General features: G+C 48.7%; 6 protein-coding genes across 18 annotated transcripts in view; 3 read left to right on the top strand and 3 right to left on the bottom strand.

Moving 5' to 3' along the window:
- Positions 1-17759, top strand: part of grik4 (glutamate receptor, ionotropic, kainate 4) — a 262496-nt gene extending 244737 nt beyond the window's left edge. For 3 of the 6 annotated variants that reach the window (XM_086215336.1, XM_086215335.1, XM_086215337.1), the window contains 9 exons: positions 821-934; positions 10677-10786; positions 11554-11727; positions 11950-12060; positions 12185-12350; positions 13010-13235; positions 13968-14096; positions 14171-14289; positions 15516-17759. In XM_086215336.1, coding sequence (XP_086071462.1) covers positions 821-934; positions 10677-10786; positions 11554-11727; positions 11950-12060; positions 12185-12350; positions 13010-13235; positions 13968-14096; positions 14171-14289; positions 15516-15905 — 1539 coding nt within the window. In that variant the 3' untranslated portion in view covers positions 15906-17759. The remainder of the gene's footprint in view (positions 1-820; positions 935-10676; positions 10787-11553; positions 11728-11949; positions 12061-12184; positions 12351-13009; positions 13236-13967; positions 14097-14170; positions 14290-15515) is intronic. The other 3 variants (XM_086215338.1, XM_086215339.1, XM_086215340.1) reach the window with 3 other exon arrangements.
- A 10016-nt stretch (positions 17760-27775) lies between these two features.
- On the top strand, positions 27776-58471 carry cbl (Cbl proto-oncogene). Of its 2 annotated transcripts, XM_086215341.1 has the most exons (16): positions 27777-28715; positions 32331-32578; positions 45006-45152; positions 45888-46044; positions 48721-48842; positions 50109-50246; positions 50630-50717; positions 52750-52881; positions 52974-53192; positions 53934-54065; positions 54514-54981; positions 55212-55300; positions 55438-55644; positions 55712-55803; positions 55885-56127; positions 57331-58471. In XM_086215341.1, the coding sequence occupies exons 1-16, from the start codon at positions 28569-28571 to the stop codon at positions 57624-57626; spliced, it is 2925 nt and encodes a 974-aa protein (XP_086071467.1). In that variant the 5' UTR covers positions 27777-28568; the 3' UTR covers positions 57627-58471. The 2 variants fall into 2 exon arrangements, with proteins under 2 accessions (XP_086071468.1, XP_086071467.1); XM_086215342.1 differs by lacking the exon at positions 53934-54065 and having other exon boundaries at positions 27776-28715.
- A 2196-nt stretch (positions 58472-60667) lies between these two features.
- On the bottom strand, positions 60668-84911 carry mcamb (melanoma cell adhesion molecule b). Of its 4 annotated transcripts, XM_086215343.1 has the most exons (18): positions 84623-84909; positions 83423-84126; positions 69888-70012; positions 69515-69752; positions 67233-67303; positions 67063-67150; positions 66806-66985; positions 66312-66442; positions 65440-65578; positions 65245-65360; positions 64825-64966; positions 64560-64687; positions 63880-64021; positions 63577-63672; positions 63013-63054; positions 62521-62644; positions 61893-62004; positions 60669-61811 (listed from the first exon to the last, which is right to left on the bottom strand). In XM_086215343.1, the coding sequence occupies exons 2-18, from the start codon at positions 83526-83528 to the stop codon at positions 61809-61811; spliced, it is 1983 nt and encodes a 660-aa protein (XP_086071469.1). In that variant the 5' UTR covers positions 83529-84126; positions 84623-84909; the 3' UTR covers positions 60669-61808. The 4 variants fall into 4 exon arrangements, with proteins under 4 accessions (XP_086071471.1, XP_086071472.1, XP_086071469.1 ...); XM_086215345.1 differs by lacking the exon at positions 63577-63672 and having other exon boundaries at positions 60668-61811; positions 84623-84910; XM_086215344.1 differs by lacking the exon at positions 83423-84126 and having other exon boundaries at positions 60670-61811; positions 84623-84907.
- A 9968-nt stretch (positions 84912-94879) lies between these two features.
- On the top strand, positions 94880-98562 carry rnf26 (ring finger protein 26). The gene is made up of 2 exons (XM_086215057.1): positions 94880-95089; positions 95224-98562. Exon 2 carries the CDS (start codon positions 95306-95308, stop codon positions 96638-96640), a length of 1335 nt encoding a protein of 444 aa, XP_086071183.1. The 5' UTR covers positions 94880-95089; positions 95224-95305; the 3' UTR covers positions 96641-98562.
- A 3888-nt stretch (positions 98563-102450) lies between these two features.
- c1qtnf5 (C1q and TNF related 5) lies at positions 102451-110775 on the bottom strand. Of its 2 annotated transcripts, none has more exons than XM_086215059.1 (3): positions 110664-110775; positions 103286-103521; positions 102451-103208 (listed from the first exon to the last, which is right to left on the bottom strand). In XM_086215059.1, exons 2-3 carry the CDS (start codon positions 103509-103511, stop codon positions 102688-102690), a joined length of 747 nt encoding a protein of 248 aa, XP_086071185.1. In that variant the 5' UTR covers positions 103512-103521; positions 110664-110775; the 3' UTR covers positions 102451-102687. The 2 variants fall into 2 exon arrangements, with proteins under 2 accessions (XP_086071185.1, XP_086071184.1); XM_086215058.1 differs by having other exon boundaries at positions 103286-103524; positions 110664-110753.
- Positions 110776-113589: 2814 nt separating this feature from the next.
- The window catches only part of kmt2a (lysine (K)-specific methyltransferase 2A), a 40833-nt gene continuing 13392 nt past the window's right edge, over positions 113590-141030 (bottom strand). The window contains exons 3-34 of one of the 3 annotated variants that reach the window (XM_086215349.1): positions 140031-141030; positions 139345-139522; positions 138962-139190; positions 138142-138830; positions 137977-138050; positions 137464-137700; positions 137079-137225; positions 132519-132614; positions 132100-132220; positions 131828-131944; positions 131431-131615; positions 130942-131118; positions 130648-130758; positions 130377-130450; positions 127488-127702; positions 127292-127392; positions 127078-127215; positions 126842-127000; positions 126506-126617; positions 126316-126394; positions 125567-125727; positions 125308-125454; positions 122569-125191; positions 119831-122458; positions 119577-119648; positions 119268-119494; positions 118961-119035; positions 118701-118875; positions 118196-118303; positions 117973-118053; positions 117746-117875; positions 113590-117658 (exon numbers count right to left, since the gene is read on the bottom strand). The exon at positions 140031-141030 is cut by the window's right edge and continues 2350 nt beyond it. In XM_086215349.1, the coding sequence (XP_086071475.1) occupies positions 117383-117658; positions 117746-117875; positions 117973-118053; positions 118196-118303; positions 118701-118875; positions 118961-119035; positions 119268-119494; positions 119577-119648; positions 119831-122458; positions 122569-125191; positions 125308-125454; positions 125567-125727; positions 126316-126394; positions 126506-126617; positions 126842-127000; positions 127078-127215; positions 127292-127392; positions 127488-127702; positions 130377-130450; positions 130648-130758; positions 130942-131118; positions 131431-131615; positions 131828-131944; positions 132100-132220; positions 132519-132614; positions 137079-137225; positions 137464-137700; positions 137977-138050; positions 138142-138830; positions 138962-139190; positions 139345-139522; positions 140031-141030 (10942 nt within the window). In that variant the 3' untranslated portion in view covers positions 113590-117382. Of the gene's footprint in view, positions 117659-117745; positions 117876-117972; positions 118054-118195; positions 118304-118700; positions 118876-118960; positions 119036-119267; positions 119495-119576; positions 119649-119830; positions 122459-122568; positions 125192-125307; positions 125455-125566; positions 125728-126315; positions 126395-126505; positions 126618-126841; positions 127001-127077; positions 127216-127291; positions 127393-127487; positions 127703-130376; positions 130451-130647; positions 130759-130941; positions 131119-131430; positions 131616-131827; positions 131945-132099; positions 132221-132518; positions 132618-137078; positions 137226-137463; positions 137701-137976; positions 138051-138141; positions 138831-138961; positions 139191-139344; positions 139523-140030 lie in introns of all 3 variants that reach the window. The other 2 variants (XM_086215347.1, XM_086215348.1) reach the window with 2 other exon arrangements.

The following is a 141030-nucleotide window of genomic DNA, read 5'->3' on the forward strand; positions in this document are numbered from 1 at the left end:
AAGGGTAATTGAGGAACAAACCATCTATTTTGGATGGTGACCGATGGACTTGTAGTGGCGTCTGCAGCGATGCGTCAAAAGTTGCCCCCCCCCACTCAGTCTCCCCAATCCTCTTCGTTCTCCTGCAGTGGACAAAGAGCAGTGTTGCTGCTTCCCTCTCGGCTCCTCGGGGAGATGAAGAAACCCTTGCAGTTGCACTTTGCTGGCCTGCATTATTAGCAAGGAGACGTCAGCAGCTGGGGTGTCCACGTGCACATCAACGTGCACATCAGTGTGTCGCACCAACCGCTGCCATGTCAAGTGATTTGTCTTCGCACACACACACACACACACACACACACACACTGGTAGGGTTGGATTATCCCTTGTTACTGATAACCCTATTGGTGGCGAGAAGGCCGTGAGAAACAAAAGGGCATTATTAGGGAATTAGCCAGACGTATCCCGGTTATGTCATCATCAGCTGTTCCATGCCGGCTGCATTCAGCCTATCAGTCCGACTCCCCTCCCAGAACCACAGCACATGGATCACCAAACAACGGGTGAAAAGGAAGGGGCCATCTAGTGGCTGCAGTAACTATGACCACCAGGAGAGAGGGAATCAGGTGACATCCAGCAGCGAGTGAAGAACCCTGTTGAGACGGAGCTGCAGCTCATGACTGTGTGATGTTTCCAGTTTTCAGCTTTAACCTGAACCTCGACCAAAGGGATCAGGTCTTTGAGTCTAACCGGGTCGGAGGGTCACACCAAAGGACTTGGGGCCTTGAGTTGTTGCCACTGTGTCCCCACGTGATGTCACACTGCTCTCCCTCTGTTTCAGAAAGCTGACCTGGCGGTTGCTGGCCTGACCATCACAGCAGAGCGGGAAAAGGTCATCGACTTCTCCAAACCCTTCATGACCCTCGGGATCAGCATAATGTACCGCGTCCACCTGGTGAGTTTGTCCCGCCCACTCAAACCCCCCTGCACTGGGGCTTCCCCCCTCTCTCTCTGCAGCTAGCAGACCTACCAGACCAGGATGTGAGCCAGGTGAGGTCAGCCAGGTGAGGTCAGCTAGCTGGAGAACAACCACTCTCCTTCTCAGCCTGTGGAGCCTGAGAATCTCTCAAACCCTCCTGCTGTGCTCCTCAGCCCCTACCTGACCTCTCAGCGACTCCCCCGCATCTTTGCGTTTCCAAGGCTGTAACCTCCAGGTCCTCCTCTCCTCCAAGCCCTAGTCTCACTCTCTTCCTTCTGCTTCACCTCGCCAGCATCCCTCCCCCATTATTCCAGCAGTCTCTGCTGTCTAAATCTCAGCTCATCTCTTGTGTCAGCCTCCTTCTGTTGCTATGGTCACCCACACCGCTGGCGTTTTCCATCCTGACCTCCTGGGGAATGCTTGCCCTCTGATTGGCCACCTTATTCACACAAGTAATGGCCTCCGTGCCCAATAGAGGGCGAGTCCAAGCAGGAAACTGAAACAACAGCATGTGGAAATGAGCCAGTGTTTGTGGAGTCAGTGGCCCATTAATCATCAGCGCTCCCCTCAACCCAAGGTGACACAGGGAGCCCTGCCTGGCACTGCAGCGGGCCGCGCTGAGGTGTTTTGGTGTCCCAGAGGGGCCTTTACTCACATTCTCAATTGCTCCTGTCTCCCTTTCTTGTCAGCCTCCCTTCCCCACCTCCCCATCATCAGAGCACAGTGCTAAAAGGTGCAGCAGTCAGGGACTCAGCTGAGTGCCAACAATCAGGGGATCAATATGGTCCCTGCAGAAGCAGCGATGGATGGGCTGCTGGGTTCAGACCCACACCGCAGACGGGGGCATAACAGGGTGCAATGGAGGCGGGGGGGGTGTACAGAGGATCTGAAAATAAGGAACGTTAAGCACTCGAAGTCAGCCGCACCCCCCCCCCCCCCCCCCCCTCTCTCTCCTTGCGGCATTCTCTTGACTCTGACTCGGGACCGTCCCCCCGCAACCCTCTGAAATTCAATACTGGAATTTCTGTGACTGCACTTGTTTAGTTCTAATCCTCTGACTATTGATCTGAGACTAAGTGATTTCTACAAGGGGCTCTGCTGCTTAATTCAAACTTTAAATGAAAATTTCAGTCAGATCAATAGTCAGATCAAGAATAGTGAATGTAATAAAAAATGCCTGTTGGGTGTTAATTACCCTCAGACTGTCGGCTATTTCATCTCCTTCTCTGTCAGGGTGCACTCATAGAACCTCTGTCCATGTGTGTGTGTGTGTGTGTGTGTGTGTTTGTGTGTCTCACACACAAACACACACACACACACACACACACGAAGCAGCTTATTCTTCCTTGTCTTGATTCCTGTTTAAGGCAAAGATGCATATTACACTTCCGATCAATATGGTCACAGCGCAGTAAAAACCATAATTGTATTTTGGCAGAATTGCTTGTTCTAAAAAGCTGTTTCCCAAACATCACTGCATTCACGGCCAATTCAGATAAACAACTGCAAAAATTAATTTCCCCCGTGGAACAGCAGAAGGAAGCAACAAATGCTTGAAGCATAAACCTGCACTGAACTGCTGCTGGGTGCTTTTCACTGAAAACTGTCAGCTGGAAGCTCGCTAGCTGGTCTCGCCACGTGTTTCCTCCCTAGAGGGTCTGGAGCTTCATGAAACGTAGCTCAGAGACCTAGCGAAGGGTAGCAGTTAGCACCAGCCTGACCTCCGTGGCTGAATGAAAGAACTACTGAGGTGCCATTTGTTCCAAAGGAGACAATAAACAGAGCCTTCAGATGGAGGACTGAAGCCATCAGGATGCCTCGAGAAAGGGAGGAAGGGGGAAGGAAGAGGGAGGAAGGGTGAGTCTGGACAGGTCTGACACAAAATGCATGATCTGATATCACCATTATCACAATAAAGTTATATTCCAAATATGGAAGCAACAACAGAGGTTTTTGGAAATGGTCAGATTAGCCGCTGTTAGCTATCAGTCTCCGTTAGCTTCAAGCTAAGTGTACATTCTGGAGTCACTAAGAAGTAATGCAGGAGGGGAAAGCATCTCCATGAGCTCAGTACTACGACTAGTGAGTACTTGGAAGGCAAAAAACAGTTCGGTGAAGTATCACTTCACACACCAGCATCATGTCCATTGCTGTCTGGGTCAGAATGTTGGGCAATGAAACTTTTAACTAAAGTTACTGTGGCACAGTTCCTAATGATGCTACAATTTGCATTTGTTTGTGAAGAGAAAGGGTGTGATGAGCTGAGGCTGGATCAGCGGTTCTGGCTCTGTCCAGAGATCCGGCCTCCCTGACCACAGGGCATCGTTTCACAGCAGGTAAAGGGTATAGAGGTGAGAGCGGAGCAGCGTGTCCGGCTGCAGGTTGTTGATGTGCTGCATTCACCACTGCACTGCCTGCTGTTATGTGAGCTCTTCTGGACGTGGCCACATGGAGGTCCAGGACACAGGAAATGTGGACTTCATTTGTCCACCCAGACACCTGCGGTGTGTGTCAGGAGCAGGTCCCTGCAGCCAGAGACGTGTGTGTCACCGCTGGTCTGAATTAGGCTTCAGGGAAAGGAACAAGCCTGAGCCGCACACGCGCTCCCATTCCTTGCATTCATCATCGGCACTCGGCGAAGCCATGTGAGGTAAGATCCTCCCTCGGAGGAACTTCGTAGCTGTGCCAGTTCCGACATTCCCTGCATTTTCGTGACTCTCAGAAGTAAAAAGACGTGTTTTGCATAAGAGAAAGCAGCGCTTAATTAGGCATCAGAGTTAATTAGGGGTGTGTAGAAGCTGTGTCAGATTCAGCGACAGCCCCGAGGGTGAGTGTGGCATACAGAGCTTTACTGACTCTATGGCCACACGCACCATATCACATTCAACGGCATGGACACTCACACACAAACAAACTCTCACAAGCAGACATGCCAAGACACTCACTGATACACAGTCACACAGGTTTGCCTTGGATGGATGGATGGATGGAGGGCTGATGGAGGGGTGTGGTCTCTGTCATGGATCGTCCCTGATGGACACGAATAATCTTCCTCTGACATCGAGCTTCACTCCGAAGCTCCGTTATTATTGGCAGCTGCCTGCTAGCATCAGCCACGATTATGCTAGGAAGACGTAGCCATGGTGGCTACTCCTGGATGGCGCAGAGTAACCTGTTTTTCTTTCATTTTTGAAAAATGTCAACAGAATTGTAAATGAGGAATGAAAGAAAAGGCAACTATCAATGATCAGAAAAAGACAGGAGAGAACAGAGGAAGCTGAGGAGAAGAAGATGGGGGGATGAGAGTGGAAGTGTCCTCTGAGTCTGACTTCAGGCTGACAGCCTCCAGGGCAACAATGTGGGGTGAATATGAAGAGGCAGGATGACGATGTGGAATCCTTGACTGGATCACCTCACCAGCTCCTTCAGCCCCTCCCAGTCCACCGGGGGGGTGCAAGGTAAACGACTGAGCGCTTCATCTGGTTGTGGAGAGGTAGAGGGGACATGCTTGTTCCGTTATTGCCAGCAGGTTCTCACTGTTCCGGTCCTCTTTGTGAAGAGCCAAATGAGCAGGTTTGCATCCTCCATCCTTCGGCCTCTGGCAGCCTCTCGTCATGTAAGGGCAGGATGAACCTGCTGCTGCTGACGTGAAGCGTCCAGCAGACATTCATACACTCTGATTTGGTTTTTCTTTTTCTTGTCTCACGTGAATCAAGATTTGAATGTCAGAAGTGCCGTTTGTCTTGTCGTGTCCGCCTGGCCCGGGGAGGCGAGAGCAGCACGCCATGAGTGCACTGACGTTTTTGCTTTGGATAATTTGAGATAATCATTCATGGCTGTAGTAACATCGTCATCCTCAGTGGTGAATCCCAGGCTGCCTGTGCAGGACGACCATCACGTGAAGCCCTGGGTGATGCGTTACCAGCGCTGTGACGGATGTCTGAGCAGCCACAAACCTGTTTATTGGCGCTTCCTAGCTTCTACAGCTGGAAGCGCATTTGATGGGAAATGTGAGACTGAAGCGGAGCAGCGTGTAGTAGAAGGATGGAGAGAAGAAGCTGAAATGCACTGAAAGGGCTGTTGACTGGCATATTCATTTCACCCATTTTGCTATAAAAATATTGATTGGACAGCTTTGAAAACAAGACAAAATGGCCCCATTCTCCTGTTTTTGTTGCCAGGGAGGCAGACCTTTGGTGCATTTGGAGAGTTGCAATATCCCCTGAATGTCTATTTTCCTTCCCAGTGCCAAAAAAAACATAACTGGAGTCTGAGGAGACTCTGAGCCTGTTTGAGAAGAATGGGACCTCCTTCACTCCTCCTCCGCGCCTGTTCCTCCTTGACTGAGCTGCTTCCAGGTTCCAGTGTTGTCCCTGAACTGTTCACCGAGTGATAGCTCATGAACTTGGGTGAACTGAACGCAGGCTCCTGTATTACTGCCTGATGAACGTGAACTTGTTCATTCTGGTGTCTGTGAACGCCACGCTCTCTCAGTTCGTCCTCGTTCAATCGGGTGCCAGATTTTTGGCAAAAACCCAGCTAAACACACAGTAAACAGGCCTTAATATGTAGCGGAAAAAACAACCTGTCTGCGTCCGAAATTCCCCACCTCCACCCTGTTGAGGAGGCAAACGCAGAATGTGAGATATTTTAGTTTGTCCAAAACATGAGTCAGTACTCAGTAGTACATATTTTCCATGCTTATTCCAGAGAAATATCTTAGTAGTAGTGGATTGAAGGCCACTGGCCAAGCAGAAAGATCCCACAATGCAATGTGGCGGTGTTTGGCGTGTAGCACAGGCGTCACTCCGAGAGGATGTGACATCATGTTGTTATCACATGACAAAGTTATAAAAGCTACAGGTACAGAGTTTCTGATGGATGGTAGTGCTGAGTTGGCTACTCTGAATTACTACTACTGCTGCTACTACTACTACTTCTGCTACCACTGCTACGACTACTACTAATACTGCTACTACTACTACTGCTACCACTGCTACGACTACTACTAATACTGCCACTGCTACTACTGCTACTACTGCTACCACTGCTACGACTACTACTAATACTGCCACTGCTACTACTACTACCACTGCTACGATTACTACTAATACTGCCACTGCTACTACTACTTCTACCACTGCTATGACTACTACTAATACTGCTACTGCTACTACTACTGCTACCACTGCTATGACTACTTCTACCACTACTGCTGCTACTGCTGCTGCTACTACTACTACTACTACTACTACTTCTATTACTGCAGAAAGGTCCAGACACCTCATACCAGGACGTAGTTTCTTTCAGCTCATGTTTAAAATAATCTGACCATGAAAATACACAAGTATATTTCATCCATCCATCCATCCATCCACCCATCCATCCATCCATCCGTCATCTATCCCTCCATCCATCCGTCTGTCATCCACCCATCCATCCATCCACCCATTCATCCATCCGTCATCAACCCATCCATCCATCCACCCATTCATCCATCCATCCGTCATCCATCCCTCCATCCATCCATCCACCCATTCATCCATCCATCCATCCGTCTGTCATCCACCCGTCATCCACCCATCCATCCATCCGTCATCCATCCCTCCATCCATCCGTCTGTCATCCACCCGTCATCAACCCATCCATCCATCCATCCACCCATCCATCCATCCGTCATCCATCCATCCATCCGTCATCCACCCATCATCCATCCGTCATCCATCCATCCATCCGTCATCCACCCATCATCCATCCGTCATCCATCCATCCATCCGTCATCCACCCATCATCGACCCATCCATCCCTCCCTCCATCCCTCCATGTTCCCCCTCTCCTCCTGTTGAGGGTGGTGGGGGTGGAGCCTATCCCAGCAGCCTTCCCCCTGGACAGGTCACCAGTCCATGGCAGGGCCAACACATAGAGACAGACAACCATTGGCTCTCCCAGCCACGCCTACGGTCAATTCAGAGTCTGGATTAACCTGGTCCCTCTTGATGTCTTTGGACTGTGGAGGAAGCTGGAGTACCAGAGAGAACCCAGCAGGAACAGGGAGAACATGGAGACTCACACAGAAAGACCCCGTGCTGCAGCCGGGGCTCCACCCACAACCTTCTTGATGGGGGGCCACAGTGAGGACCACTGCTCCACCCACAACCTTCTTGCTGGGGGCCACAGTGAGGACCACTGCTCCACCCACAACCTTCTTGCTGGGGGGCCACAGTGAGGACCACTGCTCCACCCACAACCTTCTTGCTGGGGGGCCACAGTGAGGACCACTGCTCCACCGGGCTGTCTAAGTATATTTCAATGTACTGCAAATGTGTGTACTTTAGTGCGTAGCCAGGTCAGATATGAATGACATCACCTGAGGAGGTCTGCTGCTGTCATCAAGCAGATGTGTTCACTCGATGTTCCTCAGCTCTAGAATAAACCATCATCTTGTATTTATTTATTACTTACGAGCCTCCTGCACATGGTCTGATTTTATTGTAGTATATTGGTGAATGACGTCACGACAGTGTCAGCTACGCTCGCCTTGTCCTCTAAGCAGAGGAGGATCTTGCGATGGCGTTCCTGTCGTCTATCAACCCTTCTTCTGTTTCTTGTTGTTGTGAGGAGTTGAACGGACAGCAGGAAACGACTCGGCGCAGGAGAAATGCCACTTTTTTCGGTCAGGTACAGAGAGGGGGCGGTGCACTGCTGATGCTGCTGCGGTGACAGGAGGAAGTGCCGTGTGCAGTCGGAGTAGTACGTCCGAAATGATGCATACTATTGAGATGAACCAAAACTGTGCCAAACTTAAATAGTCTTTTTGAGTGTGTCAGGTTTGGTGTGGCTTTTCGGACGCACCGCCAGCCAACAGTGTCGTACTGCTGCATGTGTCATCAAAACACAAAGCAGCATGGAGGTAACTTGTTTTTTCAACCTGCCTGGGATTTATTTTCCAGGATTCTAGTATTCCTTTGTAGTGTGAACCATCGATGGCTAGCAACAAAGCCTTGGAGCAGCAATGGGAAATGCTGATGTGAACCCTGGCTGGGTTACGATAGGAAGATGGAGTCTGACGCATGGTTTCAGTGTTCAGACTGACGCAGTGACTGCTGTCTGTGGTTCTCGAGGGGCTGTGGCTTCAATTTTGAAAAATAATAGCTCGCAGCAACATGGGAAAAAAGAACTTCACAAGTTCATTTTTGGAACTGTGAACTCCGTTCAAAGTTTTGAATTATGAACTATGAACTGAACTTTGAACCAGTTCATGTAGAAAAATGAACTTTCCCAACACTGTCAGGTTCCACAAACTAGCTCCAAATACTTCATCCAAACAGTGTTTTTTACCTTCCAAGTACTCACTAACAGGAGTACTCAGCTCGCTAAGGTGTTTTCCACTCCTCCATCACTTCTTAGTGACTCCAAAATGCAGGAAGAACCAGCCACGTATAGTTAGCTTGAAGCTAACAGAGACTGATGCTAACAGCAGCTAAACTGCAGAAACACTTAAATAGCTCTCCAGGCCGTCTGCTCCCGTCCAGGTTTGGATCAATAATCTCAAACACTTTGATTGGAGATCAGAGCTAACTGGAACACTTTGGGATCCCAGCAGCAACCAGCAGCAACCAGCAGCAACCAGCAGCAACCAGCTCACTCGCTCTTGTGCACAGTAAGGTCAAACTGGAAGTATTCCAGTTAACAAGAAAACCATGATAGACTGGTGTGCTCTTTTCCTGGCCTCAACAGATGTACCTCACCACTTGTGCCAGCAGAGGCCACTACTGCTGAGAAAAACTACCCAGTACTGCTTTCATGCCCAGGCACAAGCGCACACTGGCCAACAGCGTGTGACCCGCGTCTCCACTTCCCCTCCAGCTGTTGTCTCTGCAGCAGCCCACGTCGTCACAATGGCACCTCGGCGGGAACTTAGGGTGTGAAACGCAGTGCAAGCAGGGAGCAGAGTGCGGGTTCAGCATGATCTAAAGCTGACAGCTGTTACCATGGTGACACCAGTAGCAGCAGGCTGCCTGGCTGTGGTAGAACCACTGTTCCACCTCTGGACCCCCAGCTGTCATCATCGTCGTCGTCGTTGCGCTCCGCGATCAGACCGACGGACATTAAACCAAGCAGATGTGAATCCCGCCATGATTCTGCTGACTCTCTCTCTCCTCCCGGCTTCTTCCGCCTGGCTAACAAGCACGAGGCTGAACGTGTTCGTTTATCATAAAATGCCCACCGAAATGTTTAATTTTGGAGAGCTGCACAGATGTATGTGTGCAGTGAGTTGGCCCCTGATAGAGCAGGTTTACGCCTCAGTGATTGGCGCTCAGATGGGCTGGAATGGAAGGCAGGAACGAGTTTGTCCTCATCCGCGTTGGGCCAGTTGGGATCGGCTGCTGTTGGGAGGTCCTGCTGAGAGTCTGGGTCTGATATTCCTCAGCTAACAATCAGTCAGCCGGGCTGTAACCTGCATGCATGTGCATAAAGAGTGTGAGCAAACACACACACGCACACTCACGCTGGCTGCACGACACTTGGTGCATCTTGGTACAGCTAAAGGACAAAGGCTGTCGCTGCTGGATAGTGGACCAGTAGGAACCAGCCCCTGTGTCCAGACGCCTGGTTACCTGCTTCATCTCGTCTACCGCCGTTACCAAAACGAGGCAGCAGCTTCTGGGCCCACGCGGTGGCTCCCGGTCCTGCCTCTCCCAGCCGGGGTCCTGGCTTTTTCCAGTCATACAGGAAGTGAGCCATGGGCGACCCCCCTGACCTTGTGTTATGGCAGCGTCCTGGTTGAGCTGAGTCTCTGATAAGCAGCCTTGGCTCTGGCCTCTGCTGACACACTGGACTTTGTTTCTAGGCTCGAACATGAGAGTTCCAGTTTGTTTGTGTATGTTTGTTACTATGTGCTAAATCTACGCAGGCGGCCGGCTGAGAAGGCTGGAGTCACTCTTCCTGCTTCCCAGCAGCACCAGCATGTTCCATCAACCATGCTAACACTGGCTGTAGACGTGTTCCTGAATTAAGACAGATTCAGTGCAGATGCTATCACGCTAACAGATGCAACGCTTAGATTATAGCTGATGTTTTGGAAGCTATGAGCTCAGTAGAAGGAGAGTGAAGTCTGTGTTGCTTTCAGTTCAGACTTTTATTCATAGTTTGATTTTATTACTGGAAATGCAGTTTAAAGTGCGCGGTAAAACCAAACAGCTTTTAATCATTGCACTTTTTTCTCAACTTGACATCAGGGAACAGGAGTTCTTATCAGTGCTGCATGAACATGCAACAGCGTGCAGCTCTGTTGACATGTCACCAGCAACTCAGTTCATGTTTTCATACAATGTTTATCTGAATGTTTACATGCAAACAAGATTCATATAATTGTAGCACTATCAGTTTACCACAGGAAATCAATGTTTATCTCATCAGAATCACTTTATTTACTGTCCGCGTCACCTTCCTCATCTCTGCAGTTGACACAGGCAGCAGTAAACGTTGATGAACTCAGGCCAGACCGGCCCGCGGCGATGGAAGCTGTGTAGAATCTCAGCAGCTAATTAACTTTGGCACTTGCCGTATGGAGCTGATGTTGCAAAAGTGGATGTTTTCTCTCATGTTAATTTGTTCCCGTTTAATCTCTCAGCTCCTCTTCAGCAAAGCTTGTGTTGCGTTGGCTCGCGTGATTTCGACACGATTGTAACTCCTCTGCATGTGTTGTGTGTTTCAGGGACGAAGGCCAGGGTATTTCTCCTTCCTGGACCCCTTTTCTCCGGGAGTCTGGCTCTTCATGCTTCTGGCCTACTTGGCCGTCAGCTGTGTCCTCTTTCTGGTGGCCAGGTAGAAACTCACCACTGGGGGACACCAAAAATGGGACACAATGGGGTTTGAGTGAGGAAAGGAAAAGCTGAAAGGTTCCGTGGGGAGGGAACAGGTGTTTCTCCCGTCTCCTGAGGTGATGGAGGACGTGTTCCCCCCCCAGCAGTGGGTCTCCAGCATCACAGTGACCCCTGCTGGTCAGGCAGGGGACTGGTAGAACTGCCGTTCAAGTCAACAACAAGCATTCCCCTGTGCTTCATGAGGAAACTGTATAAAAAATGCAATAAATACATGTTATGTAACACCTGCTGGAATGAGCCCGAACATGTGACTCTCCAGACACGCCCAGGTTCTATGTGCTGAAAATGTAACTGGTGATATGTGCTCTCTTTGTCAGGGTTTCGCTTCTGTTGTTTTTTGGTAAATCAGAGGAACGCTAGCCTCGCCGTCACGGTAGTCTCTCTCTGACAGAGTTGTCACAGCCATCTTTCAACAAACCAATCACACTTCTTCTCTGCCAGCGTTTAAGAAGGCAGCTCATGGGGAATGAAAAGCGAGGTGGTTCTCTCTCCAGAGAGAGAGCCAAGGTGACTTTGTGTTCAGTTAACTGCTGGAGTTATTTTCTCCTCGTCTTTCACTCCGTTTCCTCTCTGTTCTGCTCGCTCCCTCGTCTCTGGAGTTTTGCTCTCATCAGAATATTTTATCCGACTTTCACTCCCACTCTCGCTGGCTGTATCTCTCCTGTGATTCTCTTTGTTGCCTAACCCTGAATGTCTTGTTCTCTCCAGACTGACACCGTACGAGTGGTACAACCCACACCCCTGTCTGAAAGGACGCTGTAACCTCCTGATCAACCAGTACTCGCTTGGCAACAGTTTGTGGTTTCCCGTGGGAGGCTTCATGCAGCAGGGATCCACCATTGCTCCCAGAGCTCTGTCCACACGCTGTGTGAGCGGAGTGTGGTTAGTACTGCAGACACACACAAATGCGTGTCCATGTCTCAGCTCTCACACACATTGAAGTGCTGGTTCTATTTTAATTTGTGGTAACTTTCTCCATCATGGAAGCCACTGCATCATTGACTGATCCTCATTCATCTTTTCATGTCTTCCTCGGAGTCAACGAGAGGTTGTGCATGTTTATGTAAGACAAAGTCTGCGTTGATCTGCTTTTATTCTCTGCAGCATAAAGTTGATTTCCTTTCATCCAAACCCAGCATGGTTGCCTTCCTCATGTACACCCACCTCTCCATCCTTTCACCCCACTGAGCATCCAGCAGTCTCTTCCTCTCTCAGGTGTGCAGTTATTTGAATCCTGCTGGACTCGCCCCCAGACAATCCATCTTCATGTTCCTGCTGTCCATTTCCATACTTTGATTGGAGAAAACATGTGCTCTTGTCCTCTGCCTTCCCTCCAAAGGTGGGCCTTCACATTAATCATCATCTCATCCTACACCGCCAACCTGGCTGCCTTCCTAACGGTTCAGAGGATGGAGGTGCCCATCGAGTCAGTGGACGACCTGGCAGATCAGACGGCTATAGAGTACGGCACCATGCATGGAGGATCCACCATGACCTTCTTCCAGGTCAGAGGCTGAACACATCATTGCATATGATAGATTGTTTATCCTCTTAACTCTTAGATCCCTGACACACACACACACACTCACGCACGCTTGCAGGCTGACCTCAGAGCCCCCCCATGATCGATGGGCTCTAACCACAGGTTTTATCTGTTTCCTGTCTCTTCTTTCGCCACAAGCATTCAATCGGCTCGTCCTCGGGGACACGGGGCACCGTCCAGGTCTCTGAGAGAGGCACACACCACCCTCCCTCCTCTGGATGTGACCTCAGAGAGAAAATAAAACAGTGAGAAACAGGCACAGAGAGACAGTGAAGGATGATGTAGCGGGATTGAGAGCGATACATTGGCCTTGCTGTCCTCTGCTCCTTCATGTCCACTGGACCTTTAATAATGTCAGGAAGGAGGACAGGCTGACAGGGAGCAGAGGACAGGTGGGGGTGTAAAGTAAAGATTCTGCTCTGCTTCTCAAAAGAAAAATTCACATTTACCTGCAACGGCCTCTCCAGAGATTCAGTGTTTGAATAAATCCATCAGACAAGAAAATGAAGCAACTGAATTAATCTCCAACTCTGCAAAAGAGGAAAATGTGTGTCTGCCACTCTGAGCGTCTCTCCTATTGCACAGTTTCTTCTGATCATGTCTCGTCCCGCCGCTCTGCAGAACTCTCGCTACCAGACCTACCAGCGAATGTGGAACTTCATGCACTCAAAGCAGCCCAGTGTGTTTGTGAAGAGCACGGAGGAGGGGATCGCCAGGGTCCTCAAATCCAACTATGCCTACCTGCTGGAGAGCACGATGAACGAGTACTACCGCCAGAGGAACTGCAACCTGACTCAGATCGGAGGGCTGCTGGACACCAAGGGCTACGGTATCGGCATGCCGCTGGGTGAGTGAAGACCGCCGGTGGAGGTCAGGGAGATGGAAGATAATTACATGCAGAAGGATCTAATAGAGGGACTTAACAGGTTGGAGACCTGATGATATCAGCGAGTCAGGGAGAAGATGGTCGTGTGAAGGAGGAGAGGATGTAATTTCTGTGCCGAATGAATTCAGCAGAGGACAAAAGCTGATAGTTGTGCTTAAATGTGGGAATTATACAGACACTGAGAGAAAGATAGGAGGAGCAGGGGTATTAGTCAGAGGATACACCATAAACCTGACATTGGAGAGTTGAAATTGAAAAGCAAAGCCTCAGCAAAGCCAAACCATTAGCAGCTATCATGGGGGAAGATGATGCAAAAAGACACAACTTCAAGAGATGCAGCGTGAGACGCTCGCAGTCCAGCACACCGGAGGGTGAGAGGAAGAGAATCTGAAATATGCTTCCTGTTGAACATGGAACTGTCGAGCCTCCTGCTGCTCCCAAAGCATGAAAACTTGGTTTGGTTGCATTTTGATCTCGCGAGTCAAAGACGCACCTCAGAATAAACAAGACCCCGGTCTTTAAACCTCAGATGAACCCTGCACGCTGCATCGTCATGTGACCTGTAGCATCTGATATCATTCCCTTCTACCTCAGCAAACTGTTTCAGTTAAAATGAAAACATTTGTTGAGTTATTCTTCTATGCGCTGGAAAGGGTTGGTCGAGTGTGCTTGTTGTTTCTCTCACCACTCCAGGGTCGGTGTACCGGGATGAGTTTGACCTGGCCATCCTCAAACTGCAGGAGGACAACCGCCTGGAGATCCTCAAGAGGAAGTGGTGGGATGGAGGCAAGTGTCCAAAGGAGGAGGACCACCGTGCCAAAGGTCAGTCAGGGTTCAGCGGACCGTATGTTGGGATGGGGTTTCTCTTCCTGTCACCTGTCCCGCTGTGTCTCCAGGTCTGGGTATGGAGAACATCGGGGGGATCTTCGTGGTGCTGGTGTGTGGCCTGCTGGTTGCTATCTTCATGGCGGTGCTGGAGTTTGTGTGGATGTTGAGGCAGACGCCAGGAACTGAGGTGAGAGAGGGCTACCTAACCTGCATCTGCTTTATCTCCCTCTCCCCTCCCTGGCACCCCCGCCCCCGTGGAGCTGCTAGGCTCTCCCAGAGTGAGGAGGATTGACAGGAAGTGATGTAGCTTTCCTCTGTTTCTTCTTCCCCTGGGTTTCCCTTGACACGTAGCCCTCCTCCGTCAAGTCTAGGAGGGCTGGGCAGCACAAAACCAAAGATATACCTCAGTCCCACTGTGTGCATATCTGGAGTACTTTCTATCTATAGTGGTAGGAGGATCTTGAGGATATATACTGCCTACAATATACTACCTAACCCGTGATATTGAATGTATTTAGGTGTATGTGGTCAGTAAATGCATCCATGGTGCTATGACAGCCTTCTCATAAACATGGTGGTGTTACTTTAGCCTTAATCCAAGACAACGTACTTGTAGGATGCCTTGTACTGTGTGAGCCTCATCAGTGTCTCCACGTGTGAATGACTGACAGCTGTGGCCATGTTGCCCATTTTTGATAACCTCAAGTTACTCAGCAGCCACCAAGCAGACTTACAACCGTGACGAGAATCTTACAAAGCTGAATTTTAGTGTAAAGCTAAATGGAGCCTTGTCTTGTTCTGAGGACTAGAAGCCAAGTTGAGGGCTTTTTGTCCCAGAACCCCTGCGGGCGAACACGTATGCTCGCCAGGACAGAGGCCAGTCGAAGCTTCTGTCAGTGGAGCAGCTCAGCTGTGCAGAGATGCCATCACCACAAGTCCTCTCTCACTCCGCCGTAGCGAGATGTGCGTCCTCTGTTCTCTCTGATGTGACTCCTTTGAAGGAGGCTGGACACCTGTGTTTTCACCTGGACACTCACTGTGACTCTGATTCAATAAACATTCAGTATGTGAAAGTCAAAAAACAACTTGTGATTTCTTCCTTTGAATCAACATAGATACACCCCAACTTGTGAGCCGTGTGTGTGTGTGTGTGTGTGCGCGAGAGAGAGAGAGAGAAACATGTTGATTGATCTTTGTCAAACTGGAGTCGTGTATCGTCTGTCACCTCAGTCAGGCGCTGATTGATGAGTCTAAGTGATGGTGTGTGTGTGTGTGTGTGTGTGTGTGTGTGTGTGTGTGTGTTTGTTGTTTCAGCATCATCATGATTGTCATCTGTTGTGTGTCCATCAGTCTGTCCTGATGAAGTCAGTCAGTCAATGAGTTGTCTGCCCCCCCCCATGTGTGTGCTTTCAGCAGTCTGTGTGTGAGGAGATGCTGCGGGAGCTCCATGGGATCGTCCTGTGTCACGACAGCCTGCAGGTGAGGCGCCGGCGGGCGGCCTCGATTCTCCGGCCGCGGCCCCTACCCCTGGAGGAGCGTCGGGCCCGAGCTGCTGCGGTCAGCCTCAGCAATGGCAAGCTGTGTGGGGGGGCTGGACTCCCAGAACCCCTCTCCCACAGACTGGCTCAGGAGGCCGCTCTGGTTGCAAGAGGGTGCAGCCACATTCGCATCTGTCCCGAGTGCCGACGGTTCCAGGGGCTGAGGATGCGCCCCGCTGGGGCCACCGGGGCCCTCCCGTCCCCCACACACAGTGAGGAGAGCATAGAGTGGGACAAGACTACGAACAGCAGTGAACCTGAATAACACCAGGTGACTCCCACGGGACTGACTCGCCCCTCCTCTCACCAGGGACGAGAGATCATGATATTCTGATTCAGCATTCGGGAGCTTGATCTTCAAGGGCGGGACGAAGCTGCGGACGCTGGCGCCCCAGAGCCAACAGCCAGAGTCAGTTTGGGATTTTGTCCTTGTTCAAAGGAAAAATTGATGAGTCTGTCCCATCGTGGTCCGTCCCTGTTGGCTCTCCGTACTGTTTGAAACAGGATGGACAAAAACAGCTACGGGACATTTGTACTATGCAGTATTTTCAGTCATTTATCATTGTGCTCTTTCTTTTTTTCTTTTTAAATTATTCCTGTCCTCTGTTGGGTTATCAGTACTGAATATTGTTATTCTATTGTCCTTGAAAATACATTAAACAAGTTCCTTTTTTATCTGACAGTTCACTCTATGAACGTACATTGCTTCTGAAGAGCTGCAAGATGAACACTCATTCAAGGTCATCCTTGGAATGCTTTTATTTTGAAAGTGCCAAAAACCAGAAGTAGAATCTTGTGGCTGAGGAAATTATCACAGCCTTGAGAAGATAAACTCTTGTGAGTCTGGACCGGAGACACATGGACCTCTTTTGTAGCGGTGATATTGTAGGAGACGAGGCTGTTGCAGCGCGTCCAGGTCCCGGACGGCTCTGAGATGAATCGCTGAAAGACTTTTTTCCCGTCGTAATCTGTTGCTTTATCACATGACGGCGGCTCACAGACAAACACATCTGTTTATTTTTGTCCTCTTCCTCCATACATCCACTTCTGCTCTTTATGATTTCTCGTGTCCAAACACAGAGGAACAAATACTTGGACTACATGTTCCAGGAGCGCTGCATTTATCCACCTCATGTATCTGAGAATGTCGCCTGCACATGAACGAAACGACGTATACCAGAGCACCGCAAACATGGTGGTTTGCATCCCTGGTCAAGTAAAGAAGGCTTTAAATATCAGCAGCTGACTGGGATTCTTTTAAATGTCACAGCAGTTAACCCTTCGTGGGAGATGGTGGGTGGCACACTGCCTCAGGACGGGTTCAGCTCTCATCTGGCCTCCGTGCGCTGACATTTTCTTACATTCGTTTATGAAAACCCAGACCTGGAAGACATGAATCTGGCATTTAGGAGGCTGGCGCTCAAGAGGGGAGGACAAACAACAGAAAACAACAAAATCAGATACTTGGGCCGGTAATGAGGTCATGAACGATTGATTACATTTGGCTTTATTTTGGAGGAATATTTGTCGTGTGCTACTGTTTGTAGCGCACATCAACCAGCCCTGAACACAAACCACCAGCAACTGATTTCCTGGGATCGTCTCCAGAAGGTACACCTCTGAGACCGCAGCGCCCGCCCCGCCCCGCCCCGCCCCGCTCAGCCCCGGCGATCCTTTGGATCTGGCCGACTGAAGTGCTGCTGCAGATCCTTCTTGTTAGCTTACGTTCCCTTCCAGAACTTCTCGCCGCCGCTCAGTCAGAGCAGAGACCAAAGGTGAAATCTGAAACTTTTCCCAGTTTTGATTCTGTTCCTCTGGTAACGGTTCATTTGCCTCCCAGCACCAACAAATATACACAAAGAAACAGTATCAGAGTATTTTTACACCAAATTCACAGTAATCTGAAACATCTGATGGGTCATCCTGCACAAACTCCCTTCAGTCACATGATGCAGTCTGGCCCAAAGTTTTATCGTCACCAGCTAGCACTTTACCTCTGGTAGATACTGGTCCAGACTGAGGGACCTCTGGTAGATACTGGTCCAGACTGAGGGACCTCTGGGAGATACTGGTCCAGACTGAGGGACCTCTGGTAGATACTGGTCCAGACTGAGGGACCTCTGGTAGATACTGGTCCAGACTGAGGGACCTCTGGTAGATACTGGTCCAGACTGAGGGACCTCTGGTAGATACTGGTCCAGACTGAGGGACCTCTGGGAGATACTGGTCCAGACTGAGGGACCTCTAGTAGATACTGGTCCAGACTGAGGGACCTCTGGTAGATACTGGTCCAGACTGAGGGACCTCTAGTAGATACTGGTCCAGACTGAGGGACCTCTGGTAGATACTGGTCCAGACTGAGGGACCTCTGGGAGATACTGGTCCAGACTGAGGGACCTCTGGTAGATACTGGTCCAGACTGAGGGACCTCTGGTAGATACTGGTCCAGACTGAGGGACCTCTGGTAGATACTGGTCCAGACTGAGGGACCTCTGGTAGATACTGGTCCAGACTGAGGGACCTCTGGTAGATACTGGTCCAGACTGAGGGACCTCTGGGAGATACTGGTCCAGACTGAGGGACCTCTAGTAGATACTGGTCCAGACTGAGGGACCTCTGGTAGATACTGGTCCAGACTGAGGGACCTCTAGTAGATACTGGTCCAGACTGAGGGACCTCTGGGAGATACTGGTCCAGACTGAGGGACCTCTGGGAGATACTGGTCCAGACTGAGGGACCTCTGGTAGATACTGGTCCAGACTGAGGGACCTCTAGTAGATACTGGTCCAGACTGAGGGACCTCTGGTAGATACTGGTCCAGACTGAGGGACCTCTGGGAGATACTGGTCCAGACTGAGGGACCTCTAGTAGATACTGGTCCAGACTGAGGGACCTCTGGTAGATACTGGTCCAGACTGAGGGACCTCTAGTAGATACTGGTCCAGACTGAGGGACCTCTAGTAGATACTGGTCCAGACTGAGGGACCTCTGGTAGATACTGGTCCAGACTGAGGGACCTCTAGTAGACACTGGTCCAGACTGAGGGACCTCTAGTAGATACTGGTCCAGACTGAGGGACCTCTAGTAGATACTGGTCCAGACTGAGGGACCTCTGGGAGATACTGGTCCAGACTGAGGGACCTCTGGTAGATACTGGTCCAGACTGAGGGACCTCTGGTAGATACTGGTCCAGACTGAGGGACCTCTGGTAGATACTGGTCCAGACTGAGGGACCTCTAGTAGATACTGGTCCAGACTGAGGGACCTCTAGTAGATACTGGTCCAGACTGAGGGACCTCTGGTAGATACTGGTCCAGACTGAGGGACCTCTGGTAGATACTGGTCCAGACTGAGGGACCTCTGGTAGATACTGGTCCAGACTAAGGGACCTCTAGTAGATACTGGTCCAGACTGAGGGACCTCTGGTAGATACTGGTCCAGACTGAGGGACCTCTGGTAGATACTGGTCCAGACTGAGGGACCTCTGGTAGATACTGGTCCAGACTGAGGGACCTCTAGTAGATACTGGTCCAGACTGAGGGACCTCTGGGAGATACTGGTCCAGACTGAGGGACCTCTGGTAGATACTGGTCCAGACTGAGGGACCTCTAGTAGATACTGGTCCAGACTGAGGGACCTCTAGTAGATACTGGTCCAGACTGAGGGACCTCTGGTAGATACTGGTCCAGACTGAGGGACCTCTGGTAGATACTGGTCCAGACTGAGGGACCTCTGGTAGATACTGGTCCAGACTGAGGGACCTCTAGTAGATACTGGTCCAGACTGAGGGACCTCTGGTAGATACTGGTCCAGACTGAGGGACCTCTGGTAGATACTGGTCCAGACTGAGGGACCTCTGGTAGATACTGGTCCAGACTGAGGGACCTCTAGTAGATACTGGTCCAGACTGAGGGACCTCTGGTAGATACTGGTCCAGACTGAGGGACCTCTGGTAGATACTGGTCCAGACTAAGGGACCTCTAGTAGATACTGGTCCAGACTGAGGGACCTCTGGTAGATACTGGTCCAGACTGAGGGACCTCTGGTAGATACTGGTCCATACTGAGGGACCTCTGGTAGATACTGGTCCAGACTGAGGGACCTCTGGTAGATACTGGTCCAGACTGAGGGACCTCTGGTAGATACTGGTCCAGACTAAGGGACCTCTAGTAGATACTGGTCCAGACTGAGGGACCTCTGGTAGATACTGGTCCAGACTGAGGGACCTCTGGTAGATACTGGTCCAGACTGAGGGACCTCTGGTAGATACTGGTCCAGACTAAGGGACCTCTGGTAGATACTGGTCCAGACTAAGGGACCTCTGGTAGATACTGGTCCAGACTGAGTACAGCGGTCGTGTTCTGGCTGCTGTGGCCATCCAGCGTCTGCAGCAGAACGACTGGTTTCTCCTTCTCAGCTGAAGGTGTAAAACTGCGCATGATTTACTGATTGATTACTATGAAAATCATGTACTTATCCATCAATAAATGATTCAATTACCAAATTGGTCATTTATTTAATGGATAAATGATCAATTTATCCATTAAATAAAAAAAACTATTTATTAATTCATTGAATAGATGATGTATTTATTGAACTAATAAGTAAATGATTTATTAATAAAAAATCCTTTTTATGTAATAAGCAAAAATTGATTGAGGCATTACATTGATAAATGGATCATTTATTAGTTAATAAATAAATGACCTCGGAACCCTCAGGGGTCTCACGGGCGAGTAGCTGCTCTGATATTTGTAGCCACGGTAACAGAATCACAGCATGTGGGTTTCTAATTGGACGAGGAAACTTGCACATCGCTGGCAGACATACCTGGATGTCAAATGCCACTTCAACTCAGGTGTGGCCCCCCCCCTCCGTCAGTGGCTTGATTGGTCTCTCTCCATCAGAATGGAGAGGCTAACGTGCCACAGTGGAGGGCCACCAGAGCAGCGTGGCCTCGCCTCACCGGCCAGGACGGAGGCCGAATCACAGGAATCCTCAGCAGCGTTCACCTGCTGCACGGTTGGAGCTGATGACGTTAACAGGAGTTACAAACACAACCTCTGACATTTAGCAGCACGCAGCATTTGGACACACGTTGATCATGGCGCAGTGCTTCATATTTGATGTGAGCCTTAGAATTTCAGTATAAAGAACTTGTTAAACAAGAAAAGGTTTCCATTTCCTTCCCCGTGTTCTTAGGTTCCTGTCAGATGCTCACATCTCCAGCACTTGTCATCTTGTATGCGAGGAGCAGAACAAAAGCCTCTGAACCGACCTTTGCTGGAGCGCCACTGAGCGATGGCAGGGTTTAGCTGCTATATTTTATATGCTTTATTTTCTTATGTTGATATTTTTATTCCATTATAAAGGCATTTCTTAAAACAACCTCCATATTGTGGGGTTCTGCTGCTGTCTCTTCTTTGCTCTTCGCACTGACATGTTCGACCTTTCGAGTTGTTTGGGTCCGTCATGTTGAACAGTGTCTGAGTGCACTTTGTTCTCCCCGGGTTCTCGTTCAGCTGCACAAACGTTCTGGCTGCTCAGTAACGACACGCATGCAGAATGAGGACGTTGGATTAGCAGCTGAGTAACCACGATAACCGTTGAGCGAGCACCAGGGCCTGGTTCTTCCGCAACTCAGTTCTCTACCGTCAACGTGTGTTCGGCAGCTGTGAGAGAGAGACAGGGCGTTTGTGGGTGTTGAAGGGAGGCTGATAAGTTTAACAGCTCCCTCACGACTGTGACAGGAGCATAAACACTGTAGATCTGATTTACTGTTTCACCCCCCCTCCCCGTGTCACAGCGCACACACCTGCGTCACTCCTAGAAGAGTGACACACAAACGTCACCAACACCTGCATGTCAGTGCTGTGTGGAGGTGATGTCATGGCGCCAGCCTGCACCTCCTGCCTCTGGTGCTCCAGGTCCATGAGCCAAGTGGAGCCCTGATGAGCGCCGAGCACCTTCAGAGGTGCGACCGCCCACTCGCCTCCTCAGCTCACTCACCTGTCGCTCCCATCAGACACACTTCCCTCTGCTGATGTTCCCCGGCGGGTGTTTAGCGTTGGCTGGACTGACTGGCTGACTTCTGCTGTGCTGCCAGCTCACATCTCACATGCTTAAAGAATCACTTTTTTATTTCACAATCAGTTTTCTAGACCCCAAATATGAAATCCTGAACATTTATAAATCTGTAAAATACTGAGTTTTAAAACTGACTGGTTAGGTCTTTATGACTCCAAGCATCACCTCCTTTCCTCTGACAGCAGACGTCCCGCTGGACGCGTCTACCGTCCCTCTAGCGCCACCACCAATGTGAGGGGTGAAAGTCGTATCCAGACAAGCGGCACTGATTCACACTGAAGCTGCTGCACTTCCTTAAGTAAGAGCTTTCCTATTGACTCGCCGGCAATGAATTGCAGAAAGAATTGTTGTGCACTCGAAGAAACCCTATTGAGAGGGGGGACTCCCACCAGGGTTCGTGCCTCCCAGCTGACTGAAGCCTTTTGTCCACTGGCGCTGGTGAACACGTCGACCCAAACTTCCCGATGCTGTTGGTTTTTCAGAGAAATAAAAAGGACCTTCATTTAGTTTGAGTCTCATTCACTCACATTCACCCTGTGGTGGTCGATGGCTCACAAATGGAGGAGCATCGATTACCTTGGGGTGTGTGTGTGTGTGTGGGGGGGGGGGTATTCAAATGTGACTTTTCTCCGTCATGCTTCTCCTCCATGGGAAATCTCAGTGTGGGCCTCTGGCTTCATGAGCTGGAAGCCGCTGAGTTGCATCATCACCCAGACAGCAGCCGACGCTCTGCTGCTCTCTGAGAAAGGAAAGCGACCGGCTTCTCGTGTTGACGTACGTCCATCAGCTCCCGATGAAACCTTGTCTCTATGAAACAGAGGCACTGCTTCCTGGATCATTCACACACGCCTCCATGTGACTCTAGACTTCCATTCAAGTCACAGCTGTATTAACCTTGAGTGTGTCAAAGGTACAAACACCTGAGGCAGGAGGGGCAGACGTGGAGCCATTCTTTACCCAGCAGAAGGAAAAGAAGACGTACAGAGGACGTATGAAGAAGTACATAGAAGTACAGGCTCTGGAATGTACTCGGAGTATAAAACGTAGACCTGTGCAGGACATTTGTAGTGAGTGTTGGCGTGAAGCCCCTGAGCCCGATGCTGTATAACAATCGAATCCAACAAACACATAAAAGAAGCAACTGAGCTGGAAATGATGACGATTTGCTCGAAGGGTTTCAGTGTCATCAACGGAACGTGAGACATGAAGTAAACAGGACTCATGGGGCGTCACACGCCAGGGTTGCAGGTGTTGGAGGCGCTCCTCTTCAGTGTGATGCTCCGCCTACTCAGGTGTAGGTGGAGCAGAGCCACTGCAGTCACTCAGCCCTGAGCAGACACTCTCCCTCTGAGGAAAAGCCTCTTTGTGTTTTGAGGAGAAAATATTGGTTTTCAGATAAAGGCCTCATGAGTTCCCCTGCTAATTGGTCGTTAGAGCACAGAATTAACTTAATCCCCGAGTAAATGATTCATTACTTTACAGATGAGAGGGTAAAAAAATTGCAGTGAGCCATGAAAAAGAGCCACAAATGACAGCCTTGGAAGTGAAATCTGTTTATCCGGCTCCCTGCGGGGGAGGTGGTGTTTTATCGACACTGGGCAGCTAAATCATATTTCCTGCATCATTAACTGTTATTTTGCTTTTCTCTTTTCTTCACTGTCGACTGTTGGTCCACCTCCTACTGAACACTACGTCAATATTACTCTCGGTTTTGTCAAAGCTTTGAATGAGCAGAGGTGGGGATGAGGCGCCTCCATCCTCATGCAGGTGTCAGGTGAGCTCTGGTCCACCGTCCCAGCAGCCAGAGGCAGAGGCACCTGCTGGGACGCGTGTCTCAGTTCACGTCCATTTGTGTGTGCAACGTTTATCTGTTCAAGCTAAAGCGTTAACACCTTTGAAGTACCGCTCACACACTCAGCCCCTTTGGGCATCTGGGTATTACAAGAGTCGTTAGCGACACCTAGTGGCTGTAACGCAACATCACAGTTGCATGGAGCCCGTCAGCGTCCATCACTGTGGAGCCGTGTTGGAGAGCAGGCAGCAACAGCTGAAGCAGCACCAATCAAACACGTCTCACTGGGCAGAGCAGAGGTGTGGGAGCTCAGATGTCCGCCACGTTCAGGCTGAACTCAGTGAGCAGGTCCTCGTGAGCCTGCGGGGGGTTGTGCTCTTGTCCTCCCATCCTTGGCGAGCCACAGGTAGCTTGGACATCAGGCTGTCCAGAGTTTCCTAGAGAGGAGGGCAGCAGGAGGGAGCCTCGCAGGACTGAACTCTACCCCTCAAACAGCTGACAGTCCAACTGAGGAGTTGCAGCAGAACGCTGATGGGACTCAGGGGAAACCTGGGTGGTGGCCCCGCCCACATTACCACCATGGAGGTGCCCTTGAGCAATGCCCTTCACCCTGACTCTTCCAGTGGAGCTGCTCAGTGGCCAGTAGATCAGACGGGTTGTACTGGGCAGTTCCCAGTGTGACTGGGAACTCTCCTAGCTTCAGTGGAAGATGTTTGCTGAGCTGACATTCAGGAACTTCTCATCACCGACATGCTGAGCTGGAGATCAGCCGCTGCTGCAGCTGCTCCCGCTGCATCTGACGAGAGGCTACGAGTGCAGGTAGACATGTTGGGGGGGGCGCAGGAGGAGCCAAGACGTGAAGTGAAGCTAACAAGTCGACATCAACCAGAGAGAAAAATCCCCCTGCAAGTTGTTTTCACTCAACCACTGAAGCTCACGGTGGCGCTACTGAGTCACACTGCACCAGCAGCGAGGACAGGCGAGGGGACTGGTGCTGGTACTACTGGTACTACTGTCGGGCCTCCGTCTAGGCTTTTCTCAGTATTTTGTTTATTCCTGTACGTGGGTTGGTTTTGACTGATGGAAGGGATTCTGCTGATCCTGAAACACTAACGTTGGGTCCTGGGTTCTGTGGTACCTTCATTAGACCCACTTCAGAATCAGAACCAGAGCAGCAGCTCTTCACACTGACCAATGGTAAACGTTCATACTAGTACACAGATGAAAAGTAACTGTGTATTTTTACTGAAGTATAATTCCTCAGTACAAGGTTGAGGTATTCGTTCTTTTACTATGGGCACCTGCATTGTTAGGCTTCTTTATACTTTACACTCTTTTCACTGCATGTGTACTTTTTACTCCATGCTGCTTGAACATGTATGACATAACAGGAACTAAACCCTCATGAAGCACAGGAATATACAAGCATCATGGAGAACGAGTACTTTTGTTTGAAAACTCAAGGTCAAATACTTCTTTACTTTTACCGTTTTTTTAATAGGGATGTTCACCTTCAGCGTTACTAACTGATGGGGACATTTGTACTCTTACTTGAGCAGAGAAACTGTGCTGACGCAGCGCCTCCCTTCTGTGGGAGTCAGACGTGAGGTGCAGGCCTCGGTCCTCCAGACTTTCTAGCCCTGCAGACAGAACAGGCCCAGGCCCGAGCCCTGTTCTGTCTGCAGGGGTTAACCTCAGGTTAGGTTCACACTGTTCATACAGCAGCTGACATCCATGTGATGTCGTCTCTCGTGCTGCAGCCTCTGCTCCGTGTCTCTCACGCGTCTCCTCAGGTCCATCCTGTCAGACTGGACCTTCATGAGTGACTCACTCTGCAGGGCTCATGACATCACACAAGACACACACATGATGAATGTGCACACCAGGGACACACCAAGTGTTTATCCCCTTCAACAGCACTCTGCTGTCAGTCCACCACAGTCAGGACATCTACTGCGCTGTCCTGGTGGAACAATACGCTCGCCATAACAGCTGTTCCGTTCGCGGGAACGCTGGTAGTTTTGCTGTTGTAGGTGTACTGTAAGCAGGTCAGACGATCCTGAGTAGAAGTACTTCACATTCTGCTGGGTACTTCAAATGAACTGCATCTAATGTGTTCAAGACAAATGGGCCTCATTCATGAAAAGTTCTTTTCTACAACTAAACCCTCAATTTAGTCTCACAGACAGGAGAAATAGCCTGATGGCATCTTCACGTTCAGGTCAGAGTGCCTCCCAGCTACAAGAGGAAAGTAGCTGTGTGGAGCTGCAGCCTCCAGGTGGGGGGAGGTGCTCAGGAGTGTCACAACAGAAGCTGCGTTTGGTGAATGGGGCTGATAATCCACCCATCCCTCCCTCCATCATCCGTCCATCCCTCCCTCCATCATCCGTCCCTCCCTCCATCATCCGTCCATCCCTCCCTCCATCATCCGTCCCTCCCTCCATCATCCGTCCATCCCTCCCTCCATCATCCGTCCATCCCTCCCTCCATCATCCGTCCCTCCCTCCATCATCCGTCCATCCCTCCCTCCATCATCCGTCCATCCCTCCCTCCATCATCGTCCCTCCCTCCATCATCCGTCCATCCCTCCCTCCATCATCCGTCCATCCCTCCATCATCCGTCCATCCATCCATCCATCCACCCATCCCTCCCTCCATCATCCGTCCATCCCTCCCTCCATCATCCGTCCATCCATCCATCCATCATCCGTCCATCCCTCCATCATCCGTCCATCCATCCATCCATCAGTCCATCCACCCATCCCTCCCTCCATCATCCACCCATCCCTCCCTCCATCATCCACCCATCCCTCCCTCCATCATCCGTCCATCCATCCATCCATCATCCGTCCATCCCTCCATCATCCGTCCATCCATCCATCCATCAGTCCATCCACCCATCCCTCCCTCCATCATCCACCCATCCCTCCCTCCATCATCCACCCATCCCTCCCTCCATCATCCGTCCATCCCTCCATCATCCGTCCATCCATCCATCCATCAGTCCATCCACCAATCCCTCCCTCCATCATCCGTCCATCCACCCATCCCTCCCTCTCTCCATCTTCCCCCTCTCCTCCTGTTGAGGGTGGTGGGGGTGGAGCCTATCCCAGCAGCCTTCCCCCTGGACAGGTCACCAGTCCATGGCAGGGCCAACACATAGAGACAGACAACCATTGGCTCTCCCAGCCACGCCTACGGTCAATTTAGAGTCTGGATTAACCTGGTCCCTCTTGATGTCTTTGGACTGTGGAGGAAGCTGGAGTACCAGAGAGAACCCAGCAGGAACAGGGAGAACATGGAGACTCACCCAGAAAGACCCCGTGCTGCAGCCGGGGCTCCACCCACAACCTTCTTGATGGGGGGCCGCAGTGAGGACCACTGCTCCACCCACAATCTTCTTGCTGGGGGGCCACAGGGAGGACCACTGCTCCACCCACAACCTTCTTGCTGGGGGGCCACAGTGAGGACCACTGCTCCACCCACAACCTTCTTGCTGGGGGGCCACAGTGAGGACCACTGCTCCACCCCGCTCGCCTGAGTCCAATAATCTCAAACTAAAAAGTTCACCAAGAAAATAGAGTGAATGTGCTCATGTGTTCAGTCCACGCCAGTGTTGGATGATGGAAACCGGACCCATCACAAGCCCAAACCAGTTCATGTGCTGGTTCTACCAGTTTGATGTGTTTGAGTTTTGCTGCTGTTCGAACTCAACAGTTTTTGAGAGGTCATCACTCAAAGCCGAGGTTGAGACGGAACTGAGCGTCTGACATGATAACCGTACGTATTTGTTCAGGAGCACAGGCCCGCCGACCAGCAGGTGTGACCAGCTCACGCGTGGGACCCCGGTTCTTCGGCCTCCTCATAAACTAACACACATGGAAGGAACAACTCAAGTGCAGCTCACCAGGTCCAGAACGCTGCGCCGGTGTTCGGCCGCCATTCCGCCTGCAAACAGAAAGCAGCGGTTGAGTTTGCGAAGCCCAACAGGAATGCGGGAGGCTGCGACTCTCAGGACTCTGCTGGGTTTCTTTCTTGGGGGTCATGGTCGCTCTGCAGGTCCGAGCAGAGGCATCCGCGCCCTCAGCACTGGTGAGTCGCTCCTGAGGGCGTTGCCATGGAGACCTTCTCGCCCGGTAGTTGGCTGACTTTAACAGCAGCCAATCGCCGCTCGACCAGGCCGTTCCAGCTCGCGCGCAGCGGCGGGTAATTGGATCTCAGCGTCCTTTGTCGTCCCGGGCGACCGGAACCCGCGCGGGGAGAATTCAGCATCCCTCCTACAGACGCCTGCGCGCGCCCGGCTACATTCAGGGTCGTGAACGCGCAGGGCGCAGGCGTGGAGTTTGGGTTTCTAGAGGGGGGTGAACGGAAGGGGCCGAACAGGAAGGGACAGGGCCGAGTACACACGCCACGGGGAACGGAGACGCCCCGGGCAGCGTCTTAGTCTCACATCTACTCACCCCCGGTACGACCGGGCATGTCCGCGGAGGTGTCGCGGCTGTAACGTCCTGTCTCCGGGCACCGGGAGTGCGCGTGTCACTCACGCGCCACCCTTCCGTCAGGACCCAGAACGAGCTGCTGCTGAGCCGGCGGGACGCCATCGGGTTGTCGGAGGAGAGGACACACTCCAGTCCACCAGGCGTCTGGGGAGGGGGAGGGGGAGGGGGGACTGTGCCATTGTGCCCCGCCGAGGACACCCAGAGCCGGGCTGTCCTTCCGACCAGCTGCGTGTCTCCGCGGAGCGGCGCTGCTAGCTGCGGCAGCACCGAGTGAGTCACCGGGGGTTATTTAAGCCACAATCGAGCATTTATCTGGTCAAGCGGTGCTCGGTTGACTTATGGGAGCCTTCACACGATAGTCCCCCTCCTTCCTCTAACCCCCCCCCGGGTTAGAGGAACTCGCCTGATCGCCACTCGGGCGCTGTCCTCGCCGGGGGTGGCGGAACTCTTCTCCCGGTCCAGCTAACTCCAGCGGCGGCTCGGCCACCGGCCCCGGCCCGGCCCGGCCTCGCCTGCCCGTCGGTGTGGCGGACCCTCGCTGAGCCCAACCATGGCAGGGAACCTGAAGAAAGGCGGGGGACTAATCGGAATGATGAAGGATGCCTTCCAGCCTCACCACCACCACCTCCACTCCCACCACCAGCCCGGGGCCGTGGACAAGAAGACGGTGGAGAAATGCTGGAAGCTGATGGACAAGGTTAGTCCCGGTCTCCGCCGGTTCATCGCTAACTCCAGCTCGCGCGCTCGATGCCTTGCGACGGCTAGCTAACTGCAGCTAACTAGCGATGAGCTAGCTAATCTGCGGTTGCTGCAGTGGCTAACGTTAGCTAGTCAGCTGGCTGAGGGAGACGCGGGTCCCCGACTGTGGCTGGCTGGTTAATTCAGTCCATAACGTTTCATGACTCATAAATGTTAAAGACAAAGACGTCTAAACTCAACCAACATCTCCGTTTAGGGGTGTAGCAAGGTTCGCTGTAGCATATTTGTTTGCTAATGCTGTACCACTATGCTAACTTGTTGGACTGCCATAGTAACGTTTACATACATCGATGCGTCTAAGACTAGAGACCAGATGAGGAACTTTGTTCCTGTAGAGGAATTTGTTGAGTTTACAGGCCCTGCTGGAAGTCAACGGTTCACCAGAGGACCGTCCCTGGAAGCTCATACACAGTTTTGATATAAAGAAAAATAAATGTGTCCATTTAACTGGGCCCATTGTGTAATTTCACAGGGGAGACTCATTTCACAGCTTCACTTCTCGGAAAAAGTCTGTAGCAGTTTGACCCCCAGTTTCCTGTGAGATTCACTCAGCAGCATCAGAGTGAGCAGCAAGACAAGACACTCTTTTGTGTCTCCTTCCTCTTTGAGTTCAGAGCTCGGATCTTGAGAACGTGTTCTCTAATAAAGCTATTACTAAGAAACTGGATTCCTGTATATTGTGCTCCATCTGTGGTAGGTTGCGTGGGTAGAAATATTTGAAGTGAATGTCAACACGTGTTAGACAACAGAACACAAACCGCATTTCTGTCCTTGGGTCTGTGGCTGGGTGCTTGACATGGCTGTGGTACGTTTGCACCGCATCTTTATAACTTTTTAAATTCCTATCAGGCTGTTTGTTGACCTGCCGGCTGACTTGCAGCTCCAACACCACCTGCGCATTCAGGAGTAACTGCCAGGAGATGTGACTTCACTCCAGCAGCCAGCGAGCATCGCATGTACTGATGCTGCTGCTCTGGGACCCCCCGCACAGGAACCAGGAATATTCTATCATAGCTTCCTGTACCCTCAGAAGCAGAAACACTACAGCAGTATGTTTTACTTCTTTCTCTGCAGTACTGTGCTGCAGCATGACATGTGCTCAGCTATTAATTCACAAAACTACATCGATAGCCGTAACCTACTTTTGTGGAACTTTCAAAGTAGTCTTATGTAGTTATGCAATTCTATGAATAATTTAATTTCATAGTGAAATTTGTCATCAGACATTCTTGCTAAAGAATTATGTTATGAAATGGTGGATCATATGAAAACTGTAAAGCAGGGAATTAATGGGTTTTTTGAGAGGGCAAAGTATGTTTTCCAGGAACAATCTGGAAGAATGAAATTTCCAGAGGTCAAAAATTAAACTAGGGTTAACCCATCTTCAGAATGGTTAACCTGGAACCGCAGCACCTCTACTGTGGCCGGGCGGACTCAGGACTCAGCTGGAGGGGGACGAGTCGACCGGGAGTGGAATGCAGTTTAGCTGCGAGCCAGCCAACATTCTGCCTCAACACACTTGGGTTGATTGACATGCAGTTGTTGTGGCTCTGAGCTGCGGCATGCATGCACCTGTGTTTGAGTCATGGGCGCAAGTGTTGTGTGGTGGTTGGTAGTCTTAGTGGTATAACCTTGGCAGGTCTTATCTGGTCTCAGACATTACCCCCCCCCCCCCGTTAGAAGACACGTGTATAATAACACCAAAAATGTTAAGTTGTTCATGCATCTTAAAAAAAAAAACAACTAAATACAGAAATTAAGTACTGTAGTACTCATAGCCCCACATGTGGTACTCGTGTAGTCCCATATTCTTTCGTACTGTTTGTAGTCCTACTCTGTTGAGCTCTGAGTCAGTTCTGGTCCAGTTTGAAGTTTTTGTGACGGAGGGAACTCGACCTGCCATTGCTAGTTGTGTCTACTGTTGGGGTCCGGGGAGACACACTCGCCTCCACCTCTCACTGCAGTAAAGACTAGTGTATCTACTAGGAGAGTAACACAGACTTGTACATCTTTACAACTACTTGGTTTGTCCAAGTATTTCTGGTGTGGAGGACTTCACCTGGGATGCAGGAAGTTTGTGTCAGTGGGAGCCGAGCTGCGATGCTCTGACACCAGTCTAGGACCACATGCTGTGAACATTTTAGAAGTTGTGAAGTCGGTACCTCCTAAAATATCCCACTGGTCAAATGTGACCTCTTTCTTTTTAAAGTCATTTGACACAGTGATGACGAGCCTGATGGCCCATGAACAAACTGGGATTAAACACCCCTAAATTCCACTGTCCATGAAGGAAGTTTGGATTTTGATGGCACTGGACTTTTGAGAAATTCCTTTGTTAGTTAACATGCTGAGGGAATCATAGCTGATGCTTGAATGAGTTTATATATCGCTGTAGTAATGTGTGTTCATTCAGTCAGTATTTAGTTTTGCAGTTTGTACTTGAAGGACTTGTTACTGTTTGTCCAAATGGCATTTTAGTTCAAGGATAAATTACACTCATTGCACCAAATCTGCATCCTTTTAACAGCGAAGTGGGAAATGGGACGAGTCCCTGTGAGGCGTTACAGACACGTTCAGTTTGTGTCTCAGTACGTTTACAGTAAAACATGTGTCACCACAGCAGTGTAGGAGCACACCGGCAAGGGAGTCTGGCTGCAGGCGCGCGCCAGATATTTATTAGACATGCACTGAAAAATAAGTAGCACTTTAATGTTGGTTCCAGTCTTGTGTCAATCAAAAGCTGAATAAGTGGTGATAAATAGGACATTGATCATGTCCACACAGAGCAAACAGCACGAGGGTTCCAGGCTGAGAGTCGTACCCAGCGCCCCAGTACAGTTGGCTGGGCTGAAGTAGGCTGAAGCCTCGAGGGTGACACAAGCACGCAGACGGTAGCTGATAATGGCAGAAGATCCTGGGCATCGGTGGGAAGGTCTAGACCTGTTCACAATTCGCTGTCCACGGTGTTGGTGGTCGACGTCTGTCAAGAACAGCTGGCTGAATCAGGCCGTGTTGACCTATGAAATGAAAAGGCAGTCAAATAATGCAAATCCATCCAAAAACAGACATCTGAGGGGGCAGTGAATAATGAATGGACATGGCTGGCACAGCTTGTGGACTAAAGCAGGTATTCTGATGTGGAGATATGAGGAAGTGGTGTCATTGAAATTTGTGATATTCAGTGTATTCCCCTCTGAAATGTGTAGACTTGCCACACTGACAGAGCTTTCAAGTGTTTTCTGGCAGACTTCAGCTTTGTCAGCATTCTCTGTTCTGTGTGCCCTCTGTCTGGGCTCAGGATTCTGCACCCCAGGTAAGTGGTGTCATTCTGAAAGAAGTCACAGTATACGATTTAAGCCTCCATCTACGTTCTATTAATAATGTACAGACTGAAAATGTATCATAATGTTTTACACAATTCTCAGGTTTTCTTTGTGTCTCTGTTCTTTATGCTGCCTTTTTGTTTCCAGCACATCTTGTTTCATCTCATCTACTTTCCCTCTCCTACTCGTTTATTCTGTTTAACCATATCTCACATCCTCCTCCTCTGCAGGTGGTGCGTCTGTGCCAAAACCCCAAATTGGCCCTGAAGAACAGCCCCCCTTACATCCTGGACCTGCTTCCAGACACCTACCAGCACCTGCGCACTATTTTGTCCCGCTATGAAGGGAAAATGGAGACTCTGGGGGAGAACGAGTACTTCCGGGTCTTCATGGAGAACCTAACTAAGAAAACCAAGCAGACCATCAGTTTGTTCAAGGAGGGCAAAGAACGCATGTATGAGGAGAACTCCCAACCCAGGTGAGAGAATGACACCTAGCTGAGTTGGTGTCTTACTGTCAGACGCGAACCCTCAGCTGCTGTCATGGCCTCTAATGAACTGAAATCCTCTGAATGAATGGCGCGGCGCCAGCAATTGTTCCTGAGCCTGAGTGAGGTTGGAGCTGAGCATCTCTCAGAACAAGAGGAGAGGCGTGTTGTGGTTTAAGCATGTGAACATCTGTGGTTAACATACAGCTGCATGTCTGCCTGACACTCTGCCTCCCTATCTGCACCATCTACATCAACACTTGTTCTTCATCTATGTTTCACTCCAGCATGAGGTGTCTAAGAAAAGGCAGTTCTCCTAATTTTACCTGTGCAATGCAAGTGGCAAGTGCAATTAAAAAAATATGTCTCTGTCTATGAAGTACAGAATCAGAATGGGTGTCATTTGGAAGCAAAGCTTTCCACTGGCATTCATCAGCAGCTCCTCTGAGGTGCAGCTGGATGGAGCTCTGCTTATCTCCCTGCCTTCATCACCTTAGAGGAGTGGTGGTTTTGTTGGGTGGGTTGATCACACACAGTTGAGGAGGATATCATTCATCTGTGCGACAGTATCAACCAGGATGCCTCGCAGGCCTCTCAGCTGCAGCCTGTGGCAGCAGGAGGCCTCCTGGTGCTCTGCTGCCTGCAGAAGCCTGACTGTATTCACGTCTAATCGGACATCGTTGCATTCAGTCAAATCAACTTGTCTTTGCAGTGTGGGTCTATAAACGTGCTGCTTTGACATGTAGTTGGGAGACTTTGTCCCTTTTTGTCATCACATTTATGACCGATTGATGTGAAACCTTGTTGATAGCACGTGTGGGGGGGTTGTTATCTTTGAGGGGGCTTCATGTCAGTGGCGATGGGCAACATCACGTCTGTAATGCCTTGCTCCAAGGCCCCTTCCTTGTGCAAGGGAATCAAAGGCAGAGGGATTCCGCTCCTGTTACCTGCCGCCCAGGTGCTGTTTGAGTGTTTGGGCCACTCTTCTATTTGAGATGCTGGAAGACATGGACCCCTACACACAGACCAGTTCCAGGCGGCATCAGACCCCACACCTCTGAGGGAACTCATTTGTCACTCTGTCATGTGGAAGTTCTCTGACTTTAATAGAGGACTCTAATCGAGCTGCAATGATGATCCAATTAGACCAATCAGGGAATCAACAAGCACCCGTTTTAAAGGGAATCCAAAAGAGAATTCAGTCGTCTCACTAAAAACATGGCGTCAAGGCTGAAACCTCTCATCAATGACGCTGAAGGCTTTAGGGCAGTGGGTTGACTTCAGACAAGCACGATGGAGGAATTTTTAGTGTGGTCTGGTGCAGTCTGACGTGGTCTGGCGCGGGCTGACTTGGTCTGATGTGGTCTGGCGCGGGCTGACTTGGTCTGACATGGTCTGGTGCGGTCTGACGTGGTCTGACATGGTCTAGCGTGGTCTGGTGCACTCTGATGTGGTCTGGTGCGCTCTGGTGTGGTCTGGTGCACTCTGACGTGGTCTGGTGCGCTCTGGTGTGGTCTAGTGTGGTCTGGTGCACTCTGGTGTGGTCTGGTGCACTCTGACGTGGTCTGGTGCGCTCTGGTGTGGTCTAGCGTGGTCTGGTGCACTCTGGTGTGGTCTGGTGCACTCTGGTGTGGTCTGGTGCACTCTGACGTGGTCTGGTGCGCTCTGGTGTGGTCTAGTATGGTCTGGAAATGGTGGCTTGCCTTCCTGGTGGCTCATGAGGTAACCATCTCCAAGGAAACCATCTAAATGCTAACAGACGTGAGCGTTATGCTGTCTGCAAGCTGGCCTGAATGAAGTGAGGAAGCTGATACAGAAGAAGGCAGATAAGAAATACTTGTACAGAGAACATGAGTACTGACTAGGAGGGTAATTCCTAGGAGCCCAGTTGTCATGCTTTTAATTTCATGTTTCCTAGAGAGTGCAGCTGCTGCAAATGTAAATAAAATATACCAATAGGTGTCTCTATAAAATAATAAAGGTGCTAAAGCACAAGCTAATACACCAGCCAGCCACCATCAAGCCAGTACTGAGCAGCTCTCTCTGGCCAATGGTAGGTCATACATCCCCATTTTTCTCCACACTTCCTTTGAGAAGCTGCTGTTTCTCAGCTCCACGACTGTGGACAAAAACCCACAAAGGAGACCAGAGAGGGGAAGTTGCTATCTCAGCTACCCATGGAGTTACTATAAGCAGATAAAGCTCTTGTTATCCATTTAACAACCCTCTGTGAAATTCAATTTGACCACTGAACTGGTCCGCACAAAAAAAGAAATGACCGTTAAAAGCAGAGGAAACGCACACAGACGGTAGCAAGACACGACACACAAAGCAGGCTATTGTCAGCGTGGGGAAGGCAGTGACACCAACAATGGCTGTCAGCCCACTTGAGAATGCTATCAGATCAGCCAGCGATGGTGAGCCGCTGCAGACCAGTATGTGGTCAGGCAAGTGAGCTCAGCACATGGCTGGACTGAGACGTCTCACTGTCTGAATGCAGAAATACGCCTCAGATCATGTGCTGCTTTGTATGAATTTAAGTTCACTGTGACTTTGATCAGCAGCCATACTGGATCCTTACTGACAGAGGGACAATGAACAGGCTTCCGCCACCTCTTATGGGCTCTCAAGTCGGAATGAAGGATCTTGTAAAGAGTTGCATGAAAGCATTGAATGCAGCGTGGGTGGATATGTGATGTTGAGATGCCACACAGGCTTCACCAGTGTGTCTCCCAGAGATTTGTCCCCGATTCATGTGGAGGAGCCCCTGCTGTAGATGAGCTGGGCTAGTAGGTCAATACAGATAAGCTTCACCTTTTTTTTGTGTCACAGTCTAAGTTTGACTTGGTGGCAGCGGCCTTGTGAAGGTCAGAGTGGACGTATATCTCATCTTTTTGACATACATGTACCTGCTTTCATGGGAGGGAAAAGGAGGAGGATGAAAGTGAGCTGCTTCCTTGAGCAAGACATAATTATTAACCCCAGCAGCCCTTATTCAGTCTGAATCAACACAGTGCAGCACATCCTCTTTGTCAACTTTGCTCACTTCCTCTTACTGCTCGACAGGGCTGACACACACTCTTCCCTGAGAGTTGCCCAAGGACAGAGAATGAGATAATGGGAGTGAAGTTAGAAGTTCTACTTTTGCTGTTCCTGTTCTGAAATGGAGTGACTTAGATGTCGGACGAAAATTAAAACAGTGCTTTATTGTCCTTAGGTCAAAACCCTTTCACGGTCCACCATCTGACACATGACACAAACAAGCCTTTTAATTGGTATTTTAGCTCATGCAGCGGCTTGATGAAAACAGTTCCAGTTGAACGGACGTGTTACTGATGTGAAAACTATTGGTGTGAAGTTTGGAGTGAAAATGAGCGCAGTGTTCCCTCTTCTTCTTTTGTCCTGCTTCAACACAGCTGCAGTGCAGCCTGTGTGTATTAACTCACGCATGACCTTTATAGGAGGTGTATATGTGAACCACAGTCTGTCCCACTGTCCCTGAGCAGAGTAACGCAGTGGGAGGCTGATCAATCGGACCACTGACAAGCCCCTAAAGCCGGATACTGCTTTGACCTGTCAGAGTGTCTGTTACATCGTCTTCCCAGGATAAGCTGCCGCTGCATCCTGACCACCGTCGATAGGTCCTGCTGGTCACAGGAAGTGGTGGGCTCAGAGGCCGCAGGGTTATGCAACTGCACTGTGGGATAGCCTACACTGCAGGAAGTGACAGACGAGACTGTACAAATGAGGAACTTTGTTTCATTAAGATGTCGGTACTGTGCAGACGTTGCTGGCACTCTGAACTCCAACAACACATGTGCTGAAAACTTTACCCAGGGCATTTAGACAGACATCAGGTACGCCTACCAAACTTCTAAAGTTTGGGAGCGTTTTAGCCTGGATAGGCGAATAAAAGGACTTCTTGCAAAGTTTGCAAAGCAGACCTTGCGTGTCATGGCGGTACCTCGGTGATGCACAAACGTTTAAAGAAGCCCGTCGGGCAGTTGAACGAAATGGAGTCTGACTTGCCTCAGTGAGATTCAAGTAACATTCAAGCCAATACGGTTTTGATGACATTCATTGTACATTTTATAAGCGTATTTTCGCTATAAAACAGAGCTTGAGCGTTATGCCAGACTGTGCCTGACAAACGTGTTTTGAACGAGCAAACATAATAGGGTCTTGGCCCCGGAGTGCCTCTGGGCTCAGGCCCTAATTAAATGCATGAACACTGGGCCTAATTGGTTTTAGACAGGACATTTTTATTTAATTTTTGTACGGATCCACAGTGTGTTCAATAAAAGACGTGTTTTTCATTGTACCCTCTTTCTTGTGTTTATTATTATTTGCCACATAATTAAATCAACTTCATGCTAAATTTAAGAAAAAAATAATAATTATCCGATTAGTCGACGTATCGTTTCAATAGTCAGTGACCAGTCGACTATTAAAATAGTCATTAGTTGCAGCCCTAATACACACACATACATACACACACATATACATGCATATACATACACACACATACATACACACACATATACATGCATATACATACACACACATATACATGCATATACATACACACACATACATACACACACATATACATGCATATACATACACACATATACATAAACATATACTTACACACATATACATACACACATATACATAAACATATACTTACACACATATACATACACACATATACATAAACATATACATACACACATATACATACACACACATACATATACATCCACACACATACATACACATCCACACATATACATACACATCCACACACATACATACACACACATACATCCACACATACACACATATACATACACACACATATACACACATACATACACACACAAAGCTCTGAATCGTGGTTTGTACTGATGCAAGAGCAGCATGAAGGACTCGTGGACAGGAACTGTTCGGTACCTCTGGTATTTGCAAATGTCATTCACACCCATTCCTATTTTGGTTCGCCGTCTAAAACACAACTTCCTATTTTCTGTCAGTGAACCTGACATCCGTGTGAAACAAAGGTCCGTCTCTGACTTCATGGCTCTTTACTTTGGTTATCTGAAAACCATCTTATCTCTGCGGCTGTAGCACTGCAGGAAAGGTCTGTGTGTGTCGTATTAGATGGAGCAAGTAAATGCAGGAGTGCATCACAGTGATGTCAGATCAACTGATTGCACGGGAGAGTTTGCATGAATATTATGGATTCATGCTTTATCGGCAGCTGCTTGGCTAAGGTTAGTCTGGCACTGACATACTCCCACTCATGTCAAAACAGAAACACAGTGGTGGCTGGTGACCGTGGGGGTTATGCTGAGTCGACAGCCTCATGTCGCAGTCCGAGCTGCTGCACTGGTAGCTGCATAGTTGTTCTTGGGTTTGGGTCCGTTCGTTCCAAGCAGCTTATTGTATCTGATGTGTTCCCGACATCAGGTTACGGCTGAGGATGATTTTCAAAATGGTGATTTGTTGGTGTTTTGTTTATAGCTCACCACTAACCCTTTGTTCATTTGTGAACTATCACAGAAAAGTTTTCACACTGTAGTGCTGAACTCCTATAAATTTACAAAATGTCACTCGCATTTATTTTTGCCTAAATAATCTCAAAATGGCTCCAACAAACACTGAGAGCACACATTTATGCATCTAAACAACAGTCAGTGGTTTGGTTATTTCAGTGGGAGGTTTGGTTCCATACAGAAGAGCACCTCAGTTTGTGATGTATTATATGAGTCAGTCTGTCCTGAGGGATGGCGGTGAACATTCAGACACACATTTATACGAGTGTTCTTCTGTCAGGATGGAGCAGTGAGCTGGCTGGTGGAGTTGGGAAGCCTGTAGTTAGCCTAGCAGCTAACAGTGCAGAAAGATGGAAATCTGGTTCAGAGGTTTTGGGTTTTAGAGCTTTGGACTCAAGGTGCAGAAGTCATGGTTGTTTGTGCCACTATGATGTCAGTGAGCAGACCCTCATTTAGCCCTGATACTTCTAGTTTTTGGTGATTAGCACACAACCTGCTAGCTTCTCCTCAGCTCTGTGGTCACAAAGCAGCAACAGAAAGTATCATTGGCCAGAAGCACTGACCCTTCCTGTGCACTTCCATGTGTCATGAATACTAGCAGACGCTCGGAGCAGGAGTCTGCTTCAGGAAAAAAGCAACTGGCTGAAACTACTAATCAAGATGTTCTTGTACTTGGTAGCTGTCGTCCCTCCATGCTGTTGTTGGTGACACCATACATGTACTTAAACAAATTTGGCAGCGAGGAGCCATGTTAGCAGTGTGGAAATATTTCCAGGTAAAAGAGAGCAACTAAGACCAGGCAAAACAATTCAGAGGCGCGCACACGGCCAAGCTATTCTATTTCATAAAAGTTCAGTCCATGTTGTGCTGCAAGATAACGCAAAGAACATGGTGAAAGCCACGAGTGATGCGGAGCTTCCAAGCCTCCCCTGTGTCGCTTACACCCTTCAGCCGGCTGTAAACGAAGGGCTGCCGGCTCAGAGGAGCGTAGCTGACGCAGTGGCATTGGGACAAGAAATTGTTGGACATTTTAAACACTCCGCATTAGCCTCCTCTCACCTGGAGGACATACAAGTGCAAGCCAACCAGCCTGTTAAAAGACTCCAACAAGATGTCCCGACGCGCTGGAACAGTACTTATTATAAGCTCCAGTCTCTCTTTGAGCAGAGGAGGGCCCTCGGAATATTTGGGTCGGAGTCCGAGTTTCCTGGAAATCTCCCCCTCACCGCTCATCAGTGGTCACTCTTTGAGGACACTTAGTCTGTGCTTGCTCCGTTTGAGGAACTCACCAGAAAAGTGAGCTTCGGTGATGCACTTGCATCTGATGTCATTCCTGCTGTAACTGTGCTTGTGAGACGATTGACCAAAGACACGGACGAGGACCGTGGCGTTGAAGGCAGGAAGCGACGCTGGCTTCAGCCGTCCAGAGGCGCCTGAGTGAAAGGGAAAAAAATTCACTGTACTGCATCGCGACTTTTCTTGATCAGAGAGAGAGAGAGAGAGTGTGTGTGTGCGCTCACCTGTCTGTCTATGTCCAGTGTGTGTGTCTGTCAGTGTCCAGTCTGTGTGTGTGTCTGTGTCCTCTGTGTGTCTGTCTGTCTGTGTGTGTGTGTGTGTGTGTGTGTGTCTGTCTTTGTGTGTCTCTTTTTAACCAGCTAAAATATTTTTACTGCTTTTTTAGGTACAAAGATCGCTTTTTCTCGAACGCTGCCACAGAGGCCAGGACGTACATAGGAGGTGTCAACAGGAGAGGCAGACTAGCAGGGGGATCACGGGGAACCACTTGTTAGAAAGATTCGTAAGGTGCAAGCCAGCAGTAGTCTGGACAGTTTGTTTGATGAAATAGCAGGCGAGCGGGAATCAACACCGGGCCTTGAACCAGGAGGAGCTGCCATTCAGCTTGAGACGTGTCTTGGTGAGACCACAACTGCCAGAGAGGAAACCCCTCTACAATACTGGGAGGCTCACAGAGTGCGATATCCGGTTCTGGCTCAAATGTCAAAGAGATACCTGTCAGCCCCATGCAGCAGCGTGGAGGGACTGTTCAGCTCAGTATCCCACATTGTTGATGAAAACACAACAGGCTCATAGCTGAAAATGTTGAGATGCTTCTTTTCATCAGAAGAACCTGCCTGTCACTCAGCAAAATCAGTTTAATGCTCACAGACAGAAGTTGTCATGAAACGTTGATCACTTGAGGTGCTCAGCCACAGTTTTATGTTGGTTCTTGAATGAATCAGTGTACGTTTTTAAGTTGAATATGTGGCAAAGCTGTTAAAATCACAGACACAGAAAGTGACAATTTTGCCCTCAGGTCCTCTGGTGATGTGTGTGGCAGTGCCATGTTTAAAGCACTTCTGTAAAATGTCAGACTCGGGAAAATGTTTTTAAAAAATTCAAAGTAACTTTATGTGTAATGGCGTAAGTACTCGCTATCGGTGGCTACTGAAATGCAAGTACTCATACACTTCTCATTTTGGAAAAAAAAGTGGTATCGGTGCAACCCTAAAATGTATCAAGATAAATTGCATGGGCTGGGATTGTGACATTTCATTTCAATTTTGTGAAGAAAGTATTTATCCAAAAAGAGCAACATGGTAATCGATGGCCTCGCGCATGTGGTGCAGATGTTCTGGGATTTGTTTATACAACAGAGAAAATAATTGTAGGTATCTGGCTCATAATTATGTGGCAGATTGCCTCTACAGCCTCCACAGTCCTTGACTCATCTCCATAGCAAACACGCCGCACTGATGCTGGCTCAATGTGCAGAAAGTGCCGCCACAGACGACCATCTCCAGGGCTCAGCCCCCATCCAGGGAGCAGGGATTGCCTCGGTGATGGTGGGAGTCGGAGAAGCCGCCTGGCACGTTTGAGCTGATAGAACGTCAACAGTTACTCACATGACCACTTGTTAGAGTTTGAATGCTCAACTCCAGGAACCTTGACTCAGATGTGCAGCTGCAGTTCCGTTGTAAGCCGAGCTTACGAGAGCAGGAAACTCGAGCTTGGCTGGAACAACTGGAGAGTTGAAGATGAGACAAATGTTGCCGGTTCTGCTGAGTCTCGACTTCTGCTGCTTCATTCAAGTGGGAGATTTTGAATTTGGTATAAACATTACAGCAGAAAGCAGGGAGCCACCCTGCCTTCTATCAACAATTTAGGCTGCTGATGTAATAAGGGGATATCTCCCTGAGCACCAGCTGAGCGTGACCTCTGCTCCCCCGAGTGTTATTGATGACCAGCCTTCGGGAAGATCCTGTCAGATGGGTTTCCTGAACACGACCTCCAGGGTCTGTTGGAATAGTGAATGACATCACACAGATGCTGCCCATATTTAGACAGCAGGTCTGTCATGAATGATCATAATGCAGAGATCACATTGTTGTTTTCTTGCATTTGATGAAATACAAGAATTTGAAAATAATAATGAGAAACAAAATTGCAGAACTGAAAAAACAAACAGAATAAAGTCATGGATAACTCCATAATTTGATGCACATGATGATCTGGTATATATGGTTGTCTTTTGTTCTGATTATGAAATGAATGAGCTGGCTCCTGGTGCTGCTCTCAGCCTGGAGCAGCTGCATGAGGGCCGGCCAGCTCTGCCAGTCCAGACTGACTCCCCTGGAAACGTGAGCCTGGCTGACAGGCTATGCTGCTTCATCACACCCAGCAGGAAACGGGAAGGGAGCAGCCAGCTGCAAGGTCAGAGGTCAACCTATAATGTGAGGGGTTGGCAGATAAACCTAGTGTTGAGACAAAGGTTTTGCTTCCATAGTGAAGGATGCGGCAGCGGCGGTGACAGCAACAGTGATGGTGCACGTATTTGAGGATGGAGAGGAACACAGAAGTGATGCTTTGGAAGAAGATGATGACTTGGTGGTTTTTGAACCTTTTTATATTGTAGGGGGGTGGGGGGGTGGCATGGCTCATAGGTAGAGTTGATCTAGCAACCGCTGGTTCCATCCCCACTTCCCCTGGTGACCATGTCCAAGTGTCCTTGAGCAAGATACTGAACCCCTAACTGCTCCTGATGGCCCTGCGATGGACTGGTGACCTGTCCAGGGTGAACCCCGCCTCTCACCCAATGTCAGCTGGGATAGGCTCCACCCCCCGACCCTTAACAGGTAAGCAGTATGGAAAACGGATTGATGGATTGATTATGGATGATGGATGGATGGATGCAGGATATTGAAGCACAGACAGAAAGTGACACTGGTTCCAGTGGCAGGGACAGTTTTGCCTGCCAGAGCTTGTGAGCCAACAGCAGCTGGAACGGCACAAACGTACCGTTGTCATGTTTCTGGGGCGTGTGCAGCTTCAGAGTCTGCTGTTGTCTTCATCTGTATTTTAGTGTTGTAGCTGCTGTGTCGGAGGTCTCCTGGTCTTCCAAACTTTAGGCTGAATCAAATGGTTGCTTGGTTGCGTCGTGTTATGTGAAGCAATCAGATCCATGGAGCCTCATGCCTTCTCATTGTCACTGTGATAAACAGACTGATTGTGTGGCTGTGTTTTGCTCAGGTTGCTTTTGATCATCAGGCTGACATGCTCATCGTGACTATGGGCCTCACATGATGCTTTGCATGGGTGCTTTCATAGTGAGCTGAACAACGTGGCTGCTGGGAATGTCTGGTGTAGCAGGTATCTGGTCATGAACAGATCTGGGCGCATTCAAAACTTCACCGTAATCTTTATGACTCAATTTATGTCGAAACATTCATGTGTGGACCAGTTGCCACCTGGGGTGGATGATGGAAGGATTAATTTATTGTGATGTATTGTTCAGATAGTTAAGTCATCACTGATTTAAATTTTTATCACAGTCAACCACTGGTGAGCTCGCCGCTCTTTCTCTGCAACGATTTTTCTGCCCGCTGTGTCTGTTGGGCTGTCAGCCTTAGAGGTGTTCCTTGTGTACACATGAGCATAAACAGTCACGCTCAGTAAGATCCCATCAGCTATACTTCAAACATCACAAACTCTTTCACTGCGTTCAGCTGTGACGCAATGATTTTGGAGGTGGTGTGAGTCTCTACGCTTGCAGCAGGGGCGTGAGGGGACATGATCAGATGGTTGAAATTTGCCATAAATTATTTTATAACATTCTTTTTTGCAATGTTTTGGTTCATATTATGTCCATAAAGCATCAATCTGCCTGTGCAATACAGACTTGTGAAACCAGTGAATGTCTGCTAGGCTAAGCCTTCACTGAGAGCCTCTGGTCTGCTCCCCAGGTCTCCCTCTCTGGTTGGTGCTGGAGCGAGAGCTCCTGTTACCAAGTCTCCACCTTCGCCCCGAGTGAGAATCTTCAAACACATCATTAGCATTTGCTGGTGAATTAGACATGAAGTGAAATGTTGGGCTTCAAGATAGGAAAGTATAAGCTTGAAGTGCCCTCCATGAATGTTTCAAGTTGAGAGATGGACGCACACAAGTGGATTCATAAGATGGCAAAGCAACTGAGACGTGGAGATGAAAAGACTCGTGTGAGGAGAGATTAATTCTAAGCATAAACTTCAGAGAGACAGAGGACAACTGGTCCCGTCCGATGACGTCGTAGATGAAAGCAAAGCTGGAGACGGTTGGATGGGGGCGTAGCAATTGGCTGACTGGAGAAGTGAAAGTGTCTCAGTAGAGCAATCAGAGGCAACCGAGGACCCCCGCCGAGATGGTGGTGATGTCACAAACGCCTCTGACAGCGAACAGAGGACATCTACAACCACATTACGATTGCAGATGCGGGAGTGGCTCAAGGTTTCTCTTTCTACATCAGTCATGGGACGCCCTGATCTTCAAAGATCCAAAACCCATCACTGCCTCTGGCTTCAAGTCTTTGCTGGAGATGTGAAGTGGCAGAGCAGTTGGAAGGAGAGGCCGTTCATCTCCACTGTTTGGGTTTATGTCCTGCTGAGAGAGTAGAAATGCAGCTCTTCATCTCAGCCTGCTAGCATGGCCTCTCCTCCTGAGCTCAGCTATCATCCTACATGCACGGGTGTATTTTGGCAGGGTCTCAACACTGATGGTATCCATTCATCTTCAGACCCCCCAGTCATAGGGTATGTAGTGTAGTGTGGGGCAGCTGCAGTGCAGTTCCTCTTTCATGGCTGTCTCTCCCATGCATGTCAATTCACCGTACCGACAGCTAGCACAGTCTCCCTCTGTGCTGCCTCCCAGATCGCAGCTTTTAGGCGTAACACTGACTGCTGTCGTGGGGCGCCGCGCTATGAGGAGATTGTGTGGTTTCCATCCCTTGTTTCTTCTGCCTCTACCCCCACTGTCGTTCTTCTTCTACCCCCTCCCCACTTTTTCTCACCTACACTCAGTGTTGTTCCTTCATCTTTCATCTTCACAACTTCCTTCGGTGTGCAGGTCTACATTTGAATCTCGTGGTTTTTTTGAGGTGAGGTTAAACATTCATGTTTGGTAATTGGAGAGTTGCTGAGTTTGCTTGGTGTGAAAGCAAGCAAGAGCAAATGTAACACTGCTGTCACATGGTGTCCCTGCTGCCATCATCAACACTTCAGAAGTGAAAGATGCTTTAAAATATCACACTGGTGCCTCTCGTGAGACTTTTCTGATACACTGGTGCCAAGGGTTCATGGTAGGAAAAGTGACGAATTCTTAACTGATTTCCACACGGATGAGTTACCTGTGTGTGTGTGTGTGTGTGTGTGTGTGTGTGTGTGTGTGTGTGTGTGTGTGTGTGTGTCACACACTTGTTAAGGTTACTGTGTAATGATCTGATAGAACATGAACTTCAGCCGGTTGTGTTTGACTGGTGAAGCTGCTCTACAACCACAGAGCAATGATGAGGCGTGAGATCTCATGGTCCCCTCTGGTCTGGACCTCCACAGGCGGAACCTCACCAAGCTGTCGTTGATCTTCAGCCACATGCTGGCGGAGCTGAAGGCCATCTTTCCCAACGGGCTGTTTCAGGGGGACAACTTCCGCATCACGAAGGCAGATGCTGCAGAGTTCTGGAGGCGGGCCTTCGGGGACAAGTGAGTCTGAATATTGATATTTGTCAGCAGTTACAAATGATTGCAGTGATGTAATTTAATGGGAACCATGCAGAACAATGGTTAAAGTCCTGCTGCTCATTCTTCAGCTTCTCTGCAACAAAACACAGGTGTATTGAGTAAGTCAGGTCTGTCCATGTCCGCAACATGAGAGTGTTGGACACTAAGTAACCCAGTGGTATAATAACTGGGTTCCAAGTACCCAGAGGTCAATCAAAGTGTAAGTAAGTGTAGTCACACAAAAAATACCAGTGATGTGGAAATATTAGAACATTGTCAAAGTTTTATGTTCCTGGTGCTTTGTAATAACACATTCATTTCCCCATTTAGCGCTAGCTTTGTCTTGTCATGTGTCATAACTGTAGCAGGAAGTGGCTCATTTAGGAAAGCACAGGGCTACGTTTCAGCGTTTCGACCCCAAGCACATCAAACTGTGATGTGGTAACATCAAGTTAGCTTTCATGATTAGCATTAACCCTTAGAGACCTGGAAGGAAGTGTTAGAATAATGCCCCCTTTTCTGACATTAAACTTTTGGCTGAAGAGGCTGTTCATATCTGGGTGTAACACACCAGCCGGCCGACTGTAGAAACTAGAGAAGGAGCTAGTGCACCGGTGACACCTGCAGTATAGAACATGTCAGCTATGACCCAGACACTTGTGTTGAGTGTGACGATGCTGTGACACGAGGATGTCGTCATCTGCCCGTGTGCTGAAGGACCATCGTGCCTTGGAAGGTGTTCCGGCAGTCTCTACACGAGTTTCATCCCATCAGCTCCGGACTGGAGGCCATGGCCCTCAAATCCACCATCGACCTCACCTGCAACGACTACATCTCTGTCTTTGAGTTTGACATCTTCACCAGGCTGTTCCAGGTACACTCAACCACACTTCGAGGGAACAGAAATGTGCAAAAGCAGAGAGTGGTGGAGAGGTCAGGTAGAGAGCAGTTCATGACTGTCTGTTAGCCTTGATGAAGGAAGCAAATTCAATTTGAGCACAACATAATGAACTTAAAATAATCTGGCACATCTTTTCTGCTGACTCTATTAACGGACTTCTTCATGCTGTCGGGTGGAACTGCATGTGAAAGTCCCCCCACTCCCCAGGTAGAAATGTCCAGCCGTGGTTTGTCTTTAACTGGGTCTGAGGTTGAAGCAGCCTGGAGGAGATTTTGTTGCGTCTCCATTGATACGGAACTTGGAGTTCACCTCACTGCTATGTTGTCAGTCGAGGAGTTTTAGATTAGAATACAATAGAATGCCTTTAGTTTCACTGTATGGTCAGATACAACGAAACAGGGGAGCAAGTCGATATAAACATAGATAAATGAGATAAAAATACTGAACAAGTAAAAAGAAATATACAAGGTAGAGAAGATACTGTACAACAAGACATGTAGACAAATTTCAATTTCAATTGTAGACTGCAAATGACAGAGTTTTATGTACAGTAGCAGCGGTGGCTTGTGGGAAGAAACTGTCTCTGAGTCTGGTGGTTCTGGTCCTGATGGGCTGATAGCACCTGCCAGAGGGCAGCAGGTCAAAGAGGTGATGGGCAGGTGGGTGCTGTTGTCTGTGATTGCCTCGGCTCTTCTGAGGCAGCGGGCTGTGTGCGTGTCCTCCAAGGAGGGGAGGGGGCAGGCGATGATCCTCTACGCTGTCTTGACCACTAGTTGGAGCTTCTTTGGTTCTGCCTCTGTGCAGTGGGAGAACCACACTTTGATGCAGTTTGTCAGAATACATAGCAGCAGTAGAAGCGGCCGCTGCGGCGCCTTCTTGATGATGGCAGAGGTGTTTCTGGACCAGGAGAGAGCAGCGGGGGCGGCCTGGTGGAGCAGTGGTCCTCACTGTGGCCCCCCAGCAAGAAGGTTGTGGGTGGAGCCCCAGCTGCAGCACGGGGTCTTTCTGGGTGAGTCTCCATGTTCTCCCTGTTCCTGCTGGGTTCTCTCTGGTACTCCAGCTTCCTCCACAGTCCAAAGACATCAAGAGGGACCAGGTTAATCCAGACTCTAAATTGACCGTAGGCGTGGCTGGGAGAGCCAATGGTTGTCTGTCTCTATGTGTTGGCCCTGCCATGGACTGGTGACCTGTCCAGGGGGAAGGCTGCTGGGATAGGCTCCACCCCCACCACCCTCAACAGGAGAAGAGGGGGAACATGGAGGGATGGAGAGAGAGAGCAGCAGAGATTACAGTGCCCAGGAGGGTGAAAGGGTGGACCATCTCCACACGGTCTCCAGTAATGTGGGTGGGGGCTGGATCTGTCCTGTGCTTCCTGAAGTCCAGGATGATCTCTTTTGTCTTGCATGATTTACTTGCTTCCATATTTAGTCATGAAAAGTAGTATTTTATTTCTGGGGTGCAGGTACACTCACACACACACACACACACACACACACTTCCTCTGTTTGCTAGAGAAAGAGGGTGGAGAGGATGGAGGGCCGTTTCATCTCAAATCATCTTCAGAGCTGACTGAGGAGTCATCGTAACCATATTCAACAGTTACTTCATCATGACTACTATAGTAGTACAAATATCTGCGCTTCTGTACTCTCACACTTGTATCTCTTGCATGCTCTGGTACATATTAGTGACATTATCCCTGCCTACTTGTGCGCCGAGTACCGATAGGCTTAATGAAGCCTAAACAGATTACAGACATTTCCTATGACACTCGCTCAGTCAGAAGAAGCTTCCTCTAATGTCCTCAGACTGTGAAGAGGAAGTGAGCTCGTGGCTATTTTGAGCTCTGTCCTTGATATGCAGTAGATGATTCGTGTGAACAATGTGGTGATGGGAAACTAGAAGTAAAAGGAATGCTTTGTTCAGTTTATCGTAATGATTTTGACTGGAATGAACTGAACTCCAGGTGCTACTGAGAGGCAGAACAGATCTTTTATGTGTAGGTGAACTGCAGTCTTCGACAGGTGGAGGACGGGTGAGAACTGAGGTGCCTGTCATGGTCGTAACGTCTTGGCGTGTGTAGAACAACCCCTCATGTAGCTCCTGGGATTCGTTTCAAAAGTGTCAAAGATAAACAACATGCACACGTCAGGAGCGCTGAAGCTGCCTGAGAGACGTGTGGTCAGAACAGCTGTTCAGGCAGGGGGGGCTGACAGCCTCAAATCTAATCAAGACTCATTTATTGGCTTCATCCAGTTTTATTCAGGATACATACTGTGAAACTATACGAAGGAGAGACTGGACATCCACTGAAGTTGAACATTCCAAACTGTCATTCCAGGCTTTTACTCTACTGCTTGATTCGATTCTGGAAAATTCATCTTTGATAAAAGGAACCAAACCCGTAAAGTTTGCTTCTGCTAGCTTTGTCCTTGGAGAGCTGCTGGCTAGAGTCCATGCAACCTTCCTCCTTGGGTAGCACCAGATGGGACCAAATGAGTTGTTCCTATGTGGCTCGACTCAGGATGAGCCGGCCGTTGTAATTCATCTCCAGTAAACAGTCCTGCACCGTCATCTCTGAAGCTCTGAATTTCTCCTCATTTTCTGCTCACACTGATTTTTACATGTCACACTGTTGCTCATGTGCAGCCCTGGTCATCCCTGCTGAGGAACTGGAACAGCCTGGCCGTTACCCACCCAGGGTACATGGCCTTCCTTACCTACGATGAAGTCAAAGCACGGCTGCAGAAGTTCATTCACAAACCTGGCAGGTGAGACACCGGCAGCACAACCGCTTCATACAGCAGTGGAATGCAGCACCAACATGGTCTCCTGGCTGGTATTGTCCTCTAACCTCATGGAAACAATAACCCCGCATTTTTCCCATCAGTGCGGAGGCTCCTGTATGTGTTGCATCTGTTCATCAAGGCTTCTGATAGGGCGTCTGTTTCTACAGGCAACAGCATCTTGGCTGTCTTAAGTGGCTCTCATGACCTATTTCTGTCCCTGCTGAGGTGCTGATGCGTGTGTGCGTGATATTCATAATCCCATTAACCATCAGCGTTACCGAGTGACTATTGTTTATCATTCTCAACATAAAATGCAAATGATGAAGGTTTTCTTTTGCTTTTTTGCATCAAGGCAATGAGGCAGGGCACTAGCTTACAATTGGTCCCAGTTATACATTCTTATGTGTGTGAATGTGAAGGGTTCTGTGCAGTGCTGCACACTGGTACTGAGCATCAATGGCCTGATTGTACGCTGAAGGCTGATGTCACTCCTGCAGCCGTCCCTCCGCGGGGCAGCGCTGACGTCCAGGCTGCTGTTGGTCAATGAGAACTCAGTATTGTGACCTAATAAATTACAGCTTTCTGTGTGATGCAGCAGTTTTTCTACTTAAGAGGGAACCAGAGTTCATCCTCATTCACCACATCAAAGCTGTTAACTTCAGACCCCAGTGGTCAGCAGCTCCTAACCCCAGCACCGACCCCCTACTGACTCTGGACTGACTCGGGTCCTGTAAGAGTTCATCACGTCACCAAGTTGAAACAGGCAGAAACTGGAAAGTGAGTCCACGTCTCATGTCCAGAAGCTGCTCTTTGTCTAAAATGCTGCAAGTACGTTTCATCCAAAGAGTAACAACAGCCCTGTGCTCCCCAACACACACACACACACACACACACACACACACACACACACACACACGCTCAGCTCTTTATACATGCAAACACAGTGTTGACAGGTGGGTTTGGAATGTCTTACTTACTTATTTGCCTCCAGAACCTTTCCAAAGACGATCACCTACACACACGTGTGTGAATCTTATCTTGGCTTTAATGAGACGTGGGTTCAATGCACAGTGACCGAATATTGACTTTCCTCTCAGTTGGTTTATATTTTGCAAATATCTCCGTGAATATGTAATGGTGCACCCTCATTGGCTGAGATCAGAAATGTGCTGTTGCATCTGTAACCACACCCAGAAGTGATGTCATGGTGTCGTCAGCTGATCAGATGTCTCATGGATCTCTCTGCAGTTACATCTTTCGGCTGAGTTGTACTCGGCTGGGCCAGTGGGCCATCGGTTATGTGACGGCAGATGGAAACATACTCCAGACCATCCCCCACAACAAGCCCCTGTTCCAGGCCCTCATCGATGGCTTCAGGGAAGGATTGTAAGTCCGGTATTCTTGTGCTTGGTACATGATTGTCAGTCAGTGTCGCTGTCGTGTCGCCATCCTTGATCTGAGTAAAGCTTCCGATCACACGCAAGGTCACTCTTTTCCCTTTCACCTCTGCTTTTCTTCATGTTTCACCCAAGAAAACATGCATGTCTGTTCCATGACTGAAACTATAGCTCAGCCACCTCATGGCGTTTTTTGTCATTTCATTGGCATCGCAACCAGAAGGAAACTGACGCCGACCTCAGGCTGTTGCTCACTTAAGTGCAGCTCAGTCAGTCAGTGGCTTAACTTGCAGCTGTAAATGATAACTCTTCCACAGAAGCTCCTCTGAGAATCGGCCTGCTGTCTAATTATATGCCTCTCCGCTTCCTCAGCTATTTATTTCCTGACGGCCGGACCCAAAATCCTGACCTGACGGGACTGTGTGAGCCGTCACCTCAGGATCACATCAAAGTCACACAGGTCGGAGAATCGTGCTTGCATCTGTAATACCTCTGTACACACACACACACACACACACAGAGTCAGGCCTGAACTCATGTTAAACGCCCACATCATTGAGTGAGGAAGCAGTACTGGTGGTTTCTTTTGGCCAAAGTGATCAGTTTGTCTCTTTAGATGTAACAAAAGTAATTAATAACAGCTGAGAAATGACATGAAATATAATATGAAAAAAACAGGCTGTCTGGTGGATTGTGTTTTTTGAGAGGTGGAAATGCTCTCTAGGTACGTGGGATGCCTGAGATCATGTGTTGTCATCAGTTTTTCAAATGTCGGAGACTCTTGGTTCTCAGGTGACTCAACTCAAACTGATGTGCTGCTTCAAAGTTGAGACCAAAGTCATTTGAGCAACCTGAGACGGGCCCGCAGCCCACCTGAGGAACTGCTGCTCCAGTTGTCTATCGCTTTAATGAGGTTCTGAGAAGCAGATCGGTGCGAATATCAACCCTCGGGCCGATCACGATATGTTCCATGGAGTGATCCATTGTAAAAATGAGCGATGTCTGCTGGTATCATCATGCCCAGCTCCTCCAGCAGTAAAACAGTCGCAGGACTGTAAATAGTGTGGCTTTTGAGAGCAGGTGGAAACCAGTGACGCAGCGTCGGACATGTCGGAGTGTAGATGACCTATGGCGAGCCATTTTAACATTTAATAGCTAGCCTGGACATGTATTAACAGATATCCGTAATTCAATTCTTCCTGTCCGAAAGTAACATTCCCGATATCCACTAAATAATTCCTCCTATTCACAATTGTCATTTCAGATATCACAACATCATCCTTACTGGGACAAATGACGTCCCTGTTCCCATTCATGTGTGCGGGGTTTGTCATTCCGGATCGTTAGAATTCATTTGCAGATACCTGCAACTGAATTACGACTATCCTTATTTACATGTAGAGATAACTACAGCATAACTGTGACTAATCAGAATTCCAGTTAAGGATGTCTCCAAAGCCGTTAATTCAAGACATCTGCATTTGTGTTTCGGGATATCTTCACTTGACTTTTACCAAGAGTGTCACTGTGGAAACCTTGACACGGATTTTGATTAGAGATCTTTGACCTCATTCTACCTGGTCTGGATGTGTTAGAGTTTTGCCTCGGTGAAATGACTGCAGAGATCTGTAAAAGTGGGGGGCGGGAACAAGTCGGAGCAGGAGCGGCTTGTAATTCAATCAATCAATTGACCGGCTTACTGTTTCTCGCCATGTCGAAGCAGCGGGGAGCTGAAGTTGGCGTGTTTGACAGAGATGAGTGGACTGAGAGCATCCAGACTTCGTCGCAGGTCCTCGAGAGTGTTCAGCTCTCACGTGAACGAAGCTGTCGTTCGCCCCAAATTCCTTGGCAATGAACTCGTTCTGTTTCATGCCATTTTCTGACTACCTCATCCACAACAGCAACCGGCATTCTTCTGCTTGTCTGCTTCATGTAGATTTCCTCTGCTAACGCTGTTCAGTTGTGTTGTGTACTGAGCCAACCTCCAGTGGAGAGTTTGCCAATGAGCCCGGGACGCCTCGCATGGCCAACGTGCAGCACCGCAGTTCTGACATCCTTTACTCTCCTGCTGCCTTGTCAAAACCCAATTAGATATCTGGAGGTGTGGTTTAGGAGTTACGTCATTTACGTCATAGCTGTGCCTTTGACTAGGCAGAATGAACTTATCTATCTTGAATGAAAACCCTTACCAGTCATGATGTGATAACGAGTCAAAATGAAATTATTGATATCGATTATGTTAATTTCAGATTGTCAAATTTGGCTACTAAATGTTAAAATGGCTTGCCACAGATTACCTGCTCTCAGCTCCTCCCCCTCTGTCCGCTGCGCTAGTCTGTAGCTGCAGTGAAGGAGACACGTTAAAGGGTTTGAAACAGTTTCTTCTGATTGAGGTGACGAATCTGTTCTTGCTTCTTTAACTCCTGATTTCATGTACGGACGCCCTGCATGTTGTGGCTGTGTACTGACGCTTGATGTGGTCATGTGATCAGGAGCAGTATGAGCTGTACTGTGAGATGGGCTCCACCTTCCAGCTGTGTAAGATCTGTGCCGAGAATGACAAGGATGTGAAGATCGAGCCCTGTGGTCATCTCATGTGCACGTCCTGCCTCACTGCCTGGCAGGTATGACGGGACGGGGGGGGCGCTGTTAAACGTCTACTCAGACAGACGGTAAGAAGCACATAACCTGATGGAGGCCTCTGGTTGTGCTGCAGGAGTCCGAGGGTCAGGGCACCGGATGTCCGTTCTGTCGCTGTGAGATTAAAGGTACAGAGCCCATCGTTGTGGATCCCTTTGACCCCAAGGACAACAGCGGGGGCTCCTGCAGGGGCGTGTTCGGGGCTGAGGGGGCTCCATCGCCCAGCTATGACGACGATGATGACGACAGACTTGAAGACCCCCATCTCATGATGAGCAAACTCGCCTGTACTAAGGTAAGACTGTGGAGTGGAACAGAGAATCCTTCAGGTTTCCAGTTGAGACACAAGTATTTTTGGAAGATGAAATGAAGTTTGCTCCGGTTGTGAGATGCCTGCAGAGCCCCGGGAGGGCGCTCACTGTCCCCCCGTGTTTCTCTGGCCTCCTGAGAGCTTCACTCACAGATGAAATACTCCTGAGCGCTCTTCTCTCTGTAAGTGAGCTTCAAGCTGGCGGCTCGTGTGTGAAGTCTTTCATCTGTGTCTTTCATGGTGTGGAGGCAGCTAGGCTAGCTAGGCTAGCTGCACCCCTCTGTTTGATATGAGGGTTCTTCTCCTGTCCTGCATCTTTCATGTGCCCTTGAGAAACTGGACTCGTACCTGAGCTCACTCAGGCTTTGATGAGGTCTCTGTATCCCTGTGGCTCTGGGTGCTGGTCTGGCCTTTTCCTCCTCTTTCTCTTTCTTTAAATGAACTTGTACCATGTTTAAACTGCAGTACTTCAGTCTAATGTTACCTCTTGTATACATAGGTGTTACATGGTGCAGCAGAGGGAAGTATTAATGCATGATGTAGGTTTAGTTTCTGCCGTCCAGCTGTGATTCGTTGAGCCTTACTGGTTAAAGTGTTCACACTAAAAACGAGGGGTGCCTGTCTCAGTGACCCTGACTGGAGGGGCGGTGTGGGTCCAGCATGTGAACGTCCATGTAGAATGTTAACGACCCAATAATAATGGCCATATCATTCTGTGTGATCCAGGTGGAACGCCCCCCATCACCTATGTCTATGGCCCCTCAGTCGTCCCTCCCCCCTGTGCCCCCCAGACTGGACCTGCTGCCACACAGACCTCCCAACCCCCCTGGCGCCTCCAGTCCTGGAGTCACCACAAAGGTGAATCAATCGATCAACTTCTTTATTCTTCACCAGACAAATCAAAGGTTCTTTAAGGAGTTTCCAGTTCCTCCTCAGTCTTTCTGCTTGAAGTGAGAAGTGTTCCTTGAAGCTCTTCATCAGCATGAGCTCCTGTTGGCCGCTGCAGGGGCTCTGGTTCTGGTGGTCAGGCGCAGGTCGTTCCTGTCAGCGCTGTGGCTCGTTAGCAGCTGAAGCACATCCAAGCTTTTAGGGTTGGGATGGTTTCACCAAGTTTTATTTTCTGGGTGATTTTCAGACGATCAACACCCTTCATGCTAACGTTGCTAATATGGTTCATGTCACTGGTGTCAATAGTATTAATTGTTGGTCAGTGCTTGCTGATTGCTTCCATCAGAGAAGATTAATGAGTTCTTCCTCTCTCCTGCTCTCCCCTCTCTCCCCCATGTCTCGCTCTCTCTCTCTCCAGGCGGCATCTCATCACAAAGACAAGCCTCTCCCCCTTCCCCCGGCCCTGAGGGACCTCCCCCCTCCTCCTCCGCCAGACCGCCCCCACACGGTTGGAACCGGCCCTGATGGACGGCTGCAGAGGCGTCCTCTCCCCTGCACTCCGGGGGAGTCGACTCGGGATAAGCTGCCTCCAGCACCCCCCAACCGCCCGCTAGCTGACTGGAACTCCCGGCCAGTGCCCAAGGCCCCCCCCTCCTCCTCCTCCTCCTCCTCCTCCTCCTCTTCCTCCTCTTCCTCCTCTTCCTCCTCCTCCTCTTCATCCTCGTCCTCCTCATCCACCCAAGCGTCCTGTGTGGGGGGAGACATTCGAGCTGGTGCGAGGGAGCTCTCCAACCGACACTCCCTTCCCTTGGCCCTGCCGTCTGCTCTGGACACACGCTCGGACCCCCAGAGGAACAACAGCTCCCTCAGTCTGGACCACCAGCTGGTCAGAGGAACCACACACAGAACCACACATAGAACCATATGCAGAACACTTCACAGAACACCTCACAGAACCTCTCTGCCATGTGATGCTCTCTGTCGAGGGTGCAGATGTGGTGTTAGCAGACTCGCCCTTAGAACCTGCCGATACAGAGATGCACTCAGGTTTATTCTTTTTCTGGTTTGGTGAAGAACAAATGTGTTTGAGATTCTCAGCCTCTTCTTCCTTCGCAGCACTTCGCCACGGTAGCGGGTCCAGATTACGACAACCCCAAAGTCAAACCCTCAGCCTCCGCCAACGCCATCTACTCCCTAGCCAGCAGGTACTTTACTTGTTAGTGGCACCAGAGGCACATCAAATGAGCCATGACCTCTCTGACCTCACCCCTGCCGCCCAGACGGAACCCATGACCTCTATTTTAGAACCGGAGCGTTCACAGGTCTACCTGGTTTGTTCCAGACCCTCTTCAGCTCTGAGGCCAGTGACGGGACAGGAGGCGCGTGACAGTGAGGAGGAGTCAGAGTACATGATCCCCTCCTCTCGCCCTGTCCTACCACCCATGACAGCGCCACCTGTAGGGGAGAACCCATCAGCCCTGAGACCCCCACAACTTCAGTCTCTGTCGGCCCTCCAGAACCCAACCCAGGCCCCCACACTCAGCTCACGGTACTTGTCCCACTCAGGTATGGGTCCCCCTCCTGCTGCCACCTCTGACTCCTCTGTCCTTGAGCAGGCTGCCGCTGGCTGAGCTGGAGCTGGACGCGCCTCCAATGTATGAAGCCATGTACAACATCCAGGCCCGGTCCAGCCAGGCCAGAGACTCAGGTGTGTAGTTTATTTTGATGTTTCATGTTGCATTAATAGCACTGCGGCAGGAATGAACCATCTGCCTTCACCCTTCCCCAGAGTACTCAGAGTTGCCCCCTCTGGCACTGACCAATGGCCCCCGGGACCACCCAGCCGAGGACAGGGAAGAGGAGGAGAATGGCTATGACTTTCCCAAACCCCGACTCCCGATGCCCCCGGCCCGCCGGACCCTTTCAGAACTGGGAGGGTCGTCATCCTCGTCTTCATCTTCCTCATCGAGCTCATCCTCCACAGCTGCTTTCAGTCGTCACTCTTTAGACTCGGACGCTGGAGCTGCAGCACGTAAGTTCTCCTGAGTCACTGCCGATTTGGCTTTCCGGCGGAATTCCGCCCGCAGTTATTGGTGATAGATTGGACTCTCGCTCGGATGTTTACTGAACTCCTGCTGCCAGGAAATTTTTTTTCTTTTTTTTTGCATTTCCACATAAAAACAGACATTACAGTGTAATTAACAACTTATTTAGTGATAATTTATAATTGCTCATAGTTTTGCTCGTCAAGAAGCAACACCAATCACAGGGTACTTCATGTCAATTTTGACCTTTTGTGACCTTCGTCATACACTCCCACTCAAGCCTGATTGTGGATCTGGTACTGAAGCCTCTGCGTCAGAAAGAACACAATAAAAATGAAATTATCTAAATGACTAAACTCCATTGAAGGAGACCGGATCAGACCATACAACACAAAAGCTTTTACTAAAAGATTTAAAAGTTTTTAATTTTCAATTTTACATCACGGTCAGTGAATCCATTTGCACCTTTCTACCTTAGCGGTGCTCTGTGTCATCACACACACACCTGCTCGTCAGGACCAATCAGGGGTTCTTTCTCTAAGACACTTTGACACAGTCACCGGGGGAGTTGAGTATTGAACCAGCGACCCCTCGGTTCCCAGACAGCTGCTCTGGCCCACGTCGGTGTGTCACATCGAGCTGCCAGTTCAAACCGTCTCCAAAAATCAAATGACATCAAAATTTATGACAGATCAGGAAGACGGTCATGTTAGAGTTTGCACTCATATTTAGACTTGGGGTCGTGATCCTGGGCTGACGGCTTCAGCGATTTCCTGCAGTAGACCCAAAGATCAAGGAGGTTCTTTGCTGAACCTCTGAAACGTGGAGTCTGCTCCAGCGTGGAGGGCCGACCCTGCGATGGCTTCAGACCTCCAGTTACTCCGATGGAGGCTGGAAGGATCAGGGAGCTGCTGCTCCATCATCAGACGTCTGATGGCGAAGGCCGTAGCTCCTCCTCACACAGACTTTGAAGTCATCTGTGAAGTGGGCTGACATGTACCACACATGATGGTACCAGGAGCGTTCGAACCCCCCATCTTTGTGTGTGGGTGGGCCAAACTTCCTGTGACGAGAAGCACCAGAGGTCAACCGGGTCATCCTTCAGTGGTGTTGAACCAGGAAGCTGGTGCTAGGGTCTAACGCTCATCCAAGTGCCCTGATACTTCCTTTACACTCTCATCTCTCTTCAGCCTTCTCAGAGCCGGTGGAAGCGCCAGAGAGGCCCCCAAAGCCCCTCCCCCGACGAATTAATTCTGAGCGTCGTCCCAGTCCTGTCCCGCCTGTCCCGGCCCCTCCCAGCGTTGGAGCAGCAGGAGCAGAAGCTAACCCTCAAATCAGTAGCGAGATCGAGCACCTCATGAGTCAGGGCTACTCCTACCAGGACATCCAGAAGGCACTGATGATTGCACAGAACAATATCGAAATGGCCAAGAACATCCTGCGCGAGTTCGTCTCCATTCCCTCCACCGCCCACATTCTTACATAGCACACTCCTGGAGCCTCTCCCTCTCCTGTTTGCTCTGTCACCCCAGCTTGGCCCAGCCCGGTCCTTTTATGGTCGGCACCGCCCAGCTGGAAGCCTGCTGCCTGCACCACTACCTCTGGTGCTGGCTGACGCCCCTGTGCATCTTTAACTGGCTCCCAGCATCTCCGGGACTCTGCGCCCCGCACTCATGCGCTTTCAACAGTGGCCGGCCTTCGTTCAACTGCTACAGCAGGTTCCTCTTCCTCTAGAACGTCTCCGCAGGACTGACCCGAGCGCACGTGGAGCAAAGACGGCCCGCCACATGACGAGACTCTGGTGGGAATCCTGGGAAGACTTCTCCTTCATTTTGAAGCCTCTTGCTGAAAATGTAACCAGCACCTCAAGAATAAAACGTAAAATGTATGTCTATATGAAATTTAATATATGAGTAAATGTATATTAAATGTGTGTAATATATACAGTACGTGCATATACAGTATGTGAAACTGATTTCATCTTTGAGGGTCGCTGTTGGTACAAGCGGTTTGGGCAGACGGGGACCAGATTAAAGTGGGTCGGGTGTGAGGAGGACTTGAGTGGGTCAGCAGACCCGCAGCAGAGCCTCGTGGACTCTCTGTCATGGCCTTTAACAGCACCGCTTTGGTACTTTTTTTTTTAGGAAAACAGGCTTTTTTTTGTCATGTTCTTTTCAAAAGTGTGTGTGTGAGTGTGTGTGTGTGTGTGTGTGTGTGTGTGTGTGAGAGTGTGTGTGTGTGTACTAACCCTCCCGACTGGCTCTTCAATGACCCTTGTTGGAGTACATGAATGTGGCTCCGGTGGCTGTCCTGGACGTTCTGCTCGCACCCTTACAGCAGGTGTAAGGGTGCGAGCAGAACGGACCTGGCAGCACCAGACGGGCTCATGTGGTTTGATCCGTGGCGGCTGAATCATTTGTCTTGACGTCATTGGCTGACTGGTTCAGGTTTCTGTCTCGGCGCAGTCCAGTGTTAAGAAACAAGAAAATGTTATTGATTTACTTGGGTAATATTATTGTTAATGATCATGAATATTGTTGTTATGATTAATTCAGAAGTGCTTCACTGCTGCTATTATTGTTGTTAGTGCTAAACAATTAAGCCTTAAATGTACATTTGTGAATATTGTGTTTAACAGTGGTTCTTTAAAGTGACAGTACCCGCTGAGCACCTCCACTCTGTCATGTAGCAAACTTGAAAGTAGGAGTGGCTTGTGAGTGTGTAGCCCTCAAACTGATGATAGTTCACTCAAAAATGTAGTGTTCCTTCCAAGTGCTCACTAATAGGAGTCTTGAGCTCCCTCTGCATCACCTCTGTGACTCCAGAATGTAGGAAGAGCCATCCACGTGTATCTAGCTTGAAGCTAACAGGGACTGGCGGCTAACAGCAGCTCAACTGTTCACTGACTCTCCAGGTGGTCTGGTATATTAGATTAGATTAGATTATACCAGACATGTGACTGGTGATCCACTGACACTTTGATTGGTGTTAAAACACACCAAGTCAAACACTTGTGGCTCAGCGCTAACCTGGAGGAGTTAGCCTGGAGGAGTTAGCCTGGAGGAGTTAGCCTGGAGGAGTTAGCGTGAGCTAGTTGGTGCAACTAAATGCACAAGCTGGCTCTGCTTGTTGCTGCTGACTTCATCAGCACGTTAGCTTGGATTACTGAGCTTATGGCAACAGTATAACTGCATTCTGGAGTCACAAAGAAGAAACGCAGGAGGGAAGAACGTCTTTGAGAGCTCAGTACCGCTGTTTGAGTACTTGAAAAGCCAAATCCTACATTAATTCTCTGATTCGTCTACGAAACCGGCTCCGTGCTGTGAGTTTGGAAACCAGCCACTCGGTGATCGATGGAAGCTTCTCTTGACATCCTTTTCCCTTGGGCCTGAAAGAAGGGAAGCTCCAGGGTTCGCTGGCCCTCCCCCGGTCCCCCTCAGATCAGTGTTGGGGCCACCGGTGAGAAGTCACTCAGGAAGAAAGGTTGAAGGTGGCTGTCAGCTCTTCTTTGGTTGAGACCTGCCGTCTCGTCATCCAGGTGACATGTAGCCTGCAGGAACCCTCCGCTGAAGTCGCGTGTAGCCTCTCACGACTTTAGTCGCATTCTGACCTGCACGTTTCATCTGGTGATCCTGCGTCTGGTGGCAGGAGTGGCGACAGCAGCGTCAGCTCCCACGCCTGAGTCAACGGACACTTAGACACACAGGAGCTTATCGGAACAGTGACCTGAACCGCCCCGCCACATATGAAGAATGTGAGTGTAACCAGCCCCAGTGGATTCTGGGTAATGCTGTCTGTTAACTGGAAGCTGTCACTGCGCTTTCAGTCGTCCTCTGTTTCCTTTTTCAGTTCCTAGTTGCCTTGAGAATGTCTTGAATGATGAACCTCATCACAGCGCCGTGTGTCGGCGGTCAGACAGCTGGTCGTTGTGTAGTGTTTGCGTGTTTCGTACAGTTACATATTTGTGCTGTGATACTGTCACTCTAAAGGAAATTTGTATAAAGTTAGTGATATGAGAAAAAAGTGTCTGTTTTATTTCATTTTGCATTCCTGTACAACTTCTGTTGTTCCAAAGCTTTCGTTTACTTCTGTGAATAATTGTGTACGCGGTGCCATACGTCTAGAACCGGGCCTGTTCTAGAGCCAGTGGTCTCAGGCCTCTGGCTCTGGAACCGGTCCTGTTCTAGTGCCAGAGGTCAGAGGACCTCAGAGGGTAAGATGGTCCAGCATTGCTTCGCTCCTCGTCAGCTCATCTACGAGTCCCAGGGCTGCTCAGCGGCAGCCTGACGTTTGTCTACCAGAAGGAGATAAACCAGGTCCCAGATCAGCTCTTGGCCTCAGATGTCCCTGGTTCCCTCACTTCCTGCATCGGGACATGTCAGTTTTCTACCAGAAGAGGGCGCTGTTGTTCCATGTAACTGCTGCTTCTCATCAGTAAAAGGCATTCATTAACTTTGATGGTTTTTAAAGCTCATATCACGTTGGAAGTATGCACAGTGCTGTTAATAAAACGATGAGCAGAAGTCACGTCTCTTCTCTCCAACTGTTGTGAAGGAGCTCCGAGGCTCCCGCTGCAGAGGGGAAGCTGTCGACCAGCCATTCAGTTCCAGAGACCATGTGGTTGGTGTCATGTAACAGGCAACATTTATTTGGTTCAACTTTTCAAAGAACGACTGTAAATTTTTTGGTAGAGTAAATTGGTTGTATGGCATCAACATCTGGGATGTTAAAGAGCAGTTTACAAAAAACCAACATTGTTCAACAGTTTCCAAAAGCAGGAAAAACAAAAGTGTCAGTCGAGTAAACGAGACAGTGGATTCATTTGCATATGTGGCTCCACCTCCTTGGCAGACTGTCATGTCACCTGACCGTGAGGAGGGGGTGTGGCTGGGACGCGTCAATACTCAGTAACACAAACGATCATCATTCACACAAACTTTCACATTACAGAAAATAATCAGTGCACAGAACATGAAAGAGAACCATAGCTCAGAAGGAACGGTAGAAAAAAGGCATCTGATGTTTACTGACAGCAAAGCTTGAAACCCAAAGAACTCACTCATGTCAAACCTCCTGCATTTAATCCCAGAGTACTACTCATCCTGCAAAAATACCTCCTTTAGTACACCCAAACTGTGGAGCGTAAATAGAATGAAGCTCAAAGTGAAGGCTTCTTAGTCTCCAAACTAAAGCAAAGACGCTGAACTGGTTGTGGCGTCGCTGCGTCCCTGAAGGTTTCAGTGTTCAGACTTCAAACAGAAGACAAAATACCAAAAAAATCAAATAAAAACTAGAGGACAAAAACTTCCTTGAGGCACCAGAGCAAAATAAAGCACTAATTTATTTTTGGCTGGTTTCCATAAAGTTATTTTAAATAAAGAAATATATACACAGATTATAATATGTACACTTGATGGAAGCTGTTTGCTTCGCTGAATGCAACAGTTCCTGGACAGATGGTGAATAGAAGGAGAACCGCACACGTTCTGCTGGAAGGAGGAAGATCCACAAGCAGAGGGGAGGCATGGCGGTCTTCATCAAGGTGTGTGTGTGTGTGGGGGGGGGGGGGGGGGGGCTGATATGAGTCCACCAAGAGGTCATCACTTGCTGAGCTTTGACGTAAAACTACAGTATGGAGGAAGATCAGGAGTAGCTGCCCGGTTTCCATTTACTGCAAACACATGGAGGGAGAGGAGAGGTGAGGAGGAGGAGGAGTTACATGTGATGATGATGGTGGGGGGGGGGGGTCTACCTGGTTGCTGGGAGGTTGTTTTTCCCCATTGACCCCGAGGAGCACAGCTTCCTCAGTGTTGTCGCTCTTCATCTCCACCACAATGTCGTCTCTGCTGGATTTGTCTTTGGTGCTGCAGGAACAAAAAAATCCTTCAAGTCAGAGGCAAAGCGGCCAACTGCTGGGTCCCGAACCAACAACCTCAGGGGTCTGGGCCACTCGGTTCTTTCATCCAGACTCAGTTAATGTCGTAGGATGTGAGGCTGACACCCTGTAAAATGTTGTCGAGCTGCTCAGCTCATGTCCTCATCAGTGCCTGGACCCCAGCAGCAGCAGCGTTTCTGCTCATCTACAACTAAGGAATCCAGGAGGTTGGAGCGTCTGATCCCTCCACCATGGGACTGGTCATGTGACTTCTTTGTCTGTTAGCAGGATGTTCAAACAGGTTTTGGATGAACAATAGGAGGTTGTAAAATTAAGTCACTCTTGATGATTTGGAGGCAGAGCCTGACGAATGTTCTGTGTTCTAGGTGTTAGCAGGATTTTGCGTTGCCATTGACTGTCAGTGGAACTTGTGAATGAAATGTCTTGCGTTCTGTGAAAAGAACATTTCCATGTCTGCAAATGCTCCTGCTCGTGGTGCACTTACAGGTCCTGCTTGCCAGATCGGCCACAGATCTTTCCCTTCTTGTAGAGGAAGTAGAGAACGCTCCCCAGGACGGCCAGCAGCAGGATGCAGATGATGACGACTGCAATGATCACACCGCTGCCCTCTGGGGGAAGAGGCACAAGTCTGGTTACCAGGGTGCAACAGGGAGAGGAATGAGAAGGCAGTGGTGGCGGCGGGGGGGGGGGGGGGTCAGGCTGGTGTTGGCATGCTGCGGTGTAAGGACGTAGCGTGCAGCGCTAACTTCACCTCCCCAATCTGGCAGTCATTCAGAAGTTTAGAAGCGTGCGTGCAACAGCAGGACAACATGCACAGGAGAAGGTGAAGATGACCGATCATCAGGAGAGGAGGAGCTGTGGAGGAGAGAGGAGGAGCTGTGGAGGAGAGAGGAGGAGCTGTGGAGGAGAGAAAGTGGAAGGAAGCTTTTGCCTTTGAGACAGCGAGGAAGAATCTTCAGGGGCAAAACACACAAACCTTTCTTGGTTATCTTGGGGGAAGCTGGTGTTTCTGCTTTGACTGGGAAAAACCACATGAGCACAATGATCAGCAGGCCTGACAAATCGAACACAGACATGTTTACAATCCCAGGACCCTCTATTAAACCTGGACACGGGCCAGCAGACAGCAGCCCTGGTTGGTCTCGCTAACCTGACAAGAAAAACCAGCCAGGATTTTTCTCTGCCCTCAGAAGCTTCCTGACATGATGACGAAGACGAGTGTGGAGGAAGAGCAACAGACAGAACACAGGGCAGCCATAACGGGTCAGCAGACTCCCTCACCGAGCATCAGCTGATTCCTACAGTTACACTGATGCGTGCGTGTGTGTGTGTGTGTGTGTGTGTGTGTGTGTGTGTGTGTGCGCGCACGAGAAAGAGTACTAGAAACACTGTAGCTCCCATGATACCAACAGCAGCATCTGAACCGATCACTTCATCACTTTCCTCCGGTTGAAAGTCTTTTCACCATCGCTGAACCTTCTTCTCACAACCCTAGACTGCAGATCCAGTCTCAGCCCTGCCCTCACGAGGGGGGTCTTACCTGTGGCAGAGGAGCTAATGCTTGCTGTGGTGGCGGGTGGTGTTGTGGTGGCGGGTGGTGTTGTGGTGGCGGGTGGTGTTGTAGTGGTGTGTAAAACTGTGGAAGAACATGTAGAAGCACAGAAGGGAGGCGACTCCCTGTTAACACATGGGGGGGGTGCACATCAAACAGCCACACAGCTACAAGAGGTTAAAACACGTTACAGCACACAGAAGCACCTGAGTGACAACAACGTCAGACGTGACAAAGAATGTGTGTGTGTGTGTGTGTGGGGGGGGGGGGTAGACACAACCAGGAACTCACGGGCTTTTATGTTGAAAGCTACAGCGTCCTTGCCGTACATGTTGGAGGCGTTGCAGAAGACGGTGATGTCAGAGGTGACTTTGACGCTCACCAAACTGTAGACAACCCCCTCCATCACTGTTGGGGGGTCTGAAGTGAGAACCTGATCCAGAGACACAGATAAAGAACTGAGAGACTCCCCTTTCAGTGGGGACCTACGGACCCCGCGTCGCAGGTCTGACCACAACTTGACGACTCCACGGATCCAGAAGATTTCAAGATCTTCTCCTGGATCAAAGTGCTCAGCTGGACGAAGTACTGCGAGTACAAAAAACCTCCAACATGCATCACATTTACCACCAACAGCTGCTGCTAATTTTCTAAATCCTCATGGCAAATTTCAGGGTTCCATCCTGCTGTTTAAGAATTTAAACCGTATTCTGCATGTATGATGTCATCATGGCTGTATGATGATGTCATCATGCTTGTATGATGATGTCATCATGGCTGTATGATGATGTCATCATGCTTGTATGATGATGTCATCATGGCTGTATGATGATGTCATCATGCTTGTATGATGATGTCATCATGGCTGTATGATGATGTCATCATGCTTGTATGATGATGTCATCATGGCTGTATTGGGGGGCTACTGTTTTATAGCAGTCAGTGCTATCACGATCAGAGTTCTGGGCTACCTTCCCATCGGCGGTGGTCCAGATGACACTGGGGGTGGGGAAGCCTCGGACGTTGCAGCTCAGGTCAACTGTGCTCTCAAAACTCTGTGCGATCTCCGTGTTTTCTGGTGTCACAATCTCCGGCGAGCCTGAAGTAAACAAATGAGATCATAACCCTGAAGTTCGATTACTTCTTGTACTTCTGAAAACACGCAGGTACTAGAAAACCCTTCAGCAGTGTACCTGTAAAATTGCTGAAACCCAAAATACCAGCAATGGGACTCACCCCTCACATGGACATGGACGGTCCCGCTAGTCTCCATGTTCTCGATCTCAGGGACAGTCACCACACACAGGTACGTCCCTGCCGAGTCGAAGGAGGTGTTCTTCAGAACCAGAGTGTGACCCGCCCAAACCTCCTGGCCATCCTACACACCAGGACACACACATGGTCAGCTGGGGTTGCCTGGGTCCCCCTCCACGCTGGGCAGGCGGCCATTTTAGTTGAGAATTAAAAGAAGTTCATGTCCAGTCCTGGAAGTAAAACATCAAACTACAGAAGACATTCAAGGGTCTGGTTGTGTGGACGTCATCGAGGAGATGCTCAACATCCTGAACCCCAGACTGGTGTCGTAGTGTCACAGTTTTGGTCACCCGACATCATGGCCAGCGTGTGTGTGTGTGTGTGTGTGTGTGTGTGTGAGACCTTAAACCATGCTGTGCTTGTGGGTAGAGAGGAAAGGGCGTTGCAGGTGGCCTTAAACTCCTCCCCTTGATCCACCTCATTAGTGTTTGCAGGTGTCACCACAGCCGGGTCGAGGACTGCACACATCAGAAAGACGCGATCACAGGAGGCAACACTCGGGTCGCAGTGCTGATAAAACGCTCAACACAAACCTACAGTTGACAAAGATGGTGGTATTCCCCGAGATCTCCTCAAAGGTGTCCGTGTCCAGAGAGACACACTGGTAGAGTCCACTACTCTGACGGGTCACGTCAAACAGCCTCATCCCGTTTGCCGTCTCCAGAGGACTTTCATTCTACAAAAAGTCAAAGAACAGCTGTCAGCGGGGGGAAGTCCGACGTTCAGGTCCTAGCATGCAAGTCTCTGTGTCAGCGACAAGTGTTGTTTCTGGCTGCACGCTTATAAACTGTTGTTTAAAATGTGGGGCGGCGTGGCTCGGCGGTAGAGTGGCTGTCCAGTAACTGAAGGGTCGCTGGTTCAATCCTCACTTCCCCCGGTGTCCATGAGCAAGACACTGAACCCCTGGTAGCCCTGTGACAGACAGGTGACCCGTCCAGGGTGAACCCCGCCTCTCACCCAATGCTAGGATAGGCTCCACCCCCCCATAGAAAATGGGTGGATGTCTAAAATGCTATTTTTCCAAAAATATTTTTTTTCTGTCAAGTGCAGTTTTTCCCTCCTTCATCCCTCCCCAAAGATGCAGGAAGAACCAGCCTCGTATATTTAGCTTGAAGCTAACGGAGCCTGACGGCTAACAGCTAAACTGTCAGTTTACAAACTCCCCAGGTCGTCTGGTATAATCCCGGTCTTCTTGATCCAGACTTGTGATCAGTGATCCACCAACTCTGACTGGGGACCAGACCTGACTGGAGCACTTGTGTTCAGCGCTGGTGCATGGTGGCGCTGGACCAGGAGCCTTCTGAACTCACAGACGTGTCGCTGCTGCGTCACGTCTGTGAGTTCTTGAGAGGTCAAATGTACTTTTTAGATGAAAAGTCATTTGAAATGAGGGAGGTTGATTTTCTTACATCTCCATGTTTGATTGTTAAGATGGAGGATGGACTATTCCCGTTGCCATGGCACTGAAGCTCAATTGTGTCCCCCTCCTTGATTTTACCCTTCGGGGACTCCACCCACACACGAACCGCGGTGGACGGATCTGAAACAGAAAGAGTACAAGCTAGATCAAAAACCTGAACTCGAGGATGTTCGATGTGATGGAGAGAACTGAGACCTGCGCCTGTGCCGACCTCTGACCCCCCTTTGTTCTGACACGTGTCTCTTAAGTAACAAGCCATCACATCAAGTCCTCAGTTAGAGAGGCGCGCGAGGCCTCAGCAGCCCGCAGGCACATTCTGATTGGAGGCTTGCTGCTGTCACTCTGCACTCACACGGGCCGATGACGACATCCTTCCTTCCTCCTCCAGACCTCTGACTAGTTCTTGTACACCGCATGACTTTTAGAGACTGAATCTGACCCAGTGTGAGACTACTGTACTGTACTGTACTGTGTGAGACTCACAGTACACGGTGATGTTAATTTTCGAGGTCTCGGTCATCCTGGTTCCTCCGGGAACAGTGTAGACAACATCGCAGTAGAAGGTGGCGTCTTTGTCCTCCTTCATCACCTTCATGCTCAGCTCACTCCTCACTGAGTACAAACCGCTGGACTCCATCGTGATGCTCAGTACCACCTTCACACCTGCAACACACAAGAGTGGCCATGAAGCTCCGGCGGAGGAAGCAGCGCAGCTCCCTGATGATGTCAGCTGGGCTCACCGTCCAGGCCACCTGGCAGTTGCGTGCTGTTTCGGTACCAGGTGATTTTAGGTTTGGGGAAGCCATTTTTGACCTCGCAGGTGCCAATCTGGGGGGGGGGGGGGTGAAAAAAAGAGCAAGTTTAACTGGACTGGGACCCCACCATTATCTAGTCCTGAAAGTGGACTCACCTTGGACAGGGTGCCCTCGTTGACTGAGATCCCTGTTTGAACTCCCTCGATGGTGGGAGAGCCGGGGGTCACTGCAAGTACAAATGATTAATCTGTGCTGGAAGGCCAGAAGTGCATGGGAACAGCTTGAGACCAGAACAAGACCTGCTAGACAACGACGTGTGAGATGTGGCCAAGGTCATGAATGCGCCGGACGTGCAGCGGTAACGTGTCATCGTACGCAGACTGGACAGAGACGGCCAGGACACAGACTGACCCACGCTATGAAGGTGAATTCACCAAAGTTACGACAGAACATGTTTGGAGGCTGACCAGCAGGCAGAGACACGCCTCCCTTCTGGAAAACCTCCTCTCCTCCCTCTGGAGACCCTCCTCCCCTCCACAGACCCTCCTCCCCTCTGGAGACCCTCCTCTCCTCCCCTCTGGAGACCCTCCTCTTCTCTCCTCTCCTCCCTTCTGCAGACCCTCCTCCCCTCCACAGACCCTCCTCCCCTCTGGAGACCCTCCTCTCCTCCCCTCTGGAGACCCTCCTCTTCTCTCCTCCCTTCTCCTCTGGAGACCCTCCTCTTCTCTCCTCCCCTCCCCTCTGGAGACCCTCCTCTCCTCTCCTCTCCTCTGGAGACCCTCCTCCCCTCCTCCCCTCTGGAGACCCTCCTCCCCTCTGTAGACCCTCCTCTCCTCCCCGCTGCAGACCCTCCTCCCCTCTGGAGACCCTCCTCTCCTCCCCGCTGCAGACCCTCCTCCCCTCTGGAGACCCTCCTCTCCTCCCCTCTCCTCTCCTCTGGAGACCCTCCTCTCCTCCCCTCTCCTCTCCTCTGGAGACCCTCCTCCCCTCTCCTCTCCTCTCCTCTGGAGACACTCCTCTCCTCCCCTCTCTTCCCCTCTGGAGACCCTCCTCCCATCTGGAGACCCTCCTCTCCTCCCCTCTCCTCCCCTCTGGAGACCCTCCTCTCCTCCCCTCTGGAGACCCTCCTCTCCTCCCCTCTGGAGACCCTCCTCCCCTCCTCCCCTCTGGAGACCCTCCTCTCCTCCCCTCTGGAGACCCTCCTCTCCTCTCCTCTGGAGACCCTCCTCTCCTCTCCTCTCCTCTCCTCTCCTCTCCTCTCCTCTCCTCTCCTCTGGACACCCTCCTCTCCTCCCCTCCCCTCTGGAGACCCTCCTCTCCTCCCCTCTGGACACCCTCCTCTCCTCTCCTCCCCTCTGGAGACCCTCCTCCCCTCTCCTCTCCTCTGGAGACCCTCCTCTCCTCCCCTCTCCTCTCCTCTGGAGACCCTCCTCTCCTCCCCTCTCCTCTCCTCTGGAGACCCTCCTCTCCTCCCCTCTCCTCTCCTCTTGAGACCCTCCTCTCCTCCCCTTTCCTCTGGAGACCCTCCTCTCCTCCCCTCTCCTCTCCTCTGGAGACCCTCCTCTCCTCCCCTCTCCTCTCCTCTTGAGACCCTCCTCTCCTCCCCTTTCCTCTGGAGACCCTCCTCTCCTCCCCTCTCCTCTCCTCTGGAGACCCTCCTCTCCTCCCCTCTCCTCTCCTCTGGAGACCCTCCCCTCTCCTCTCCTCTCCTCTCCTCTCCTCTGGAGACCCTCCTCTCCTCCCCTCTGGAGACCATCCTCTCCTCCCCTCCTCCCCTCAGGAGACCCTCCTCTCCTCCCCTCTGGAGACCATCCTCTCCTCCCCTCCTCCCCTCAGGAGACCCTCCTCTCCTTCCCTCTCCTCTCCTCTGGAGACCCTCCTCTCCTCCCCTCTCCTCTCCTCTGGAGACCCACCTCTCCTCCCCTCTCCTCTCCTCCCCTCTCCTCTCCTCTGGAGACCCTCCTCTCCTCCCCTCTGGAGACCATCCTCTCCTCCCCTCCTCTCCTCCCCTCTCCTCTCCTCTGGAGACCCTCCTCTCCTCCCCTCCTCTCCTCCCCTCTCCTCTCCTCTGGAGACCCTCCTCTCCTCCCCTCCTCTCCTCCCCTCTCCTCTCCTCTGTAGACCCTCCTCTCCTCTGTGGAGAATCAGAGCTCCAGACTGCTAGTTATTTTCATCACATCGAAGATGAGTGACAGAGACAGATTCCCCCTCACACACACACACACACACACACACACACACACACACACACACACACACACACACACACACACACACACACACCCTTCTGGTGGAGGTGTGGAGCTGCATGATGCACCAGAAAGGAGAGGCGGGCCTCTATCTGCTGGTCCTCCTCCAATCATGATGGAGGATGTGAGGATTTCACAGAAAGTTGGCGTTTTCCTGGCAGAAGCCGTTGTTCTGGACGCAGCCTCACCAAACACCATCAGCTTGGTGCGACCCCTCGCACTGCCGTCTGTCACACTTTGGATCAGGCAGATAAAATCCACTTCATCGTCCAGCTGCACATCAGTGATGGTCAGCACCACCTCTCTGCTCGCGCCGGAGCCGCTGACGCTGACGTTGATGCGATTACTGAACCGTGCGTCCTGGTCTACGATGGTCTGGCTGTTGTCCTGGTAGTAGAGCTTCTTCTCCTCGCCAGCCTTGGTCTCCTAAAGTTGAGAGTTCAAATGCTTATCATCACACATACACAACCCTGAGTTGGTGTGTGTGTGTGTGTGTGTGTGTGTGTGTGTGTGTGTGTGTGTGTGTGTGTGTGTGTGTGTGTGTGTGTGTGAGAGACTCACATATAACCAATGAATGATCATGTTGCTGCTACTGTTCAGCGCTGTGAACATGCAGGTGATCTGAGCCGTTTCCCCCCTGAAGACCTCCACTCGGTCCTCCATGTTCACCTGCACGTCGGCCCACGCTGGACGACACAAACACAACACACCAGTCAAGAGAGAAGAGGAACAGTCGTTAGTCCTCGAGTGTGTGTTCCAGATTCAGGTCGGTCGGCGTTCTGAATGTGTTTCAACTGATTCTTTCCCCAAACGTCTTTTGGGCTTTACGGGTTTGATTGACAGCTGGGAGACACCTTGTGCCCTCTATTTGGTTGGCTCCTCTCAGGACCCGAGCCTTCTTACCCACAGAAACAAGAACTCTTCCATGGGTTTACTTTTTGGGAGTTTCCCCATCATGGGACTAATAAAGGAAGATCTCATCTTTAACGCCTGAGGAATGTTTCCAATGTGACGATGATTAGATGTAAACCTGGTGGATCTTCAGTGTTCAAAACACACAACAGTCAAGACCAGAATCTGATCTGGTCACACGTACAAGCAGCAGTTTTCACTTGTGAAAGTGAACATGTGAAGTCTGCTCGCATTTTGGAATGTTTTCATGGTGTAAATCTCATGTGAACATGACGTCGACCAGCAGGTGGGATGGAAAAAGGCGGGAAAACGTGGGAATTCATGTGTGTGTTGTTGAGGGGACAGGAGGCACAGAGGAGCGAGTCATGGTGGGTCAAAGCATGGAGCCGCTATGACAGGAATGACGAGCCCACCCATGTCCACATTAATGTGCTGCATTCCACTACGGCACCCTCTCCCAGGAAGAAAGGCTCAATTTACAGGCTGCATAGAAGCCCCACTGTTCCTCCATCGTCTGCCTCTGACGAGCGACTGGTTTTCCCCCTCCAAGGTCTCCCAGCGTGATGCAGCCCACCAGTCTGAGGACGGACCCCTGATGGCACATGACATCACCACACAGGATCCACTAGATGTTTGCCATGATCCAAACTGTCGCTGCTGGTGGGGGACAGAGGTTAGCCCCTGACCCCCGACCCCTAGCCTGGAATTACAACTCAACGTCTGCTGTCACATGTGCAGCCGAAAGCAAAGTGACTGTCAGGAAACATGAGAGCTGATGGAAGTTTCACTTAAAACCACTCAATGAGTCTATTACCCACAATCCTCTCTGCCTCACCCATTTACCCTTCATCTTCTGACAGCTCATTTCTTTCCTGCATGAACAACAATCATTAGCTCCTCCTCCTTCGCCCCCCCCCCCCCTTGCTCTGCTGTGCTGCTGTTTACTGGCTAATGGACGGATGCGTCCCTGTTAAAGAAATTCAATTAGCCTCTCCAGCGTTTACATTTCCTGACCATTAGTGACGGCCGGGAACACTGACTCACTCACAGCATCCACCCCACCTGACGGCCGACGACCCAGCGTGGACGCAGGATTGAAAACTGGGCGTTCACTGGAGGCTCCTGAGCATCTCAGCTACATCTCATTGGTAGTTTGACTGGTTTTTCTCTCCACGCTGTCAGAGAGGCTGGCCTCAGATCAGTCCCTGCTGACGACAGCTGGATAATAGTCTCCATCAGTACGACAGGAAGAAGCCGAGCAGCAGAAGCCTGAACGTGACTGAGCACGCTGAGTCAGTGGCTTCGACCGGAGAGGAATGTTGTCGCTGCTGCTGCTGACCAGCATGACCACAATTATAGCGAGCAATGTCAACGCCATCCCTGATTTGTTTGAAGGAAGATTTTAGCCTCAACCAGCTCAGCCTGTCCATCTTGTGCTGTAATGCCACTTTGTTCCTCACGAGGTGGTAGTGAGCCCCTGCAGCAGTGACCAGGTGGAGTTCTGGCTCCTATCTGGTGAAGATCTCCACCGGGGCTGCGGCCAGAGCTGATGTTTGCATCCTCTTCACATGGGAGGCGTGGCTCGGAGGTAGAGTGGCCATCTAGCAACCGAAGGGTTGCTGGTTCGATCCCCACTTCCCCCGGTGACCATGTGCAAGTGTCCTTGAGCAAGATACTGAACCCCTAATTGCTCCTGATGAGCAGGATGTTACCCTGCATGGCAGCGCCTCCATCAGTGTGTGAGTGTGTGTGAGTGTAGCGCTTTGACTGCTGCTAAGGGAGGAAGGCGCCATATAAACACGCGTCCCCTGACCATTCACTGATGCTGCCCTTTAAACGAACCCTGACTGAGGTGCTAGTACAGACACCAAGCTCAGTGCTGGAGTTTCATCCTGAGCTAACGCTAAACAGATTAGCATTGCCTTGGTTCTGACCCTTTGATGACACGCGACGTGTCCAAGGGCTGTTCTCACTCTCTAACATAATTCAACCTGGTAGCAACACGGAGCCTCAGAAACGAAGATGGTCGGACGTCTCGTCTCTCGGGCCGTTCCACTCCTCTTAGTTTCCTCTCTCTTTACGTCAAACATTACAAGGACAGTAGACCACCCGTCCACAGCCACAACCTGCCCAACAAAAGCAAAACTGAGAGCGTAAACTGAGGACCGACCACCTCCAGGCTGCAGATCTGAGCACAAACACGTCTGTGGTCACAGGAAGTGACATCACCCAGTGGTTTGTTTGAATCCTCAAGTTTGGTGTTTATGCTGTCACCATCTTGGCTTGTTGACACGAGGAGGTCAATATTTGGATGAGAGGCTGGAACTGGAGAGAAACAGTAGTTTGTTACAGAATGAAAAAGATGTTGGGGAGGAATTGGCGCCTTTTCCTGACCTGGATAATATAATAAGCGTGGGAGTACTTCACTGTACTGACAGCAGTACTCCAACACAACCAGAGTAGTACACCATGGTAGTACTGGTTCTTACACAGCTGGCATCAACCACCAGCACACACTTGCTGCTCTACTATTTCACAATTTTATTTTATAAGCCTGCTGACAAACAAAGAAGACAAACCTCAGAGGATCGGTTTGAGATTTCTCATGTCTGAAACTTGAATATCTGTCCCTTGTCACCCTCATACCTGCGGGGAGAGAGAGAGTTTCCAAAAAATCTGAGAAGAAACCAGCAAGCAAAATTTTAACTTGTCTGTTTATCTTATTTAAGTTTCCTTGCACTACCCCCCCCCCCGCTATAATAACAGCATTTCCTCAGTACACACACACACACACACACACACACACACACACACACACACACACACACACACACACGCACACACACACACCCGGCCATCTCAGGGGAAAGTGACTGCAGCACTTCCGTCTCACTCTTCCTCATCTGCCTGTTTCTCTCACCACTCCTAAACTCTCCAGACCTTCAGTCTTCCTGCTGCATCATTTAGGGATGAAACTCAAGGAAAAGAGAGCAAGAGCAGTTGTTTGCACTTCGCTGTGTTCTTGTCCAATCTTTCCTTCCATCAGGACATCAGACTTTTTGGTTCTGAATAAATATTAACATTCCAAGACTTCCTCTCGCTTTTAGGCTGCAAATAATGTTTGATTCCCTGACATGCGAGGACATGAGAGAGGACTCTGACTATTACACCTACCAGGAAGGACACAATGACACATTTGTGTGTGTTGTGAACTCAGTTATGCACCCGCAGGTCAGCTGAAAGCCAGAGTGAGTATAAACAAAGTAAAGCAGAAGGTGAAAGGAAGTCTAACCATGTAAAATGACAAGAAGTTCTTATAATATCATCCATCTGATAGCACTGGAACACAAGCAGACCCACCATGTGACGTGTCTGCAGCCCCGTCACTTCTAAGAATAACAATGGCCTATCAGCTTGTTTGCTGACATGTTACAGCGGCTACAGTGCAGCGACCCGGCTGGTACCAGAATAGCAGCCCAGCTTCAGCTCACAGAGAAAGGAGCATGGGAAACCAGAACCACGGCCAAGACGTTCCAGAACAGACGCAAACCAACAGAGCAGAGGAGAAAATGTGAAAACAGTGAAAGACAGACCAGCAGTCCCAGTCCACACGCCTGCTGGTCCACACACCCAAGACATGCTAGTGCAGGGGAAATAGCAGCAGCAGTAGTGGTAGTAGTAGCAGTAGTGGTAGTAGTAATATTGTTAATGTATTTGGGGAAGGACGCTAACTGTAATTCTCTCAAGGCTTACAGAAGGGGAACTGGTTCATTTTCATTCATTTCCACAGAAAATTATAATGTCATGCGATGAAGTTGACCTGTGACCTTTTGGACATCCGATGTCCTCACTTACTCTATTTGACTGAAATGTTGCCATAATTTGGTCAAGTGATATTTGACTGTCCTGTTTCTTCAGAAGTGGGACCCAGGAGGGAAACCAACAAGTACTCTCTCGGGTCGTGTTCCAGGAGACAGAAATCAAGGGTTCAAAGGGAAGGTCATCTGATGAATGACTTCATCAGAAGAATCCACCGGATTCCACCAGGCAGGAGAGAAGAAGGTGAAGAAGAAGAAGAAGCAGCAGCTGAAGGCGCTCAGGTGATGTTTCCTTGCTTGACACGATGAGACTGACAGCAACAGCTGCAGCAAACAGAGAACTGTACATTCTCACCATGCCACAGAGACAGGGTCTCACTCTCTCTCCTCACACACACACACACACACACACACACACACACACACACACACACACACACACACACACACACACACACCACTCAGCGGGGGGCTGGAGCCAAATACCAGCAGTATCCATTCAACATACCATCAGTATGAAGGATTTCCAAAGGTCTGAGGATACGATGGTGCCAAGAATGTAAATACAGCAGAAGGGACCACGGGGGGGGGGGGGGGGGGGGGTCACTCTGTTCTGTGATTTCTTCAGAAGGTCGGACGCTAAGTTCCAATTCAGAAAACCAGCTGCTGTAGAGATCAGCTGAAGCTGAGATCTCAACACACCACTCTACCAACATGTCCCACAGTAATAGATGTGTGTGTGTGTGTGTGTGTGTGTGTGTGTGTGTGTGTGTGTGTGTGTGTGTGTGTGTGTGTGTGTGTGTGTGTGTGTGTGTGTGTGTGTGGGGAGGGAGGTTAAGGGTCTTCCTCCCAATAATGCAGCTCGGGCCTTTAAAAGATCGCCTTGGAAAGGAACTTTTAATCTAAATGACGTCCACCTTCCCCGTACGGAACCACTGAGAGTACAGGAGCAATCTTGAGATCGTTCCTTTTACTGGGCGAGTTCTCAGAGCGTTTGCTTATGTCTGGCAGTGGTGGTGCACTTCTCAGGTACAGGTCGCTCCTTCAGTGGGCTCCACGCCACACAAGTGTTCACACAACTAAGAGAAGGTGGCCAGGTGAGGCCAGAGACCCTCACGTTCAATCCCACCTGTGCTCATAGCCCCACCCTGGTTTTAGGACACATCAGGTGGGGCAAGGGCAAAACTTCTGTTCATCTTTATTCACATTTGCTTTCTGAATCTGCCTTCAGACTCATGTTCAGGCTCCACTGAGCCCTCCAGGAATCACCTCAGATTATAAAACATCTGGGCATGGAGAGGAGGGCTGGACCAGCATCCAACCCCTCTGATTGGTCAGCTGTGAGGTCCGACCCCTGCGAGGAGCAGCGTGGGTCCACAGACCTCCAGCTGCTCCCTTCTGATAGCAGCTCTTTGGTCTTCCCTGCAGAGTTCACTGTTCCCGAGCCTTGGATAACTTGGCAACAAGAGTCACTCGCCTTTACTCAGAGTTTCCACGCTCAGCCATTTGGATGCCCCCCCCCCCACACACACACACACGCGTGTATATAGAAAAAGTGTGTATACATGTGGAACATCTGACTTTACGCAGTCCTCTTCCCATGTCCAGCTCCACTTCACTAATGAATCTCTGCTACATGCATGGGAGTGTTTGAGGGGATCCACTTCCTCAGGCCTGCTCCCCTGGTGGTACAAACACCCCCTCCATCCTCTTTCCCACGTCCCAGACCACAAAATGGCTTCCATCAACCAGAAAGCAGAAATAAAATAACACAAGCTGCTGGGAAGTATGGGAAAGGCCATCAGGGACAGTATTTTTGTACAACGCTGATTGTGACGGAGCAGCAGGAGAAGTCCCATGACACAGCTTCAAGTATGAGATGTACGCTGCTCGCTGCTGGCATACTGTAGCTAAAGATAGACTCCACACACACACACACACACACACACACACACACACACACACACACACACACACACACACACACACACACACACACTGAGGTATGAGCAGCAGCCCTCTCTTTTTGTGGATGCAGCAAGTGGCAATAATGAATCACAAAACCATTCCTTCGCTCTTTTTTTCTCGACATGCATTTGGGTGATTTCGCACCCAACCTGGAGCCACACTGGTGACATCACACCCACTGTGTAAATACATCTAATTAACCGTTTCCTGTTGGTTTTAACATGGACGAATCTGAAGTTCAAGGTTGTTTCTCGTGCTTCTGAATCTGTGCTCCTTCACAAGTGCAAGGGAACCCGAGTACATCAAAAGCGCCAAATACGCACCTGCCACCTGCGCCAGCGTTGGCGGCAGCAGCTATCGGCCCGGTTTGATCATTTTGGTCCAAACGGCCCCCAAGCTTTAGTGCACTCAGTATTTAACCCTTCAAACTCAGAGCACATCTGGTGTCTGCTAACACTTAAGATCTGCTGTGGGACTCAGGAGAAATTTAATCAAGTAACTGTGGAGCTGCACAGCTTGAGTTCTGAGGGTTCAAACACAACCACGTTACTCTGGGGCCGTTCCCCTCATGCTGCTTCAGCATCGTCATGTCGACGCACATTCATGAACGTGGTACTGGATGTGCAGCCACAACATCCTGTCTCACTGGGTGATGCTGACCTGGAGAGGGTGGGGGTCAGATTTAACCCTTCAGATAGAGGAAGCACCGGTGCAGATGACTCACAAGCGACAATGAAACAAAGGGCAAACTGACAAGTTTGAATCAAAGCAGCGTTGAAGCAGCGTACAAAAAATTAAAAGTGAGCAATGAAGAGGTTTGAACTAATCTCATGCTCACATGTTGTCCTCGCCGAAAGCGTCGCCATTATCAATCAGAAGACAAATAACTGGGTTGATTTACAGTATCTCACATGCTGCCGTCTCAGAGGGAAACAGCCCTCCACTGTCTTCACTGGAGCGGCTGATTAAAATGACTTCAACACTGACTGGAGGCTCCGACCATCAGAAACCAATCTTTTGAGGAGGAGACTGACGAAGGGTCAAGTTTTAGAGGTTACGCCAACGTGACATATAAATATCCAAACAATAAAAACCTTGCTTTGGCTTTAATCTGCCATCAGAAGAGGAGGAGAGCACAGCATCAATGTTAACTGGAGCTGAGTGGAGTCAGCGTCACAGCTCAGGCCTGATAGGCTGCATTAGGTTGAAAGGGCTCTAATGTGCATTAGTTCGGCATTATTTCAGGAAAACAACATCCATTATTAAGCAGAGGGTTGAACCAGGCTGGACCTGGACAGACCTCACGTCAGCTCCCAACGGGCAGCTTCACATCCACAGATCAACCAGCTGCTGAAGTAACGAGACCCCACGTCTCCCTACCGACGCCAAACACAGCCCGCACTCAAACGTCCCACCTGGACACACCTGCTCCAGATCCCAGATACGGACGACAGCCTCCCTGGTGATGGATGAGGTTCCCTGGGGAGCCCACCAGCGTGCCTCCGCAGTCATTAGCGGGTCTCTGGTGAACCAGCTGCACTCACGACCGCAGACCAGCTCACAAGAACCCGAGTCAAATAAACTGCCTTGATCTAACATGCAAAGGCCCCTACAGCAGGAGCTGTACCTTCAGTCGCCACGTATTTACAGTAAAACATGAAGCGAAACAGGAACCTCGCCACACATACAGATAAGCCCCCCCAGCTGCTGCTCAGCTTTCTCCCCCTCTAACTGCCCCGATGCTCAAGAGCGAGGAACTAACGAGTGCCATCCAGCTCCAGATGTTCTCAGAGCATCAGGATGTGGGACCATTAGATGGTTGTTACCAGGCCGAGCGGCACCCAGGCAGGTGTCACTCAGGGCCAGGCGGTTATTCCTGTAGGGTTATCAGAGCCAGATTCCATCTAATTGCATCACATTTTATTCCCCAGGGGGCCGAAGGACACCTCTCCATAATGGGTTAATGTGTTAAAGTAGCTTGTGGACGGCCTCAGTAACAACAACGTCACAGGACCCTCACAGTGAGTTTTACGCCTTGTGAGACATCAGTTTTCCTCCAAAATAAACCATGTGAGTTTGGCAACGTTCCCCAAGTGAATGAATTCTGGTCCAGATGGGTTCTATGTTCCACATGAGGCCCACATGTCACGCGTGATCCCGGAGCCCCGCCGACTGTGAGAGCGGTGTCGATTTTGTGTTTTGTTTAAACTACACACCCTGAGAATGGTCGTTATTCTGAGCGCCCAGCGAGCCCCTAGAAGCCATCAGGACACAAAGTGTGACTGACAAGAAGGAACAACTGGCTTTCCAAGGGGCTCCTCCATGACCTTTGACCCTGATCATGAAAACACAAGGGAACCAATTGGAACAAAAACCTCTCTGATGTCCAGCACCTCTCCCGAGCAGCCAGATGAGTCCGTGGTAACTGGACGCACATCCATGAAATGCAGAAATTCACTGAGAGTTGTCGTAAACGTTGAGGCAGCCATGTTTGGGCTGCACCTATCACAACGTTTAATACTGGAAACGCTGGACTAGGGGCCTGTCCGGGGTGACCCACCTCTCACCGAGCTGCCAGTTTGTGCCAGATTTGAAATTCCCAAAAGGTATTGTGTTAGTGAGGAAGGCACGCAGAGGAAACACCTGAAAATAACCAGTACACGTATATAAGTATCCAGACATCTGATATTTAAGGCTCCGATTCTCTAAAACGCCGGGGAAGGAAGTACCGCTCAGCCTTACATTCACTCTTGGCCCTGTGTCGGTCACCCTGGAGAAGGGTTGAGACGGTTTCATATGGATCCCGACCTGCCGCATTTGACCTCTGTGACCTGTAAACAATTTCCAAATGAGACGATATCATGAAACTGTCAGGAGGCACCGGTGCGGTGGTTTGTGCATGAGGACAGGCCGACAGTGCGTCCTGCTTTTCTACAGTGATTAACAGGTTGAGAGGGTTACACAACTGAGGAAACCACTGCTGAGCCCCTGCCGACGACACAGACCCTCCTCACGGTGCCGCTGTGGCGTCCAGTCCAGAGACCCGGCTCCCTCTGAGGAGTCACAGCCCCACGGCAGCCAATGAAGCTGCAAGACAGGAGTTTGAGGGACTTTCCTGCCTCATCATCGTTAGGCCCTCAGGTCCTCGAACAGAACCGGTCACGGACCAGACCCGGTCACAGACCCATTCATGGACCCGGTTGCGCTGTGTCATCAGCAGCAGAACATTACTCCTAGAATACTGACCCAAACCACCAAATACTTCCACACCAGGCATGTGTGTGTGTGTGTGTGTGTGTGTGTGTGTGAGAGAGAGAGAGAGAGAGAGAGAGAGAGAGAGAGAGAGAGAGAGAGAGAGAGAGAGAGAATCTGATCCACGACATACAGGTTATACTTGATCAACATGCAGTACAGGGAGTAAATACTGGCTCAGGACGTTCATGCTCAGTTCCTGACAGGACCATCACCTCTGGGCAAACACGCTGAACTTCTCTCCTCTTTGTGTTGTTGGTTTCACAACCAGTTGGGCCAGTGACATCATAGACAGGAAGTCGTAATGGCGTCAGCAGTTGCACTCATCAGCTGTGATGACAGAAGAGCAGCAGCTGCGGCAGCGGTGATGATTACTGAACAGCTCTCACCTGAAACCTTCCGACCCTCGACAGAGTGAGAGACAGGATGCTGACGCAGCAGCATCAGCCGCGGCAACATCGACACGCATGACTGCTCATTTCATCCACTTCAGCATGTATATGGAAGACTGCAGAGGCTCTTCGTCAACATCGTCCTCAAAGACAGGAGGGAGTCTGGTCATGTCACCATCTCAAACCGGAGGTCACTGAAAAACCTACATTTATCCTCCCAAACATGTCAGACAGGATTCTGCTGCCTCGTCAAGCAACAGCGCTGCGCCAACACTCGCAGGTCTGTAGGGACAGACCACTCTCTCGTTTCTACCTCTGCTTTGGAAACCATCACAATCTCTATCTAAATACATCTAAAAAACTTGTACTCTTGAACTGTTTGATGGCGCTCAAGCATGGAAGCTCTAGCTCTTGCTGAGAAATGATGAAAGTCCTGGTCTGGATCATTGAAGACAGGCAGCGTAAAGCATCATCCGGTCCAGACATTTTTCCAAGATTAGTAGAACTACACCTGAACAAATGGTACTTTCTTAATCCCTCAGCAGTGGTTTCCTGCTGGTGGCGGCGGGATTCTCTCCACTCCATCCACTCTTTCCTCTGCAGGTCTCAGGAACATGTTTCATCGTATCCCTGAGCACACACAGATTAGGTCCCATGTGTCTGTGACCAACTTTCCCCGGAGCACGGTGAGGAACTGAGTCCTGTTCATGAATCGCAAGGGGTTTCTCTGAATATGTGTGAAGATAAGCTGCCTGCAATGAGAGCGCAATCCAAGCTGGAGTGCACAAGAGAGCTCTTCACGAGCACCTGGATCCTGAGTATCAGTGCCATTTTTGTCAGGACTGGTCCATCTGCTTCGAGGGATGAGCAGCCCCTTCATAACCTCATTCACAATAGAAGCAGCTTGGTAATCTGCTGGAAGGAACCTCAGTTTAGTGCTTCCCTTTCCGAGGCGCTGCGCTCTGCTGATCTCCATCAGATTTGCTGTGTCGTGACACAACAAAGGCATTGATTGTAGCTCACGTCATGTGAAGAGCCCGGCGCCCCGCAGCAGCACAGCCATGACCCTTCTGTGACAGGGGTCTAATATGGCTGCTCTTTGACCCAACTTGATTAACTGATGTCACAGGAAGTGAATAGTGTCCTTATCGGGAGTCACCGATACACTTCAACAGTACGCCTGTCTTTCTTCTGATGTCATCATGGCCTGCAGACAAAGATCTGGCAGCGAGACAATGGCGCTCCTTCCGGCTTCACGTGCACATATATGAGCACGAGGCTTTCAACATGCAGCGGGTGTGAGCGGTGCCCACCCACAGCTTCACATGCTTGACTCATGAACCAAAAGCATTCTGAGGGGGAGAAAAAAGCTGAAGCGGCCTTTTGAGTGTGTCACACACTTTTGCTGCATCTTCTCAAGGTTCTGAAGTCGATTGTTCGCCTCAGTGTAGGAGGGACAGAGGCAGGGATATAAACGAAGGAGACCGACGGTAGCAGAACGCACAGACACAATTTATTACATGCGATCATATAAACAATACACAAGTGATAGAAACTAAAGGGAAGCGTCACTTCAGGTTAATCCAGACCAAAACAAAAAACAAAATAAGTGACCTTTTACCACCATTTACTGGCACCAGAGAAAAAAGAAATAAGGGAACAAGCTCACAAATCGAAATCTGACTCCCTGGTCCAACAAAAACAGGAGAAAGCAGGTGATCAAAATAAATGGCGATTTACCCCGACTGCTTCACGAATGTGCGATATACAAAAGTGCTTGTTCACGAAGTGACAAACAAAAAAAGTGACAGAACTAAAAACAGCTAATGGCACGCTGCAAACAAAACGAGTTCCAAGATACAAAAATGAGCAGAGTTGAGGCTCGACACAGGCTAGGAACACAAAACACAACTCTCAACAGCTTCGGTACAGCGGTTCAGGTGAATTAGCCGCTCCCTGAAGGGACTCACACAGTTAAGCACATTGGAGGTGGGACTAACAGTCTCTGACAGGAACTGTTCACGAAGCAGATGGAGGGACCACGCACAGTGGCCACACACGAAGTCTGCAAGACTGAAACCAATGGACTCCTGCACAGTTTCCCTTGCTAGGAGGAGGAAAGGTAGACCCTCATCCCAGTCCTTCCCGGTTTCCAAGCAGTACTTTTTTAACATAGACTTCAATGGTAAATGGACTCCATTTTATAGAGCACTTTAATACCTTAGCAGCACTCCAAGCTCTTCACAGTGTCGTCTCATTCACACTCACACACTCACTCACTGATGGTGGAGCTGCCATGCAAGGCGCCAGCCTACTCATCAGGAGCAATTATGGGTTCAGTATCTTGCTCAAGGACACTTCGAGATGGTCACCGGGGTCGAGGATCGAACCAGCAACCCTTCGGTTTCTCAACGGCCACTCTACCCCTGAACCATGCCGCCCAATGTCTGAAACGCTCCAGCGCACCCTGAGATTAGGGGTGGCAGGCGCTGCTCTGTCTGTGACGGATTGACAGCAACGACACGACTTGAGTGAACAACTTGGAGGTAGAATTTGTGCCTTGGTCAGTTTGGATGTACCTGGGAAGACCAAACGTAGAAAAAGTTAACAAGCGCCCGGACAACGGCTTTGGTTTTTTACATGCGCAGCAGAAAAGCCCAAAGTCAGTAGGTACTGATGCCCAGTCTTGGACACGCGGCCCATGGAGCTGCACGCCATTCCCTGGGTGACCTACACAATCAAGGATTATGTGATTAATTGGTTCACCTAACGAGGAGCAGGAGGGTTGGTTTGGTTAGGTTTCCCTTGGCACACAGGACAGGAGCAGCAAAAGCAGGACCTGGGCCAGAATAAATAACACTAGACGCAATGATAAGTTTTCTTAACCCCTAAATGACCAACATGTGAATTCCGAGCAAGACTAAGAACTTGGGCTTGGAAACTTTGGGGAACCACCACCTGCTGTACTGCATTCCACCCCAGATTACCCTCTGCAGGCGGGTGCCCAATGTTTTATAGAGCAAAAATGCTTTATTTGACCAAATTAGACACCTCCACATCATCACATGTGAACTGCATGCTGGTCATCACTTTACCCTGAAACATACTTCTGATTAGGAAGCTTTAGAGGAGAGAAGATACTGGGCTTTGAGGACTTATCAGAGACCTCCAGACGTCTGGAGGCATCTCAACTGATAGGTGGCCAGAACGGCTGCCGAGAAACCAGCGCTCCTTAAATTTGACAACACGCCTGACCGCCGTTGGCCTATCAGGTCAAAGACTCACACACAGAGTTTTTAAGCTACCTCAGTTCTTACTACTAAACCAATACTGTGTTCTGCCACAAAATAGCAAACACACTTTCTCCTGTGACTCAGCTGGGCCCCCTAATCATGAAGGTGTAGCTGGTGGGACAGAGTTTACCGGTACACAACTGCTGTGCACCACCTAGGTGCCCCCCGAAAACACAGGTTTTAGTTTCCCACCAGCTAGCAACCAAAGCTCAGGTAAGGTCAATGAGTAAGGTCACCGTGAAAGATGAAAAACAGTGAAGGACAGGAAAGTGAGTTAGCTCGGAGAGACAGGCTCGCCTTCCTGGACCAGAGCGGGGGGCAGCGAGGTCGTGGACAATAGTCAGGCTGAACTCCAACAGGAGATAAGCATGGAGAGGGTGGTAAAAGCTCAAAGGGTCAAACAAGGAGCAGGAAAGTGGTGGAAGGTTGGGGGATGTAGGAGTATGAGAGTTAAGTCTCACCACTATGACCTGTGCCGATGCTACAGATGTCAGCTGCCCGAACAAAAACAGGAGACATCTGGGAAACGAGCAAAGTACACACAAACACACACACACACACACACATACACACACACACACACACACATACACACACACACACACACACACACACACACACACAGTACAGACCGCCAAGGTCCAAGATAAGTGTTATTGGGGAATTCCCATTCCTTTCTGGTACTTGAAGACAGCCTGAAAGTCTGATGAACGCCACACACACAGCCTGTCCCCAGTACAAAAAGGTATGTCTCGCTCTGTCATGTTGGAGGACATCTCTTGACTGCGTTGTAGTCGCGTCCTTGTGAATCAAGAGACTTCTCCACCCGACACCTGTGTCCCCATCCTCTGATCCTTCTTATCCACCTCTTTCTGCCACAACAGGGGCACTAAGAAGAAGGTTCTGGGGCGGGAGTCTGCCTCCTCCAAACAAACAAGTCTGAGCAGTAACAGCAGGAAGGGTGCTGGGAGGGCAGCCGGGGGCCTGGGCACCCCCTCCTCACCCATTTCACACCACATCCACAGCCACAGGTCTGAAAATAAACGTCCTGCATCAGACAAGTTCCCCTCCAAGTGTCCATGGCTGTCATAGCAGGAGCAGCGGGAGAAACAGCTACGAGTGACGGGACAAGCGGCACAGGTGAGGGCGTCCCCAAACACACCGCCTGCAGGTATCACAGGACAAGGAGCGAGAGAGAGAGAGAGAGAGAGAGAGAGAGAGTGTGTGTGTGTGAGAGAGTGAGTGAGTGAGAACCAGTCACCCTGTGAGGACCCTCAGCAGCAGCAGAAAGCAGGAAGCTAAAAATACCAGTAGCAACTTCACACCCAAACTTCGTTTTCACGCCCAGGCAACAACTTCTCTGTCTCCATGTTTCCCGCGTGTTCGGGTGCAGGTGAGTCCACCTTGATCAGCCCTCAGCTGCATGCGGGCGCAACCACCGAGTCTTCCAGGCTCGGACACCCGCTGACCTGCCGGGGGCACCAAACCCGCGGGGGGCAGGACCTCTGCTGCTGCGGGGCACCAGCTGACCCCACATCTGTATAAGGACCCCCCCCCCCCCCCCCCCATAATGGCAGACGACCCCAATTTTCAAACTTTATCAGGCTTCTCCCCCTTTGCGCTCCTTCCCTCGTGACTTCCAGCTACAGGGGGCGACTCACCTCCGCAGGTGTGAAGGAGGACCACAAGTCCGGCGAGCAGAGACGCGGCTTCCCCTGCGACCATGGCTGTCCGGTAAGTGCGGGCGTGTGAGCGCGGCGCGGTTCTCCTGAAGACTGCTGCTGCTGGTGCGGGTGGAGGAGGAGCAGCTGATGATGGTGGTGGTGCGGGAGGGGCAGAGACGGGAGGTCCTGGTCAACACTGTAAAAAATGTGCCCCAGAAACGTGGTACAGTGACGGTGGGCTTCCTCCACACCCGCTGAGTCCCGCCTGTGCGGGTGTTTATCAGCTCCGACTGCTGCTGCATCACGTGACCCACCGCTGGATGGCTTTTTACAGTGGATAAATGAGGAGGAAGGAGTGCGAGCAGGAGGGCGGCGGCGTGACACCGCCTCTCTGTTGGTGCCAAAACTCAGAAGTGAGACATTTGTGAATGTGTGGTTCCCAGCAGCTGAAGATGTCAGCAGGTTCAGTTCTCCATCAGATCCACCAGTAAACACCAGACTGGTGGATGGTGGAGGTTCAGTTCTCCATCAGATCCACCAGTAAACACCAGACTGGTGGATGGTGGAGGTTCAGTTCTCCATCAGATCCACCAGTAAACACCAGACCGGTGGATGGTGGAGGTTCAGTTCTACATCAGATCCACCAGTAAACACCAGACTGGTGGATGGTGGAGGTTCAGTTCTACATCAGATCCACCAGTAAACACCAGACCGGTGGATGGTGGAGGTTCAGTTCTACATCAGATCCACCAGTAAACACCAAACTGGTGGATGGTGGAGGTTCAGTTCTACATCAGATCCACCTGTAAACACCAGACCGGTAGATGTCGGAGGTTCAGTTCTACATCAGATCCACCGGTAAACACCAGACCGGTGGATGGTGGAGGTTCAGTTCTACATCAGATCCACCAGTAACACCAGACCGGTGGATGGTGGAGGTTCAGTTCTACATCAGATCCACCAGTAAACACCAGACCGGTGGATGGTGGAGGTTCAGTTCTACATCAGATCCACCAGTAAACACCAGACCGGTGGATGGTGGAGGTTCAGTTCTACATCAGATCCACCAGTAAACACCAGACCGGTGGATGGTGGAGGTTCAGTTCTACATCAGATCCACCAGTAAACACCAGACCGGTGGATGTTGGAGGTTCAGTTCTACATCAGATCCACCAGTAAACACCAGACCGGTGGATGTTGGAGGTTCAGTTCTACATCAGATCCACCAGTAAACACCAGACCGGTGGATGGTGGAGGTTCAGTTCTACATCAGATCCACCAGTAAACACCAGACCGGTGGATGGTGGAGGTTCAGTTCTACATCAGATCCACCAGTAAACACCAGACCGGTGGATGATGGAGGTTCAGTTCTACATCAGATCCACCAGTAAACACCAGACCGGTGGATGGTGGAGGTTCAGTTCTACATCAGATCCACCAGTAAACACCAGACCGGTGGATGTTGGAGGTTCAGTTCTACATCAGATCCACCAGTAAACACCAGACCGGTGGATGTTGGAGGTTCAGTTCTACATCAGATCCACCAGTAAACACCAGACCGGTGGATGGTGGAGGTTCAGTTCTACATCAGATCCACCAGTAAACACCAGACCGGTGGATGGTGGAGGTTCAGTTCTACATCAGATCCACCAGTAAACACCAGACCGGTGGATGGTGGAGGTTCAGTTCTACATCAGATCCACCAGTAAACACCAGACCGGTGGATGTTGGAGGTTCAGTTCTACATCAGATCCACCAGTAAACACCAGACCGGTGGATGGTGGAGGTTCAGTTCTACATCAGATCCACCAGTAAACACCAGACCGGTGGATGGTGGAGGTTCAGTTCTACATCAGATCCACCAGTAAACACCAGACCGGTGGATGATGGAGGTTCAGTTCTACATCAGATCCACCAGTAAACACCAGACCGGTGGATGGTGGAGGTTCAGTTCTACATCAGATCCACCAGTAAACACCAGACCGGTGGATGGTGGAGGTTCAGTTCTACATCAGATCCACCAGTAAACACCAGACCGGTGGATGATGGAGGTTCAGTTCTACATCAGATCCACCAGTAACACCAGACCGGTGGATGATGGAGGTTCAGTTCTACATCTCTTTCCATGGAGAAGCAGGTCAGAGTAACGATCTCCTCTGTTCAGCTTCTCTGCTGCTGATGAGAGCTCCGCCTCAGCGGCCCTGTGACCTGTGCTCACCTGAGTTCGTCCTTTCTTTGAAAACACGTTCAAACTGACACTTTTATCAAGGGTTTTTGGTCCAAATACCTAAAGAAAATTAACATTAAAAATGAATCATAATTATCACAATTATTGAAGAGGGATGCAGCAAATTTGTGAAGGTGGATGTAATATTGATAAAATATTTTTTTTGCCTTAAAAAAATTCTGGCCAACATTTGTTTACTAATTGGTTAACAAATAATCAAAGTTGTATTTGTGTTATTGTTTGTTAGTTTGTTAGTTTTTTTTAAGAGAAAATGGGATGTTTGGGATTCGTCATGTGTTGGTATGCAACAGTCCTGCTTGGAAAAGGAATCTGTCAATTCAAAGGTACTTCCCTGGGAATGATAGTTGTGTAGGAATAGAAAGCAAAGTACAAGTACCACAAATTTGTGAGTACCTGAGCTAATATTGGATATTATAACGAGCTACACACCAAAAAGACAAACTGGAGCAGTTTGAATTTAAAACACTGCAAATAAGCACATCTTTTCATAAAATCTTTACAGAAATCTTTATCTTCAATGAAAACTCCTCCAGTCATTGATGATTGGAAAGATCCAAAAACGCAGATCTATTTTTTCCGAGGTATTAGTTCTCATCACTCAGGTACATGTTGTTCTGGCAGTCCTGGCGTGTCCTCCCAGGGCGACTCCCTCTAGGCCGCCAGAGCTTAATATGGACAGTACATGGGCGCTGAACCCCGCTGACTCCCCACGGCAACTATGTGAAAACACCGCGCCTGCCAGCAGGTTTTATCCTTCACATGAAGCTGCTGACCTGCTGCCCTTTCATCTGCAGGCAGTGTTGGCTGGCAGTGATGGAATCTCTGCAGCTGATGGCCAAAGTGTAACGGAGCGCCTGTTTGGCTGGGATTGAAGAGCTGAGAACAGGTTATCAGGGAACGACAGAGAAGGAAGAACACAAACTACGATGCTGCTGGCGAGGAGACCGTCAGCGGCCCGTCACTGCCACCACTGGCCTCTGTCAGACCAAGTGATACCTGACCTTGTCAGCAGGTCAGAATTCTAAATTGGCCCAAAAACGTCACTTAACAAAAATGAAGCTCTGTAACTTGTATAAGCAAAGGAATTATGAGCCGCAAGAGAGATTTTATATTCATTTTCATTTTAAGCTAACTAGACCTTTGACCTTTGATCGTTTTCATTAAAGGAACTTTGCAGTGTTGCTTGTCGTTCTCTCCGATCACTGGTGGCTGCAAAGTTCCTGGACATTCTACAGAAATGTAAGGAATGTTTTGTGAGAATGCAGCTCGTACTGTAGAGACTATGTTCTGTGTTTGTATTGATGTTACTTACCATCACCCAAACTAACTGTTAGCATGTTAGCACAGAGCATGCTAGCATGCCGGCGTCAGCGCAGCCGGGCCTCTCAGTAGCCAGAGGGACCTCCGGCTGCCACGGACGACTACTACGACTACTGACAGTGAGGAGAAGCTGCCGTCACCGCACTCAAAAGTCAGAAGAGAACGTAATTTGATCCCATGTGAACTATCACAGTCAGTGCAGCTAGAAGCAAATCAGAGGACAGCGATGACCTCTGACCTTCTCCGCTGGAAACACAGCTCTGGCTGCCAAGTGGATTGGAAGTGGAAGGAGCAGACATGATACCCAAGTTGGGTCTGACGCCCCCGGAGGGGAGATCCCAGCACAGACCGCAGACTGGAGAGGGCTGCAGCAGGGGAGAAGGTTGGACCACCATTGCTACGATGCTTTAGCATTTATTATCATTTGGTGGCAACCAAATGATGATGTCATGACGGGGATCTTCCCTGAATGTCTGTGCTGAGGGTGACGTTGACTGTCCCGATCCTGCCCAAACCCTCGTGGTCGGGCTTTGATTCCTCAGCCAAACGCCGCTCCTCCGCTGGCTCACTGATGGAGCTGCAGCTGATCATACTGATCTTCCATTAATCTGCTGCTTATTTCACTGTCCATCAATGAACTGTTGAGGGTAAAATATCAAAGACGTTAGACTAAAGGCTCATCAGGCTTTCCCAAAGCAACGTGTTCGACTTGCTTCTCTTGTTGGTCGAAACTCTGAGTCTCTTCCTTCAGACTCCATGTTGTTGAGTAAAAAAAGAGTCATCACGCTTAAGAAGGCTGAATAAGTTCCTCTTGAATTAAAAAAAGCTTACAAGCGGCGTTTTCGTTGCTCAAGATGAATGAAAGAGGAGCTTCTTCATCCTCCTCCTGTGTGGTTATGCTTGTGATATCAGGTGATTTCGTCGTCGTGGGAGCCCAATACAGCATCGTCTCTGGGCTGCTCTGTCACCTCCACCATGACCCTCACAATGAACGTTATACTCAAGACGGTTCCTGTTCTCGCTCTAATTTCTTGTCAAACACACAGTCAGAGCACCTGAGTGGCAGTGGAACTGCTTAGAACGTCACAGAACAGCACGGAGGCCAGTCAGCACGCTTACATGTCAGGGTGAGGATGGCGTGTTCAGGAGTCTGGGCACTTCCATTTCCTCCAGCGTGAAGCTCAGTCCTCACGCAGTGCCTCAAGTTCTCAAAACAACGACATTGTTCCAAGAGTCAAGGTCAGTAAATTATCACGGAATCTTAAACGGGCGTGGCTCACGGGCTGGTCTGTATACACATATAGAACATGGGAACATTCTTTTATTTTACAAGAATCCTCTTAAAATTCCTTGAGGAAAAAATGTACAAATGTCCCCCTTTCACCCTTTTTTTATATGATACATCCTGGACTGGGCATTAGGGAATTCCAGGGTTTGGGAATGAGACTGAAGGAGAAAAATAGAAGCAGGAAGAGCGCCTCCTCCTCCTCCTCCCCCTCCTCCTCCAATTCGTCCACCAAGTTCCCAGGGATGCCACAGTCAATATCAGCACTAGACTTCTCAGTTCATACCACTATGACTGCTGCTGCTACTACTACTACTACTACTACTACTACTACTACAACTACTACTTCAATCAATTGTAGTAGCAGGGTAACTTATTATCAATTATTTGGTTCAGATGTGAATTTTACATGAGAACTCCTAACTCGTTTGATCTACCTGGAGTTGGAGGGTTAAATGTCAGATGGCTAACAGCCAAGTGCTTGCGCCCCCTGCCTGTGACGGTGCAGCAGGAGACGGGCGTTCGAGTCCTTTCTGGTGTTTCTCTTCAACTCAGCTTAACTGTTTTTGGTGCCTTACCATGAATGCCGTTCAACACTGGTGAGGTACCCTTGTATGAACTACAGCACAATGATGTAACAAGTGGGCGTGGCTTCACCAACGTCTGTGACCAGTGGGCTGGACGTTAGCGTATCCTAGCGTCAAGGCTAAAGGAACCAGCTAGCCTCACTCCAACCCTGTCCAAAAAGACTCTGGAACTCTCATCGTGTCCTTTGTCTTCATTTAATTCTGAGTAAACAACATCAAGGTGATGTTTCACGGGGTCCATTTGGTTTGTGTCATTGATGTGCAGGCCAGTCCCACACGCCACCCGTCCCAGTCCAGCAGCTGGACGCCACACAGGCCTGAATATGGTTCATCACCCCTGGTTGGTCCACCTCTGATTGACCCTCCATACGTGTGCGTGTCATACATGTGTGATTGATGAGTGCACGCTACCTCTGTTTGTCTCTGCACAGCTCACCAAGCCTGAGGGAAGGAAAGAAGTCATTCTTTCCAAGCCACTGAGGCCCGGCCCGAGGCAGGCTGTTTTGGGGGGTGGTCTGCCCAGCATGAGAGACGGCTATTGTCTCACTCCTGAAGAGGGGGGCTGAGTGTGTGCTGGTATTGTGCGGGGGCTGGGGGGGAAGAGTGGGAGCAGAAATTCTGCTCCCATCGACCACAACAACAGGAAAAGTGACAAAGAGACACTTAGACGAGCATTGCATCTCCATGGTGATGCCATGCAACAGCAGGAATGAATCACCAGGCTCCGCCCATCGGACAACAGCCTGATTACTGGGTTTTTCATTTTACATTGAAAACATATAATACATATGTATGACACGCATGTAGCACTGCAGTTACCAACTGTGACCCCCCAGAACAAAAGAGACAAAATAGAAAACATAAGCATGAAAAGCAAGTATGACTTTAAATATTATATCATTAAGATTCTGAGTACAACTAAGAAGCCTCCAGTGGCCTCAGATGAAAATTGTGTAATGCTTTAATATTTTAGCTCTGAGAAAATGTACATTTTTGGTGCTGGAGCCAGAAGATTCACTGATGACTAGAAAAAGCGGCACTGCAGCGCCTCATTGTAAAATTTTGTTGGTGTGACAATTCTGTCCCAGAGAAGGCAAAGAGTTTCCGCAAGGCTCCTGGGTGATAACAATGACCGTTAGCTGCTGCGTCGGTCTGCTCAAGCTCAGAAGTGGCCAAGGAAGGAAAGTCATGCTGGGGGTTATTCTTATCTCTCCGAGTTACACCACTCCTCAAACGGGATCCGTCCGGCTCTTTCCCGGTTCAGGTTTTCCTCTGCTGTGTCCCGCCCTCTGTCATGCCTGCTCAATGGCAGCAGTGAGCTCGAGGCGGAGGGTCACGGAGGAATGCGGGGTCTTGCTCCGAGGTCTCGACCAGTCTGGAGTTTGTGTTTTCCCAGGGAGTTAGCGGAGTTGCCCCCGGTCCTCGCTCCTAAACACAGTTCCACTCCGAAGGTCCGTGTGTGTGAGTCCAGTGTACTGGCCAGCAGCCAAAGTCATCATCTCAGCTCCAAGGCCCCAAATAAACCACAGCATGTGGGAACGCCACGCAAGTCCCGCCCGTATGGAGAAGATGTCAGATTTTCCTTATGGTTGTGCAGCAATGGGGCGATCACCACAACGTCCCTGGGATGCTAGTGGATAACTGAAGGTGCCGCTGTGAGGGAGCCGTTTCCCAGGCAACATGGAGAACTCATCTGTGTGTGTGTGTGTGTGTGTGTGTGTGTGTGTGTGTGTGTGTGTGCGTGTGTGTGTGAACAGTTCTCTGATTCACATGAAGCACATGTTGCCTCTAATGACCGAGTTTTTATATAGAAGCTCCTCATGTATGAATTTTTAAATACTGACCTCCACATGTCTTCATCTGACCATAAAAAGGGTCAAAACTTTATTAACAAAGTTTACAGACAGAAATCGTTTCAATAAAAGAGGAGATAAAAATGAAGCAAAGTGGAATAAAAGAAGTTCCTGTAGGAGAAACAAGCATGATGGTTCATCCATCCATTCATCCATCATCCCTCCATTCATACATCATCCCTCCATCCATCCATTCATCCTCCCATTCATCCTCCCATCCATCCATCCCTCCATCCTTCCATCCATCCCTCCATCCTTCCATCCATTCATCCATCATCCCTCCATCCATCCATTCATCCTCCCATCCATCCATCCCTCCATCCTTCCATCCATTCATCCTCCCATCCATCCATCCCTCCATCCTTCCATCCATCCCTCCATCCCTCCATCCCTCCATGTTCTCCCTCTTCTCCTGTTAAGGGTGGCGGGGGGTGGAGCCTATCCCAGCAGCCTTCCCCCTGGACAGGTCACCAGTGCGTTGCAGGGCGTGTGACGGCTCAGTTACATGTAACTAGTGATACTACTGTAGTATTCAAGAGGCATTTTGTGACTGATGTCTCACCATCTTTTGGCAGTGCTACTACATCTACTATGACTACTTCTACTACTACCACTACTTCTACTACTACTACCACCACCCATTTACCACTTACAGTGTTTACTGTAGTGACTGTTACAAGTAATAAAGTTGATTTAGTAAAAACGACAACTTTGTCATCTCAGTGCATCGAGTCTTGTCTGTCATCTGCCTGTCAGCTCTCTTATCTCCAAATCTCTCTTATCACCGACTCTCAGGCTTCAGAGCTCCAGCCTCAGTTGGTGGGTTAACGGAGTCAGTGGAGGGTTTACAGGAGGGAGGCTGACTCGTTATTTTCAGCCTGGTGGAGGACAGACAGCTGGAGCAGTGAGGAGCTTTTTCTGAGGGTGGAGGAGCAGACAAAGAGGGGTAAGGGGGGGGGGGGGGTCAGACGCTGTGAATGACCCAGCGGGTGAGAAGCTTTGATGATCTCGTCATCGTAGGAAGCACGTGGAGGGTGTAGTTCGTCTAGCTGTCTCAGGTTCATCCTGTACTGGCCCCTCTGGGTTTTTGAGAAGACGGGTAACTCCTGACAAAGATCCAGTGATCCAGTGGCTGCAGGGCGTGTTCCTGCTCGGGTGAGTGACGCAGTGGACGTTTGTCTTCAGCACCTTTAACCTGGTTCTGTCTTGACTCACTGTTCCCACACATTGATGAGAGGACTCATATGTGTTCATGTAAGAGCCTTAAGAGTCCCTGTAGACACCAGCATATGAAAGCACAGTGGTAAGCTCATGTCATGTTGGAAGGAAGGATTTGGTCACCCAGAAAACAAACAAAGGAAGCTGACTACTGGCCTGCTGATGGCTCGAAGGGACGTCAGCTACCATAAAAGGCCAGAGACAAAGCTAAAGCTCCAGGCCTTTTATAGGTTCTTGTTCAGCCTGGACTTATCCCTGTTGTATCATTAAACTAAAGTCTGGAAGTGCTGGAACAGGATTTCCCATGATGGTATCAGTTTCAGTTTCCCCTCAACTCTGCTCCGCCGATGGGGAGGATGAAGCACAAGGCAAGGAAGGAAATACTTGACGGATTGTTCAGGATTGCAAAGCGTTTGTGACTCCTCACCAGTGAATAGCTGAGGAGTGGGAGATTGTGTTAATGCAGGTGGATGGAAACTGCGGGTCCCTGGTAACAGAGGTCCCACCCTCCCATGGGCAGACATGTCTGAGCCCTGCTGCTGGTGTTCGTGTCACTGTTGGCGCGCTAATTTAACGACAGCCATTAGCACTCATGGTCTTAATGAATCTAATCACATGATCACACTGCAGTACTTCAGACGTGAGCATGTGGGGGATGCCTCCCGTCCCTGCTCAGGGTCCCGGGTCCACGCACTCATGCAGCTCCTGACTGGGTCCAGTCAGAGGCTGTTAGAATTGTGGGTGTAGTTTCAGGGACTCAGGAACCAGTTCACAGCTGTCACACCCCAGCCTGCTGTCTCAGGTCTGTTGTTAGCTTCCTCTCTTTCAGCCATTATTTCCTCTTCTATTTGAATACTCACCACTCATCTCCCGGGGGGGTGGGGGTGGGGTGGAGGCATGGAAGGGTGGAGGGGTGGAAAAGGAGCACTGTAGGGTTTTTTATGCTCCTTTTTCCAACATCAGTAACTTGAGCCTTCAGAGAAGAATAAGAGCCCCACTGACAGAGGAGGAGATAAAATATGAAACAATAAACTCAGATCTGATGTTGATGTCCTTGTTTGTTACCCACCCATCATCCATCCATCATCCACCCATCATCCATCCATCATCCATCCATCATCCATCCACCCATCATCCATCCATCATCCATCCATCCATCATCCACCCATCATCCACCCATCATCCACCCATCATCCATCCATCATCCACCCATCCATCCACCCATCATCCACCCATCCATCCATCCACCCATCCATCCATCCATCCACCCATCCATCCATCCATCATCCCTCCATCTTCTCCCTCTCCTCCTGTTGAGGGTGGTGGGGGTGGAGCCTATCCCAGCAGCCTTCCCCCTGGACAGGTCACCAGTCCATGGCAGGGCCAACACATAGAGACAGACAACCATTGGCTCTCCCAGCCACGCCTACGGTCAATTTAGAGTCTGGATTAACCTGGTCCCTCTTGATGTCTTTGGACTGTGGAGGAAGCTGGAGTACCAGAGAGAACCCAGCAGGAACAGGGAGAACATGGAGACTCACCCAGAAAGACCCCGTGCTGCAGCCGGGGCTCCACCCACAACCCTCTTGCTGGGGGGACACAGGGAGGACCACTGCTCCACCGGGCTGCCTGTGTTTGTTTGTTTTTTACCCTTTATTGTTTATTTCCTGTGTTGAAGCTGGAATCTGTTGTAACTCTACCGGTGGCCTGTGGGGGGCAGCCACAGGAGCCACTGGAATTTGCAACAGCAGAAGAAGACGCTGCTATCACTCACAGACAGGAAGTGGAGTGGCGAACAAAACAGACATGTTCGGTGTTTCTGGGACGTAATTCGTCGTATTTTTTGTCAACTTATAACAACTTATAAAGTTACTGTCTAGTTTATGGACCGCGTCTGAACTTCGACGTGCGCGGAGAGCAAAAGCGAAACCCGGAAAACAACCGGAAGTGTCGGTGTGTTATTTGAAAGCAAACATCCGCCAGTGGAACGCGTGTGCTAGCAGCTCGACCTCTCAGCCTCAGGGAGACGATGAAGTAAATCCTCACCCTCGTCTTGACGGTATGTTGTTCTGCTTCGCTTGGCACAGGTGAGGAGCCGACTGTGTGACAGGATGTAGCGGGACGTGCGTCGCTCCATGGCACGTCGGAGCTGAGGCACCGAAGGCAAGCATGGGTCTGCTGAGCTTCATCATCGCTTCGGTGGGAAAGTGTCTGGACGCGGTCTGCTTACTGCTGGACGTGAACTTCTTCATCGTCCACACGGTGGTCCGGACTCTGATGGCGGTGGTCAGCTTCATCCACAGCCTACCGAGCCTCCTCTTCAACGTCCTGCTGGAGGCGGGTAACTTCCTGCTGTTCTGCGTGGTGTCCATGGCCGAGGCGACGTCGGACGTCGCCCACAGTGCCGTCACCGTGCTGGGGAGCCTGGTGCTGGCTCTGGAGGGGCTGCTGGAGAGCCTGAAGATGGTGGGCTACCTGCTCATGCATGTGTTGCTCCGCGGGAAGGAGCATCTGTGTCGGGGTCTGCTGTCGCTGCAGGAGGCCTGCAGCATCGCGGTCAGCCTGGTGGTCTACTTCACCAACACCCTGGTCAACTTTGCTCTCATCGCCATCCTGAACTTGTACTCAGCCGCGGTGGAATTGTGGCAGACAGTGTCCAGCCCGCTGCAGATGGTGCTGGAGCTCACGCTGACCTCCTTCACCTTCCTCTACAGCAGTCTGGTCGGGACATCGGCTTTCCTGTGGTCGCCGTGTAAACTGGTGCTGGACTTCCTGGTCTCGCTGGTGCATATGTTCATCAGCATCTTCATACTCAACATCTATGGACTGCTGCTCACTGTGGTCATCGCTCTGACCACCACCGCCTACCTGAACCCAGAGCTGACCCAGCAGGTGGTGGTGAGGGTTGTGGATCAGCTTAACTCTTTCTCCGTTGTGCGCAGACTTCATGTGGTTTTCCACAGCCTCACCCTAACCCTGCAGAACACCCCGGGCTTCCTACATAGTACCATGCAACACCTGCATCAGATACTCCATCACCTCTACCTGCTGGAGCGAGGACTCTGGCAGCAGCTGTCCCGCCACAGCAGCCAGTTGGGCCTGGCGCTGAGGACACAGCTCCACAGGGAGAACCGGGCACACGGCGATGGCGACCAAGTGGAGGGGAGGCGGGACCCACCTGATGGGAGAGCAGGGGACGGAACCCACCAGGAGTTGTTGGATTTGGTTCTCCCCTCCTCCAGCATGGACCGACCTCTGAAGAATCAGCATTCTTCAGGTGTCAGATCTCCTGCTGAGAACCTGCTGAGTCTCCTGAACGAGCAGGAGGAGAGGAAGAAGTGTGTGATCTGTCAGGACTGCGCCAAGACGGTGGTCCTGCTGCCCTGCAGGCACCTGTGCTTGTGTCGAGGCTGTACAGACATCCTGCTGAGACAGCCCATCTACCAGCACAACTGCCCCCTCTGTCGCCACATGATCCTCAACACCATGGAGGTCTACCTGTGAGGGGCGTGGCCTTGTTTTGAGTTCACGCGTGCAGTGCTGGTGTGTGTCAGCTGCATCAGTGTCTCCGTCACTGATCAGCACCACTTTACTGGGATTTATCAGTGATAATTGCCAACTTGAAAAAGAGCCGTTAGAGGAAGTTCCAGTGTTGCTATGACATGTCTCAGGTTTCCATGGTAACTCCAAGGTTCCCTTCCTCCCCCCCATGATGAAACATTTACTGCCGCTAATGTCTTTATCCTGAAAGCTCAACTGATGTGACCAAAGCGGATATCAAGAAATCAGAGGAGGTTTTGCTCTTGAACAATCTACAATACAACAATTTAAAAATGATAGAAATAATGGATTCACTAAAGTGCTTGATGTGCATGAAGTGATTGGTGAGGTGGCTGGGTGAAAGCTCTCAGGGTGACAGCCTGGCCTTCGTCCGCCTGTGGAATGACGCGACACTGGGCTGCCCTCAGATGTGCCTGCTGGCCAATCGGCCTCGTGAGCTCCATCACCGGGAGCTTCGATTCACCCGTCAACCTCAACTTAAAAGACTTTGTGGGTCCAAACGTCTGAGCCTTCAAATGATTCCACTCATTTAGTCTGTTAAACAAACACAAATCGCCCTTTTGTTGCAGGGCCAGCTGTTGTTGCCCCCTTGGCCCAACTGTTCTCTGCATTTAAGGAAGGAGACTTAGAGTCTTCCAGTCAGCGAAGGTGAAACAGGGCCTCATTCCATTTAGCTGCTCGATTGATGTTCCAGCAGAGGTGCACTCACAGACACTAAATCCATAAAAGGTTTTCTCTTTCTTTTGTCATTGTTATAAAACAGATTTCTGTTGTATAAAAGGACCATAAACTAATCAGGCTTGTGATTCCATTTGCATCTGTTTTTTTCTGAAGCTGATATTTTGATATCGATCTGCTTGCATCACTGTGATATCACTTCCTGTCTTATTGATGCTGTAGAGAAGGAAAGTGCCATTGTCTATCAGGCCTCTAGAAAAGTCTCTCTTTAGTTTGACTGTTTTGTGGCTGGGGCTGTGACACGGCATGGTCCACATCATGCAGACTCCGCCTCCTCTCAGGTATCGCTAACATGCGTCAGAGGTCATTCCAGTGTGTGTGAGCAGAGTGTGAATGCAGGATGGACTCACAGACATGAATGTCCCTTTGTAAGTGTGATGATGGCTGCCGCTTGGTTGGCGATTCAAGCGTTCTCAATAAAACGCAAAACAAGCAACAAAATTCTCTCTTCTGATCTTTGCCAGTGTCGATGGACATGAAGTGTGTTTGTGGGTGTGTATCCACAAATACCTGCGTCCCGACATGAATGTATACATGCATGTGTATATGTATACACACATACATATACGTGTGTGTGTATATAGGTATATAAGTATGTGTACATAGGTATATATGTACATAATATGTATGTGTGCATGCATGTATTCATATATACACGTGTATTTTTATGTATGTATATGTACATGTGGTTATACATACATGCATTTGTACATACATTTGTGCGTGTATATATGTGAATGTGTGTGTATATGTATATGTATGTAGATCTGAGTATGGGTTCAAATTATTTATAGTATTTATCCAGTCGAACATCTGCTGTGAACCCGTCTGAGCCTCTGTCTTTAGTCGAGGGGACGCTGGACGGTTTGGTTCTGGTTCAAGCTGACGTGCTTGGTGAGGCGTCCCTCAGTGAAGACCACCACAGGTCCTTCACATCCAAGTGCAGCTTCATTTTTGAGTCGCTTCATGGAACTTTCAGAGCCGAGCTTTTAAAAAAGATGAACCGCTCACTTCAGACGGGGCCTTTAGAGAGGAGGTAGTGAGGCCCCGTCTGAAGAAGAGCAATTACAGACCATTGTGTGTATACATGTGTGTATATGCGTGTATTTGAATATATTTGTATATATACATATGTACTGTATATGAATGTACATATGTATGTGTATATATATGTATGTATGTTTATATGTATATATATGTGCATTTTGATGTATATAGTGATGTGTATATATGTACACATTTAGGTATGTACATATGTTTACATATGTATGTATATACATTTTATATATGTACATATATTATGTGTATATATGATAAATGGATATATTTATATTTAAGAATATAAATGTAAGTGTCTGCACGTATGTGTATATACATACATATTACATATAATACACATGTATACATATGCAGACATACATATACACATTTATGTGTATATGTATGTCTGCATATGAAAATGTAAAAAAAAATGTATACACAAATATAGGTGGAAAAGATATATGTAAATGTATATATACACATTTCTAAACATGTACGCTGATTTCAATACATATAAACTCAAATATATGCACATATATAATATATGTTTTCTCACCTATATACATATTTGTAAATGTGTATGTACATATTTATATGTGTATATATATATATATATATATATATATATATATATATATTTATATGTATATATATATATGTACATATTTGCATGTATTTACATATGTATGACTAGACTGGTGTATTTATGTGTATATATGTATTATTGCATGTTTAATATGCATATGCATGCATATATAAATACATATGTGTATATGTATTTGTGTGCATGTATCTTTAAAATATAAATATGTATGTATACGTACATGTGTATATATGTATTTTATATGTATATATACACACATTCATAAACATAAATTATGTGTGTAAAGTACAAATATGTGTATAAAAATGTCTATATATGTTTCTAAATATGTAAATACATTTATATACATATAAATTCAAATATTTATATATGTGCATATGTGTGTACATATATAGATTATAAATGTATATATGTATAAATATGTATGTTTGTATGTACATATTTGCATGTATGTATATTTATATATGGATGTGTATATATTTACATATGTATGAATGTACAAACATATTTGTATATGTATATACATGCATAGGTAGATATATTTTGTATATGTGTATGAATATATGTGTATATGTACATGTGTAGATATGAATTCCGTTATGACTATATATGTATATAAATTTATATATATGTGTGTATTTATATTTCTACTGGGCGGTCCAGTGGAGCAGTGGTCCTCACTGTGGCCCCCCAGCAAGAAGGTTGTGAGTGGAGCAGCGGTCCTCACGGTGGCCCCCCAGCAAGAAGGTTGTGAGTGGAGCAGCGGTCCTCACGGTGGCCCCCCAGCAAGAAGGTTGTGAGTGGAGCAGCGGTCCTCACGGTGGCCCCCCAGCAAGAAGGTTGTGAGTGGAGCAGCGGTCCTCACGGTGGCCCCCCAGCAAGAAGGTTGTGGGTGGAGCAGCGGTCCTCACGGTGGCCCCCCATCAAGAAGGTTGTGAGTGGAGCAGCGGTCCTCACGGTGGCCCCCCAGCAAGAAGGTTGTGAGTGGAGCAGCGGTCCTCACGGTGGCCCCCCAGCAAGAAGGTTGTGGGTGGAGCAGCGGTCCTCACGGTGGCCCCCCATCAAGAAGGTTGTGGGTGGAGCCCCGGCTGCAGCACGGGGTCTTTCTGGGTGAGTCTCCATGTTCTCCCTGTTCCTGCTGGGTTCTCTCTGGTACTCCAGCTTCCTCCACAGTCCAAAGACATCAAGAGGGACCAGGTTAATCCAGACTCTAAATTGACCGTAGGCGTGGCTGTATATGCTGGTACACATTCATATAAATTTGTATAAATATTTACACATATGTTTATGTTTATGTGTAACACCCGCAGCACGACGGTGTTGGCAGATTTCATCCTACAACCTCCAACTCAACGCTGGCGCGTGGATCAGAGGACGAGGTCAGAGGTCGTCTGGTGTGTTTACGTGTCGCTGCTTAGCCAGGATGCCGTGAACAGAGGAGAGGAAGTCTCATGTCAAGGGAAGAACAGGGAGGAGTAAACTGAGGAAAGCTTCATGCTCCAGGGATTTGACCTCCGTGTTCCCAGCCTGGGAGCAGTGTGGGAAATTGCCCCCCCCCCCCCCCCCCCACTTTTTAGAGCCGTCTGTCACTGAGTCCCTCAGACGTCCACGCACGGAACCCTTTATCCCAGAGGAAGATCTCCCAGCTTCACCACTGAGCCTGTTCTCAGCGCCCCCCCTCACGCATCTCAGCTTGGACCATGAACACAGCAGACGGGTGGTCATGTGACCTGAACGTCACTCCGTGCTGGATGATGATGTCATCAGGTCACACAAATTAAAGTGCGGATGAACAGAAAATATGTTGCAGATCTCTACGAAAGGACCTGCGTTTAACGTGTAGCCACACCCCCGCCCGTCGACATCCACACCCCCGCCCGTCGACATCCACACTCCGCCCCGTCCGCGTTCATGTCAACGACCCAGTTGTCCTCTTATTTTTGCTCACTGCTCATGTGGTCTCGTCCGTCACTGAGCTGAGTCTTGTTGTTGAGTGGAGTGTGTTCGGAACAGAAGTTCCCCTGGGGATGAATAAAGGATTCTGATTCTGATTCGGAGTTGTCACGTGTGTTGTTCAGGTTACCGCCTCACAAATAGAGACTCTTGATGACAGATGTATCTTTTACAGGCTGGTTTGAGGGACAAGAGTGTAACGGCCTCATCAGTGTGACAGCAGCTTGACTATCTGACATGTAAAAGTAAATTCAGTATTATAACATATTTTTGGGAGAAAAAAAACTAAACGGAGCTGATTCGTTAATGCAGGAGGGATTGAGGCGCTTCCTCCAGGCTGAGGATGAGGAGGCCGGGCGGCGGCGTCATGACGCTCAGCTGCAGAGGTTCAAACAGAAATGCTGAGAAAGGGTGAGCGCATGAAAGACGCTTGATCTTCAAAGCTGTACGTGGACGATGACGTCGCCTCCCACCGTCTCTGGCCGCCGTCTTGAACAGGGCAACAGTGACGCCACACTGCCCCCTGCTGGATGACGTCGTGTCTTCACCTGCACAGGATTTCAGCGGACCGATTGAACGCGTGATCGTTTCAAATCACTGAGGAAAATGAAGCGATCGCGCGTGTTGGGTCACTCGGTGCTTGGGTTCGGTCAGTCAGGGGGACTTCTGTCCACCCGCCGCCTTTCAGACCCACGTGACAGCCGGTCGGTGCTCCTGGTGATCACTGGTCTGCTTCAACCAAACCAGTGAAAAGTAGGAGTGACTTCCGGGTCTGGAAACGTGAGTCAAAGACAGAAACAGCATTTCACCCAGACAGAGACATTTTTCCATCTCGTGACGAAGCGTTTCAGCGATGTCACTGCAGCAGGTTGGCAGGCCGTGAACTCATGGAAAGAAGGGGAAGAGCGTGACTCTATCACCCTGGAGGGAGGCTGGGAGGCTGAGGGAGTGAAGGGAAAGAACATGTCCTCCTGTTGTGGTCCATCTCTGTCAGGGACCAGGACACGCGGCCAGGAGGCCGCAGACCAGCTCGCCGCTGTGCACTTCGATCCTCAGACGAGGATTCAGCGGAAACTTTCAGTGTTTGGTCTCTGGGTTTCTGTGTATGTACTTTGGAGTTGGATGTAATGAGGTATTTCTGCCTTGTTGTACTTTTACTGCAGTCGCTCATTCCTCCGGTGGAGCAATCTGGTGAAAGTCTGTCAAACAGATGCTTCCAGATGTGGGCGCGTCGTACCTGGAAGGAATGTCGCTCGTGCGCCAGGAGCCACGCAGAGCTCCGCCCCGGCGGCTTCACCTCGTCCCACCGAGGTCACGTGGTGACTCATCAGCTCCTCAAGCAGAGTGAAAGTTTAAGATTGTGTGTAATGAAGTGACGTCACCTCACAGGTGTCGTGGTCAAACACGCAGCTTCGGACACACAACCAGGTTTTATTTGTGCTGCTGTGGTGACACGCAAGCAGGAGTTGTTCACATATGGACGCACGCCGCCGCGCTGCGTCTGCTAGACACCGAACACACGTCAGAACCGGAAGCTCAGCTGGCGTTCATCGGTCGCCACAGACACAGGTGACCTCATCACAACATCTCATTACAACATCGCTGATAGGCTAAAAAATGTTCATTTCCCAAAGTGGGAGGTGTTTCTGGCGCATCAGGCGAACACAGCTGAGTTTTTCCAGTCCGAGTGGACCAGGAAGCCGTGGAAGGTGCTGTCTGTTTTGGTGCTGGAGTAAAATCCGTTGTACTCGCCCAGCGCCATCTGGACCCACACGTGGTCCCCGGGGACCAGGTGCAGCAGGGAGCCGCCCGACAGCGACGCCGGTTTGGGCCAGTTACCAAAGAACTGGAAATAAGACGCCACTGCGTGTCCATTCTTCATGAGGTCAAACTGCAGGCTGGTCCGGTAGACCGTGGCGTGGACCGAGAAGTAGTAGACGCCAGGAACTTTGCAGGTGAAGCGTCCCGTCTCGGAGTTGTAGTCGCCCTGCTCATTGAGAAGGACCTGATCGAAGCGGACGGTGTCCCCTGCGGCAAGCGGTAGGAGGTGGCCCTCGGAGAGCTTGGCGCTGAAGGCAGATTTAGGGGCCACGGCGCACTCCCCTGGCTGGCCCCTCTCCCCCTTCTGTCCAGGGTCCCCTCTGTCCCCGGTCAGGCCTCGCACTCCTGTCTCACCTGTGGAGGAGGAGGAGCACGTAGCCGATGACGGAATGATGAGCCTTACACATACGCAGACAAAGGAAACACCATACCTGGATCTCCTCTGTCCCCCTTTTGTCCTTTTTCCGCGGGAGCGGCGTCCCTCCCATCTCGTCCGTCCCGCCCTGGCTGACCGGGACTGCCGTGAACTCCGGGCGAGCCCGGGATCCCAGGCTGCCCGGTACACAGACTGGGAGGGATCTTGTTGTCCTCTAATGGGCTGGAAAGCTGCGCTCGTAGGACGAGGAGGGACAAAGACAGAAAACTGACGGGCGTCATAGCAGCGTCCCTGCTGGAGACGAGAGTCAAGGTCAGGCAGCACTACATGGGAATAGCACTGTAGTACTGAGTACTGCAATCTACTGTAGTACAACAGTACTGTACAGTGGTACAAAGTACTGTACTGTACTTTACTGTAGCACAACGTACTGCACTGTTCTGTAGTACAACATACTGCACTGTACTGTAGTACAACATACTGTACTGAAGTACATCGTACTGTACTATACTGTAGTACAACGTACTGTACTTTAGTACATTGTACTGCACTGTTCTGTAGTGCAACATACTGTACTTAAGTACAACGTACCGTACTGTAGTACAACGCACTGTACTGTAGCACAACATACTGTACTGTACTATAGTACAATGTACTGTACTGTAGTACAACATACTGTAGTGAAGTACAACCTACTGTACTGTACTTTAGTTCAACCTACTGTTCTGTAGTACAATGTACTGCTCTATACTGGAGCAAAACATACTGTACTGTACTATAGTATAACGTACTGTACTGTAGTACAACCTACTGTACTGAAGTACAACGAACCGAACTGTAGTACAACTTACTGTACTGTACTGTAGCACATCATACTGTACTGTACTATAGTACAACCTAATGTAGTGAAGTACAACGTACTGTACTGAAGTTCATCCTACTGTACTGTAGTACAATGTACTGCACTGTACTGGAGCAAAACGTACTGTACTGTACTATAGTACAACGTACTGTACTGTACTTTAGCATATTGTACTGCACTTTTCTGTAGTACAACATACTGCACTGTACTGTTGTACAACATACTGCACTTTAGTACAATGTACTGCACTGTACTGTAGTACAATGTACTGTACTGTTGTACAATGTACTGTACTGTAGTACAATGTATTGTACTGTGCAGTTGTACAATGTACTCTACTGTACAGTACTATAGTGTAGTAGTATAGTGTTTTACCCTATGGCATCGTATTGAACGCATTGCATCAATGCACTCCATCATATTTTAGTGTTGAGTTGAATTGTATTGCATCATAACTTTATTGTACTATATCATAATATAATATCACGTATCATATAATGTATTGTATATAATATCACGTATCATATAATGTATTGAATATAATATCACGTATCATATAATGTATCGTATATAATATCACGTGTCATATAATTATTGCATAGAATATCACGTGTCATATAATTATTGTATATAATATCACGTATCATATAATTGTATAGAATATCATGTGTCATATAATTGTATATAATATCACGTGTCATACAATGTATCGTATATAATATCACGTATCATATAATTATTGTATGTAATATTGTGTATCATATAATGTATTGTATATAATATCACGTGTCATATAATTATTGTATATAATATCATGTGTCATATAATGTATCGTATATAATATCACGTATCATATAATTAATGTATATATTATCACGTATCATATAATGTATCGTATATAATATCACGTATCAGATAATGATTGTATATAATATCACGTATCATATAATTAATGTATATAATATCACGTATCATATAATGTATCGTATATAATATCACGTATCATATAATTAATGTATATAATATCACGTATCATATAATGGATCGTATATAATATCACGTATCATATAATTAATGTATATAATATCACGTATCATATAATTATTGTATATAAAATCACGTATCATAGAATTAATGTATATAATATCACGTATCATAGAATTATTGTATATAATATCACGTATCATATAATTAATGTATATAATATCACGTATCATATAATGTATCGTATATAATATCACGTATCATAATTAATGTATATAATATCACATCAGATAATTTTTGTATATAATATCACGTATCATATAATTAATGTATATACTGTCACGTGTCATATAATGTATCGTATATAATATCACGTGTCTTATAATTATTGTATATAATATCACGTGTCATATAATGTATCGTATATAATATCATGTGTCTTATAATTATTTTATATAATTCACGTATCATAGAATTATTGTATATAATATCACGTATCATATAATTATTGTATATATCACGTATCATAACTATTGTATATAATATCGCGTATCATATAATGTATCGTATATAATATCACGTGTCTTATAATTATTGTATATAATATCACGTATCATAGAATTATTGTATATAATATCACGTATCATATAATGTATTGTATATAATATCACGTATCATAGAATTATCGTATGTAATATCACGTATCATAATTATTGTATATAATATTACGTATCATATAATGTATTGTATATAATATCACGTATCATAGAATTATTGTATATAATATCACGTATCATATAATGTATCGTATATAATATCACGTATCATAGAATTATCGTATGTAATATCACGTATCATAATTATTGTATATAATATTACGTATCATAGAATTAATGTATATAATATCACGTATCAGAATTATTGTATATAATATCACGTATCATAGAATGAATGTATATAATATCACGTATCATATAATGTATCGTATATAATATCACGTATCATATAATTAATGTATATAATATCACGTATCAGATAATTATTGTATATAATATCACATATCATATAATTAATGTATATAATATCACGTATCATATAATGTATCGTATATAATATCACGTATCATATAATTAATGTATATAATATCACATATCAGATAATTATTGTATATAATATCACGTATCATATAATTAATGTATATAATATCGCGTATCATATAATGGATCGTATATAATATCACGTATCATATAATGAATGTATATAATATCACGTATCAGATAATTATTGTGTATAATATCACGTATCATATAATTAATGTGTATAATATCGCGTATCATATAATGGATCGTATATAATATCACGTATCATATAATTAATGTGTATAATATCACGTATCATATAATTATTGTATATAAAATCACGTATCATAGAATTAATGTATATAATATCACGTATCATAGAATTATTGTATATAATATCACGTATCATATAATGTATCGTATATAATATCACGTATCATAATTAATGTATATAATATCACATATCAGACAATTTTTGTATATAATATCACGTATCATAATTAATGTATATACTGTCACGTGTCATATAATGTATCGTATATAATATCACGTGTCTTATAATTATTGTATATAATATCACGTGTCATATAATGTATCGTATATAATATCATGTGTCTTATAATTATTTTGTATAATTCACGTATCATAGAATTATTGTATATAATATCACGTATCATATAATTATTGTATATATCACGTATCATAACTATTGTATATAATATCGCGTATCATAATGTATCGTATATAATATCACGTGTCTTATAATTATTGTATATAATATCACGTATCATAGAATTATTGTATATAATATCACGTATCATAGAATTATTGTATATAATATCACGTATCATATAATGTATTGTATATTATATCACGTATCATAGAATTATCGTATATAATATCACGTATCATAATTATTGTATATAATATTACGTATCAGAATTAATGTATATAATATCACGTATCAGAATTATTGTATATAATATCACGTATCATAGAATTAATGTATATAATATCACATATCATATAATGTATCGTATATAATATCACGTATCATATAATTAATGTATATAATATCACGTATCAGATAATTATTGTATATAATATCACGTATCATATAATTATTGTATATAATATCACGTATCATATAATGTATCGTATATAATATCCCGTGTCATATAATTAATGTATATAATATCACGTATCATATAATTATTGTATATAATATGACGTATCATATAATTATTGTATATAATATCACGTGTCATATTTGTATATAATATCACGTATCATATAATTAATGTATATAATATCACGTATCATATAATGTCACATATATAATATCCCGTGTCATATAATTATTGTATATAATATCACGTATCATATAATTATTGTATTTAATATCACGTGTCATATAATGTATCGTATATAATATCACGTCTCATATATTTATCTTATATAATATCACGTCTCATATATTTATCTTATATAATATCACGTGTCATATAATGTATCGTGTATAATATCACGTATCATATAATTATTGTATATAATATCACGTATCAGATGATTATAGTATATAATATCACATGTCATATAATGTATCGTATATAATATCACGTATCATATAATTATTGTATGTAATATCACGTATCATATAATTATTGTATATAATATCACGTGTCATATAATTATTTTATATAATATCACGTATCATATAATTAATATAATATCACGTGTCATATATTTATTGTATATAATATCACGTATCATATAATTAATATAATGTCACGTGTCATATAATTAATGTATATAATATCACGTGTCATATAATTATTTTATATAATATCACGTATCATATAATTAATATAATATCACGTGTCATATATTTATTGTATATAATATCACGTATCATATAATTAATATAATGTCACGTGTCATATAATTAATGTATATAATATCACGTGTCATATAATTATTGTATGTAATATCATGTGTCATATAATTAATGTATATAATATCACGTGTCATATAATTATTGTATATAATATCACGTATCATATAATTAATATAATGTCACGTATCATATAATTATTGTATGTAATATCACGTGTCATATAATTATTGTATATAATATCACGTATCATATAATTAATATAATATCACATGTCATATAATTAATGTATGTAATATCACGCATCATATAATTAATATAATATCACATGTCATATAATTATTGTATGTAATATCACGCATCATATAATTAATATATCACGTGTCATATAATTATTGTATGTAATATCACGCATCATATAATTAATATAATATCACGTGTCATATAATTATTGTATGTAATATCACGCATCATATAATTAATATAATATCACGTGTCATATAATTATTGTATATAATATCACGTGTCATATAATTATTGTATGTAATATCATGTGTCATATAATTATTGTATATAATATCACGTGTCATATAATGTACATCATATCATGTCCTTTTGTGTCGTATGTTTCAGTATTGAACGGTAAGTTAACGTATCATCACATCAATTTGTGATGTAACGTATTGGAATAAATCCTATTGTACTAATATTGCATGATACATTATTACATCATATCTATCATACCAAATACTGCAGTACCCTCAGGTAACCTGACATATCGTGTTACCACAACCTAGCATAGCACGTTGCGTCTTACCGAGCCAAGTAACTCATCATCTGCAGCTCTGATTGGCTCGAGTTTAAATCCAGATGAAAGCAGGACACTGCTGACCCCTCCCCCTCCCCTCCCCCCTCCCCTCCCCCCCTCCCCCTCCTCTTCCGCCTCCCCCTCCCCCCCTCATCCCTAACCATCAGAACATCGGGACCCTGGAGGTCAGGCCTCAGCCACCTGTCTTTGCCACCTCTCCAGTTTTTCATGACTGACACTGAAACACTGAATCTGAGAGTGCTGGGTTTATTTGCTTCACTGCTTTTGGTCTGAGGGGAAAAAAGAAACATCAGTGAGTTCATCCAACAGGAAGTGGCTGGTAACTTAAAACAGATGTGTGAGGTAGCTTGTGTGTGTGTGTGTGTGTGTGTGTGTGTGTGTGTGTGTGTGTGTGTGTGTGTGTGTGTGTGTGTGTGAGTGAGAACCAGTGATTCAGTTTCCTCTTAAACAGGTGGACGACTGTGAGGAACAACGTGGTCGGTCTCAGCGACGTGATGGAAAGATGAGAGAATATTCCACAATGGCCGTGATCAAATGATGTCATAGAAACACTCGGCCGCTGGCGTCTCTCAGTCACGTGGCGGCGACCATGATTGTTTGTGTCTCCACTCTGCAGTATGATGATATTTAACCTGACTGATCCTGGACCAGATGCTACAAGTTTGACTCGATGCTGAACACCAGACGGCCGGCCGCCCTCTGCCTGGTTCCTGATTTGTTCCATTTCCCATCAGTTAAGCCTCAAACCTGGTCGCTGCTGCTCGAGCTGCCTGGAATAATCGACTCCAGAAAGCTTTGGTGTTAAAACCCTGACACTTTTCCTCCTCATCCAGGAAATAAGACTCAGCTGGTCTCAGCTCCTGGTGGCGTTTGTCTGTGGGTGTGTCTGAGACGCCGCTGGGCTAAAGAGAGCTGCCAGTGACCAAGATGAGGAAGGGTCAAGGTTTCAGTCTGAGGAGGAGGAGGGGGAGGAGGAGGGGGAGGAGGAGGGGGAGGAGGGATGTTAGAGAGGAAAAAGATAGAAAGCAGCATTCCTGAAGAAGAGGAGGGCAGACAAAAGAACAGCGGCGCGCCTGAGATGATGTTTTCATGAGGAGGAATCAGCTGCGTCTGGACCTCCAAGCAGTGAAATCTAGAGTTCGCTGCCAAACCCCAGCATCCAGGCAGTGGGGGGTCGTTCTTCTACCGTTTGTTGAAAAGCAGCAGAAGAAGTCACAAACCCTCAGTCTGGAATCAGATTTGTTAACTACAGTCAAGAAGACGCGTCCCCTGCGAGCGTGCAGGGACGGTGCTCATTTATTACACTGAACAATAAATAATGGCCTCACCCACAGCTGGGAAATCATGTGACTTAACTTCTGTACTTCAATTCTATGTTAAGCTTCTAGTACTACTATATTTTTACAGTTTTACAGATAATGTCACTAGTTTTTGGAGAGAAATGTACTTTTGACCCTGCGTCAGTCTGACTGGCTTACAGATTCAGCTTTTATATAAACTAGCGATGCTGCGGCGGTCGCAGGACGCAGTCCTGATGGACGCTGCCAGGGGCTTTGACGCTTGGACTCTGCTGATATGAGGCGTGAACGCTTTGAGAGCAGCAGGACTTTGATCCTCCTCATCTAAGATGCCTGCTGGGGCGGCTCCGTTCCTCCTGGCTGCTTGTCTGCGGCGCCGCTGCAAGGCTCCACCCTGACAGCACATTCACCTGTGTACCCCCACGACACTGAAGAGCAGCTTTAACTCACGTTGTTTCACTGAATAAAGAATCCAAAGTGAACTTACCAGATGTTGCTGCGAAGTCTCTGGGAGCTGCTGATGTCTGAGACGGTCGGAGGAAAGCTGCTCCTCCCTCCGTGTCTGGCAGGAGCAGCTGAGAGGAAGCGGTAATGAAATCCAATTAGAAAGTGGGATGGGTGGGAGAGGAGGAGCAAGGGAGGGCGCAGAGGAACATAGCTGATGTTCATCCAGCACAAATATGTCTGACACAATGTGACTAAATCAATTGCATAAGAGAGTTTGTGGAAACGCTCCAAAACACACAGTCAGAAATGTTCTGCAGCTGTGGGTCGTCTGAAACTCCTCGAGTCTCACGGCGCTCAACAGGAAGGCACGAGGAGGAGCGTCCAGCAGAGGGACACCTCCCTCTGTGGTTGTTGTGAAGCAGCTGATCCAGGAAGGATCATCCACTCAGTCCTCCCGCCGTCAAGATGTGTCTTTATTGGCCAGGATCTAACCTCCAGGGACCTGGAGGTCACAGCTTCCTTGGATTTGAGACGGCCCCGCCTACCATAAATGGGCATGGCCACAGTGCACTTCGTCTACCTGTGAGGGAAGAAGTTCACGGTCGAGGAGTTAAACTGTTAGAAACAGAGCTCACACCCTGGAGGTCAAGGGTCAAAACTAGACTCAGCGGAAGCAAACACGAGTTGTACAGTTGCCTCCTGCTGCTGCGTTGCTGCTGGAGGTGACGGACGCCTGCTGAGGGAGGGAGGAGGAGGCTGCTGAACAGGAGCAGCAGATGCGAGGCCTGCTTCTCGTTAGCAGCATCAGCAGATTCTGGTGTGAGACGCCAGTTTCCTGTCAGCCCTGTAAACTGCTGCTGCTGCGGGAGGGCCTGGAGGAGCGTGTGGAGGGAGGCGTGGAGGAGTGTGTGGAGGAACGCGTGGGGGGAGGTGTGGAGGGAGGCGTGGAGGAGTGTGTGGAGGGAGGCGTGGAGGAGTGTGTGGAGGGAGGCGTGGCGGAGCGTGTGGAGAGAGGTGTGGCGGGAGGGCGTGGAGGAGCGTGTGGAGAGAGGTGTGGCGGGAGGGCGTGGAGGAGTGTGTGGAGGGAGGTGTGGCAGGAGGGCGTGGAGGAGCGTGTGGCAGGAGGGCGTGGAGGAGTGTGTGGAGGGAGGTGTGGCAGGAGGGCGTGGAGGAGCGTGTGGAGGGAGGTGTGGCAGGAGGGCGTGGAGGAGTGTGTGGAGAGAGGTGTGGCGGGAGGGCGTGGAGGAGCGTGTGGAGGGAGGTGTGGCGGGAGGGCGTGGAGGAGCGTGTGGCAGGAGGGCGTGGAGGAGTGTGTGGAGGGAGGCGTGGAGGAGTGTGTGGAGAGAGGTGTGGCGGAGCGTGTGGAGAGAGGTGTGGTGGGAGGGTGTGGCGGGAGGGTGTGGAAGAGCGTGTGGCAGGAGGGCATGGAGGGAGGTGTGGCGGGAGGGCGTGGAGGAGCGCGTGGAGGGAGGTGTGGCGGGAGGGCGTGGAGGAGCGCGTGGAGGGAGGTGTGGCGGGAGGGCGTGGAGGGAGGTGTGGCGGGAGGGCGTGGAGGGAGGTGTGGCGGGAGGGCGTGGAGGAGCGCGTGGAGGGAGGTGTGGCGGGAGGGCGTGGAGGAGCGCGTGGAGGGAGGTGTGGCGGGAGGGCGTGGAGGAGCGCGTGGAGGGAGGTGTGGCGGGAGGGCGTGGAGGAGCGTGTGGAGAGAGGTGTGGCGGGAGGGCGTGGAGCGCGTGGAGGGAGGTGTGGCGGGAGGGCGTGGAGGAGCGCGTGGAGGGAGGTGTGGCGGGAGGGCGTGGAGGGAGGTGTGGCAGGAGGGCGTGGAGGGAGGTGTGGCGGGAGGGCATGGAGGGAGGTGTGGCGGGAGGGCGTGGAGGGAGGTGTGGCAGGAGGGCGTGGAGGAGCGCGTGGAGGGAGGTGTGGCGGGAGGGCGTGGAGGAGCGCGTGGAGGGAGGTGTGGCGGGAGGGCATGGAGGGAGGTGTGGCGGGAGGGCGTGGAGGGAGGTGTGGCAGGAGGGTGTGGAAGAGCGTGTGGCAGGAGGGCATGGAGGGAGGTGTGGCGGGAGGGCGTGGAGGAGCGCGTGGAGGGAGGTGTGGCGGGAGGGCGTGGAGGAGCGCGTGGAGGGAGGTGTGGCGGGAGGGCGTGGAGGGAGGTGTGGCGGGAGGGCGTGGAGGGAGGTGTGGCGGGAGGGCGTGGAGGAGCGCGTGGAGGGAGGTGTGGCGGGAGGGCGTGGAGGAGCGCGTGGAGGGAGGTGTGGCGGGAGGGCGTGGAGGAGCGTGTGGAGAGAGGTGTGGCGGGAGGGCGTGGAGCGCGTGGAGGGAGGTGTGGCGGGAGGGCGTGGAGGAGCGCGTGGAGGGAGGTGTGGCGGGAGGGCGTGGAGGGAGGTGTGGCAGGAGGGCGTGGAGGGAGGTGTGGCGGGAGGGCATGGAGGGAGGTGTGGCGGGAGGGCGTGGAGGGAGGTGTGGCAGGAGGGCGTGGAGGAGCGCGTGGAGGGAGGGAGCTGTGCAGGAACATGTGGAGGAGTGGCGGTCAGGCCAGCAGGCTCAGGGTGTTTCATTTTACAGTAAAAAGGACTTGAGAACACAGAGGTTCTCCTGGTAGAACAACGAGCTTCAGCGTGGAACCTTGTTACGAATAGAAAATCTCACGCGTGATCGTGAGAACTTTGCCACGGCCATCAGGAATGTTGGAGCTCTGAGGAAACTGGGATCTAAACCCAACAGGGGACCTGGAGCCGGACCACGGATCCAGAACCGTCCCTGTAAACGTGAGAACGCTCCCGCTGTCAGAGAACTATAAACGTGTAGGAGGCAAGGGGGAGAAGTTCCAATGCTTGACCTCGTAGTAACTCAACGACGCCTGCCAATACTGTAAGTCCTACTGTTAGCTGCTGTTGTTAGCGAGTGCTGCTAGCACGTACTCAACTCTTCTGTCCGCGTGCTGCAGGAACCCAGAGAACTCATCAAGACACAAGAACGAGTAAAGGAGACATGTTTATTATTTAAACTATCACTTAAATAAAAAAGTGCATAGAAAATAAACATGATTAGAAACTTTTCTTTTTACACGTATGTACAGCTTTGTTTCCTCATTATACATTCAACCAAGTAGTTTGTGGTTTATTTTCACTGTGGTTTTCCTTCATTTTGTGTGTTGAAGCCGGGAGAAGAAGTGACTGCTGAACTGATGAACGCGTCGCTCCAGAGAGCAGCAGGAGTGCTGATAAGACAAAGGTATATTCAAGGCATAAGACATGAGCCTGATCCGTCCTCGCCGTCCTCGCCGTCCCGCCGTCACACCACACCCACCGAGGCTGACGAGTTCTATACAAGAAACAATTAGAAAACTACAAATACATGTTCAGTACTTGTTCCACCTCTCCAAAACCATGACTTGTAAATAACAATTCAGGGTGGATGTTGCACAAAATAAATAAATTAAAATGTTTTCAACATCATCATCATCATCATTATTTCAGCATTACGACTTTCTCTGAAAACAGTACATGATAAGTACAAAGCGTGGGAGGAGAGCTGCTCGGGAGACGCCACAGGCTTCCAAAAGGACAGCGCCATTTTGGTGGGAACTCAACACTCCTGGTTCGTCTCCACAAACCAAAATCTTAATTTATACCACATCAAGTACGCCGTCTAAAAGTCCCTGTGATAACGTACGATGAAAAACAAACAAACAAACAAACAAACAAAAACAAGAGAAAGACATTCACTACAACAACCAGGGGAAATCAGATAAATGGCTGACCTCAAGAAGTTCACAACCACATTAATACAGTTACACTTCTCATCACATAAAACCGTTCCTTTCCAGAAAGAAAAGAAAAAGAGAAACTGCGACGTTCCTCCCTGATGCAGGAACGTTCACAGGCACAGCAAAGTTGGTACTGGGTATTAATATACAAAAGAATGATGCACGTTAGTTTCTTCTGATAGTACTGTAACACAAAACCATTATAGAGTACATTGAAACATTGCTATTAACCATTATAAATCTGCTGTTTTGCTACTGTAACTAAGTTTGTCTGTCCATTCCATATATTGTATAGATACTAAAGTACAAGAAATTACTATGCATGTTTCCGTATATTATGTATTTATAGTATAGTTACAGGTAATGACGGAGAAGCGCCACTGGTGTGGCCCAGTGAAATGAAGTCCAAAGAAACAACAGAGAGCATTTCCTTATTGTATAGACGCCGTTTAACTGTCCAGGAACCTGCTGACCCGGGGGGCGGGGCTGAGCCCTTGACACCGGGGAACGGTTCCACCTACGCTAGCGGGAACCAGGCTGACTTGCACTGCTGCCGCCATCTTTGAGGTCGAGTCTACGTGTAGTCCAGGTCTACCGTGTGTGTGTGTGTGTGTGGGGGGGGGGGGTATTGGCACATGACTGAACACAAACAGCTGACGAAGCAACAACAACAACAATCTCACATCGGGTGTGAAGAAGATTTTACATTCATTGTTGAGCTTAGCAGCAGAAGCCAGCGCCCAGCCAGCTCACCAGTCTTGGTGGGCGGGACTTTGACAACACCTGAACTGAAAAACAAAGCCAAAGCCAGGTTATGCACACTGTGGTGTGTGTGTGTGTGTGGGGGGGGGGGGGGGGCTGCTGGCATGGTCCCTGCCTGTTGCAGAATAGAGTCAAGTGCACTTTACTGGAGCTTCCAACGTCACCGTCACAGGTGGCGAAGACCCAACCGGCGCTGACTGACCTCTGACCTCTGCCACTATCTGAGCTCGTGATGTCAGCCTGGTCAGTGCCTGCGTCACCACTTTGATTTCACAACAGCAGGAGGGGGCCTCAGCACACAGAGAACATCTGGCAATGTAAAGGGACACAAAGTAATCGATTACAGTCACTGAGAGGAACCAGCCAGTCCTACTGGGTTAGGGTCTGGCGAGGGGGGCTGACTGACCACAGAGGGAGACGCAAGGAGACCAAGAGGTGGATCCACCAATCAGGGCTCACCGTGATGCAGTGGTTCTGAACAGAATCAGGTGTGGCGAATGCTGCTGGCAGCATGAAAGTAAAGGCATCTCTTTGAGGACCAACTGTGAGTGGTAGCAGCAGCCTGCCAGGGACCGGGCCGGGCCGGGCCGGGCCGGGCCAGTGATGGGTGTGGAGACCATAAGGCTGGAGAGAGGAGATCTATCTGCATGGATCAACAATTGAAACTCTCTCAAGTGCATAAGAAAAGTTCATCGGACCGACAGACTGCCGGCCAGAACTGAACTACCAAAAATACAAATAATCATAATAATAATCAACTTCGACCGGGTGAAGAGCGACTGGTGGACTGAAACCGACAGGACCACGCCACAGACCAGCGCCAGTCTTTGGAATCAAAGAAAACATTCAAGCTACAAACCAAAAAACAAAAACGACAACAAAAACAACTTAGAAAAGGCAGCGGAATACAAAACAGAGACCAAGCATTAGTGTCTGTAAACCTCTATTTCCTACAAAAATGACACTAAAATAAATACGACTTCTTTAAAAAATATAAATACCATCATTAAGTGCTATTCACTAGTGAGTGCTTTTAAGTCTTTTTGTAGAAAAATATATATTATTTACATTTATTTTCAAAAGCAAGCATGATATTTCCTTGTCCATGATAAAAAGACAGATAACAGACAAGACTTTAAAAGACCGAATACAAGAAGGAACATTTCAGAATAATGGTGATCACAACAGACCAAGAAAAACACAAGCTGTGAGAAAGGTTCAGTTCCAGGGCGTCATGTTTGGTTCTCTTTGCGGCTGTAATTTGGAACGTGATTCAAAAGTCCCAGCGGATTGAATCAGTCAAACCTGCAACATGGCGCACGTTGCGTGACTCCCTGTGGATCACGGCTCCACCAATCAGTGAATCACACGTCTACTAAAGCACAACAGCAGAGCAGTCCCGGCCCTCGGCCGTCAGTCCACCAGCATCTCTAGCTGCCTTGCTCCCATCAGTAACTCGCCTGCACAGCCACTGAAATGTCCCACTCCAGGGGTCAAATTCACAACGTTGGATGGCGTCGACTGTCACCAACAACCACCAACAACCTTCTTACATCTACGTTTCTCGCCTCCCTTTGCTCCGTCCTGTGGCCGCCGCTCCACCTGCTAACGCTGTCCGGTGTACCTGCCTCCCAGCTGTGACAGAGGGTTCCACTAAATCCCCATGTGGTTCTGAAGGCATCGGGCCACATTCAGACAGGGAGATGAGCATCAATAAAACTCCTGACAGCGGGATTCGTTTTTTACTAAAGAAAGAAATTCTATCAAGCTTCTTCTCTTTTTCTTTCTCGTAAAATTTCTGTTCTGAGTCCCTTCATCAAATTGCACTTTGGTGTAAAATGGAACCAAGTTCTTTGATTTTTTTCTCCTAAGTTTTTAATTTCAGCATTAATGGACCACAACAACTTCAAGAATGACGCATCTTTCTGGAACGCTCGGGAGGATGGGCCAGTGTAAAAAAATGATGGAGGAACAGTTTCTCGTCCGGGTGTAAATAAAGTAAATATTGCAATGAGAAGCGTCACCTGACAGCAGGTGGAACCTCCCGCGCCAAACGGAACTGAGACGAAAAGGAGGCACGTTATGTTTGAATTCTACAAATGGCCCCTCCTCCAACATGGCCCTTCCTGCATATGAGGTGCGACACAGAACCGCGGTCGCTGCCGTGGGCCGCAGCCCTGCAGGGGTTCCCCCCACTCTTCCTTAGTCCTGCAGTCCTCATCAACCTGTTGTCAGTTGAGGAACTTGCGGCACTTCTTCGCACTGCAGTTGCAGGGCAGCTTGTTGCTGGCGTCCTCGATGGGGAACTTGTAGTCGTACGTGAGCTCCTCTCCACAGAAGATGCGGCGAGCGGCAAAGATGACGATGTGCTTCTGGCCGTCCACTGAGATGACCCGCGAGTAGCAGTTGGGCTCACAAGAGTGGTTGATGAAGCGGGCAGCATTGCCGTGCACCGTGGCGTCCACCACCTCGTAGTCGTCGATGCGGAACATGTAACAGCCGATCCCCTTTGGAGAAATAAAGACAGGAGAGGCAGGATTGATGCTTCTGAAGCTCTCTGGTCGTTCTCGTCTGCAGAGGTCCTCCATGCTCACCTTCCCATCATAGTATTTCTCCCGTTTGTCAGTGAGCACAGAGCGAATAACATTTCCGGAGTATTCAATGACCATGTCGCCTGCATCGATGGTCTTCTTGCAGAACAGTCCTCGGCCGTGAATGGGAGACCTGCCAATCAAAAAAGCTGATGTTTTGTGACCATTCCATTTTGAATACCTGTGTGTCGTCACGCGTGTCACGATAACAAGTGTCGAGCAGATCTAACCTGTAGACCCCGATAGTTTCCTTGGAGGTGGTCCTGAGCCGCTTGAACCTCTCAGCCAGTGGAAGCTCCATCGACGCCCGTCTGCAGCCACAGCAGCAGAAACACATTTTACAGAAACATAATTTCTCTGTGTTCTAAAAATACAACATGAAAGCAGATTTGAAGACTGGTCGTTCTCCAAGCACAAGTGCTATCATAGCGTTTGGTCTTCAGGGTGACTGACCTGGCAGTCCTCAACTGTCCCTCCTCATTATCATCATCCTGCGGCTTGTACTCAGGAGGCTGGCGGTGTTTTGAGGCCAAGAAATTGAACATGTCAAAAACAGACCTCCTGGAAGGCACACAAGTGGAAAGGATTGAAATCAGAGATGAGGACTTTATAATTCAGAATATTCAATATTGCAGGAAAGAAAATTATTGCTGGGAAGACGACTGGCCGCTCTCCGGCAGGTCGGCCCAGTGAAGGAGCAGTCTACTGACAGTGCGTCCCTGGATAAGCAGCACGACATGGAAATATGAGGTCATCATCACACAGTTATTATGTGCTGAAAGTGCTGTAAAGAACTCCACCTCTTTTCTACACTTTTGACTTTTAAACAACAGATCCAAGTGCCTCCGGCTAAAGAAAAGTTACAGCCAACAAAGACAAAGGATTTTTCAAAGGTATGTGGAACCTGCCAGGAGAGCGGTTCTACAAACAGCTCCAACAATGAGGGTCCTGTCCTCACCTGTGGTGGATCTCTGCACGTGCTGAGCCATGGGGGTTGATGGGTGGTTCGTCGGTCTCCTCTGGTTTGTGGAAACGGAAGCGGTAGCTCCGACAGTGTCTAGAGCCGTAGAGCTGCTCCAGTAGGAAGATCACCGCCTCATGGACGACTCCCAGCATCCTCAGTCCGTTCACACCTGAGAGGAGAGGAGGAACCGGCCCACAGTGAGAAAACAGGACTGTGGAATGGTTTTATTTTGTGGTCGGTTTGTGGTCCGCTACCTTCAAAAGAGACCTGTTGGAGTTGAGCGTTGGAGCGAGCTTCCTTCACCTTATCAGTCAGCGACTTCCAAGCTTCTACAGAGAGAGAAGATGGTCACTCTGTTCCCTCCACTGTGATTGGTTACACCGAATCAGCAGTTCTATCACAGTCCATGCTAGCGTGACAGTTAGGAAATCAGATGCATTTTTGGTCAAATAATCTAGTGTGATGTTCCAAATGGTCAAATTGGAGCAGCCACAATATCCACAGGGAGACATAATTGGCATTAGATATTCTTTCCAGTGGAATATCAGCAGACATTCTCACCCTCGATACTCTCGCAGCGGATGTGGAAGCCATCCTCACTGCAGATTTCAAAAATGATGCCCTTCCTAGGTTTGCTTTCCAACTCTGTGTCCTTGCTGCCGCCGTCCTGGTCGGGTGCTGAAACCACTGGAACATAACCCGCTCCTTCAGCTGCTGATGACTCGTCCTTCTCCACAACTTTCCCCGGTAAAACTGAACCCTCAGAAGTCTTCTTTTTTCCAAGCACACTGGAGACGGTTAAAAGAAAGCATTAGAAGACTGTGGAACAGTGAGCATGGAGATGGGGGGAAAAGGCGGATGACCTCATACCTCCTGTTGGTGGCCTTGTCAGGGGGCTTGCCAGTGTCCATGGGCTCAGGTGAGCTCAGGTCTTTAGAACTGCTGGCAAAGAAGATGAGGATGAAAACGAGAATATCGTCTAGGAGTTTTATAGTTGGAATTAGTCAAGGTGGGATATTTCACCCGACAAAATCAGTGCAACATTTTCCTATTTCTTCATGTCAACAGAAATAAATCCAGCACACAAAATAAAGCTCAAGCAGCCAAATGAACAAGCATGTCACCTTGGGCTGGATGGGAGTCGTCCCGCGGGGTTGCTGTGATGCTCCTGAGACACCTTGAGCTTTTTCCCGCCGCTCACATCTGGACTCTGTCTGGTCCTCTTGGCTTTCTGCTTGCCCTTTTCTGCCCTTGAAGCAGCTGCTGACACCACGACAGTGGAATTATGTGGCCTTTGTTCTGAGGATCTGGAAATGGGAGTTGTTCTGCTGCTTTGGGAGTGTGAAGTCTGTGTTTGGGTGAACACGCCAACAACACGTCCTTTGGCTGGGCTTAAAGGTGTAGCAGGAGCTAAAGTAACAGCAGTGTTTGGACCCGAGTCCACAGTTTGAGCTCTGTTAAAAGGCTGAGACTGATGCTGTATGTGGATGTTACTGCCCTCTGTCTCTCCTTGCTGGTTCACAGCCATGCTGATGGACTGCTGGGAGGGTAGCACACAGATGCTGCTGGCAATAGACGTCTGGACAGGTGACCCCAGCTGTGACATCAGAGGAGCTGCCCCTGCGGACTGAAGGACCACTGGCTGATCGGACAGGCCCAGCCCGTGAGGGCCTGCCTTAAACAAGAGACTGCTGATTGGCCCTGTGATCTCAGAGCTGAGGACAGGGGTAGAGAGGGAGACGGATCCTGAAGCCAGAAGGCCAGTACCACTAGGGGGCACTGACACAACATTTAAAACAGACTGACTGGGGTTGAGGCCAGAGACTGAGCAAGGTAGAAGGTGGGTGGAGGAGTCATGACCCAGGATGCCAGGCTGGGCAGGACTAGGTATCCTCTGCTGAAGGAGAGTAGTGGGATCCAAGTACATAACCCCTCCTGATTTTGGTCTCTTGATAATATTGGGGACCTTGCGCTGGGAGTTGGAGAGGGTGCTCAACTCAACTAGGCTGCCAGGTTGGCCAGGAATGCTAGCGGTAATCTGAGGAGATGACAGGTTGATGAGGGTCATGTTAGGGGGGCCAACATCAGACGGGGCCAGAGTGGGTTGACTGCGTGAGCGGGCCAATTTTTTGTTTTTTCTTGGCAAGAGACGAGAAATAGGCCTCTTCTTGCCATGAGCCGAAGCAAGTATAGTTGGGGAAGTAGCGAGAGAGGAGGGGCTGGACACTATGGTAACACTTGGACCCAACTCATGTGGCCGGCCGGCCTCAGAGACCAAAATCTGGGACTGGTCATGAGACTGTGAGGGCAACCCAATGAGAAGCCCTGAGGTGGTGCTTGGAATTCCAGTCTGGAAGCCTGTCTGAGTGGCTCCACGAAATGTATGAATTTGGGAAGAGTGGGGCATAGTTCCCAGGACCTTGCCACCAGCAGGAAATATTGGCTGGGCCGGGGATAAACCAGTGTTCAACCCTGTGGTGAGTGTCATGGAGCCCAACACAGAGCTAGTGTCCATCACTCCTGTGGCACTAATTTTCTGTGTGACTCCGTTGGGGACAGTCTGAAGGACATAGAGGGGCTGGAACTGCTGATTGACTACAATTAGTTTGTCAGGGCCCGGTTTGATGACAGCTGGGCTAGAGACTTGAGGCTGGGATGGTCCTGGGCCAGGGACCGGACCAGGGCTGCCTGCTGCTGAAGCTGATGTGGGGAGGTACTTTTGGCTTTGAAGAGGCAAGGAGGGAGAGCTTGGCAAACCAGGAGTGACAGAATTCCTCGGAACATCCTGAGTGACTGGAGTTTCAACCACTTGGCCAATAGCAGGGCTAGGAATAAACTGCTCAGGAGTCATGTGACCTTCAGTGACTTGTGTATCCCTGTTTCTCAAAGTGGCAGCATCAAGTTGATTCTCTGATGGCGACACACCTGCCCCAGCTCTTTTCTTGTCCCCATTCTTCTCTCCACTGATGGTCTCTGGATCAGATGTCAAGCCCAGCATGGTGCGGTCAGAGGTGTCGGGGATGAGGCTCCCGGAGGTATGGTTCTGACTGGTGCTGACTGAGGGACTGCGGGTGGTCAGGACAGAGAGGTCGGAGGGCAGCTCCAGAGGAAGATAGGGCTCCTCAACTGAAATAGAGCTATTCACGCTACTTTCCACAACCCCTCCACTCTCGGCACTGGGCAGTGGCTGGGAAAAGTCTTCAAACAAAATATCTTTGCGCCGGTTGACATCCACACCGACATAGCCCTCATCCAGCAGCAGCTCGGAGGAGGAAGGCTCAGGCTGCTGGCCCAGGGCCTGCATTGACATGGAAGGTGTGTTCAGGACAAACTCCATGATGTCTGATGGCAAGATGTTACCGCAGTCATCACTGTTGTTGTTATCAGAGTCTGACTTAAGCAGGTCTGTGCTGAGGGACAGCTGGGCTTCCAGAGGATCCTGACTTTGTGGCTGGGACTTGACCCCGCTTCCTATAGCGAGACAATTTTCCTTTTGGTTCTTCCTACCTTCTCGTGTGTTACTGCTTACTGCTCCTGTTGCACCGCCTCTGCTGTCAGCCTCCTTGCTTGATTCGTGAGAGTCCAGTTTCTCGGCGTGCCTCTCCCTAGCCCTTCTCTTAGGAGTGCTCTTCTGTGGGGTGGAGGAGGACGTGGCTGTGGTGGTTGTGGTGCTGGTGGTGCACATGCTTGTGTCGCTCTCTGAGCCATCATCAATTCCATCAAGTTGCCCTATATGCTGCTTGCCCAAAGTCCTGTTGAACAAAGCCACAACAATGTCAGAAAGTAACCAAGATTGAAAATAATGGCAAATGCCAACTGATGCTACACTTAAATATATACTTCGTTCATGATATGTACTTACAAAGCACTCAGCATGTCTTCTTCAGCTTTTCCTTGCGCCCTCTGTTGCTGCTGCTCCTCATCTTTAAGAAAGCGCTGAAGCTGGGAGCCTCGCCCCAAACACTGATCTATGCCTTCTATGGATGGAAGCCCCTCACCGGGGTTAATAATTGTTCGTGTGAAGTTATAGTAATAAGGGTCCTTGACCCTGTGTTTCATGCCGCTGTCCTCATCCTCTCCACTGTCCGCTGATGAAGAGGAGGTGCTCATGTCATCTGCTCCATCCACTTGCCCCTCAGCTGACTTCTTCCGCCCACCGGTCCTCCTCTTAACCACGGCTCCGGATCCATCTCCGCCGCCGTAGAAGGGAAGGTCCTCTTCACCGTATGAGCGAACCCCATAGAAAGGTGTAAGTCCAAAGAACATGTTAGAGCGTGCACGGGCACTGCGTCGAGGGTAGCGTCGCTTTGCTGACCCTGATCCATCGCTGTCCTCCTCATGTTTATCGTCCATACCTCTGTCATGGTCATCTTCTGGACCATCAGCCTCATCCTCAGTGCCTTGAGAAAGGAGGCTGTGATGGTCTCTGTGCTCGCTGCGCGGATGATCTTTGTGCAAATCTTCCTCCTCTGTTGGGGTTTGGGTGTCGGATTCAGAACTGTCACTACTGCTGGCAGAGGGTGAAGAGAAGAGGGCTGAGCGGGCGGAGCGACGGGTCCCCTGGCCAGCAGGAGAGACAGTGGAGGTAATGGTTGTCGGACTGGAAGAGGAAGTACTGCCGACGTTTGCGGTGCCATTAGAGTCAGTCTTAATATCAGTATTTGGAGGGGTTACAGCAGGGGCTTTAACCGGTTTCTTTTTCTCTCTGGAGGACAATGGCAACTGGTTACTTGTTGGTTTGGTGTGAGACTGAGAAGACGTCTTCACGCCTTTCTCTGGTGCTACACCAGCCTGCTGGAACATGTCCACACTGGAACTGGTCATTCTCTCATGACAGGAGAAAATTTCTCTGCCCTTTGAGGATGACCTCTCTCCTCCCTGATTCTCAAGCTTCTCCCCTTGACCCTTCCCATGGGTTTTGGTGCTGCCTCCTTGTGTCTGAGCTTTACTATTGCTGTTGGTGTGAGAAGTGGGGTTTGTAACATGTGTGTTGGAGCTGCCTGTAGCTTTAGTGTTATTGTTGAGAAGAGGGGCTTTGTTGCTGTTGTTACTGTTTTGCAGACTCTTCTCCCGTTCATGGTCTTTGGACAACTCTCTGTTGCCTCTTGTCTTGACTTTGGGGTGTTTGTCTTTGGCAGCAGGGGTTGCAGCTGGGGACACCAGTTGCATGGAGCTTCGTTTGACAAGGTCATCTTCTGCTGGTGCCCTTGACAGCCAAAGAGGCTTCAAGGCTGCTGCAGTGGCTGGACCCGATGAGTAATCGATATTCGATTTACGTGCAGTCATCCTCTGAAATGAAGGCTGTGGGGAGCATGATTTCCCAACAACTGTGTCCTTATGGAGTGACGATGGCATTACATTTCCAGTGCCACTACCACTTTCCTTCCCTGAGTTGGGTTTGTCCTTAGATTGGATAATGCTGGAGAGGGGGGTAGACCGGTGATGAGGCAGTAAACTTAGGTTTGCAGAAACATTCTGGTCTTTGCCTCCGTGCTTTCCTTGCTTATCAGCCTGCTTGCTGCTGCCACCTCTCTGCTGACTTGTTAAAACAGCAGTGCCCACAGGAGGGGAGGACTGGCCTGAGCCTGCAGGGGCCCGTCTGGGGCTCTTACTTTCACCTCCAGCCTGTTTGGACTGACTACTAGGATCGCCATCTTTCCCTGAGCCAGTGTCTTTGATTCTGTCTGTGCTTCTATAACTGGACTCTCTCGAGGGGGGTCTACCCTTGTCAGAGTCTCTGCTAGATGATCTATCTTTCCCTGCTTCTCTGCTGTATTGTCTTTGCTTCACACAGTCCTTTAAATCTCTACTGAGTGGCTTGGCTTTTTCATTGTCCTTACAGCTGGGATCTCTGGAGGAGGATTTGCTCTTGTCAGCCTCTCTATTGCTTGACTCTCTGCTGGCATGTTTCCCCTTCTCAGAGTCTCTGATTACTTGTCTCCCCTTCTCTGAATCTCTTAAAGGGTCTCTCCTGAGAGGTCTTCCCCTCTCTGTTTCTTTCAGACCTGAATCTTTACTCTGTGGTTTCCGCCTTTCTTGCTCTTTGGCTGGTGGTTCTCCCTTCTCAGAGTCTTTTTGTCCAAGGTCTCTGGATGTTCTATTCCTATCGAAGTCCTTGGAGGCTTGGTCTCTACTTGACACTCTTCCCTTGTCAGCGTTTCTCAACCCTTGGTCTCTAGATGACTGAGATCTACTTCTGTCAGCGGTGAACAGTCTCCCTCTGTCGTCGTCCCTCTCGATTGACTCTTTGTTGGGGTGTCTGGCCTTTTCAGGGTCTCTGGCAGGTGAGGGGATCAGGGGAGGAGGTGAGGTAAGGGGTCGTGACAAAATCTGACGAGGTGAGGTTACCCCTCTCTGTTTGTGCAGCTGGACAGGAGAGAGAGAGGGGGAGCTGTGGCGTCTGGAGTCAATATTCCTTATGCCAGGGTTCAAGAGGGAGTCTCCAACTGCCAAGATCTCATGACTTTGGGGCTGAGAGGAACCTCCTAAAAAAGAAAGTACATGTAAATACAAATGTACAGCTTTGAAATCACAGGACTCCTTTCTCAAACCCCACAAATTATGACTACTTAAGACATATCGCAGGTATGTATATTTGTACCTGGAAAAGGGATTGGCCTGGGTCCTGAAGAGCGCTGGCAAGGTGGATAGCTGGGGTGACGGTTCCTGGTGTAAACCCTGAGCTTGGGGGTGTTAGCAGGGGAAAGAGTGTCTGAGCGCCTTGGAGACTCAAATGGATCAGGAAAATCTTGATTTGAGAAAAAAAAAAAAAGAGAAATTGACAAACATGTTGTACTTTCAAATATGGAATACGTGTAGTGTGGTTCCTGCAAACAGAGTGTAGACAGAGTGTCGGTTACCTGCTATAGGAGGAGGGCTGTGTGCTATCGTACGATTCTCTTCAGGAGCCATCGTGCTCTTCAGCTCAGACTCTACCACTGGAGGATGGCAAACAAGTATCCTACAGGTATACACACAGCGTTTTCGAGCATCTAAAGTACTCCAGTACACCCTGGAACACCTGGAAACAAGGAATTCATTCAGTATTACCAAACAGACCTGGCCATGGCAAGCTCCGGTAACAATTAAATCAGATATATACATTAATCACTAACACTGGTTAGAGGACAAGGACACGGTGTAGAATGGAATGGTTGATTTTTAATGTATTCGAAATGATTTATAGTTGAGATCCATGTTTATTTGCTGGACGTCATCTTGTTCCCTATGTATCTTGGAGCATGTCTGCCACCTGCACATCAGCATGGCAGACATGAACACATGAAACATTTCTAAGTCAAAGTGTTGGCGTGCGAGTTCCTGTGTAGATTGTGAACCTGGGATAAAAATGGGGGATTGTAACACCAACAGAGAATATAACAAAATACTAGTACTAATAATATGTGTCAAATTCATCTCAGAATACTTCATTTTGTGTTTAAGATGAATTACAGTCAAAAGACAAGTGTAGTGTTGTTTATGCACCAATTGCTGGCTAGGGAGCAGAATCAGACTCTCAGCACGTGACAGAAACATATAAATGAAGAGACAACAACTTAAAATAGCAAAAAAACTTTAAGAAAGCTGACAAATAAATACTTATACTTACTGGTATCCTACGGGAAAGAGTTTGCGTTCACAATCTGAGAGTTCAGTCAGTACCCCCAAACAGTCGATGGCCATGGAGCCTATTGAACACAGCATGCCTTTAATACCTTTAAATGAGCATTGAGGACATGTGGCAACACATCAAGCACACAGCAAGACAGACTGTCCTCCTCCTCCAGCAGCCACCCTACCGATCATCATGTGGACATTGTCAGGCTCCAGTCCCGCCATCCACTTTCTCCTGAGACTGAGTCCCTCCAGGTCAACCAGGATCCTGCGAGTCACCTCAAAACCTGAGACCACCTGGGGAGAAATGCACAAACTCAAGTAAAATGAGGCAGAAATTCAAATTGCAGCTGAACAACATGGCCGTATGTATGTGTGTGTGTGTGTGTGTATATATATATATATATATATATATATATATATGTATATGTGTGTGTGTGTGTGTGTGTGTGTGTGTGTGTGTGTGTGTGTGTGTGTGTGTGTGTGTGTGTGTGTGTGTGTGACTGATGCCATGTTCTTACCGCTCCCTTGATTAGGTCCCTGTGCTTTGGACAGTAGACTTTCTTGTCCTCCAGGAAGACGCAGTGGCACTGGCGGGCACACATGAAGTGGTAGTTACTGGTGCAAGAGGTCAAGCAGCAACCGACGGTGGCGCCTGGCTTTTGACACGTCTCGCATTGCTGAGTAGAAGCACATGGATGTCAGGTGCATCTCTGACACAAAGACACTTTATACAGAACTGGAAGACTGGTCTTACCAGCTGTCTTCCCCTGAGAACAGCGATGTGTACATTTTTCAGAGAGCCATCATCATCCTCAAACACCTCAGCAGACCAAAGGGCACAGTTCACATGGGTCCACTCATTCTGACCCATGTACAGCAACCTGCCACCCTCCTGAAACACACAGCATCTTATAAATGACACACTCAACCCTGTGTGTTTCACCTGGCTCATCAGATCTGTTACTCACATTTGTGTTCTCGTCTCCATATTTTAGACACAGGGCACATTGCCTGTTATCACTAATGCCTGGAGGAGGAGGAGGAGGAAGCTCTGGGCTGTCTTCACCATCTGAACAGAAAAGAAGTGATGGTGGAACATCAGAAACCTATCAGTGATGAGATGGTCTGCAGCCTGTGTGAGCACATATTTTAAGTTTACCTTACCTGGTAGAAGTGGAGGTGGTGGGGGCAGAGATGGAGGAAGAGGAGGAGGAGAGGCTGGAGAGTCTTGCTCACTGGGGGTCTTAGGCCGAGGAGCTGGGATAATCTTTTTCATGAGGTGGGGGTGCTCAGCACGGGAGAGCTCCTGTCTCTCCTGCCACTGGGCGTAGTTGTGGTCAAGGGAAGGCGGCAGCACAGCGTTGGGAAGGAGACCACTGCTGTGAACGTCAATCCACACGGACAGTTACTGCTGGTGCTCCTACTACCGAGTAGTGTTCTTACATCTAAACAATACTGAGCACAAGTCAAACCTCAGACCAATGAGCCATCAGGTTATGGAGAGCAACACCTCATCAAAACAGTTTCCATCACAGCCTCAAGCTGATGTGGAACAACAACTACAAATGACACCGATGTCCTCATGTAAGATCATGAACTGATCATGAACTGAAAAACCCACGTGTTTGACAGAGGTTACTCTTATTCTGAAGATTGCATGTGTTAGAAATAGTGCTGGCAACATAAAAACATTTTCAACTAATTAATTATAGAATAAAAAAATACTACTACGAGTAAATGCTGTTAACCACCTTTGGTTTTGTATGTCAAGAGCTGTGAATAACCACTAGAGGGAAGCAATGGGCCTCAGTGGCGTCTTGTTGCCGGACAGTAAAGAAGAAGAGGGCGCTCCCACTCATCACGACCAGGCTCAGTGGTGAAACCACGACAGAGGCGAACCTTGTTGTTACTGACAGCACAACTGTGGTCTGAGATGCTCATGCTTGTGATGGTTTGGTTCATCAGTGTCTTTGAACAGAAGAACAGTCTTCTGACAGATGGTAAATAAAAAGATTCTGACTTCTAAAGTTGATCTATTCTTTGTTTCACATATTTACCAAAATGTATTTGAATTGAAATATTTTCAATGCTTATTAGCTTAAATGTTTGGATGGCCAGACAAGGGGGGGGGGGGGCACCCACCCAATAATCAACCCAGGAAGTTTCCAGCTCAAATTCTCCTGGTCAAGGTGCCAGCGAGGTAGGATCAATGGTGCGATGTGTGGTTTATGTTTTCTCATCAAGGCATTTATTGATCCAATAACAGCTCAGAGATCCACTCGATGGATCATTTGTTTCTTGGGCGGAGGTTTGATACACAACACAACAGACCAAACTCACAAGTAAACCACAATCAGACCACAAATATGAATCAAAGAGCCTTCGAGTGAAATGTGACACTGTTCCAGTTCACCTCCCTCGAAGCCTGGAGACAATAAATGATCTGGGAGGGTTAATAGCCAGAACGAGTGAGTGTGTGCGTGTGTGTGTGTGTGTGTGTGTGTGCGTGTGTGTAGTGACACTTTACCATCCATCTACAAAGTAAAGATTCATGTTGCATGACAGGGATACAGAGAAGGACTGAGGAGCCCATCGTGCCTGTAAAGAGCATCCATTATTCAGCGGGATCGTTTTATTCTAAAGCATTGATGTGAGCGTGCTCATCAATATCTGCTCCGCTCCACGAGAACACTCCAGATCAGACCACCACCACGACAACCAAGCCTCTATGGGGGTTTCTTGAGTTTATCCTGAGGAGGTTTGTGGGGAGCTGGAGCCAATCCCAGCAGACACCCTGACACTGCAGCCTGTGCACCACAGTGGTGACCAACATGTCTTCTACACGTCACACCAGAAGGTAAATTCACAGGCCGGGAGGTCTTCCACTCTCCTTGTTTGGGTCAGCGTCGACAAGCAAAGCATCATTTTGGTGTGTGTGTGTGTTTGCATTCATACATGGACAATCTAGAGTCACCCTGATCTACATGTACTCAGTCCACAGGAGCCACGCAGGCACACAAACTGCCAGGTCCAAACCCAGAACCTCCTGGCTGAGGCAGCAGTGCTGCCCCTGCCCCACTGTGCCTCCCAGATAACCATCATCTTCGCATTGTTTTGTGTTGTCTCTGGACCTCTGAAAGGTCTTACTAATGACTCTGAGCTTAGGGTCAAGTCTTAGCCTCTGACATTCACCTTCACTGAAACTAAACGTCACTTGACTCTGACTGAAGCTACAGTCGAAGACCTGGGGAATCCACTTTGTTGGTCTCCTCCCTTTGGTTACTGAGGCCCTTTAAAAGAGTCCCAGTCTTAAGTCCTCGACCTCATGGGCCAGGAAGTGTTTCTCAATGTTGACCATCACACAACTGTCGAATGAACTGGTCTGAGTGACAGAAAGCTAGCAGCAGTTATGGTGGTGGAGGTGGTCTCCCCGTATGGTGATCCACCCGTCTGCCATGGCCGATCTGCCTCTGGAGGGGCCATCATGTGAAACACTCATCTTACCTCCTGGCTAGTATTTTTACTAAGTATCTCAGAGGTTGATGGTACCAGCAGCCCACACATTTTATAAATATTAGCTCACTGCTCTTCAGTTCCCTCCTTCACACAGATGATGGTATAGCTTCTCCTGGAGAAACCACATCTGACTCTTCATGTCAGTAATTACAGAGCGACGGTTCTTCTCCCCACGGTTCAGGCTGGGCTCACATTACATCAGTATGAAACTCCACTGGAGTGCAACACATCCCTCACACAGAGTTTATTAAATAACTTAACTTTGCCTTTTGTTCTTGTGCCTGATTTTCTTACTGTTCAACGAACACAAGTGTGATTCTCAGACCACTCTCTCAAATGATTAGGGCCTGAGCCCGAAGGTACTTCGGGGCAAAGACCCTCTTGAGTTTGCTCGTTACATCATGAGGTTGTGAAAAGAATCCAACAAACAAAAAGATGGCTTCAATAATTACAAGTATGAACAGATGGAAACTTTACACTGAGCACAGTGCAGGGAGTTCAGTCTCCTGCACTGACTCCGGTGTGGCACACACTCACTTGGAAGAAACCTTTTGCCTTTCCCAGAACCTGGACTCTGTTGCTTTGAACCATGGGAAGATTCGGCCCATTTGCTGCAACAGAAATCATTGAAGACAGAAACAAAAAACACGTGTGTCAGTGACTTGACCACATCCTAGTCTATGCTCCAAATACATGATCAATCCATGTCAAAGTTTACGAATCATGTCGAAAAACTTGATGAACAGGCTTGTTTTGGTTTTACCGAAGCTATGAGAACTCAGTTCTACAGTTGATCGGAGTTTCTAACCTGGATGAAGTAAGACTTGACCATACTGTTGGCCTTCCTGCTCTCAGGCTGGCCACAGTCACCGTTGATGGCTGTCTGAATGATTCGTGCAATATCATCACTGAAGTCCAGCTGAAAGAAACACATGTAGACTTTCCTGTACCCTGAGTCCTCAAAGCATCCTCCACTCTCAAACTCTTGACGCTGAACAGCAAATGAACACTGATGGAAACATCTTTAACAGAATAGATGCAGCATCACGGGGGGGGGGGGGACTAACTAACTCTAACTAACTCAAGAGGAAAACTAACTTACCACTGACTTGTAGTGGCCCTGATCCATCTTCTTCTCTACAGACTCCAGGTCTGGAGGCAGGTCGCTAGAGGGTGGGGGGGTGACTTCTGTTAGGACTGGAGGATCCGGACCCTCGGGGGAACGACGGGATGGGAGGCTCTCCTCTGTCTCTGGGTTCAGCTCTGGAGGCTTCACCGCCTGTCACAAGCCCAGAAAGATTCTTTTTCAGTTTAATGGTGAATTTATTTGCTCACTTAGTTTGAGCTTCTACATGAATCCTTCTGACTGGGTCATCTGGATGCTTTCATCAGTGGAGCAGCACCATAATAATGCCACTCTTGAAAGGATAATGGAGATCAAATGAAAGAATGAATATATAACCATCCTGTCTATGAAACACCGATGAAGAACCTCAGCGTCTCATACTCAAACTGCTGTGTGGCAGCACGTCTGATTGGAGGAAACAAACAGAAACAATCCTCAAGGGCTGTGACAGAAGAATCCTCGCACCTGTCTGTAGCGTAACAAGTGCGTGGATGTGCGTGAGTTGAGCAGTGCAGTGAGGACATGGCGGATGCAGCCCTGGAGCTGCCTCTCCAGTGCTGTTCGCCACTCAGCTGGTTGCCGTTCAGTGCATTTGGTACATGTGTAGGCAACGCTCTCCGCCAGCTTGGACAGCAGCTCGTACATTTCATCTGAGGGACAGTGAGAGATGACGGGTCAAGATACGGCACGTAATAAAATTTCAGACCATTTTGAAAACTCATCAACATGACAACCTTCTCATTACAGGCACTTGCTGCACAGACACTGACAGGACAAATGATGAGCTAAACCCTAAATCAAGGGCCCTACTTGGAGCAGATCTGTACTTCACTATTCTTCCACCTTTCTGAGCTTCTCTCACCTGTCAGATTCTCACATTTGGCATGAACCCAATGCTTGCAACGGCCACACTGCATCATCTTGCTGTCGTAGTCTTCATCATCGCCACAGTTCTTGTCACAAAGTGGACAAAGGTTCCCTGTGATAGAAGATGACAGCATGTTAGCACTTATAAGCTTTCTAGATTCAAATATTTCTCTTTAATAGTTGGCACTTTTCTCTGAGTCTCCTAAACACAGGTTTTAGTCTATCAAGTCTCTCCTTTGAATACACATTGTTTTACTGGCTACTCACCTTTAGCAAAGAGTTTGGCACAGTCATGACACATGGAGAAGTCATGTGACCACTGGGCGTCCCAGGACTTCCCAGGTTTAGTGGCTCCACAACTCTTGCAGCGCACACACTTGGTGCAAATCTGAAAACAAAAACCACACCAACAAGCTGGTGACTACACGAGTGAAACTTGCAAGCAGGTGTGTAAAGAACATGAATGGTGTAAGAGTGACGCTGTGAGAGGAGTCAAATGTTTCCACCGCCACCGAGAAGCCAGTCGATAGATTTCACACTGTTGTGAGAAGCTGGATAAATGTGTGAACAAAAGGAGAGGCTAAAGAAGAATGTGTGAGCGCAACGCAAAGGTCTGTGACAGTTCAGTGGACATGGTGGTGAGAAGCTGGTGAGGGTCTCTGAGAAAGCATGGAGAGCATTCATACCCAGAGTCTCTTCTTTTTGGTGGGTCTTGTAGGGTGGTTGGGACCCAGGCACTCCGGGTGATAGCTGTTACGGCACTTATCACACTCTAGCAGCTGCTGCTGCAACCAGAGATCAGAAGTAGGATGACATCACTTAAATATCAAACAGCATCCGTCAGTCCCAGCAAACCACAGCGCAAGTTAGCAACAAATGCCATCTAGTTAACATGACCAGCTGCAACCCAATGACTTCGCTGTAACATTACAGTGGATTGGTAACCTCAGTTCTCCCTGCAGCGTTCGGTCAGGCACAACTATGATGGACGGACATATTTTTCTGTGGCATGACAACAGCTTTTTTTTCTAACAGTAGAATGGAGCCAGAGCCTTCAGCTATCAGTCTCTCCTCCTTTCTATCTCTTTATCTCTGTCCCTCTCTTTCCTTCTGTCTCTCTGTCTTCCTCCATTCTCTGTCTTTGTCTCTGTCCATCAGTCTCTCCTCCTTTCTATCTCTTTATCTCTGTCCCTCTCTTTCCTTCTGTCTCTCTGTCTTCCTCCATTCTCTGTCTTTGTCTCTGTCCATCAGTCTCTCCTCCTTTCTATCTCTTTATCTCTGTCCCTCTCTTTCCTTCTGTCTCTCTGTCTTCCTCCATTCTCTGTCTTTGTCTCTGTCCATCAGTCTCTCCTCCTTTCCATCTCTTTATCTCTGTCCCTCTCTTTCCTTCTGTCTCTCTGTCTTCCTCCATTCTGTCTTTGTCTCTGTCCATCAGTCTCTCCTCCTTTCTCTCCCTCTTTATCTCTGTCCCCCTCTTTCCTTCTGTCTCTCTGTCTTCCTCCATTCTCTGTCTTTGTCTCTGTCCATCAGTCTCTCCTCCTTTCTCTCCCTCTTTATCTCTGTCCCTCTCTTACCTTCTGTCTCTCTGTCTTCCTCCATTCTCTGTCTTTGTCTCTGTCCATCAGTCTCTCCTCCTTTCTCTCTCTTTATCTCTGTCCCTCTCTTTCCTTCTGTCTGTCTGTCTTCCTCCATTCTCTGTCTTTGTCTCTGTCCATCAGTCTCTCCTCCTTTCTCTCCCTCTTTATCTCTGTCCCTCTCTTTCCTTCTGTCTGTCTGTCTTCCTCCATTCTCTGTCTTTGTCTCTGTCCATCAGTCTCTCCTCCTGTCTCTCCCTCTCTTTCCTTCTGTCTGTCTGTCTTCCTCCATTCTCTGTCTTTGTCTCTGTCCATCAGTCTCTCCTCCTTTCTCTCCCTCTTTATCTCTGTCCCTCTCTTTCCTTCTGTCTCTCTGTCTTCCTCCATTCTCTGTCTTTGTCTCTGTCCATCAGTCTCTCCTCCTTTCTCTCCCTCTTTATCTCTGTCCCTCTCTTTCCTTCTGTCTCTCTGTCTTCCTCCATTCTCTGTCTTTGTCTCTGTCCATCAGTCTCTCCTCCTTTCTCTCTCTTTATCTCTGTCCCTCTCTTTCCTTCTGTCTCTCTGTCTTCCTCCATTCTCTGTCTTTGTCTCTGTCCATCAGTCTCTCCTCCTTTCTCTCCCTCTTTATCTCTGTCCCTCTCTTTCCTTCTGTCTCTCTGTCTTCCTCCATTCTTTCTTTGTCTCTGTCCATCAGTCTCTCCTCCTTTCTCTCTCTTTATCTCTGTCCCTCTCTTTCCTTCTGTCTCTCTGTCTTCCTCCATTCTCTATCTTTGTCTCTGTCCATCAGTCTCTCCTCCTTTCTCTCCCTCTTTATCTCTGTCCCTCTCTTTCCTTCTGTCTCTCTGTCCTCCTCCATTCTCTGTCTTTGTCTCTGTCCATCAGTCTCTCCTCCTTTCTCTCCCTCTTTATCTGTCCCTCTCTTTCCTTCTGTCTCTCTGTCTTCCTCCATTCTCTGTCTTTGTCTCTGTCCATCAGTCTCTCCTCCTGTCTCTCCCTCTCTTTCCTTGTGTCTGTCTGTCTTCCTCCATTCTCTGTCTTTGTCTCTGTCCATCAGTCTCTCCTCCTTTCTCTCCCTCTTTATCTCTGTCCCTCTCTTTCCTTCTGTCTCTCTGTCTTCCTCCATTCTCTGTCTTTGTCTCTGTCCATCAGTCTCTCCTCCTTTCTCTCCCTCTTTATCTCTGTCCCTCTCTTTCCTTCTGTCTCTCTGTCTTCCTCCATTCTCTGTCTTTGTCTCTGTCCATCAGTCTCTCCTCCTTTCTCTCTCTTTATCTCTGTCCCTCTCTTTCCTTCTGTCTCTCTGTCTTCCTCCATTCTCTGTCTTTGTCTCTGTCCATCAGTCTCTCCTCCTTTTTCTCTCTTTATCTCTGTCCCTCTCTTTCCTTCTGTCTCTCTGTCTTCCTCCATTCTCTCTTTGTCTCTGTCCATCAGTCTCTCCTCCTTTCTCTCTCTTTATCTCTGTCCCTCTCTTTCCTTCTGTCTCTCTGTCTTCCTCCATTCTCTGTCTTTGTCTCTGTCCATCAGTCTCTCCTCCTTTCTCTCCCTCTTTATCTCTGTCCCTCTCTTTCCTTCTGTCTCTCTGTCTTCCTCCATTCTCTGTCTTTGTCTCTGTCCATCAGTCTCTCCTCCTTTCTCTCCCTCTTTATCTCTGTCCCTCTCTCTCCTTCTGTCTCTCTGTCCTCCTCCATTCTCTGTCTTTGTCTCTGTCCATCAGTCTCTCCTCCTTTCTCTCTCTCTTTATCTCTGTCCCTCTCTTTCCTTCTGTCTCTCTGTCTTCCTCCATTCTCTGTCTTTGTCTCTGTCCATCAGTCTCTCCTCCTTTCTCTCCCTCTTTATCTCTGTCCCTCTCTTTCCTTCTGTCTCTCTGTCTTCCTCCATTCTCTGTCTTTGTCTCTGTCCTGCTCTCCTGCTCTCTCTCCGTCCCCACTGATCCTGGATCTGCTCCACCTTCCTGCTGGTAAAGGAAGGTTCTGGTGGCTGCTGTTGCAGGATGTGCTGCTGATGGAGAATTGTTGGGTGGAGGTTCATTGAAGGAGGGAGGTGCTGGACCTGCTCTACTTGGACAGTCAGGACAGAACTTTGGTTGGGGTTTGGTGACACACTGATGAACCTGACCTGACTTTTCCACCACTGCAGAGCCAACCTGCCCTACACAACTCCTACAAATGCATTCACAGACAAGTTAACAACTGTTTCATGAGACTTACTGTCAAGCAGAGAAAAACTCAATGTTTAAAGGTGCTTTAGGTGGAATCTTTATAATCGTATAGCTCCAATATGTCTATGAGTTGCTTCACCTGCAGCTGGGAGTTCAGCCTCCAGGCCACCGCAGCGATGAGGTCAGAGGGAAGTCAATCAAAGTCATAAATGACTCCTTCCTTCAAAGTATTTGACTGCCTTTCATGAAAACTATCATAATGAAGTAAACAATGCTCCTACTGTCTACAGTATCTAAGTGATTTGAATTAACTGATAACATCCAAGTAGGAGTCCAAACAGTGGACAAAATTCTTTCTACTGACTTCACTGTCACCCTGAACAAGAGAGGCACTGACTGATTGGCCGGCAACTGGAGTCTGGTCTCCAGTCGGGGGCAGTTCAGCTGAAAAATGGCAGCTAACCAGGCTCTGTGCATCAGTTTGGTTCTGGTCTAATTTATGGGCACAGATAGTACAGTGGCACAGTGTAGAAGACACACGTGTTGCAAATAGCGGGCTTTGTAAAGCCAAAAGAAACAACCACAAAATGTGTCCTTTCTTCGCTGAAGAAAAGTTTCAAACATGATTTTTAACACATTCAGTTGGACTTTGTGGCTTAGAAAGACAATGGGGAGAACAGGTGCAACTCTAGCCACGCTGACATGCAGACTTTTCTTCATTCCGATTGAAGAGTTCGGGTCTACTGTTTACATGTGATGGGATCATTCCGATCTGGTGTTTACATGTGCCACTTCCTTTAATCGGAACCGCCGTTTTACGGCTGTGTGTCACGTGCAGAGCGACGTAAACATCACGTGACTGATCAATGACGGAGGTCCATCGTGTGATCAGCACAGTCGTTGCAATTGTGTTGACACATTCATTTAGTTACACATTTATAAGTTGGTGGGATCATATCCACTTTTGTTGTTGTGCTGTTTAGCCTTGTAGTGGCCGGTCTTCAGAGTTTTCCAGCAGTTTCTAATTTGTTCGACGCTTTGGTCGATGCCGGCTTCGTTGAGTTTTTCGTGGACTTTCTGAACAGATCAGAATTTCTTGTTTTCCTGCCGCCTCAGCGTGCGATAATGTTCAGGTCTTTGAGAGTTTGTATTAAAAATAAACTCTCCGCCACAGACCAGTTCTGCGTGCACTGCCGCTTGGAAGCCACCATTTTTATCAAGTGAGGAAACGTCACTGCGCATTTACGTCAAGACGGAGCATGAAAGAACCCAGCCTGACAGCATTCCAATGTTTCACCGTTTACATGATAAGATCTGACATCTGATCGGTTTGGGAAAAGGAATATTCTTCCCCTGTGAAACCGAATGAAATTCCATTCGGTTTAGGCCTCTTTATTCGGATTGAGGTGTTTATATGGAACATTTTTATTCGGTTTGGGCTTCTAATCCGATTCCAATTGGAATATTAGGCTCCATGTAAACCCAGCTTCTGTCCAGCCAAAGATGATCAGACTTACTTTAGTTTTCTGGTGCTGACGCCCACATGCCTGGCAGAATCGGCACCGTCGACAACACCAGTTCTCCAACTGCTCCTGGAGAGGACGTTCAGATTCCCCCAGGCAGAAGAGATGGAACGGTTCACAGCATACCTGGCAGAAGACAAACTACAGAGGCAGAGGAGCAACAGGCTTTAGTTGAGTGTACCAACTACACTGTTGTCGATTCCCAACACTACTTTGGTTCATGAATAGGAGCCTGGGCCCATTATCAACCTACTTTCTAGAAATAAATAACACTGTATTATTTTCTATTAAGAGGAAAAAGCACATATTAATAGAAGAGAACAAGAACAAAAGGAACTTTATCAAAAATGGCATTGTGTTTTTTGTTTTGTTTTTTTACCTCAACATTTCCACTGCTTGCACATAGGAAGCAGAGCACCCTGGGTGTGACAGGCACCGAGGTGAGCAGGCTAAGGCCACCGGCCTCCCACACCTTCTCAATGTCATGGTCCCTCTTGAAATCCACTCTGATACGATGCACTCCGTCGCAGGGTGCTCGGGACTTCGTCTGGCCCCTAGTCGAGGGAGTGCTCAGCCAGTTTAAAGTACAGCTGCCGGGGGGTTTAGTGGTCAGCGTCTTCTCATGTTTATCAGAAAAAGAGGAAAAGGCAAGGTGAGTATTGGAAATGATAGGTTGTCCACACAGTGAGCATCACACATTATGGGTTTCCTCGGACACAGTCTAGAAAACAAAAAGACAGTGAACAGGAAAACAAACAAAGCAAAGAATAAGCTTTAGGATCTTTTATCCAAGTGGATAATAATTAACATAATTTACAAAATGAACTTAATATATCAGAACCGGACACCACGTCCCCTCTTTTGTACAGTGAAGAACAGCACAACGTCTTACCTTGTCTTTTGGTTTCTGTTTAGGAGATGGAGGGACAGAGCGGGAAGTTGGCTTTTTCATCTGCTTTGAATCAACTGGAATAAGATAAAGCAAAAATAAAGAGTAATGTTTTTATTGTTTATATATCAATGACAATGCACAAAAAAAGTGTGAAAAGATTCTGACCTGCGTCTGATGTTGTTGTCATGGAGCTCTGCTGATGCGATGAGTGCTGAAGGGGCTTCTTCTTGGGCTCGCTCAGGGGAATTTTGGAGGAGGCGTCTTTTTTCGATGGCGCCTGACTGATTAGTGGCCGTTGCTGCTGCTGGGAGATTTGATGAGACTGAGCCAACGGAGAAGGGGAATTCTGGGCTGAGGACGAGGAAGATGAAGAGGAGGATGAAGAAGAAGATGAAGTAGATGAGGAGGGGGATGAAGAAGATGAAGTTGGTGCAGGCTGCTGCGGTTTGTGGGCCTTCTTATTAGAGACACTGCTCGAGACAGAGAGCTGTTTTGGGTCGGGGGTCGGGGCTGGAGGTGGAGTCTGGGCTGTGACTGTGCTGGCTGTCTGGGGGGCTTCAGCTGAGGGGGGGGAAGATGACAGTGATGGAGATGATTGCTTTGACGATGGCTGGTGCCTCGACTTCTCCTCTCCTGGTTTCAGAGGAGGAGTTTCGCTCTTTTTGCGGGGAGGTTCGTCCTTCAGTGGTGCCGTAGTGAGTTTGGGGCCAGACTCCTGGTTCTGTCCTTTTACTGGATTGAGACCCTCCTTCTTCTCAGACAATTTGTTCTTCTTCTTGTCCTTCTTGCCTTTGCCTTGCTTCTGAAGAAACATCTTTGACGGCATCCACTGCAAGTTCTGACACTTCCTCATCCTGTGGACAACGGCACAAAATTAACCCTTCAATATTCAGTCAAAACCAGTGAGTTACATAACGTTGTATGAAGTCAAGACTGAATGGAAGGTAGCGATCTCTTGGGACAACCATTTGATCAACAGACTTACTTGCAGCACTGCTTTTTGATGTTCCGTCCTCCAAATTTGGGCTTGTCGAGACAGTTGGTACAGACACCACAGTCTTCTGGAACCTGGCAGCCGGAGCACTGGCCACAGCGTCGGGACCGACGGCCCTTCTTGGGGGGAGCTTCTTGAACAGCCTTTTGTCGTGTCTCCCGTGGCTTTATGGGAGGGGACTGAGGCTCTGCCTCCTCTGATCCTGCTACTGATGACTTGTCTGTAAGGAGAACATTCTTGTCTTATGCCTGGTCACAAAACAAATATCCTTTGCACATCTTGTATTGACAAATGCTGAACTAAATGATAAAAAGATATGATGAATTAATAACTCATCATCAAACATTAACCAGAGATTCCCCCCCACTACTCACCATCATTCCCCATGGAAGATAGGATCTTCTCTCTCTCCTCCCAGGGCAAGGCACTAAGTGTGGGCATGTCGTCGGGGAACACTGCCCGATTTCGGCCGAGAGCCACAGCTGCACGACGACATACATGCTTGATGCGTGGACCGCGGACTGAGGCCTCTGATGAGTCACTCTCTTGACCCTGCTCACGTGCACACATTTCCACAAGTAACACAGATTGTTAAAAACCAAGCTTGATGATAATACCAAGTGCAGGCATAAGAGCTGCTGTTTTAGGACATTCTTGGAATGAATATGAAATTGGTGGCAGAGGAGAAGGAACAGGTGCTGGTTGTTTGTGTATCGTGCTTGATAGAGACAACTATGTGTGCAATGCCCATCTATACCTCACGAAGCTGGGACCAATCTGAACTATAGAAGAAACTGTGCTGTTCAAAGGGTTACTTTCAAAATCACAGGCGGAGCTGCGTTCTGCATAATGTATGAGGCCTGCAGAATTCCCCTTAAGCAACACCCTCAGTGGGACTTTCCTGTTATCAAGTTTCAGTTTAAGTACAAGTGCAGATTTCTATTTATAGACAATATTCATAGCATCATGCCAAAATCACTTGCTTGTGGTTAAATGATGAGAATGAGAGAAACAGAAACTTATTGTTCGATGAAGGCAAGACATTAACAGGAAAACTGACCTGGATCTTGGTCTGGTCTGCATGCTTTAGCTTACTCTTCTTGATCTCGAAGAGCTGAGCTTTGGCCTTCTTCAGCAGTCCAACTACCCGCTTGTCAGTCACAGGTTGTTTCTCTGCTTGTGCCAGCATTGATCCTAGAGAGGAGACAGGAAGCTGTCTGCCTGGTTGCCCTGGAAGGGTTGTTGTCTGCTGGGTAGGAGCACTTTGTTTTTCTTTGTCCTTCTCTCCATCCTCCATCTCTGCTCCCTTCTCAGAGGGTCTGCCTTTCTTCGGTAGACGTCCTTTAGCAATGGAAATGGGAAAAGTGGAATGGAGACCACATAGCTCTGAGGATGCAGTGTCTGAAACCATGTCTACTGATACTGATTTTTTTCTTCCAGGAGGTTTTTTTGGAGCAAGAGATAAAGGAGCATCTTCAGAGTCTCTCCCATCCACTGTAAAATGGCTGGAAGGTGCATTGGGGGAGCCATCCGGGGTAGAAACCTTACTTCTTTTCTCAAAATCCTTCCTCCCTTCCCTCTTATTCTCTTTCTCTCTGTTTTTCTCACAATCCCTTTCTTTTTCCTTCGGAGAAGGTTCCTGGGAAGCTGACATGCTTTTATCTTTACTTCCTTTTCCAGCTCCTCGCCCTGTGTCCTGGGCACTGGAAGGAAAGACAGGAAAAAGTGGCGAAGAGGAAGATGATGCCGTTGACAAGGGAGGTGGGTTTACAGCAGCCCCTCTCCTGTTGTCAGGTACGCCTTGTGAGGTCAGACCCATAGACACTGTGGAGAAGGTGCTGAAAGGAGCAGGAGTTAAGGCACTGGTAGCTAGTGGACTTGTAGAGACACCCGGCAAAGAACTGGGGTTACTACTGGAGACAGAGCCAGTCAGCACAGACATCTCAGAAGACCCCTTCCCCACAGAGATTTGTCCCCCTATTTGGCTGCTGCGCCTTGTCATTGAATGGGAAGGAGACCGCGGTTGGCCACGTAGTGTCCTCGAGACCAGTCGTCTCCGG

This window comes from Aulostomus chinensis, chromosome 10, assembly GCF_037954235.1.
Source record: "Aulostomus chinensis isolate RoL2024-O1b breed Wild chromosome 10, RoL_Achi_v1.0, whole genome shotgun sequence".
Lineage (NCBI taxonomy): Eukaryota > Metazoa > Chordata > Actinopteri > Syngnathiformes > Aulostomidae > Aulostomus > Aulostomus chinensis.

What these genes read in the sequence shown, in the direction of transcription:
- mcamb (XM_086215343.1), bottom strand. Translation starts at nt 83,528, where the DNA reads ATGTGTGTGTGTGTGTGTGTGTTTGTGTGTACTTTGCTCGTTTCCCAG. An exon ending in CATCGGCACAGGTCATAGTG is followed by an intron (nt 70,013 to 83,422) that starts GTGAGACTTAAC and finishes TGTGTCGTCCAG; the next exon opens with CGTGGGCCGACGTGCAGGTG. An exon ending in TACCACCATCTTTGTCAACT is followed by an intron (nt 65,361 to 65,439) that starts GTAGGTTTGTGT and finishes TGATGTGTGCAG; the next exon opens with TCCTCGACCCGGCTGTGGTG.
- rnf26 (XM_086215057.1), top strand. Translation starts at nt 95,306, where the DNA reads ATGGGTCTGCTGAGCTTCATCATCGCTTCGGTGGGAAAGTGTCTGGAC.
- cbl (XM_086215341.1), top strand. Translation starts at nt 28,569, where the DNA reads ATGGCAGGGAACCTGAAGAAAGGCGGGGGACTAATCGGAATGATGAAG. An exon ending in GAGGAGAACTCCCAACCCAG is followed by an intron (nt 32,579 to 45,005) that starts GTGAGAGAATGA and finishes GGACCTCCACAG; the next exon opens with GCGGAACCTCACCAAGCTGT. An exon ending in GCCCCCACACTCAGCTCACG is followed by an intron (nt 55,645 to 55,711) that starts GTACTTGTCCCA and finishes GTCCTTGAGCAG; the next exon opens with GCTGCCGCTGGCTGAGCTGG.
- c1qtnf5 (XM_086215059.1), bottom strand. Translation starts at nt 103,511, where the DNA reads ATGACGCCCGTCAGTTTTCTGTCTTTGTCCCTCCTCGTCCTACGAGCG. An exon ending in GGGGGACAGAGGAGATCCAG is followed by an intron (nt 103,209 to 103,285) that starts GTATGGTGTTTC and finishes CCTCCTCCACAG; the next exon opens with GTGAGACAGGAGTGCGAGGC.